Below are 130,092 nucleotides of genomic sequence, written 5' to 3' on the forward strand. Positions count from 1 at the left end.
GGGGGGGGCTATTACAATAAGGAAAAGAATATGACACAAGGAAGAGGGCAGTCAAGAAAAGGGAGGCGTTGTTCAAACGTTGCAAAACTTGCTTTTGATTTGCCTGACTAAGCTCACGAAAGCTAAGGGGGGTATAACTATGAATGTACGAGAAAACAGAAAGGAGGCTAGATGCTCGCTGCGGGATGGACACACAGGCCCCTAGACTCTTTTGCCCTGCTTCAGCAGGTCGCCGACCTTGGGTGGCAAGACCAAAGCACTCCTGTCGTTCCGCCTGTAAAAGTCCACGATGGCCAGCGCCGTCTTCTCGGGGAGGTCCTCTTGGATGAAGTGTCCGGCCTCTGGGAACACTTGCAACGCGTACTTGCCTGGAATCTGGATGTCAGTCTCTTTTTAAGACAAAAAAAGAAACCTTACCGGTGAACAAGAAGATAAAAGAAAAGTTGCAGTCGACTTACCCTGCATCTGACCGATTGTCAACTCTGTGTCTAACCTATCCGTGCCCGCCAGCAGAAGCAGTTTCCCACCTCTCGCCTCGAGGAACTTTTTGCTCAAGCCAACGAACCAGCCTTCCCAGAATGGTTGCGTCGCCGCCAGATCCGTTCGCCATCTCCAAGGCCTCGTCGGATCGATGGAGTCGTCATATACCAAGAGCGCCGGCACCGACGTCCGCGCCGACACCGAGTTGCGGACGGTGCGCGAGCGGATATGCCAGTCGATGCCGGACTGTAAGCTGGCGAAGCCGGTAGGCCGCGTCGAGAGGTACGTGAGCATGCTTTGCAGAGCATCCATCGCCGAGCCCTCCACCACGTCCAGGACTCCGTATCCGAGCAGAGAATTACCCAGCTTGCCCGACTTGGCCAGATCCGTGACGACGGCGCCGCCCAGCGAGTGGCCGATGAGTATGACGGGAGGGAGCTCCGGCCAAGACATCTGCGTCTTTGTCAGTTGGATGACGCTAAACAGGTCCTCCGTCAGGACATCCAGCTTGAGGTCGAGCTCGGTGCCATCCGTGATAACTGTCGAACCGTGGCCGCGCGCATCCGGAGATAGGATGCCGGCCGAAGGGAGGCGTTTCCTAATCTCGGACGAGAGGGCCGCGAACGAGAGGCCAGAAGAGCCGGCGCCGTGGTGCATGACGAAGAGGGGACCCTTTCCGACAGGGGAATTGAGGTAGGCATGATACGTCACGGTGGCAGAGCCATCGTCTCCGACCTTGGGCTTCAGAAGTAATTCTCGTTCAAAGTAGGTCGTCCAAGGGATTTGCTCCAGCGTGCGGCCCCTCGACACACTGGAAAGCGGAAATTAGCGTTCAAGCGCAAACCGCAACATGCTCTCTCTCTCTTTTCTCGCCACTGGTCAATAAAGAACAGAAAGAGAGGGGGGGCAACAGAGGCCAAAAAAAAAAAAAACACAACAAAAAAGAGGGGGCGCCCCGCGCCGGCGCGGCGCGCATAGGGGGGGGGGGGGGGGGGGGGGGGGGGGGGGGGGGGGGGGGGGGGGGGGGGGGGGGGGGGGGGGGGACAACAGGGGAAAAAAAAAAAAAAAAAAAAAAAAAAAAAAGGTTACGATACCCTTGCGGCCGAGCAAACAGGTTCTGACTCGGAGACGGAATAATGGTGCCGGTAGAAGAAGCGGACGAGGCGGACGAGGCCGAAGAGGAATCTCCGTCGTCCATGTGCTCCGGCAACTCGGGGAGCTGATCGGTCTCGGGTTCCTCGTCGAGGTCGTTGAGGGGCTCCGGCAGAGGATGCATGGGGTCGAGTTTCCTCTTGGCCCAAGCTCTTTGCAACTCGCTCATTTTGGGGCGGGCTGTTGTCCTTCACACTGCCAACTTGAACGATTGGATGGTGTTGTCTTTCCCCTGTGCCTATTGCCTGTGCCTATGCCTGTGCCTGTGCCTCTGCCTTGAGAGTAAGGAGAATTTTGGCGCGACGTCCGTTTGTGCGCTGCTGGCGGTCGCCGACCAGCCGGGATGCCAAGCCTTGCAGATGTAGGAAAGGAAAGACGGAGGAGGCAAGAGATCAGAGACGATCTGGGCCGTGTAACTGGGACGGCGGCAAGATGAGGCCTCTTATATGGGGCGGAAGAAACGAATGCAGAGCAAGACTAGAGCCGCCAACTTTGAGTGAAGTTGAATGCTGTGAGACCAAGTTTGAGAGGCAGGTGCCGTCGTGGGGATGACGTTCAGTGGGGTGATGAGGGGCAGCTCCATTCATTCGCACTGTTCAGTATAGGGGTTATTGGCAGTTATATACAGTGCGTTATAGTTTTCATTCGCACTCGCCGGCCAAATGGAGGCAATCGGACCCCAAAAACTTCGCAGAAAAGAAAGTGGCCATCCCCTTCTGCCATGGGGATGGACTCCTTCCTCACCGGCACAACAAAGGCGAAGATGTTTGATCAGCATGTATGTCCGTTCAGCCACCTCGGACCTCTTCTTCCATCAGAAATGATACAACAATCGTCATTTACCGGCGTCATCTACCACGGTCGAAACACTCCCAGAGTCAAACCATTCAAAATCACGTCACTCGCCCATTACTCAAATCCAACGTCACTCAACGGCCACACATCTCATATTAATTTGCGTCCCATTTGTAGGTATATACTTATCCAAGGCCCATTCCTCCGCTATGCAAACCCTCCACCTTTTGAACCCCAACGAAGAAGATACCTTGCGGTCGTAAACGTTTATATCCCCACAGGGGACATGGAGCTTTGTGGTTGTGTATGGTTATAACGACTGCATAAGAGGGTCCCTCCTTTTCCTCTTCCCCTTTCCAACAAAAAGGCAAAAAGAATGAGAAACACTGAGAGGCAGCCGTTCATATCATCATGACCATTGGTATTTGCAGGGTGGTAAAACGTTGTTGTGTATCCGTAGATGTGCTGAGAGCGAAAAAAAAAAGGAGAAAGACGGACAAAGGATGAGCAGACCCAAGGAAATAAATTGTTTGAAAATATAAAATAAGAAATAAGGAAAGGAAAAGTAAATAGGATATAAAGTGGCTTCCTTTCTGGAATCTCTGTGAAAAGCCAAGAGAGAGATCCATATGTCATACATTCCACAATTCTATGTTCATTGTCATTCCAACAGGTACACACACCAGTCAAGGCGTCTCCCTCCCGATTTTTTCAGCTTTTCTTTCAGTGATACACACCCCGGTAACCGCCTCCACCATAAGCGCCGTGGTGGTTATTGTTGTTGTAGTCGCCGCCCACATTGGGCAGTGTCGGCGCCCTGTCGGCGATTGGTGCCGCGCCGAGGACAAGGTTCTCACGGCTTTGGTCGTACTGGGCGTTGCCGTAGGGCGTGTTTGAGGCCAGAGGGCGATAGGGAGCGTTGCCCGCGGCGCCCATATAGTGATCGGGAGACTCTGGACGATGGTCCTTCTTCTCGGGGACGCTCGACATGGAGAAAGTGGTACCGGCCTCGGGATCCTTGCGGTCCATGAGGAGGGAGTTGCGGGCGTCCAAGGGCGTAAGGGTGTCCATGTCGCGCTGCATCTTCTCTGTAGAGGTGGGGGTCAGCAACATGATAATCGAGTAGCGCGGAAATAAACTTACCCATCTCCTTTCTGCGCTTGCGGTGGGGGTTCTCCTTGCAGCAGGCGTTGATCGCGTTCCACATAATCAGAAGAGCGAGAACGCCGGTCAGGGCGGACTGGACGGCAATCAAGGCGACACCAGTGATGGTCTGAGTGGTCTGTGGAATGCCAAATTCATCAACAAAGACGAGAATGCAGGCAACAGAGAGGACACGGACGACCTGGATGGTGATGTTGATGACGTTGCCCGACTTGCGCTCAAAGGGACGGCTCCACAGCAGGAGGCAAAGCATGAGACCCTCAACGACAAGCTGGGCAGACGTCTGAGCCATGCCATGACCATCGCCAGCGGCGAGAATGCAACCCTTGGCGAACAAGTAGATGATGACGGGGACGAAGATCCACCAGTAGTCCTTCTTATAGGATTCGTAGAAGAGGCTGTACTTCATCCAGTTGTTCTTGTCATCGTAGAGACCACTAACGTCGCCCTCGGCCTGCTTCAGCTGGCGAGCAGTGTTCCAAATCTTGTAAGAGAAGAAGGCGAGGATGCCCGTAAAAATAGCGAGACTGACACCAGCAAGGACCTTCGCAGCCCAGGAGTCTCCGTTGGTAAACTGGAAAATGCAGTACAAGACCCAGATACCGTAGAGCAACATGATGAGCGAGGTGATGGCGCGGGCAATGGATCCCCAGTAGTGCTCGCGGAATCCGGCAAGAGCCTTGGGGAAGTTACCGAAAAGGGCCCAGAATTCCAAAATGACCTTGACGAGGAGAATTCCGACAATGATGGCGGCAATAACGATGGCGACGATGAGAAGAACGGTCATGAAGGTGTTGGACTTGGGGACACTAAGGGTGTTGACAAAGGCAGTGATACCCTGGACCTTCTGCTTGATGCTCGTGATGGGGTCGTCAGAGTCGCCGCTGGTGGTTCCGTTGACGCTGGTCTCAATCTCTCTAAGGACGAGGGCTTGGAATGTCTCGGCGGCACGCTTGGCCTTGAAGAGGGAGCTGCCACCATCGACGGTGGAGCCATCGGCGAGAATGAGAGTGCTGTTCTTGAGGACCTCAACGCTGTCCTTGCTCAGATCACCGCCGGTTGCACCGCGGAAGTTGTCAATGGCGATCTGCATGTCGGTCCAGGGAATGATGCCGCAAGAGAAACCAAAGTTCTTGGCGAAGCTGCTGTAGACGGGTGGGTAGCTGACCGAAAGCATACCGTTCATGGCCATGCCTTGGAACCATCCAAAAACTTCGGTGAAACTGGGACTGATCGTCCCCGCACCACCAGTGCCGCTGCCACTGAGAGCGGCGCTGCCTCCAGCGAAAGCAGAGCTGGCTGCAGACACACCGGTGGCGACGAGAGCGAGACCCGCAACACCAGCAGCGATGTAAGAGACGGCGGCAACACTAGCTGTCTTACCGTTGGTGACCTGGGACGTAATGCAGGCGACCTCCTCATTCGTGTCGAGGGTCTTGAGCTGAAGCTTGGCCTGGGCGGCAATATCGGGGACTGCGAAGGCGATAGCGGGAACCATGCTGGCATACTGATCAGGAATCTTCTGAGTGCCACGAGCAGAGAAGCTGCCGGCGGGGACTGGAACTTGTTAGCATCTTCATGCCGAGACGTCAACTCATGCAGAGCCGGCACATACCAGGGCAGAGCTGTTCGACAAAGGTTCCTGCTTCGCATGGGTTGAAGGTCTTGGAGTAGATGGCGGTGCCGTAGGCGCTGACATCCAAGATGGCCGTGACGTTCTGGACCTTGGAGCTCGTTCCTGCTACATCAAAGGTGACGGTCTTGTTGTCGTTGTTGTATTGAATGTCGATCTTCTGGACGGTGATCGCGGTATCGTTACCGCAGGTCGTGAAGCTGCTTGTCTTGAGGATTGAGTCGGCGAGGGTGCTTGAAGCAAAGGCGGTGGCCAAGGCCAGAAGCCTCTTAGGGCCCCAATTGGGCGCGGTTCGCGTCATTTTATTTGTGTTGAGAAATTTGTGGTAGGAAAATCGTTGTTCGTCGTTCTATCGGGAATCGAAAGTGTTCCCAAAAGCCGTGTGATGGTGGGTATATCCAATGTCTATGCTTTTTGAGCCTCTTTGTGCTTCTTTCTCCTGTACTCCCAGCGAGTGATGCCGTCCCTTTCCCAACTGTAATAGGTTGATACGCTTTGATAGAGAGTTTGGTGGTGAGAGAGGGTTCCGTGTTCGTCGGGGACCAGGTTGAGAGCTTTCTTTGGTGAATCGATTGATACTATTCGAGGAGTCGTCGTCGCGTCGGGAGGGTATATTGCGAGAGTCGTGGACCAAAGAAAACAAACAACTGCCGTGTACTAGTAGAGTAGAAGGATTGTGAAATGGCAAGAGGCCAACAAGAAGCAAGCACAGCTTTCTACAGAATGGTACGAGAGATGAAATAAAAAGAGGCCGAGGATCAACCTGGAAAGAAGGGGAATAAGGGCTGGCAGCGAGGTGCCTTTGCAGAGCCCGGAGGGTGTCGATGGGATGAGCCCGTATAAGGCCTCTTGTAAGCCGAAAGAGATGGATCAGCGGAAGCCGGTCGAGAACCTATGTTGAGAAGTGGGTGTCGGAGGTTATGATAGTTCGAGAGAGTGTTGGAGTGAGAGAGAGTTTCTTCAACAGCCAGACAGGCGAAGACAGAGAGAGACAGTGGCTGAAAAAAAGAGGCTAAAGTCCACGGGCGGGTATATGAAACGAGCGAAAGGTGACGATGCTGAGAATGCACGCCGGTCAGGAGGTGGTGGTGGAGTGGGAGGAGGGAGGAGGGAACAGAGTCAAGACGCAGGAAGAGACACAGGAGGAAAAGGAACGACACGAACGGGCGAGAAGGGGAAGCGATTGGCGATCGATGGTTGGCGGGAGATGGGGCCCCAAGCCTGGAAGCGACCTCAGCGTCGTCTGTTCTCGTCCACGGGCCCCCCATGCCAAAAGGGACATGGACCCTGGGATGGCGTGCGGATTGGTGTGGACGGGGGCAACGTACCTTACGCACACCACACACATGAACAACGAACGGTACGAACAATCTGGACGGTCTCCGGTTCTGCTGCTATGTGAAAGCAAAGCAGCGTCTCTAGTCCTCGCCTCCTCCCATTGGGACAAGACGGGGAGAGGAACCATCTGTGGGAGGTCGTGTTCAACACCCTGGTCGCCTCCACCGGGCGCAAGTTCGATTGGAACCTCGTCCCTGACACGATCCTTGCCTCGTCCAGGCACCTCCAAAGGCTCCAAAGGCTCCAAAGGAACGTCAACCAGCCGGAAGGCCGTCGACCCCGGTCAAGAGCGTCTCTGCCCTTGCACTGGTTCATATATCCAGTAATAGCCCAAGGATTGGGTCGACCCACGCGGCGACGCTGACGAACTGGGTCCTTGGTTGGGTCCCCACTGGAGCCCAGCGCGGCCACACCAGCCCATCATCTCCTCCCGTTCCTGATTTCCTCAGTGTGTCTGGGGAAGTATCTGCCATGGCGCCAGACTGGCCGCGGCACTGACATTAGCATGCCATGGTGCGGCTTGCTTGTCGCCGATTCCATCTCTCTTGACCGTTCAACGGGGCAAGGCGTATATTGTGGTAGGCAGTGGTGGCGGGCGGCTACTGCGAGGAAGAGGGGGCGGGTGATGAATACGACCGGTAGAATGGTAGAGCTCAGCTTACTACTCCATACGTATGTAGTGAGGTAATACGGATAAGGCACGTTAGTTTAGGTCTTATGCTAAAAAAGCAGTACGTACCGGGCCTTGCTGCAGACGCAGAGGCAGAGTGAAAACAGACGGCGGCGCAAGGTCTCGCGAGCAAACCCAGACGAAAAAAAGTCGAAGACGGCACCCCATCTGAGCCCCCCGCTGGCATCTGTCTAGACCGGCCGCGGCGTCGTTTGGTCGACCAGTCCAGACTGGCCCGTCATGGTCAGAGTCCTTGCTGGTGCGAGGAAACAAGAGATTGAGGGTCCGGGATTGGAGCAAGGAACAATTTGCCTGGAAGCGTAATGTGTGATGAGTGACGATACTGTACGTACCTACAAGCGACCTCAAAGTACCTTGGGTAGGTACCACCTTACATAAGGCGCTGTACTTTCCTCCATCAATCACGCAGAGATGGGACCTGCCTGACCTTCCCGCCTGCGATCAAATTACCGTTGGGCAGGGTGGCAGTAAGGAAGGTGGTTGAGTCCCAGCTTGCAATTTACACACAGCTTACCAACGGATACGGCATACAATGTAGTACGGAGCATTTCCACGGCTATGAGGCCTGGCATGCCTTCTGCGTACGGACTAAACCGTCAGGCAAAAGGTTCAACTATCCATCTGTACGAATACTTTATCCGCCGTGCCATGTCGAATGTGTGAACACCGAGTTCACCTTACATAAATGAACACGGTTCGCCCATTCTTTCTTGTGGAGTCTGAACCAATGCCTCGAGGAGGAGCAGGTCTCGGCAATTCCGCTTTGGATCAGAGACACCGAGAGACACTGCTTTGAATCATGAACATTCTCCAGTAATCCAACCTTCTCCAGCCTTTCCTACCGTCCATGGTCTTTGTCTTGTCGTCAGAAGGCCAGTCATTGTTGCCCGGCGACTTGGGTCAGCACTCAGCAGTGGTCAGCGACTACGCTGTCCTCCAGATAGGAGAGCAAAATTCTGGGACTCAGGGGCAAGCAAAAAGAAGGAGAAAAGCTAGTATCCGTCGTAGTAAAACGGTACCTTACTGTATGTAATTATACGGTGACGGACAGGCACAACTCGGCATCCTAACCGTCCTGGCCCGCAACAACCGCAGGCCGTCCGCGCCCCTGCATTGGCGTCAGGGGTCCCCGTCAAGGGGCTTAGCCGGAATGGGACTGGTGGATCGTTATGGAGATGGTCGGGACGCCGGACGGCCTCGACTACCAGAACCGGGCTTCCTCTTCCTCTCCTTTTTCTGCCAGGTGGTGAGCCATAGGAATTATTGGTTGTCGTCCGTCGAAGAGGTGCCGCGGCGCTACATGGTACACAGCACTCGCAGAGCAGAGAGGAAAAGAGTGAATGAGATGGTGTGTGCGGAAGCAGGGAAACCCGAACTAAATCGCTCCCTGTCCCTACCCCCGGTCCCGTCTGAAACTGCGCCATCACGGAGAAGGAGAAGCAGCCACATCTTTCACCAATGACATCGTCTTATCTATCATAACTGCCTGCTCTCAGCTGGAGGCGGGTGGGAAATTCTTGAGTGTGGCCGATTCATGGATTCGCTGGAACCATCCAACTTTTTGTACTTCGTCATCGTAGAAACAAAACAGAAAACTCCGTACATACCAATCGGTGGTTTGATCACTTCTTTCCTCTCTAGCCCCCATTGCTGCTGTCTGAGTTGGGCAGAGGGAACAGGAGATGAAAAGCCCAGGCGCTACGGGAAATTTTTGCCGCTACCACGTTGATCAATTCAGGTCGGTCAATCTCGTTGAAGCCTGTCGGGAACCACAGTTTGTCGACGGGGCTCAACCGGCTTTGGGCAACCCTGGTGATGAAGGCAGTCTGTATCCAGGTCGGCGGCACATGAGTAACAATTAGCTGTCGAAAACGGTGCGATTAATCGATTGCGTTGATACCCTATAAGATGAAGAACCCGGATTAAAAATAACCGTCCCTTCCCACCCCAATCTCCCATGCCCCCTCATCTAACTCGCATGTGTCCCCACGTCAGAATCCAAGCCGCGTTGCTTATCCATCATCGCTACCACGCTCATATCACGGTGCTGTGTAAGGGTAACCTCTACAAGATCCGTCATCCTAGGTTCACCTCGGCAACAGACTTTCACTTATACTCAACTTTCTCCCAAGCTTGCAAAGTGGAGGAACGGGAAGAGAGAAAAAGGGCACGGTGATTACAAGATTCGCGGGCACAGCCGCTGCACCTTACTGTTAAGCATGGTCTATGTACCTGTGCGTGAGACGGCCATCTTGAGTTGCGCAATCAGGAGTCAGAGGCAAGATGTTAGAGGCAGGGCAATCCTGATCTTTCACATACGTATCCGTAGTCAGAGTTGAACCTAAAAAAGATGATGACTTGGGTCATCCACTCAACTCCTTCCCATCCCATCTCTCGCGTCCGCCTCCCCACACACCCTTCCCCTCGTCTGCTCACCTGCCATAGGAATGTAAACTACAAAGTACTCACGGGATAGGATGGCCCGTGTTATTGCCCCGGGAGGCCTGCGCCTGCCAAGCCACATTCCAACCCCCCCTCAAAGCTTGCTTGCCATTTCCAACATTCCACTCTGCCCTATCCATACTATGTACTCTGCGCTGGCCCGACTGCCCCTCCATCCGTCCACTGGCTCCCGTCCCGTCAATGAAGAGAGTCCGGGCAACGAGCCAACGCCCAGTCCGTTCCGTGCCGTGCATCTGCCACTCCTGCCGTGCATACGCCACTCCTCCAAGCCGACATATACGCCGTCTCGTCTCATCTTTCTGTGCAGATGCTTCCGTGCTCTGCTCTGGCCTCGGACGGGATGCAAACGCAATGCAAACGACTTACGCCTCAGACAACCCCGGCCAAAACTGCCTAGACGGACGCACCGCCCCCTTGGGCCGCTCTCACTTCAGCTTGTCAGTTTTCTTTTCGTCCGATATCGACGACATGTCAACGTTCGAGGGAATCTCGTCTGCCGAGCACCAAGCAACACCCCTTTTTCTCACACAACCCAAAACCTTGATTCTTTTCCAAGGGCCACCTTTAGTGAAAGGCTACACCCAGTCGATGCCGTCGTCAAACAATCCTGTTTCTTCCCCCTCAATCTCTAAAAATGTCACCGAAACTCCTCGCAACCCCTGATTCACCCCTCTCCTCTCTATCCTCTCTCCCACGTATTAATCTCCCAACGTTGGCACCGTGTGATTGGAAGCACTCTGCCCTGGGGGTTGGGGGGGAGGTTTCATTACCTGTGACCCAGGCCTTCAACCAGCCAAAAAAGTGACTTTCAACACCAATCCAAACTCTGCTTCAAATATCGTGATGTCCAACCAACACCCCCCCCAATCCCAAAATGTCTCGGATGTTTCTTTTCGTGCATGGAGGCCCCCATCAACGGCCTCCCCGGACTCCGTCATTGTCAAGCATCACGCCTTGCTTGCCTTTTCACTGCCAAACATCGCTTTCACTAGGTCCTCCACCACCGTCTACGCTTCTAGCCCCGTACCACGGCCGCGGTATCTGTCCAAACTACCAATTGCCGGGGACGGATGACGACGAGCACAATACTACCTCCCAGCTATACCCTCTGAGCCCCCCCCCCCCACCCCCCCCCCCCCCCCCCCACCCCCACAACCCCCACCCCCCCACACCAACAACCACCCCCCCCACCACCCCCCCCCCCCCCCCCGCCCCCCCCCCCCCCCCCCCCCCCCCCCCCCCAAACAACCGGTAAGTACTAAGATCCAAGACACAATTAGACATGACCTCTCGCTGTGGGAATCAGCCCCGAGAAAGAAGCAATGCAACTGATAAGGCCTCATCCCCGCCATCTTGGACTCGAGGTTTTCGAGATTTTGATTGCTTCTACTCGCACATCTTCAACGAGGGCATCCTTCACCTCTCGAAACCTAGTCCGAGCAGCGCGTTTTACCTTTTCTTTCTTTCTTTCTCCCTCTTTCTTTCTCCCTCCCTCTTTCTCTCTTTCCTTCTCCTTCTTTTGCCTCTTCGTCCTTCATTCTCAGGTTGCCTCTTCCCTCTGACCTGGCGGCTACTTGTACAGTACAGACCCTGGGGAACACGGCCTGGGCAGGCTCCGGTTCACCCTCACATCTCCCACCCAGAACGGAGACCCCCCCCCCCCCCCTCCGCCAAGACGCCAACCAACCACAACGCAGAAGCCGTGATGGAAATAGATTAACAAAATATGAAGAAGCAAAATGGCACGTACAAGAGAATCCCAGCTACCCGGCCCTTTCTTCCCTGCTTTTCTCTACCTTACCGCTATACCTTGCCTCATGCAAGAACGAATAGAAAGAAAGAAAAGAACTCCACGCAGGGAAGAGCAAAGGTACCGACAATCAGGCACCAGATCCAGAATAACCTCCGTCCGTCCCAGGTCCCCGTTGAGACAGGAACCTCCCCCACTCCTTTCAACTTGAACTCTGTCTTCCTTCCCCCCGAGACCTAGCATAAACGTGAAAAGAAGCATTCACTTACACTCATCCCGACCGTCCCGTCCGGCTCGCCACCAACCCAACACGCAAAAACAGGTCCGCCATAATTAAAAACACATCAATGACCACACTACAAACCTGTTCCCGCGGCCCGGGGTAAGAAAGTATTGCGCCTCGTATGAAGCGGGTCCTCCTCAAACCCCCTTGTCCATCCCGAACCACGTTTGACTCTCGAGACTGGTTCGACGCTTTTGCCATGGAAACTGTGGACCCGAACGAAAGCACCAGCTCAATCACGCAGAGTTGGGCAATTTAGGGGGCGGCTTCAACATCCGGGAAGGCGTCCATGGTGCGTCGACAAAGTCGGATAGCTAGTCTCTACGAAGGGCACCCGGGACACATGCGCAAATCTCACGAAAGATCAGAGTAGATAATTTTGCCCGTCCGTATCCGTACCGCTCGTTGAACTTTTCTGGAACATTGACCGACCCAAGATGCTAAAAATGCTTCTCTGGTGGAGACGGAAAGCCTGGTCGCACACAAAAAGGGCATGTCGCGTCCGAGTTCACGCACGCGCGCGCACTGCCGAGCGTCAGGCTGTGTCTATTCCAGCATTTGCATTGGAAGAATTCTCTTTGAGCCACGCCCTATTACCGATAATCTGTTGGTACGCAGATATCCGATTTGCGTCGTTCCAGGTTGGATTATCCGTACCACCACGTGAAGAACATAAATGATATAAAAAGACCTATTACTCCTCATCGACTATCCTCGCACTCATTGCCATCTGTGACGTCTCTAGTCACCATAGTACATGCTCTACATCGTTCAGCTGGTACTATTCCGAGACTCCGTAGACCATCCATATTCTTTCCGTTCCGCCATGAGCATCGTGCTTGCTCCGACGCTGGTGCAGGCCTTCACATCGATATATCGTCAATTGGGTTAAGCCTGGCGTTCGCTTTCCAGATCAAAAGACAAAAACACCGTACTAAATTGCTGTAAAAAGGGTATCTAAATACGCGATAGATTGAACCGAATATTTGACGGTTTCATGATAGACATGCAAATACTGCATGACTTACTGAGGGGGATAGAACCCTGAACCGCCTTGGAGAGGTGAGTGTGAGTATGGTGAGATTGATCCCTGAGAATTGTACTGTCTCTCGTCGATGTTGCTCTGCCCCATGAGTCCATCGTAGATCATACCTACACCAAGCTGCCCAGGCTGGTGTAGTCCCAAGGCGTTGTGATCGAGTGCAGGGAAGGGCTCGGTCTCTTGCGCCAACGACATGTATTGTTGATGCGTTCCCATGTATGAGGCAGCAGGCGCGGCCACATTGTTTGTGCCATGGTATTGGGGGTTGAAGCCCTGGGTTGCTCGGTTGGCCGGCTGCATGCCCATCATGTTCTGCGCAATCGGCTGACCGGTGTTTGGGTATTGGGAAGAGTACATGTAGTCTTGAAACTGAGAGTTGCCCGTGACACCCGAGTACCCGAGAGAGTCCACGTTCTGATATAACCCATTGCTGTTTGTCATCATGGTGTGAGGCTGGTATGACGACTGATTCCCATAGTTTTGATGGGAGGTTTCACTCTCGACAACCGACTCATCTAGGGGGGTCGGCGCATTGAAAGAAGCCCTGGGCGGAGGATCTTGCACAGGACTGATGATGGTGTCTGGCTCCAGCTCCTTGGCCGCGACTAGACTTAGAATAGGCAGACTGATGTGCTCCATGTGCTTGGCCAAGTGGACTGTCAACTTCTTCCACGTTGGGGATTGCTTGCCACAGAACCGACAAGGCTCCTCCTGCGGCCTCTTGGTCGTTTCGTGACGACACTGCTCTACCTTTTGCCATGTAGGATCGAAGCCACCAGCTCGTTTGATGGCGGCCTTGGTCTTGTTCTTTGGTTCGACAAACTTGTGTTCGCGCACGAGATGCTGTAAGAAATTGTCTCGGCGGTAGCACGTGTGTCGGCAGTCCTCAACGTCGCAGGTCCACCATTCTAGATGGCGATGGCCCTCATTCTCGTGGCGTACCCAGTCTGCTTTGCGTTTGAAGATCTTGGGGTCACGACATCTATCCCAAGTGCAAGTGAAAGGCTGTACATCCTCGTGGACGTGCTTCGTCCAGTCAGAGGGTTTCTTGGGCTTCTTCAGCGTGAAACATAGCTGACACTCAAATTCCGCCGGGAGAGATTGCGTAGGCGGCATAGGTATATCCTGTGGGAAGCTGTCCTTCGTAATGACACCCTCCATGGGAGGTGAGTCCCCGTCTCCAGAGTCAGGCCCGGTTGACAAAGGGTCGATGTCTCGCAAATCGCCTCTCTGGTCAAGCAGAACTGGACGACCGCCACGAGCCAGACAGAGCGATTTGCACTCGCAGGCTTGACCCAGTCCAAGGTGCTTCACTTTGGCATTGAGCAGGCTCTTGTAGCGGATAACCTGCTGATGTGCGATCCGGTCAACAAGGTAGGTATTGTTGCTTGCCAGGTCTGGGTTAAGGCGAAGAACATGCTGTTGAAAGCCTGCAAAGTTCGGCGAGACATCCTGGATCAACTTGCTGGATTCAGCATTCATGTCACCATCCTCGTAAAGGTCATCCTCGTCGTCGTCATCGTCATCCTGCTCAACGTTTGTCGAGTTACCCTTTGCCAGGACAGCCACGGGTGGGCCGCCGGTTTTCCTCCACATGCCAACAATGTTTGAGTGTGTCTCTGTTCCGCTAGCCTTTGGTAGATCCGACTTGCTTCTTGGCCGTCGGAGTGTGGTTTTGACCCCAAGGCTTCCAGAGGGACTCTTGGGGGATGTGATAGGTGTACCACCACCGATTGAGCCATTCCGCGCGTGCGTTGTACCAATGGAAGCCACACTGCTGCCCATGGAAATGAGGGCGGTGTTGATACTAGGTGTAGGTGTCTTCTTGGAACCCCAACTACTAGTACGGGCAGTAGGTAGAAGATGAGGCAAACTCTCGCGTTTCTCCATAGGGGGGGGAGCCTCCGACTTGACGACATTATCGCCGTGGGTGCTCCTAGACCGTTTCAGCAATTGGCTGGCACTCGGCCGGCGAACCAAGCCGCGCAAATCCTTAAGGATGCTTGGCCTCCGACCGCCCTCGCCTCTGCTGATGGACAACTTTTTCAACAAGTTTCCACTGGTGACATTCTCGGTGTCCATGTCGATGACGCTGGGCAAACTGCGTCTTCGCGTGCCCCATGTAGCCGCTTTGGAAATGATGGATTCGTTATCCATGCACATTCTGTTGAACTGAGCAATCGCAGCTTGTGAAGATTCGGGCTGGTACCTGTTCGTGCCTGGGCCACTGATAGGGTGAACCACGGGTGAATCAGCCCAGACGCGGTTCGAGTTCATGATATGGAAGTCCGTAGCCGTCATTTCACCGCCGCGAGCTGTGAAGTAAGTTTGCCCAGGTTGATGCCGATTTTCAGTTCGATCGCCAAGATGGATGCCATCTTCCCCGGCCATGGCATCGGGGCTTGCAAGCAGTCTGTTCTCTGCCTGAGAAGATGCTGCGGCTGGGTCGTTGTGTAAGCTACGAGACAGCCACTGATCAACTTCCTGGTTCTTTTCTTCGATCTCGCGGCGAGTCACCATCTCATTTACGCTGGCAACCTCGGTAGACGGTCTACTCGTCGGATCCAATCCCCGGCGGCTAAACGACGAACGCCGTGGGTTGGTGGTGTCAGCGACTGGCCCCTGAGAAGAGATCAAGTCACCGGCGGAGCTGACTCCGCCAGGTGCTGTAGATGAGTTCTCGTCATCTGGAGTGAACGTGCGCTCAATCGACTGTACAGGCTCTGCAGCGTCTTTTCCCCACATGGAGACAGTCACTCGAGGGCTCGAAGCAGTGTTCATGGGGGGAGATGGCACTGCACTGTCCTCGCTGGAACGGCCACTTCCACTGAGATCTGGCGTCAATTGAGAGGTGGATTGTACGGCGAAAGTAGAAATCTGCGGGGGTTGGAACGGCCTTTGTAGCTCCTGAGGTGAGATGGAAAGAGGCAGTCGCTCAGGCACAGACTTGGCGATTGTTCTCATATCGCTGCGCGGTGAAGTTGTGTGCAGCGAGGCCGTTTGTTCAGGGGTCAATGGATATGTATTGGCATCCAGAATTTTGCTTCGCGCCTGGGCAATTGTGGCCTGGCCAAAGCTGTCGGTTCTGTGATCCGAGTCCAAGAAAGAGGGCGTGCCGGCCTCAGTATTGCTGAAGTCGACGCCAAAGAAAGGATCCAGTCCGTCATCCATATCACTGTAGTCGCTCGAATGATACTGACTGAAGTTGGAGATTGACTCGGCTGGGGTATCGTTGTAGTTAGGTGAGACGGAGCTGCTCTGCAACTGGGACGAAGGCGAGAGATGGTTCGGGTCAAACGAAGTGGCAGCCAGTCGTTGTTGACCACTGCTTGGCGGGGAGGGGTTGTGATGATCACTAGCTTGTCCATCGTGGAAGGCTGCGGGAGGTACGGCGTATGTCGAAGCCATGGCGACGACACAACGCACGCGTATATGGGAAAATGCGGTAGAAGCTTATCGTAATGTCTAGGTCGTCTTGATGTTTAGGTGGATCAGGTGAGACGGAAGCAAAGCCGAGGGCGAGACTGCTCCTTGAGAGTTATTAGGAGACAAGCGCTGTCATGTTCTGACTTGAGTTGGCCGAATTGGATGCGATAAAGTGATCAGGCTGAAGGCGGGGATGGGCGACGATGGCGCTGCAGGAAGCAGTCTTGCACCAGTCTGTGGGTGAAGAAAGGCACGAGACTGTCTTGACAAGGCGATGCGACACCAACGAGCGATTTGTGTGAAGGAGAAAAGCAGTCGCCAGCAGGCAAGGGAAAAGCCACAAGAAGTGTATCCCGTCGTGGAGGGCGGCGGCGTTTGGACGGCCTGGTTGTGTTGGTCGTTTCTTCCGTCCAGCGCTTATCCTTGGGATTTCTTGATTGTGTAGTCGTACACGCGCCGTGTGGAACGTGTGGAACGCCTGGGTCAGGCTACAGGAAGCAGGCCAGGTCCTTCGCTGGCTATGAGAGCGTACTGGTATTCAAAGCAAAGAGCTGTTTGCGTCTTCCGGCGATCAGACTGGGTTGCTGTCGTTCGCAGAGAAATATGGCCAAGATGGAGACAGTGGGACGGCGGGAGAACGGGGGGATGCGAGGCGGGATATGCTACAGACTACCCGCGGTTTTGTTTAAAGATGCTCGGGAATCAGGGGTATGCGATGGGGTGTACAAGACTCGATGAGATCATGCAGAGACAGCAGAACGAGGCGGAAGAGAGCCTTGGACCGTCGCTATCGGTTGAATGTGGCAGAGTCGCGAGCCAGAGACGGGAGGAGGAAAGAATGGTTGGTGAAGGAAGGAGAGGGAGAGGGTGAGATGTTCTTGGGATGACGAAGGGGAGGGATGGATGGATCGATGGATTGATAGGCGTCAGGTAGAACCAGACGGTTGGGGGTGGGGATGCGATTGTGACAAGACAAGCGCGAGACAGGACGGAATTCAATCTTGGGAGGGGCGGAAACCAATTGAAAGTCAGGTACGGAGTACCTACCTTACCTTAGCTAAGGTAATTAGGCGGGGACGCAGGTTGATGGTTGCGCATGGCGATGTGCGCCTCAGGGTCAATCAAAAGGTGAACGAGGGCTAAAAGTACGGTACCTTTTATTGAGGTGCTGGCGAAAAGCGAGGGAGAGCGAGTGTGACAGTTTCGGTACCTTTCCCCATCACCGGCCCACCCACCATCCATCGAATTAGACTTGGGGCTGTCTGCCCGGTGTCTGTCTCTGTCTCTGTGTCTCTCTCTCCATCTTCCACGTTCAGCTTCCCCGTCCGGTCCCTCCTCGACGTCCAGGTTCCATTGTCTCAGTGAAGCGCGTGGGCGGTAGCATGCCGGCCACTTGCGCAGCCCACCGAAGCGGGAATGCGCCACAACGCTGCCCTCTATCTCTCCAAGGGGTGTTACCGATACCTACCTCACTCTGATACCCTAACCGTGGACACGGAATGGCGGGCTACGGAAACCATGGTAGAGACGACATGTGGATTTGCTACCCGTCTATTTGTTTCGTTGGTTCAGGCACTGTCTGTTCCCAAGCGTTTGGCCGAAACCTGGAGTGACCAGGCCATCTTGATCCTCACTTTTGCTTGGGGACGCCACTGCTGGATTGTATGACTGAGAATCGAGTTCTTGCAGTCAGATAATCAGGCAGAACCCTTTGATTCTAGGTCTTGAAATGCCTTACCTTGGTAATGCTCCTGCTGCTTGCATTACTGCCCTTCATCGTTCAGGTCGACTGCAACTTCCTTCCCCGCTCCACGGCACCTCATGTACCTTAGCAATCATGCCCCGCTCTGTTATGTAGGGCTTTCGACAGACAGAAGGAACGCCCACGTCTGTGAGTGGTTGGCAGCTCAATATCCACAGGCGCACTCGCTCGTAGGGCGGAGTGGGGGCCGAGAGCGAACCAGATGAGAGGGTACCTAAGAGTATCACCCATCTTGGCCGGAAATTGAAGTATCGTCTTAATTCTTCCACTTCCGCGAGGCGTTCTTGTTTGGCGTCGTTGGGCGCATTTTCTCAGCCCCAGCCCGCAGGGCAGTTTTGTCTCCCACTTGCAATACCTACGACACCCGACCGTCCTCGACCTCAGACCTCAGACCTCGGTGTTCACCCACCTCCCCCGTCTTACGCTGCCGCGGCATGGACAAGGGTTCAATGCATCCATCCCACCTCTTGTCTGCCATTTGGCATCCCACCACCTCTCGTCGCACAGGTGCAAGCTAAGCTTACCGTGCTCCCGTCCTGCCCTCCTCCACTCAGGTGGCATTCTGCCGTCACCGTCACCGTCCCGTCGCCGCACCTCACGGCAGTGGCTGGGTTCCTGTCTCTGGGCTTGATGTTGCTAGAAGATCAGAAACCCCTCAAGCTAGGGACGACAACCGACCATCGATAACCCCTTGGGTCAGCCTGTGTTCACCGAGAAGGCAGATTTCCTCTTCCGGCGCTAGCTCCGGATCGTCCCTCGCACATTCTCTCTCGCCGCTCAACACATGGTGCCGACCAAAAGGTGAAAACCTTGAACATCGTTCGTCATACTTGCCGACTTGCAGACGCTTGATGTCATCCGACGGCATGTGCCCGTCGTTGAGAAGTTGCATGTCACAGGAATGTACAAATATGTGCTAGGCAGCAGTACCCAAGCAGAATATCGCAAATATTGAGAATTGGTTCCGTTTAAGGATCGCCCGTCCATTTGGCAGCAGAAACGCTCTCACCTCGGCTGCCATATTGATCTAACATTCAAGGATCCAAAAAACCGAATTTACCTATTATCCGCTATGCATCGGGTACTGGGAAATGCGGCATTGGCCAGTGGGGCTTAGCACCTTACGGTAGTGCACAGCCGCAGCCGCCGTGATGGAACTCGGATATTTCAGTCGAGTCGGGGATACTGGGCGAAGCGCTGGCGGTGCACCTCGCCGACCGCCGCTCCAAACCAGCGGCATCAGGGTTGCCCAGCGCCACAAACATCTCCGACCCGTCCGTCCAAGTCGGCGACGCCTCACGCTTCCCCATGGCCCATGCAAATACGGAGTACCTATCCGTACCAGCATTCCGATGCTCGCTCGTCGACATGCGCCTCCATACCTTATCTGCGGCTGTCGCAGATCTTGACATGTTTATCTGTTTTCGCTCTGAAAGTGCCACCCGAAGAGCATCCCCATTCCACTTCATCCGCGAATAACGGGCAGATTTATGCCGAGTGACCATTAAACGCGAGCTCCTAGCGGCTGCTATTCAGCAACGGGGCATGTTCAACCGTGAAATAGACGCAGCAAGGAGATGCGTTGGTTGCGCCACAGCGCCGACTACGGAAAGCGTTCGGTGAATTAACCTTGAATATACGCCTGGAAGCATAAATGCCAGCTCAGTTCAACGGTCAAGGCTTGAGGCAGAATGTCTGTCAGGGTTTCTAAATCCTCAAGGCCTCTCGAGATCTTGACGAGAGTACTATGAGAAGCATGATATACAGTAGATCCAAACGAGCAAGAATTCCCACGCAGACATAGACAGCTACCTAGGCGGCGGAGAGAAAAGATTTTGGGACTTGATCTTGGGGTTCTAGGTCGGCTTATCTAATCTAGGCACCTGATCCACCTCAGCCATTAAGGTATCCTAGCCAGGGCGGAGATCACCTGCCCAGAAACTCTACTACGGGCACCTTGGTCATTCTGCGAAGCGCGGAATCCATCTACTTCGGATCTGGGGATGGAACCATTCCAGCCCTGAATTCCGCCATTCATGACCTGTATGTTCGCTCCCCTGTCGCACTGGCTTCATTTCCTTTGTGGTGAAGCTGTTATCACCCAGTCGCAAATCCAACACGGCTCCTCAAGACTAAATGTCTAACTTGGAATTCTCAACATTAGCGATACAGTGAAAAGAGCCTCTCAACTGCTCGTTATCACAATGTTCCAGGTTCGTTATTCTCGTCTGTAAACAAGGCGCTTTCTGCAGCGCCACACCCGTGGTCGTTGGAGGTCCCCCCAACTCTCAAACGGGATACCATGGCTTACCATGGCTTCACATCCTCATAGCCAAACCCCCAAGACCACCTTCACCTGCGCCTACACCGGGCCCGGTCAGTCATTCTGACCGCCGAGGAGTGAGTCTTCACCTTTATCCATTCCCTCATACTCGCCCATCTTCCCTCATCAAGCCGAACCAAGATTGACGACTCCCTCTCTCACCCCCCAAAAAAGACTCGTCGAGATCCGCGCCGCCCAACGCACCTTTGAAGGCGCCTACATGCGCACCGCCCTCTCGCAATTCTCCTTTGCCCTCATCATCCTCAAAATCTTCACGTCAGAGTTCTACGCCATTGGTGCCCTCTTCGCCGTCTACGGCGCCGCCATCATGCTCGTCGCCATCTTTCGCCGCCACGAGGGCAACCGCCAGTTCTTCACCTCCCCGAAACAGGACGAAGGCAGCGGCGCCGTCACGGGCGTCGTCCGCAAGTTCCGCACCAGCGGCAACAGCGTCGCGCTGCTCACCGTGCTCAGCCTGGCTGCGTATATCACGCTTTTGGTGCTTACTTGGCAGCTTGTGCAGTGAGGAGGAGAGCGGATCGGGCGGCGGTCTGGGCTCCAGTTTGTGACATGAGGGATGGGGCAGAGCGGATGAATGTGTGCGAGTGGATGTGGCCTGGTTGGTTTCTCTGACTATACTATAAACAAGGCCGTGCCGACGTCTCTTGTTTGCATAGGACCTGGAAACTTCTCTCTCCAACTCTACCCAGATCAACCCATCGAGACATTCTAGGGCAAAGCCGGGGGCAAGGGCCTCGCATACAATCCCTCCCCCCTAAGCCCAAGTATCGAAAGTCAGCGCCAAGTCAGGCAAGCGATGGTTGAAGCAGCACCAAAGACTACGGGCGTCAGCAGCACCAAAATATCGTGACCACCAATGGCACCAGCAACAGGGGGTCGGGACACCGACTCATCAGAAAGAATCCAGGTCAAAAATTTGGTTTATCAACACGCTTGTGCAGCCTGAACCTTCCCAAGAAATAAATATTTGTCTACGCCGCCGAGGGGTGAAAGGACCCAAGAGTCAGGACCCTGAATGAAGGGTAGACAGGGGCATGTTGTCGGGATAATATCTGGCCAGAGTTCCCTCTATCGTTGGAGACAACCCTCATCTATCAGAGCTAGTATTTATGTTTAAAACCAAGAACACCTTGTTGAACTGAAAAGTCGAGTGATGCAGATACGTCTCCTTGATTGTATCCGTCGAAGCCGGCGAGGCTGGGCAGCGAGAGCCCGTCGGTCTGATTTTGGACACACTCCATGCCCGAAACGAGCGGCTCTCTGATCGATACCTACTCTCCATCAGCTTCTCAGAGACAGCCTCACATCAATTTATGACTCGAGATATACACCAGAGACAGATTCGTAAACGAATTCATCAGGGGACCGCCATCTCTCGGGGTAGAGGGCAACGTGTAACAAGCCCCTCTCATCACCTAGTGCACCCACTTCAAAGGACGTTGGGATCTGGTTTGTTTCCTGTAAAGATTTGAAAAAAGTTTGACGGGTCTTAAATTAAGCCATATTTTTAAGACCGAGGTCATAAACACAGAAGGAATGCGGACTGCTTGAAAATCTGAAATAAAATCGCTTGTAGCTTCAGGTAAAGTACGAGCAGCCGTGCAAGAAGGAGTTCTATGTAATCATGTGACGCCTCTCAAAGAAAGAAAGGACAAATGGAAGGGGAAAAACAACAAGAAGAGGTGTAGGATAGCTGACTAATTTGATACCGTGAATAGAAGGAGTTCGAAGGGAATAAAGATGGGGGAATGAAAAGGAAAATGGTAAAAGTAGGAACAACAGGTAGGTGTCATGGTGACGCCGATGGTATAAAATGCGTATGTCTCAAGTCCGCGAATGCGATCTCCCCTTTTGCTTTTGAATCCGTGCTTCCACGCCTCCTGACTTCCCGTCTCTGACTTCCTGCGGCTCCTCGATGATGGCTAATGAAGTATGTATCAAAGAAAGTCCCCTTGACCCTTGCTGCCAGCCGTCCCCGCTGCTGCGGGTTGCCGCGCCCGGCCCGAACGTCTCAAGGTGCGTTCCCGAGACAAAATGACCTCGTATTCCTCCTAGGCTCCCTCCCTCCCCCGCTTGTTCGGCGTCGGCCATGCGCCTTGCGCTCGGGGCCCCGCCACATTCTTCCCGCGATATGTTTGTACTCTAAATCTGACGTCTTTCAGTGACGCTCATCATCCCTTGAACCGTGGATCACCGACATGGCGTTCCGTCCGAGCCCGGTGTCGCGGACATCAGCATACCGGATGCCTCATGCTCCTTGTTGAAATTTGGGTATATGGTTTGCTGTTGTCTTCAAAATCCTTCAAACTCCCTTTGACTGTTTCGTTCGTGTCTCGCTCTGAGAATCAGTACCGTTTTCGAATGATTGCGCCGTTCCAATGCCGTTTCTGATGGATCGAAAAGATGACTCCTTTCAAGCGATGCAGAGGTATCTTTTGGCATCCACTTTCCCGCTTTTCATGAGATTCAGATACTCTCCTAGCCTCTCTATCCTCAGGTTTACCGAGAGCATCTGACTTGTTTCTTGAGTCTAGACTCCGCCTTATCCCCTTCACGAGCCATGTCCACTTCCATGATATTATGATGTGGAAAAAGGAAATGCGGCATGTTGGTCTGCTTTCCAGGAAATTGACGTTGCCGGTGCCAAATAGTCGCTCCAGGAAGTGCCTAGTTTTCATCATGAGTCCACGTGTCATATCCCTCAGCCGGTCTGGAGTAGGCGTAGGGGGATTGCGTCTGCGGCTGCTGCTGCGGCCAAGTACCGTAATCTGAAGGCGGATTCGCACCTACAGACAGGGAAGTAGTGTGAGGATCCATGGTTGGGAAATTCGTCGCAATCTGGTTCGGGTACATGTCTGTAGATATCACCGTCAAAGATCTTTGATCAAACTGCCGGCTCGACTGTGGCATCGTGGGGTACTGCGCAGGTATTTGTGTGCCTCTGGGGTAGGCCATGGAGCTCCCTATTGCGAAAGAAGAATATCCCATGTTGCTGTGAGTATTGGCATCCACGTTGCTCCAGCTGGCTGACGGTGGTGCTTGAGAAGTATACGGCGAGAATGACGGAGTAATCGGGGACTGTTCAGCGTAAGACTTCCATGTTTCCTCATGGTCGTTTGACTTTGTCGTGGAGCTGGGACTAACATCTGGGGACATCCAGTTCGTGATTTGGGGGTTCGCAAAATCGTAGGGTCCAGAAGACGCTGTAGTACTCGAAACAGCCACTATTCGCCTATTAGCAATTCGGCATCTCTCCACAAAGTGTGTAAACTGACCTGTGGTGTCTTGGCCAACATTTTCACCCGTAGATGGCTGCATAGTTGTCGGTAGTACGTTTTGCGACGAGGGCAGGACTCCTCCTTGATGGTACTGATGTTGCTGGGATCCCTCTGGGGGTTGCCCAGGAAGTATGACGGGAGAAGATGACGTGGAAGCGGTCTTGGACCCAACGGTAGGTCTCGGTTGTGGTTTGGGCCGCGGCTCAGTTGCTTGAGACGGCGGCTGGTCTACAGGATAGAAGCTACACTCCTTCTTCAACCTGATGCAGTTGGTACATCGCCCATCGCCTAGTACCTGTGACATTATGCACCGGATTTTCCGTCTACGACAATGTCCTTGACGTTGCTTTAGTCAGCGCAAATCCAAAAGAACCCGAGCGGATGGAGGTCAGCCACTTACCACAAGCTACCGAGGTCCGGTGATAGCCCAGCTTGTTTCGCTTCTTGTCCCCAGCTTGGCCAGACTGACTTGAATCAGAGACGTTGGCCTGTCGCAGTCTGACATTAGGGCTTGAACATGGAGCGATGCAATTTTTGACTCGCCTGTAAGTAGGATTCTCCACGCTCCTGAACTGTCGGATCGTGGCTTCTCTGGTCCATCGATGGTTGGCCTGGGCCTGGCGCGCCGTAGTCGGGCGCGAATCCAGACTGGGGCACCTCCATGTCGGAACTGAGGGGAAGTAACGGCGGGGGATACGGGTAAGACATAATCGAGCCCTATGCCCCCAAATGTTGGTAACGCTGCAGAGTCGAATGTTTCTCAGATGACAAGGTCTATGTAGGGGTTATAGACCTATGCTATTGTGCAACAAGCGGGCCTTGATAGGTCTTCGGACAGCGAATCGTCACAGGAAGGAGATGAAGGAATGTGACCCAAGCTGTTGTTCCCTCACGTTCGGCAAGACAAACTTGGTGTCTAGGCGCAATGTTGGTCGAGGCTTGCCGATGTTCGTGCGGAATCAAGACCTCGGAGGAGCACCCGACGGAGATGCAGTGTGTCTCGATGTTTGCCAAAGTGAACTTTATGGAGACGTTAACGAGTGGACCGCCCTAACGATGGGTCAAGTTTTCCTGTCGATGTAGTGTTTTTGCAGTAAAGCGTGGTTATGGCCGATGCGGACGCGGCACAAAGCGAAGCCAGGGACGGACCAATCGAGATGAGTTGAGCCCTTCAGCTAAGATGCGAGTGCTGTAATGGCTAGGATAGTGTACCAAAGTCGGGAAGCTTTTTGAATGGACTGCCGTCAAAATTGGGTCGGCTCCCCAAGTTATTCCTGTTCCCGTGGGCTGATGATTACCACCCAACTTTGGGTAGGAGGGGGGATCCCAACAAACAGCAACCACAGACAGCGTTTTGTCGAGTCTTGTGTGATGGGATGCGTGTGATGTAGCCGCGGTAGTTACATACAGGGTATATTGGGTCGGCCAACGTTGATGCCCAGAATGTGGGCGTGGAGGGAGAAAGAAGGTATCGAGCCTAAGACTGAGACCAAAACGTGGTCAGAGAAAATATTCAACCCTAAGTACAGTTTGGTTTGAGGGAAAGCCAACCACGAAGGAGGAAAGAACGCACGAAGGAGAGATGACGAAAACATCCGAGAAAAGAAAAGAAAGGCACGTACCTTGCCTGTTGCGGGCTGCTGGACGACAGCGACTTACTTTCCTGCTTCTCTGGCGAACTAGGACTACGAAGGCAAATAGGGTGTCAACGGATTCACTGTCTTGGGCATCCAGGTATTTTTGGCGTAGCGCGGTCAATGGGGCATCGATGGTGTGTACCTGATCTTTGGGAATGGTCGTCAAGAGGAAAGCCGCCAATCCAATGGGCCTGCAAGACCTGGATGGCAAACACCTCCCGAATTCGAGAAGCCTTGCCTTGGCTGTAGATTTCCTTCACCCCTGGTAACCCAATTTTGAGTTCTTTGGGAGCTGGAAAGTCTGGAGAGTGTGAACCAGGGTTCTGATTAACTGGTAGTCGGTCAGAACGGAGGTGCGAGACCCCGACCAAGAAGACGATCGAGGAGCAGAAGGATAGAAAGAATAGAAGCCAAAGTAAACTTTCGAGCACCAGGGAGCCACTCAGTGATGACAAAGAAGGGGGAAGAACTTTAATGTTTTACATACCTTGACGTGTGGCTGCATCCAAGGAGTGTCAAACTAGTATCACGCAGCTAGAACGTTGTGTTCGAATGCGAATGGACCGCGGCAGATGGCTGTACCTTTCCAGCGCCACCCGATGAAAATCTCGGCTTACTAGTTGAATGAATGCGCTAGCAAGAACGTTTTGAATGATTGATGGACGTTTGATGACAACTGTACGTGGGGGCCAGGTAGCTTGTCTCAGACAACAGACATGATGTTTTCCATTCGCTGGTTTGTTTACCGCTTCTTAGATTCGTTCGACGGTAAGGTAGGCTCTTCGAGGCTGGTACGAAGATGCCAGGCCACGGGACGGAGACTTTAAGACTTTTGAGCAGCCGTCGACAAAGTGCGATAAGTTGCAAAGACTTGAGGCTTGAGTGGCCCCAGTGTTGAGCTGGGTTGGTTGATGTGGCGGGTTTAAAGGCAAGGTTTGTTGTAGCGGTTCCAGTGGCGAGGGCTCACTGGAATCCTTCGGTCATTGGAGGAAGCCGGTGTGAGGATTTTCGAAAGAGTCCAGTCTCGTAGGGATGCAGAGCTGGTCAGATGCGGAAGCATTGGACCCTGAAAACTTGGTTCTGGTCCCCTCCTGCTTCGGTCCACTCTGACATCGAATGATGATGCTCGCCCCTCTGCTTGCGTCTGCCGTGTGAGGATGGAAGGGAGGTATAAATGAGGTCTCACCCAGAGAGGTTGAACCAAACTCTTAATGAAGAGAAGTGATTCAATAATGACCAGGGAAGAGGAATAAGGAAGTGCGGCGGGACGGCATGCAGTCAGTTGGAAGTGAGGAAATCAGAGACACAGTCAAAGCCAGAGATCAGGCTGTTCTAATGACCCCAGAGTCTAGGCGAAAATGGAGAGTAAAGATGAGCAAATGGGCATTTGGATTCCGAAAAAGGGATCCTGAAACCGCTTCTCGATGAGCGCTTGCCCAGAATAGTCTTTGTCCTTCTTCCCTTACCTTTCTGTGACGACCCTATACCACTGCTCGTGTACCCAGGTAGTTATTCGACTTGATAAGCGCCGGGTAGTCTGGACACCCTAGAATCAGCAGATACTTTGCTTCTGATCTTCCCTCGACAGTCCCTGGCACGATCCCTCGTCCGTGATGCGCACCAGACAGTCTCCCAAGCCAGATGGTGACCCTACAGAGGATATTGAGCAGCAAGCGCTGGGTACCCGGCGTCTCATCTAAGGCAGCGCAGCTGTCGATTGGCTGGTTGTCGTCACACTTCATCTCACCCCATCTCATGTCCCATGCTCATCTTGCGAGCTCTTGGAGGGTGCTTGAATTGACCGGGGGCCACACGTCTTCGAGTTGCCTCCAACCCCTGCCCCATCACGACGACGGGGATCCAGGAAGTGTGGGAGGGTGGGTATGAAAAGCCTCGGCAGCCAGGGTGTGTTGGAGGGGTATGCAACTCCAGATGACAAGACAGAAGGCCAGATGCCATTCTCGAATTTGTTGCCGAAAATCAGGCACAGGAAGCACGCGGTCGAGAACTTCCGGAGACTGATATTGGTGGACGCTGAATTCGAACGAGTACATTCGTCAAAGGGAAGTGAGCCGCTGCTGAGAGTGGGGGGGGGGAGGGGGGGAATGCAAAGCCGGGCGAAAATTGTTTGCTGGACCGTCTTACCGGCTCTGCTGCCAATGTTGACCACGATACTCGTCCCGCCACGGGCGACAAGAGACCCATGGTCCTGAGTCCTGACTCTCCTCGTCAGGGCCATTCAACGGATACCGCGTCCGCATGTAACCCCTGTTTGAGCCTGTCAGTTGTGCGGATCCTGGTGAAAATAACGTCCAAGCACCGGCAGACTTGGGACGAAAGATGTGGGAGCTGTCCCGCTACTTCCCTGCTCGCGCCATTGCGTCAAAGATAATCTTTAACCTTTGCCACCGGCTGCCGTTGTTCGCGAACTCCTCCACCTTGGAGTTTACAAGAAAGCTTAGTGCGTCCGGACAGGTGTCGGGCCTATCACACAGTAGGTAATGCGAGTGTGTGTCTGGTCAGAACGGTGCTACCAGGCTGTACTGTCTCGCTTTCGTATTGACGCCGCGGAAATTCCGCCGTCAACGCTAGGCCATCAGCGTGGGAAGTTGGTTTCGACTGTGCGATACTCTGGGCGGTCTACATTTCCTGACCAGACTGCCTGCTAGCATCGCTGAGGGCTTCAAAGTGCGGGCGCTTCCGCCACACATTAATTAGAGGCTATATGTGACTCAGTATCGTCTTGCCAGCGACAATGCTAGTCAGACTGTGCCTACCTAGTTGAGGAAAGACGGATTGCCGATTGCGGGTTGCAACCTCACCACGTTCGTGGCCCTTGCGTCTCTAGAAGCTAGGCCCGTGACCTCCGTTGCCATTGTCAGAAATCCCAAGAAAGTCAAAAAGCTGTTGTTATACGTAAGGTGTTGCTGATTGTGATTCAGGGGCGAGTCGCCAGACGCGATGAGAAACCAGTGGTCTGGACCATTAGACCCAGAAAGGCGCAGATGGCAATGTGTTGCGCCCATCATTGATGGGTTGAACGACCCTTTCATCTCGCTTTTGCTCTTCATGCATGCCTTGACTTTGTCGCCTCTGCAGCAGTCGAAAAGGTTGCAGGACTAGCGGGCCGCGGCGACACAGCTGCCGAGCTGTTCCAGCTGCATGGGACGTGCCTGAACCATTCCATGCCTTCAAACGGACGCAAAAGTGCTCGCCGCATCATCCGATCAAGCGACGTTGCGCAACTGCGTGTAAGGCGGCACAGTAAAGCAGAGCCTCGAACGACAACCACTGCCACAAACCTGGCTCGTTGTTGGCGTGCGAGGAGGGTTTTTCATGCTCGTTACAGCATATCATGCGGGCCCGACTCGGACAATGGATGTGACAGCAGCATCATCATCATCATCAACAACAACAACTCTATGTATGATTGGAGGTTTCGCGATGGCGAAGCGCCTGTGAGCGGGCCGCGGGTCTGCACATTTCTTTTGATCTGCCGCTGAACAGGCCGTGTACAATCAATCAATATTGGCTTGTCTATAGATCAGCCAACGAACTCACTCCCCGGGTGATTTGGCTTCATCTGACAGTTGGGACGAACTAGAGCCGACGGTGGAGGATGATCAAAGAATATGTTGCCCAAAGATTCTGTCTTCGCTTCCGCTTTCACTTGCAGAAGTCGATCTGGCATGATGCGCGACTGGGAGATGCCATCAAGAAAGCTGTCGCACTCGACCACGGTCTTCCCGAATTGTATTGTCGTGTTCCGCTGCACCCCGCATTTCTCTAGTTATTGTCGTTAGCCCTGTCGCCGCAAGTCTCGGAGCATCGTCCCTTGAAAACCTTGCCGATCAAACCTGATCTGAATCATCCCAACGTCTTCGGGACTGACAGACATCAGACAACCGAGTCTCCTGGCACCCTGAGCAGCTCAAGGGGAGGGAGAAAAAGCCCGGCCCGTTGTGTTGTTATTTTCTTCTTCTCCAACAAGCTCCAACAAGCTCCCTCCCTCCGCGAAGGAAGGTCTCTGATCTACCTAAATCCAAGCTGGATCAAGACGAGTCATCATGCGTGCCACTGCTCATGATTATGCGTCTTCGCCCTCGGTCTGCTCCCGGAGCCACGAGTAGAGTGGACTCATTATTGCCACAGTTTCCGCCACCTCCAACACCCATGCTTCTCATGTTCTCGAAGCCAGTGCTGGCTGGCTCGCTTTGTGCGGGAGCCTCGTTGATCGCATCGCTCTTCTTGAAATGCATCCACCGGTTGTCAGTCTGGCATTCTGTCTCATCATGTCATGTAGAGGAGGGCGCTCAAGCACGAGGTTGTCATCCCCGGCTTGTCAGGCTGAGGTTTAGGTCACAGTCCGAGGTATCATTGACTCTTCGAGATCAACGGCCCAGCCAACCGACAGGGCTTAGAGGCAACCCGGCTCAGGACACCTGGTTGTGCCTATCCCGCGCAAGGCAGTCCTGAGCTCGAGGTGTCGCTGCCTCTTTGGCTCTAGCTTAGGCGAGCTAAGCAGCTAGCCATGATCCTAGGTGGGGAAAAAGACCGCCTTGTCGTATGCGGCCCGTCCACAGCTCTCTCTTTAAATCCAGATTTGCATAAAGAAAGATCTACCGTCCAGGCGTCCGGGACGGCGTGTGGGCGTCCATGCCACCTAGGGATCGCCGTGATCTGGGGCACTTCAGTAGAATCCAGACAGTCGACAGTGCCGTCGATCTCGCTACAGGGACCGGTGTTGGACAACTCGACCGCGATATCGACACCATCTTTTGGTCGCCCATATCTAGGGAATTCCTCGAGACGACCGTATGGATGGACCCCTGCCGTGTTAGGCACCTCCAACTCCGAGTTTCCTATTGTAGATCCCGAGGTTCCTCGCGATATTCGGCAGTGGGCCTGCGGGTTCTCCTCTCGCCCACTTTCCAATCTTTAGGCCATTGAATAACCTCTTTTCTTGATGCAAGGAACCTGCCAACATGCTCTGACTCCCACAGACCCTAGCTCGGCACAGTTGCTCGTAGTGTTCCGGAGTGTCTGCTACAACACCTAGTCAGGTCCGGATGGCGTGCGTAGATGCCACTCAGGGGTTTGATCTTCTCTCACCCTTGCGCTTCTCGCATCCGTTGTTGGCCACTGCGGACTCTTTGGAGGCAACCAAAAGATACTCTGGTCGTGACTGTAAGCGGGTCTGCAATCCGGCTTTGGTCTCATGGTCGTGAGAGCGAGAGAGTCGATCGGGGTCTCAACTGTCCTGTCAATTGAGTCATGCTCTGGAAAGTGTCGTATCGCAGCTCTGTGCGAATAGATGTCAAAGCCAAATTCGGCTGCTAAACTCACAAACTCTATAGATTCGAGATTCAGAGGTCGACGGTTTGCACCAGTCAGGGCACCGGTACATGTGATGCGAGAACCACGGCACGCTTGCTTCAGGCTCGTGGATGCCGGTCGTGAGCTCGAAGTCGCATTTCTGTGCATAGTATCTCGTTCTGGAACCGCGGGACGAGCAGGAGGATACAGGTATACTCGACTTGTGGTGAAGCTGAAACTGCTCAGGAATGCCGCGTTCGCGATGATGACTGGTCGACACTCGGATTTGACGCACCTCAGAAGCCGTCGAGTTTAATCTCTCAGCGAAATGCACAATCATACGGCTCTCGCAGTTTGGTTTGATGAATGACTGCTAGTGGTGTGGTTGGTGATGGCCATTATGGATGATGACTGGCGAGTGGTCTACCACAGTGATGGAAGAGGAAAGCTGGTGGACTCCGACGTCTGGCAGAAGATCAACCTTCAATAGGTACCTTAGGTAGGGGGGAGTCTTTGACGAGCTGGAGAGGGAAAATAAGAATCCCAGGCTCTTTGAAAACCATTGTTCAGGAAAAGGGGCCCCGTTTCCTCCCCTTCGACTCCAGGAAGTCTCGCAACAGAAGGCAACATATCGCCATACGTGTATAGTGTGTTATCTGCCCACGCCAGCGTTGTTGAGAACTTGGGATCAAACGGAAGGCATATCAAAAAGGAAGCAACGACGGCCCGGGTTTGCTGGAGGCCTGGAGCAGCTGCTTCGGACAGTCTCATCGAAAGAAGGGAAGGTTCACACCGTTCTTAACCCTCCCAAGGCAGGCGCCAGCAGAGAGACCGTCCAGCTACATACACACACAAACACACACACACACGAGACTGGAAGGCATGAATTTTCAAGTCCTTTCAAAATTTATCAATCGCATGAAATGTATAATTAAGCCTCACCTCTTCCTTCCACGCTTTGACACCTCAGGTAGTCATGAAAGTTGGCGTCGCCGGAAGGAGCAAGGCATCCAGTCTGGCTGAGTCGACAGCATTGGATACCGACCCATCAGAAGCGCATCAGCCATTCTTCGTATGGTACATTCCAGTCATCCCTCCGAGAACATCTCAACATACCAAGAGCTACGGTTATCGATATGTGGTTTCCTGCTGATATTTCCCTACGCTTACACTACTTACTTATCCATATGCGGCTCAGATATACGGTCATCTCGAGTGTCCTGCAGCCTCGCAATAGCCGAGCACGTCTAGCTCTACTATCAGATCAACAAGGCCAGCCTTAATACTGAGGAGATATACGTATAAGATATGATTCAAGCCGGATGTGTTAGCCAGTCTACCTTAGTAGAGGTTCTAGAAGGTCAGTCATTCTCGAATAGCCTTTAACCGACGTCGACGTGTGTGATTGTGGCCAACTACGCTCCCCTCACACCGCTCCGTGTTCTTTCCCGTCTCACATTTCGTTTTCTTTCTATACCAGAACAACGAGACTTCCCAAAGAGTTACCGAAAGGTTGAGGATGAAGTGGAGGGGTGAGACGTGATCAGATTTCTCGAGGGAGGGCAAGCAGCAGCTGAAAGGCTCAATCTCGCAACTCAGCCATGCCAAGTTCGACCTTCTAAAGACTCAACTGTTAATAAAAGAGGGCTGTTCTACCGAAGATCATCATGAACTCGGCGTCCTCAGAACTTACCATACTGGCATGTATAACGCCTCTCCCCATGGCTTCCGTACCTGAGTTCGTCTGGTAGCCTCGCCAGACCTCTCTACAAAGGTCAAACGTTGACACTTTGCACGACCATTGAGTATTATATTGAAGTATTTCTGGCAAACTGCGCAATCAATCCAAGACGTACGTACCATTTCCCTCGTCGTCAAAGTCCTGTAATCTGGCAAGTCACTGCGAGGCGGGGAGGGGCCCGAGGGGGATGCTATGTGGAGTCGGACCGGAAATCACGCGCAGAATTTCTCCTCGAGCGCGTCAATTCGCCGGCCGCGCTCGGGACCGAAAAAAAAGAGAAAAAGCATGAGATGGGATTCGTCCTACCTACTGAATCAACCAGGCATGTCGGCTTGCGGGCGTCTGAACGAGGGACCGTTCTCCGTGAGGTTAGGTATGGGCACACGGAGCAACTGGTGGCCTCCGCCCCCGGTCCTGCCGTAGTAAGGGTCAAAGATCTCGAACTACTGCGGACAATGGTAAATGACAATGCCCGCGACGTCGTGACGCGGTAGATCATGAGGCGGACATTTCCGCACAATTGCCAGAGACAAATCTTCCACCTGAGACATTTTGGGTTGGGCGCTTAACCCACCTCTCTCTCAACCTGCGGCAAACCGGCGCCGACTGACTAAGGTAAGATAAGGTAGCTCCACCTTGACCTGGGGGAAACAATATCGACGACGGCCCCACCAGTCGGAGCCGGCACCCGGCGCCGACGCCGGCGCTTGGGGGAACGGAAAATCGTCCAATGGCAGCACATGAAACCAACCAACAGCAGCCCAAGCACCGAGAAGTGGCACGCTGCAACCGGGCGCATCCGTTCCACACTTTTACGAACCATCGGACCCTGGGGTGGAGTCACATCTTTCCAAACCGTTGCTCTCTCCTCTCCAATTTGTGCCCTTCGGTCTCTCGAACCAGTTGGGTACGGCCGGGCGAGAGGCAGCGTCCTGCGTTGTTCTTCACCAAAGAGAAGTGCCGAAAAACCGTGATACTTACTTACTTTACCTTCCAACGGTAGTCAAGTCAAATCTCCCCTACCCCCCTTTACACGCACACACACACACACACAGACACACACACACCGCAATCAAACTTTAAGCAACCGGTTTTCCATCCCGTCAAGCTTTTGCAGCATAGGAACCTCGACGAGACACAGAGAAGGCCGCCCAAAACCACTGTCTCTCGGAGCTCCTCCCCGCATCGACGTCAGCACCCACCAACTCAGTTCCCCTGATCCGGTGCCTTTTCTTCACGCCCCCCCCCCCCCCCCCCCCCCCCCTCCCCCCCCCCCCCCCCCCCCCCCCCCCCCCCCCCCCCCCCCCCCCCCGCCCCCCCCCCCGCCCCTCTCTCCCCCCCCCCCCCCCCCCCCTCCCACTCTCTTGCCCTTTCTGCCTCGGTTTCATCAAACCCGCCTCGTCATCGCCAACGTGCGCCCAAACGAACAGGCCCAGTCCCTGCTGACGTCCATTACCCCTTCCAGCGGGCGACCCAAGCAACCGGCGCAAACGGCGGAGGCTTTCCAGAGAGAAACACTGACTCGCAACCAAATCGCTGCCAGAGGTTCGTTCCCACACCACCATAAACAAGTAATTTGACCTGAAGAGACGCGCAATGGCAAGTTTCTATACCTCTGAAATTGGATGACCTTGGCCTTGCGGCAGTATGCTTGCGCCATCGATGATGGAAGACACCGACCATTCTTAGCTTAACGTGCCTCGATCGGATGTTGAATCGCTAGCCATGATCCTTCCCGTCTGTCCACCCCCACCCACCTACCCCTCGCATGCCACGTTCATTCGCGCAATGTGTAGAATATTCCAGCGAAGCCTGCATGCGCGCATACGTTACCATTCCAAGTTCACTGATCGCGGTCAGGCCGAGGTTCAAGTGTGGTGTCGCGGAAGAACGCCATTGATGAGAAATGGTGAGGAGAGTCAGGAGGCTTTTATTTTCTGGAGACTACCCAGATAGTAGACCCCTGGTATCATCTAGGTAATGTCCCAATCAAATAGAAGTATGTACAAGGTTGTTAAAGTGCAGTTTGCCATTTCCCCTTTCCTGGATCCAGGCCTCTTTCAATTGACGCATGATTACCACTTTCCCTCCCATGTCTATCGGCCCGCTGCGCAGTCTCGCTCTCGCCGTTCTCGCTCTTCCTCACTCGTTGCAAAGCTCAAAAACGCCAGTTATGATCCAGGTTGACTGTAGGTGAAAAGGACTCGTCGACTTCCACAAAACATAGGAGAGGGTCATGCGACGCCTGCTCATAAGGCGAACAGGACAGTGGCGAAACCAGCAATCATGAGGGAAATGGAGCCGCCTCTGGTGGTCGAGGCGTCACCGCGGATCGGCGCGGTGGAGTTGTTCGGCACGGTGGAGTTGTTCGGTACGGAGGAGTTGGTCGGCAAGGGGGTAACTTTGGGGATGGTGCCGGTGCCGGTTTCACTGATAGACCGCTCAGTGATGTTGCAGGTATTGTGCGTGTTTGTCTTGGTAACGGGCTTGAAGTTGGCACAGGTGATACGGGTCTTGTTGGCAAAGTGGAATACTATGCTGCGGCCGCCAATGAAGCCGTCGGAGCCTTCGACGACGGACAACTGTTGGTCGACGTAGGTCTTCTCGAGGTTACCTTTGACGGGGTCGTGCTTGCCGGAGAGGTCACCGAATTGGCAAGAGTCGGGCTTTTTTGGGTCGCATTTGGCCGTCTCGCCGCGCTTTTTAGGATCGAGATGACCGAGCGTCTTGCTGCAATTTCCATCTTTGAGAACAGCATCGATGTGGACGTGGTACACTGATCGCTGTTAGTCGAATTTGGAGGAATCAAGCAACTGGCAACCTACAGAAAGGACCGCCCTCCTTGGGAACGTTTGAGAATTTGACCTTAAACTGGACACCCTTGCCATCCGGAGCAGGCATGGCCGTGATGGAGCCTTGGACATTGCCCCCCTTCAACGGGCCCGGAAAGAAGGCCTTCTTGGGGAACGTAGCCTTGTAAACGTTACCACCTGGGTTAGCGGCGAGATTGACATCACCGAAATCCTGAGGAATCTGTTAGTCAACTAGAATCAACATGTGAAATTTATAGGTGTGTGACATACGTCAGTGGACTGGGAAGCAACGCAGCGGACAGCCGCAGCGATAATGACGGAGACAATGGAAAAGGTCTTCATTGTGTGATGATGATGATGATGTTGTTATTGTTGTTGTTGTGATATCCTAGGTTGCCGAGAACCGGAGTGAACTGGTTGCGATGTGACGAGCGTTGATCAAGAACGAGCGGATGGAATTGGGTTTAAAGAGAAGAGAGGCAAGAGGGGATTGGAGCTTCTTAAAGAACAAGAGACCGTGGGAATGCCCAGACCAAGTGTTGATCCAACTGCGAGTCAATGAGCGTAGGTTGAGGATGGAAAGCTAATAGAGATCTACAAACGATAAGAGGGTGTTGGGTTGCGACTCTTTTATGGCCCACCCACACGAGATGTGATGAGGATGGAACCAACGACAGCCCCCCCAGTGTCACGGTAACTTGACACGTACAGTAAGGTATGTATGCAGTATGCCAACGGCATAGTGAGGACACCCCAGCTGCGCTAGCTCAAATCAATCAAAGAAAGGAACGAGAATCAATAAGAGGCCACGACATCGGATGCTTTGAGCAGCAAGCCATCACGTACGACCGGGGGGGGGATGAGAACGGCACCCAGCCGTCGGCGCATGTAGGCGAAGGAGAAGAATGTGTTTTCCTCGCGAGGTACGGACACTTAACCAAGCTTTGCGCTGCCGGGGTGGACCTTGTGCGCCCTGTGCCACGAGAGAAGAGATGATGGAGGGCAAGAGGTAGGAGGAGGGTCAGGGGTTGGAAGGACATCAAAGAGGCAAATGAGGCTGCGGGCGGCAGGAGGGACGTCCTGTTGAGTCGTGACGGGCAAAGGAAAGTTCAGCTCAACGACCAGGGCCACAGGCCACTGCTTCAACTCAATAGCCGACGGAGTTTACTGGTACGGATACGTCGGTCCACCATACGGGAAGCGGAAGGCAACACCATCTCAGTTCTCCGTACGGTACGCATAGTAGGTGTCCGTAGAGACTCTGTCCCTGTCCCACACACGTGAGTTCTCCATGACATGGTTGAGCCAAGCACCAACCTCGGGCCTTTTGATAGTGTAGCTGTAAGGGCTGGCAGGGGCTGCAAGGCGAGGAAAAGGACGCACAGAGAATACCGAATCCAGGTAGGCAGCTTTGCCCGATTTGGAATCTCGCCTGCTAGGATTTGATGTTTGGTGTTTGGTGCGGAGGGGGAAGAAGAGCTTGCGCCAGGAGTGAGGGAGGCACGTAGGGCAGTACCTAGTAAGGGAGATCCGTTGGCTGCCACAGGGCAGGCGAGACTGGGGTACGGAGAACCTTGGGAACTCCGGCATGCAGGTACAGAGTCTGACTTTGGTTTCCCATGCACTGCGCCACATGAGAGATCCATTACGCCCCTGCTAATCAAAAATAAATTGCATGCTCGAAAGAAACGTGCCAACGGCGAACACAAGTTTGGAGGCTGTTGGGGTGACGCAGATGCGTGTTGCTGAACATGCAAAGAGCCGCTGAAAGAGCAAGGCTGACGAGTACCGCGGTGGCTGTGGAGGGGGAGACCCATAGACGACAGTGAAGCAGTGTCACTAGTCAGTCCACAAAATGTATTTGTATATATTTGCATATACATGTGGTAGAGACATCGGCAGAGACAGTCGCGGCGGCTACCTTATCCAGCCTCCTCCCTCCTGGGATATTCTACCTTGTTGTTGGTTCGACTGATAGAAATGAGCCTCTGCGTTGAGCTTCCGTTCGAACGGAAGCTGGCCTGGACCCTTGATGCCACAATCATGCGAACTCTGTAAAGAAACTGTCGCTGAGACGTTGCGGGCGGAGTGCGTGTGACGGGCTATGTTGGTGTTGGTGGGATGCGATGGCGACGATGGTGATGGTGATGAGGTAATTCGTGTTGGCGATGTTGGTGTTGGTGGGTTGAACATGGCCCGGGGCCCCGGAGTGGAATAACTGGCAGTCGAGATTAGAGTAAGGTAGGCCAGAGGTGGAGAAGCAAGGGGATCCTGGGGTCTCGGTTCAGGCCGCCGTAGGCTGCTGGCCAGTGGACAGACAGCCTTCCTCTGCGTGCCCGTTTAAGCAGCGATGGAACCTTGTCCCGTCATAGGCATCCCGGCTCTGCCCCCAGACCCAACCAACTTGCACCGAAAAGTAATTATCTTACGGACACTTTTGATGTGAATTGTGAGTGGCATACGACGTGCGTGAGCCCGGGTGCTCTTCCAGATGTCTGCTGCATCCAAGCGCGCTGTCTCCTTCGCTCAAATGAGCCCGTCACTCACACTGACCACATGGAATCCAGTGGACGCGTGTGTGAGAGACAACGTCTTCTGCGAGATGCACTAGGTATCTGTCCCTTGGAACTTGACAGGAGCAACTGGCTCCCAGGATCTCAAGTGCACTTTCATGCCAGTCGGCGCAAATAGAATTGGAGTTGGTGACTAGAGTTTTTGGGGTAGCTGTAGACACTGGAAGTCTGATGAGAAATGCCACCCAAACAATGCTCTTCGTCCCCAAGGCTGGATGGCTTTCTTTTCCTTTTCCGATTCCCTTCCAATATGTTTCAGCAAGCAGCCCCAGCCCCTTCACCCTTCGGGCCCTTGCAATTTGTCCAGCCCATTTGGACCAACACATCAGACCAGCTCGCGGTTGTAGGTGATGATATTCCCAAGACCAACGGTGCCCCGTTTCCAAGACCATGCACTTAGACTGTATTGATAACCATGCTCATTTTCGCTCTTTGAAATTGGCGCGCAAACAAGCTGCTGAAGTCTTTCAGGGAAGGGGGGTGGGGGTGGAAGGGGGGACGAGACTCGGGCCATTATCCGTTGGCGAAGCTCGCAAACATGCCTCAAACCACCAAGGAGAAAGGGCACAAGTCGTGGGAGCGTGACGCTGGAGCATCACCCTTTCTCCGTCTAGGTTGCTTTCCCGAACTGGCAACCTGCGAGTGTGTATTGTGCCACCATGCCCCCAAATTGCCAAATTACCCCCAATGAAGTGCTTGTCGCATGATAATTCTCGACGACTCGCCATGTTGCCCTGCAGGCTGCCATGCGCGCCCGCTCGCACTGGTTAGCTGAAAGGTTTCAAGTGCCATTCCGAGCCGAAGGGCGGCGTCACTAGCGCTGGCCGCCTGGGAAGTTTCTGCGCCAGTGCCTTGCCGATCGCCTGCGACCCTGCCGTGCCTGCTAGTCTCGATTGATTGGCATCCCAATCCTGGTTTCCCGATGCATGCACCAGTCGCCAGTCGCCAGTCGCCAGTCGCCAGTCGCCAGTCGCCAGTCGCCAGTCACCACTTGTAAGACAAAAAAACTTATTGGGTTGGTGTGGGAAAGGATTATGAGCCCGCCACGCGGTGTGAAGATTACATCGCCCTTTTCGGATTTCTAGGGCAAGAATAACAAGGTATAATAACTAGCTATTAGCGATTTTAATCCTTAACAAGCCCAATATATAATTCCAGACTTATATAGTGCATAGTCGCTTTTATATATATATATATATATAAAGAAGGTTATTTAGGCATAATACCTTAAGAGTTACGGACAGTATGCGATTTTCCAAGGGCGCTGTAATCTTCACACCGCGTGCCCGCCTCCTCATCTCATCCTGTCAACCTCGCACCTTCTTTTCGCCATGCAACAGTAACGGCTATCGTCCCTCTGCGCGATAGGCACCTCCGTGCCATCATCGTCAGAACGTTGTTCTGCCGACATGACCAAGGTCAACGCTTGGTTGAATACGCAACTCAGGTACAGGACGAGGACATGGTCCCAATTGGGAAGGCTTTGTGGATGCACAAAAGACAGGTTCAAGGTCTGTTTGTTCACCATTTTGAGAGCATCCGTGTACTGCCAGCGTTTCAAGAGAAGCAAAATCTGGCGATCAAAAAAGCTTGGCAAAGTCGTTCCGTCCAAGTGGGACCACCCCCACCAACCCTCTGGGTCGAAAGTCCTGTTTCAGCCTGTCATATCCCTGCCCAAGCGATGAACACATTCGCGGCCCTGCCGTTTGCCGACGCTGCCAGCTCTATCCCAGACTACTAAGGTGCCTAGGTGCCCAAGGTAGGCACAGATACCGCTAATCAACCCCCCCCCCCCCAAGCGCGCCCCCCCCATCAGGCGAACTGCTGCCGCTGCCCTGTCCTGTCAGCGCCGGTGACAAACGGCCGTCTCTTGGCATTCGATATTTGGGATTTAAGCTTCTTCCACATCGATGCACCGTTTACTCCACACCCAACGCCTGGAATCGTCGGACTTTGAGCAGAGCCTCCAGTTGATGGCATAGCACCGTTCCAAGGCGTCAGGTGACGGTTAGCACGTCCAGCCCAGACCCGCCCCGGGCTCGATTCATGGTACGCTAGCCCTGACATTATTCCGTGTGCCTCCTCATCTACTTTCTTCCCCCTTCCGACCGAAAGCAGCATTTGCGCTTGAAAATTCCGCCTTCATTTCCAGTAATTCATATCGCCCAAGGCCGGGATAGAAGATCGTGTTTCAGGTTTTGGCAGGCTTCAGGGTTCTGGGCAGACGAAACCTTTTGGGGCCGACTTTGCCTATCGTGAAAGTCTATCTGGACTGGCCGTGTCGGATCCTTCCGACCTGACCTGAAGCAGCTAACGAGTGCACACGTGTATCCGTAGTCGCCGACAGACTTTCGTATTCCCCCATGCTACGGTGGATCGGGCAAGGGTCTGCGATCTCACGAGGAAGATCTGATGCATCTCAAGATTCGGGAAGAGCCACATCCGTCCAGGTCCGGCGACGCAAGGCGGGTGTCTAAAAAGTCTTCGCAGGGAGGCTAACGAATTGAGTCGGTCTTGAATCTAAAGCTTCTTTGGTGTAGAGATGGACATGTGTGCGCAACAGGATGATTGAGTTGCGGAGCAGAGGTCCGGGCAAAGACTCGCGAGCGGCTCCACCCAGGCCGGGAAGTGACCCGCACCGTGCTTCCGGTGAAGCTTCTGTCCGTTCCGACGGTGGCTAATTTATCCGCTTTCCAGTCGGCATATTATTCAGAAAGAGACATGCTACATAGCTAACTTCGTGTTAAAATGCCGTACGCCGGGAAGTGTAATCTTGTAAAAATAAGAGCTCCAGTCCAGCTGGAGATCCCGGCTGGCTAAGCTTCTATTCGCAGAGGCCCCTATCTACTGTAAGATCAGTCCTCCAGCTGCGGCCCGTTACTCATGCCCAGCACCGAATTTAACGGGTGCTGGACAAGGTGCAGCCCATCGGTGCTCGCCCCTGCATCGTCGCCGGGCTGCATCGAGCCCTCGCTAAATTCATCGGGTAGATTCGGTTGCTGGTTCTGCTGTATCCATCTCGTGCCGTATGCGCCGGTATGAGGAGACCCGAGGGCGGCGAGGTCGGCGTCCATTTGTGGGACGGCGAGGCTCTGGTCCCAGAGCTGCCTGGAAACGCCGAGCTCAATATAACGCTGAGAGATGTCGCGCAGCACTCGGAAGAGATGCGGCATCTTGGCAGCGAAGGTAAGGTCCCACAACTGCGACCCGGGGAAACTAGTATAAAAAGGAAGGAGAGAAAAGAGTTGACTCAGGCCGATGCAGTGGTGATCGGGCCACCATCCTTATCGTGTTTTTGGTAAGGTACCTGTAGTTAACTACTCGAGTATAATCATGACTTGAGAATGCTACAAGAAACGGTGACGGTCTCTGGCAAGACCGATTCCGGGGAGACAGGAGGGGAGGATACCTTTCAAGGACAACTTCGAAGGTACTGCACAGGACATAAGCACCATTCCTTCAGTGTAGCAATTTGCCGGTCGCTCCACCGGGCGCCATCTTCCCAGGAATCACTGGTGGCAAATGGATCATATAGAAGCTAGGAGGGCATCTTACTTGAGTACCAGCAGCCCAGCAGCCCAGAGACACCGCTACTAATCCAGCGCGCCGGGTTCTATTAACTATTGCGTACCAGCATGAAATGGACGGCTTACCAAGGACTGCTACCGACGGAGAAACGAAACAAGCTGCGAACGGCGCGAATGGAGTATTCGGGACAGATCCTCCTGTCTTGTTGTCACTGTGCTCTTTGGGTGCCCTCGTATCTCTTTCGGCAAGCGTCATCTTTGAAACATTGATTAGAGACAATCCTGATGAAAAGATACGCTGATGGCGACAAAGTCGTAAACTTCCTCGGCAAAGACCCCATATCATTGAAATCACTAGAGATGTGTCGATCGCCTGACTACCGCCGATAGTCGCCAGCCGCCCGGGTTGCCACCCTTCCCACTAGCTTCACTAATTGTGTTTTGGGTGACGAGTTTCCACGAGAGACCGGCGGTATGCTCCTCGATGAGAGAATTCTAATAGTGGGCGAAGAACAGCGAGGCATTCTCCTTGTACAGGTCCTTATCTGCTTTTATGTTGATGTTATCACATTCAATTCCATGGTAGGGAAACAACACTCATGTTACCAAACCCTTTATCTCTCAGAAATCGAACTCGTATGACTCACCGCTTCGTTTTGGCTTGCATTAACTCGGGTATGATGGGCACCGTCGCCATTGCCGTGAGATTCTAGTGGGACGTCGTTGCCGAGGTTGGCCCAACGTTGACAAGGAGCTAGCGGGCGGCTGAATATGGACCAATAAAGTTGATGTTATCAGTGAACGTGATGAATTCGATAGTATTGTAGTTAATGAAATGGATAATCATCTGAATACAAACAAAAGTAACGGGGAAATTTTCGAGAAGCGGCTCGACTTGGATGTCGTAATAGGCTCTGAGAGCAGCATCCGCTTGGCTTTAGTTATGAGGAGTCTTTCCGGACCAGACGACATTAGGGAGCGGGAACGTGTTCATATCGAAACGCGTGACGATACCGAAGTTGTTGGAGCCGCCTTTGAGAGTATGCCAGAGATCCGTGTTCGTAGTGTTGTTGGCATCAGAGACCTTGCCACCGGCGAGAACGACCTCGAAGGTAACCACGTCGGCGCTGGAAAAGCCACGGCTGTCGGGAAAGAGGGAGACGCCATCTGGAGGGCCTAGTCAACACACATACCACCTCGTCGTCAAAGCAAATCGGGGGTTCGTGTTGGCAAAGATAAAAGCGGGAAACGTACTACCAGTCAAGAGTCCAGATATGCCGACTACTGCGAGGCCTTCTCTCGTCACCGCGCGCCCTTCCCTCTCCAGGGCATCGTAAAATCGACCACAGCTGTTCCCGGGGCCCAGTCTGACCACTTGCTTTGATGGGTTGAGCGATAGTCCGTACCTATTCACCAGGGCAATAAGCACGCAGTTCTCAATACCGGATTGTCTAGGGAGTACGGTAAATCCTAATCCTCGAATTGCGAACTTTGTCTGGAAGAACTCCAAGATCTTCAAAACGGTAGCCACTAGTGCGTTAGTATCCAGGGTAAAAACTGCAGACGCATTAGAAAAACGTTGACGGTATATGGAACATTGAGTAACTCCTCGGTGTAGTCGTTGCTGCCCTGGACGCGCTGATAGATCGGCGACGCTTGATCCTGCATCAGCCCTAGGACGTCCATGAACGCCGTTATCTGAACCTTTACGATCTTCATTGCGAGTGGCGCATTCGTGGAAGAAGTCCGATTATAATAATTGCAAGAAAAGCCAAGGGTTTCAGCAGCAAGAGAATCAAGTCCTATTCAATTGGACACTACGGATGGCTTGAAGATCCCGACTTCTGTAGAGGCTCGGGAACACCCCCCAAGTAATCCATATACACACATTGGAACCTTGAATTGATATGAGAATAGTAAGCATTCTTTACCTTGACGTCGATTCTGAGGTCATCTCCAGCTCCGGGCGTGGTGCCGTGGTCACCGGTGTACACGTTCGGGGCCGGGGCGCCGACCTATGGTGGTGTTCTTCTTGTTGTTCTTGGGATGGAGCTGGACTGAGTGGCTTTACCTTAGTGGCGGTGCAAAAGGTAGTGGGGTATATGTGGCTTCAACTTCAAGCCTGATTAGTCAGGCAAGACTAGTGGACGTCACCGAACCAGTGTGGAGCTCGGCGAGATAGCAACAGCATCAGCCTCGACCATTGCCTTCACGGCTGCTACACCCATCACGACGCAACAAGCACGCATCAGCGCTCCATCAGACACACAACCAGGAAGCAAGGCGCCCGTCGCAAACCGCAAATATGAAACCCGTCGTCAGTGCCATGCAAGCATGGCAATGGTGCGCTTCTCCCAAGATACGGACCACCCTCCCCTTGAGCTCGGAAACTAACTTGTCTACGTTGGTAGCACTGTCATCTCCGTCTTCGCGATCGTTATCCTCGGTGTCCTCGGCATTCTGTTTAAGCAAAATCACCCCGAGCTCGTGGGCAGTGAAGAAGACCCCAAGGACGGTGGCGCTGTCGCAGGCACCATCTTCGTTTCTGTGATGATCTATGTCGTAAGTCAAACGCCACCCTGCGCATATCAGTATTGGAGGACCTTTGAGGGATCATGTAACTGACCCTCTGCCTTAGGGTTTCTTCGTTTTTTGCGGCCTACAGGGTCTTCTCCACGTCCGGGAGAATCGACGAGGCGCGATCGCATTGTAACGATAGGAGAGAGGAGATGGAGGTGTTGGAGTGCAGAACATGGCATCAAAAGACATTACGGTTTCCTGGCGTTTGGCATCACGTTGATTTTTGTACGGCGTAGCTAAGGCCGGCCTCTGATTGCGACGGTTTGCTGGCCATAAGAGGGTAGCTTTGTTGTGGGAGGGTCGTACGTAGCCTAGGGCCGAGCTTGTACTTGTAGCGTATTGCTATGAAGAGCATGAGCATGGAGTCGATGTACGAAAGATATTCTTTTTAGAGGCTCGCGCGGAGTTTCGCATATAATGAGCAGGTATAAGCTCTCCGTAACACACGCGCTATGTGAGGACCATGCGAAGCTACTGCAGTCATTCCGAAGCTCTGACTTGGCCGACCCACCACCGCAATTCGTATATTTTTGGTTGTAGGCGAGAGGGTTGACTCTATAACGCAGACGTGGAAACGAATTGGTATCATTTCTAAACCCGATTCTGACCACAATAACGGCGATTTGTTGCGGGCCTCAAGGGTAACCTGGGAGCTGGGACCGTGGCTGGATTCTAGAACCTCGTCATCCTCAAGCATTGCACGGAGATCAACATCGGCCAAACTTGCTGAGTTTTTTCGTTCATCTCTCCGTAAGTTCCCAGGGATGTGAAGCCCTTGACAATAGGGGAGATCGACTCTGGTGGCCGAGAGGGGAGACGAGTTAGACCGCGAGAATGAACTTCACGACCTCAAAGTCCCCCTCTCATTTTTGCTTTAAAAGTGAATTCAGCAGTATCAACCCAGATATTTTACGTTTCCAAGTCGCTTCCCCAACGAGTGACATTCGCGCCAATGTGGGTTGTGATTGCACTCCCTTTGCTTTGCTGTGTACGAACAAGGACATCACGATGCCCTCAAACAACCACATACGACCATACCCATTGGAAAACTCGGGATCCCGTCCGCTCTCCCATAGATAAGCTAATGAGGGCCGGATTAGTAGTTGGGTCGGTGACGACCAGCGAATACCTGGTGTTGTATGTTCTTTTGCTTTTTGACCTTGATGGGGCGGGCTACGGAGCCTCCTCGTCTTGCTCCTCCCGCTCGGGTGGGCGACGATGAAGATGTTCCAGCGGAACGAACGGCCGAAGAAAAGCAAAGCTTTGTTTCGCAGTCCCTACGTCGCCTTAGTTAGCTTAACAATCCTTGGAACTCCTTCGTTAGACTTGCTTTCCCTCGGGAGGATGGCCACAAATCGTAGAAGCCGGCTGGGTTTTATGGACTCCGTTGCTTGAAAGAGCTAGAGTAACGTCAAGACATGGAAGAATGATGTTTCCAACGTATAAAGCAGCCTAGGGTAATTGTGGACGACGAAGTAACCTATGCAATTTTAGATCAATGTTGAGGGCTAGATATGCCCAGACCACGATGATCTATGGGTGCCCAAATCCCCAGGAGTATTTCAACTTCAAACCATGAGTAGGCAAACCCATGAGTAGGCAAACCCATGAGGACTGCAGCCAAAAACCCATGGGGAACCCAAAATACGGTAACCCATGGGTACCCACGGGCAGCCAAAAACACTTAGAGACCGAAACCGTAATGGGGATCCAAATCCATAAGAACTTATTTCATTATGACCTATGGGGATCTTGACTAAGATGGCATATACGCACCCAAAACCCACGAGAATCTCAAGTTCAACCCGTGGGTACCCTTGGGTCCCCAAATTACAATACCCATGGGGGCCCATAGCGTGACAACCCACGGGTACCCAAAAACCCACGAGAATGGCTCTCGCCGAGCCCGCCACTGACCTTACCGTCGCCGACGTCACTGTGAACAAGATCGAGGCCGGCGCGGATATCGCCTTGACCAACGGCCACCCTAAGCCGACGTTCACACCAAGGCTATAGGCATCGAAGCGTCTCGCTTGCGGATTTACCGACTTACCCCGCTCAGATTTCACAGCTGTCTTCAAGGACGTGAATGGGGGGGAGACCGCGCATAATGTCAGTGAAGGCGAGAACAGGCCGTGAGGCTGGTGGAAGGGTTGGTTGGTGACGCTGTCGTAGTTTGCTATGGTGGGTTCTCAAGCACTGATGTATCTCATGTTTGCGAGAAGAGAAAATCTGTAAACAGATGTGGTTCTTACGTCACGATGGCCTCCATCCAGTAGGAACACATCTAGTTGGGGCTTGCCTCCAGAGTGGCCACCAGTATAGCCTTGAATAAGATCGGGACGTTTATGCATCCTCTATGTAATCCCTGGGGCTTACTCAAACAAGACATGTAAATGGTCTTGAAGAGAAAGTCTCGATCGAGGTTCATACAAAGACATAACTCCCCAGACTTCACCCATAACTTCACAACCGCACCAGGCACCCCGGCTGGTCTCTTAGGGTAGTTTAGGGAGTGATCGATTGGTCGGAAATGTATTTTTGGTCTTGGCACAGTTTCTTCGTCTTTGGAAAAACATATTCACAAACCAGAGAACCTTCTAACGGAAGGGCTGATACAAGGTAAATAGAGATATTGTTGATCCAATCTTCAGATAGATGGGTATCTATTCTTCTAACAAGGACGGGGGTCTCGGCCCCGTTTCTAGTTTCTATGCTATTAGACATTGCACTCTAATCTATATGCCCACATAGTTGTCGATAGACAAAGCATGGCGATGCAAGGTGATATCCCGACGGATTGCTCAGCACCAAGATGGTAACCTTTTTCGGTGGCGGGCTGCTTCTTGTTCCGGAGGTCGCCTTCCAGGTTCCTACGATGGGGGGTCGCCTGCTAGGCGGAGCGGGATCATGCTAATTCATTGGGAATAGCAGTGTCTCGTCCACCGCACGAGATACTGGAAGTTCCGTGGTTTGACAAACATCGACATCCTGGCGACCTGTCGTTTCCACCTCCTGGCTACCAGAAAATGAAAGTCCCGAGGTGATAGCGCATCTTCTTCACATCGATGGCTGCCGAAGTCGACGCTGATGCCTAGGTAGGCTACCTCAATCCAAAGTGACGGACAAAGCACCGAGAGGCACCGGATGGAACCTGCGGCGTTTTGAGGGGAAGAGCAATAGAAGCAGCTCTTGCAGATTCCCACCGTTGCGGGTTTTAAACAGCGGATAACGGCTTAGGACTCCAAACACTGATATCCTCAAGAAATAGGGACAAATATAGCCGCATCAAAAGGCTCTGTTGAGAGTCGTACTGTCATGCGTATCGCAGAATACACTGGACAGATCGAAGCGAGCCCAAGTCAGCGGGGCATGCGTCCACGCGTCGAATCTCAAAATGCGGAACACTCTCCCTGAGCCTGCCTAAAGGCATTCGCAAAGAATGACTGCATCGCCGTGTAGTGAAACAAGATGCCGCCGAGAACCGCCAAATGCCACAGGTTGTGGCTTCCGCCAATGTAGTCAAACATGCCGGGGCACCAGCGTTCGGGAATCTTGCTCGCGTATACAAAAGCGCCGAGTAAGTACACAAAGATACTTTTGGCAATCGGCGTGTAAAACTCCCAAACGAACTCGGGTCCGTGGGAGAAGTAGAGCTGCAGGATCGGCAGGAACCCTGTCGCGCCGAGGCCACAGAAAAATGCGACACGGGCCCAAGCCATCTCGGCTCCATTAAAGGTCGGGTGCCAGGGGAGAATGACGCCGCCGATGCCAAGCACCGCCGTCGTGCCCATATACAGCCAGCGGCTGACCGGATCGCAGTAGAAGGCCGTGTACTCGGTCGTTACAATGGACGCTGCAATGAGCAGCGAGATGCCCGTATAGTCGACACATGCAAAGATGCTGATGGCGTCAACGTCGGCGACGGCGTTCATGGTGTGCCAGATTGTTGAGCAAACCAGCGTCAGGCAGGCCGTGAAGAAGAAGACGGCGGCGACAAAGACGTCCGTCTTGGTACTAAATTGGAAGTTGATATTGCGGGGGTAAAAGTAGAGGGCGACGGCGAGGACGATGAAGAGGCCGATGGCATGGGACCAAATGTTGACGAGCTCGTTGGAGGGGCGGAAGGCCGACCAAATGCACTCGAGCTTGGACTCGGTGAAGCGATAGCCATCACGAATATGCGGGTTGATGCGCCACGGCACAGGGAGGTCGTCATAGGTGATGAGTTTCGTCTCCCTAGCCCTCGCGACGGCGAGGGCAATCTTCTCCTCCAGACTCTCAGCGGCGCGCATGGCCCTCTCGATACCCTCGTCGACGACCTCCCGCGCGAGCTCGATGCTCTCGTCCACAACCCTTCGGCCCTCGCTCATGAAGGCGCTTGCCGTGTCGGCCGCATTGGCGAGACCTTGCTCCCGCAACTTGTGCGCCTTGTTCTCAAACTCGGTGAGCATGTCGTCTAGGAGCTCGATGCCGACGCGGGCCTTCTCGTTCAGGGACTCGGCTGAAGCCAGGGCGCCATGGTACCGGGCCTCGAGGGTCTCTACCATGATGTGCAGGCGCCTGCGGCCGGCGCCGAGGACCTCCTCCGAGGCATGGGAGCAGCGGGCGCGGACGGTCTGGAGGGTGGAAAAGGCGCGAGATATGCTCGAGTCGAAAGTAAGCTCGCCATAGTTTTCGAGGAATTCGAGGCGACGTTCCAATTCGGTCAGGAAGAGGTCAACCTGTTGAGAAGCATTGTCAGCACGTTTCGTTTCTCTCCAAGTCCGAATTGTTCTTGTCCCCCAACTTCTCAATAGGGGAGCAACGCCAACACCAACAGCAAGCGATGTATGTAAATACAGTTGAGCATACCTTGAGTAGCAAGTGCTCCTCACCGTCCATGATTTGGTTCACAATGGACTTGCGTCTATGAATAAAGGAGTGTCGTCTTCTCCGAGCGAGTTCGGAGCCGTCAGTCTGAGCTCCGGAGGAGGTTGCAGTCGTGAAGTCGTCGTCGTCCTGGATGGCGGCGCCGCTACAAGGTGATTGGAGAGAAGCCATGTTGGCAATGGATTCCATAACTCAGCCGACAACAAGACGGAGATATCAACGGAAGCACTTCGGCTATGCTTCAAACGAAAACAAGGTTCGGGGCTCGGCGGTGAAGACCGCAGCCAAGTAAAGGCTGGTGGGATTCCGAAGGTCGAACTACTTTGCTTTCGCCTTCGTATGGATTTACACGTGCAAGAGTGGTCCCGCAGTTGTGGTTTTGGTTGTGTTACACTGAAGATATGCGGTTTTTGGGTGAGAGGAGTTTGCGTTGTATGGTTTGTAGATTGCGGGACGAGTCGATGTTGACGGATAAGCCCACGGGCGGGAGGCGATGGCAATTATTGGCTTACACACCTAACGGGAGGGGAGGGACTTGGCGGAAGGTTGCGGGCGGGTGGTGGAAGAGTGGAGGGAGGGTGGGAGTGAGGGAGGGGGAGACGGGAACGCAAGTCAGTCAGATAGAGACCGAAAGAAGGGACCGAGTAAAGTAGCTTCTCCAGGAAGTAAAAAAGCGTTCTAGTCTGTTGAGGGAGTTGAGCGGCGGGCGGATCTCAACAATGCGGAAATCGGATTGGCCGGGGCGTAAGGATGGAGAATGGCAGGCCGCAGATCGCTAGAACAGCTGGACCCTGGTGTCCTATTGGGGTAAGGGGATGGATCGGATGGCGAAATTCGTTGCGACCTGACCTGACTTATGTTGCGAATAACAAGAGCTCCTCGGATCGGATCCTTTTTGCACGTGCGTTGTGTATACGCCGAAGAGTAAGCAGACAGGTAGAGTCTGGGTACTTTTAATAATGGAGCCAAGAGAAACGAGACGGAGCTTTGGCAAGGAAGAAAGACACAGACAGAGCGGGAGGCGAATCGCAGGATGGACGGGTGCTTTGTTGTAGCAAGAGGCAGGTATTTCGTATCCAATTACCGAGAGCGATTCGGGAAAGGGGAAAGGGGAGAGAAACAGAGGAATTGCGAGAACGAGTTGAGCAAGCGCCCAAGCCAAGCCGAAGAAAGTGATAGAGTGTTCGTAAGGTACCTTGCAGAGACCGGGGTTGATGGCTTTCTCATCTCGGGGGATGTGGGCTTTTCTGCAGCTCTAAAGAGACATGCGATCCGCCATCGGAACAACGTGGAGCCAAGAGAGACTTACATAGTAGACATGAGAGAGGGGCGAGATTTTGATGAAGAATGGGAGTCCAATACAAACAAGGGACCAGACGGAAATCCCCAATACAGAAGAGACATGTTGCTAATTAGGCACTTGAAAGCAATACATTACTCCTGCCCGCGCAATGCGTAGCAGAAAAACCAAACACTGAATGTCAAAGAGTGAGAAGGGGAAGGTGTGATTTGCTGCTTCCCTATCGAGCCCACTCCGTGCGGTTCGCTTTGCTGTCCCGAGCGGGTACTGCGTCTGCCGCCTGCATAGTCCGGTAAACTTCGGCCCCAATATGAGGCACGCGTGCCGTGGCGTGGCGGGCCTTGCCTGCCTTTGATGCGCGCCACCCAATTGTCGTCATGCGTCCCTCGCGCCGGTCTCCACAAAGGACGGAGGGTGACGAAGAAGAAAGAGTAAGGTACCTAAGGAAAAAAGAGGTCCACGGGTGCGCTTACTGCTGCCGCCTGCGAAACACTGCAGGAGACCAAGGTACAGATCAGTCTAAGATCTCCGAAATGCGACTACTACGTACGCCAATATGCAATCCATTGCCGACTTTGCCTTTCCATGTCCAAGACCAAGCCTTGGGATGACGACCAGCGGCTGTCAATGCCCTTGTGGTCGAGCAAGTGTGAAGATGCTCTCATTTGAGCATATTCCAATGATCCCTGAGTGGGTGGGGGAGCCTACGGCCAAGCATGTGCATGAAAGAGCTCCAAGATCTTACTTGAAGAGCTCATGGTTGCAGTTCGGAAATCCATCAGTTGTCATCTGTGTTGAAAATGGCCACAGTAAATGTGGTAATGACGGCTCTCTCTTGCACCCATGGCGAGAAAACCCTCCTCATTCTGATGCATACCTAGTCTGCGGCAGCACGACAGTCCAAAGGCTTGAAAATGACGCTCGACATTGGGGACCCCGCCTTAGCGTGCCTTGTGATGGCAACCCAAGACCACCTCTGCCGTCTTAGACTCTTAGGACCGTGGTCTCCAAGGTAGCTCCAATGCGCTACCTATGCGATGAGGCTTCTCACTCGCTAGTCAAGTACACTGTACGGCGTGCCCTCGAGATGTGTAATGGGTAACCTGGAGCCAGCCCCCCACCTTCTGGTATCACTTGCCTAGCGTTCGGCCCAGCATGTGCTTCACCAAACATACGGCTCATTCCCGACCCTACGGCCCGTCCGTGTCTTGAACCCATGAGATCGGCCCAAGCACGAATTCGTCCAAAGCCGTGAGAAACCAGCAGAGCGTGGTGGTTTGTAGATTCCCTAGGCTCCCTTCGCTGAACGGCGGTTGTTCGTTGTTGGAGCTAGAGCACGGTCCCTCGCCCGGCGGCTGCATTGATTTTCCAACGTCCGCCACGGTGCGCCAAACTAACATTGCAAAGCGTCAGAAGCAGCGAGATCAATACTTACTCAAGACGCACTCAATTAGCACCAGCCACTGCAAGCAATCACGAGGCTGCGTTCCCCCGTCTGTTTGCGCAAACCGTCCATTTCAAGTCGAGCAGCGTCTCTCATTCGTTGAATCGCCCAATCACGATCCTTCAGCCTCGTGCGTGCGAGGAATACACCCCAACCCACCCCGAAGCTCGCGAACCGCTCTACCGATCAACGAATCGACGCGCCGACCGAATCAAGAAGCCGGTCCACGGTCGACACAGCTATCAATCCAGTTCTTTCCTTCCTTCCCGTCACACTTTCACCGCATAACACTCGCACCACGGACGCAAAACCGCAACCATGGTCGTCAACGAGCTAGTATCAGATAAAAAGCTCGGCGCGGTCCTCCAAACCTCAGGCTACGCCCAAGACCAGGCCGCGAAGCTCCTGCACCTCCTCACCGAAATCACGCGAGCGGCAGCGGCGGCGGAAGAATCGGGGCCAACGTCGCCGGACCTCCGAGCGGCCCTGTCCAAGGAACAGAAGCTGCTCCTCACCAACATTTCGCACCTCCGTGGGCTGCACCGCTCCGCCAACTTTAACGCCAGGGACACCAAGGCCCAGACGGCCGAGGCGCGGCACGAGGTCGACCGCCTGCACCTCCAGCTGCAGAATCTGTACTACGAGCAACGGCATCTCGAGGGCGAGATCGAGGCTTGCGAATCCTACGAGTAAGAGCTCTTATTTCTCCGTGGCAGGCGAAGATAGAAACAGAGAGAGAGAGAGGGATGGTTTTCTCGGCAGGCAAATAGTTCTGTACTCACATTTCGACCACTAGCCACACCTACCAGAAATTGCCGCTTATTCCCGTCGAAGACTTTATCGCGCAGCAACCCGAGCACGCCGAGGACGACGAGGACGCCATGATGATAGCGAGAATCGGCCACGAGCGAGCGGAACGAGAAACCCTCGAGCAGCAGAGGCTGGAGCTGGTAGGAAGAAAGCAGAAGCTTATCGCTGAGAACAAGAAGCGCAAGGACGATCTGGCCAACCTCGACAAAGACTTGGAAAAGTTTATCGATGTAAGTAACACGTGTTTTCGATGGGAATTTTTTTCATTTTTGGCTTTGGCTTTGCATCGATTCCTAACCCCCGCCGTTATAGGCTGCGAAACCCATCCAGGAACTGTTTGATAAGGTTGTATGAAAGCGGCTATGGATTGATTTACTTCAAACATTGGACGAGCCTAACCTTTCCGCTGCTGCACGAACTGTCTAGCGGAAGGTGTTATCGGTACGACCTGGCTATATGCTTCACTGCCCTGCCGGAGGCTTCAACTTTGTGGCTTGGCACATCGGTTGAGCATATCACATATATGGATTACAGGCAGGGCTTTGGAAATGAGGACCTACGGGGGAAGCATCCTGACTGGCGCTCCGATACCCCCATATGCCTCCGAATTCTTCATCCAGAGTCTGCGGATAAGTATTTACCACGGCATGGAAGTCTCACGAGGATGCCCACGGGGGTGGGGCTTACGGAAGAACGGCATCTAAGCTCGAAGATTTATTGCGGCACCACACATCCGCGGGCACCGCACATGCTGTTGAAGTCTGCAGATGGGCCCAGGGTGGCTCTGTCACTGACAAGGCAGCTGCATAATGCGCCCTCGAGTAGCTTCCGGTGGGTTTGTAAGGAGGGGAGTTCTTCATAGGCGGGGTTGGCAGGAGACCCAATGGCCGAAAAAAGGCTCAGGCCCAGGCAGCACTTTCATAGCCCACGAAGTGCGACAACGCCATCGCAGAGATTGATATCGTCAGCCCAATAGTCATTGTGGACAAAGTGAAACATTCATCGTTTAACCGCGAGTGGTGTGTGATTGAGTGTTTGACGTCGGACTTAGGAAATGTTTTGGGGGTGGGGGCGGCCCGGGGAAAGTCGAAGGAACGGCTGTCGATCGGACATTCACGTCACCGCGCCGGTCGCCAAGAAGAATCCGATTCGGCATAGACCCGGACGGTGAGCGAAGCCCGCCGCGCCGAAGTAGAAGTGACGCGTTGGCTGGGGAGCAATGCACAGGGCAGCCGAAGATCTCACGCCGGATCCGTTGATGCGACATGTCAGTCCCAAAAGGTGACTGGTTGGTCGATCCATCCGGCTGTCGGGGTCATCGGGGATGTAATATCTCGGATTGGGGAGTGTTTGGCTTTTGGCGTCTGGGGCAGGCCGTTTCATAGCTCACGGCAACAATGTACCAGAAACCTGCAGGTCGTGTTGGCAAAGGAGGATGCGAGCGCATAATGGCTTGGTAGGCAAGTAGTCCTCGACAGCGCGACAGCGGGGATCGCATACTGACACATCTCAGTCGTTCGCCCACGTGCTTCGAGAAACCAAGGAGAACATGAGTGCAGCAAATCACTGCAGGAATCCATTTCGGCATAATAGTCCCCTAACACCCCATCAACCGTTCTTGCTTGCTTGAAGCCACGCACGCTGTCCTGCAACCTTCACCCTGCCCTGTGTGGGAAAAGTATGACCATCTCGACTGTCTCGCAGAGCTTGTTTCAAAGTTGTTTCCCGCCTTGGAGTATAACAGGACCCCGTCGGTCGACAAAACGGGCCCGGCGGGTAAAGGGCAGATGCCTATGTAGTACGTACATGAACATTATGGGGCGAACTTCTGAATCGCAACATGTTGAGACATGCCACTTGTGACCGGACGAGTCTGAGTGCCACATTGGTCCATGGATTCGGTGTCTCAAGGGCAGCCCGTCGACTATGCGTGGGTTAGGTAGTGTACACCGGAGAGGAACAAGGTTTCCGAGAGGAGCAAAGATTTCACCAATTCGGTCTTTGAGGCTTGCGGGAGTAATCGTATGCTGATTCTTAGTAGAGATTCGTGGCTTCCGATGCCTCAGCCGTACCAGACACGCATCGATGTCTCAACTCATGCTGGACGACCGAGGCACTTCTGCCGCGATCAATTTTCTCAACCTTAATTTCAACTCCATGCTGGTCGCGGCCTAGTGAGGAAATTAGGCCAGCAGAGTTCAGCGACTGAATATACCTGCAGGAAAAGGACAGTCAAGGCAGGAAAATACAGCAAAATTGTGATTAAACACAATCGTGATGAGTGATGGATATAGCCAAGTTCCATCAAGCAAATCGTTGAACGGCGGCACAGTTGAATCGTCGATTGTGGGGTTATAATGTGTGATGGTGTAGCTCCGTTACTTGGTCGTCTCCGTTCCTCCATTGGCTCCTCTTCTCCGACTTCTCGCCGTCCGTCTCTGCGTGTGGTGGTTATGGCGATCCGCGGGTGCGGACCCGCGAGTCGAGCTTGGTTCCGCCATACCTCAGCAAGCCAGGGGCTGGCCGGCGTTGATGGGGGTCAACGGCGAGCTTCGAGGCGAGACGGTGTTCGAGGAGGCGCTCCGATCCCCCCCAGGAAAGCCTGAAGACTGGACACAAAACCATGTTGGTTACCGTGACCGGACCATTTTCCTGTTGACGCGGCCGGTTGGCTGGGCAGGAGACTTGGAACTCCATTCCTTGCCTTGCTGATCCAGTCGGCCAGTCAGATTCGGAGCATCAGAAACATTCAATCTCAAACGCCGGCCCGCCAAGTGGTTGCCCACCCCACCACATCAGGCAAGCCCCTATACTGTTAGTCCTTCGGTCTTCTGCTTGTTATTGACTTTTCTCATCATGGCAACTACCTAGCCTACGTCGTTTGTTCTGTCCGCTGCTGACTGCCATGATCGAGGTCTGCAGAATAGGGAAACCCTCCCTAGGTGTGCTTATGTCGGCCGCTGGACAGCTTCTCCAAATGCCGTGGTTGGAACGTTTCTGCCACTCTCGGAATTAAGCTGAAGCAGCAATTGCGCCCGGCATATGCGTGAATTACGAAGTAATCGATGCGCTGGCCCATCGTATAGGCGACCAAAGCCCAAACCCGATGCTCCTCGGACCAGCATCCCGCATTGTTCCTTACGGAAGAAGCAAGCTCTCGCCTGGGATCATGTAATTGCAGAACGCGGCTGGTGCAACCCTTCGAGAGAAAGATACAAGAATTAGCCTGAAGCGAACGAAGAGCCAGCGGTAGCTTTTCTCTCAAACATCTCGCGGCCTGTATCTGCTCGGGAGGAATCAGCACCATCAGCTATCCGTACAAGGATGGCAGCCCAGTCGACGCCACTCCGTCCCAAGGTGAGCCGTCTGTCGTAGTTGATGTTCTCGTGTCCCATACGAACAAAGTATGCGGATACTTCTCTATGGCAGGCCCTACCTACTACTACCTGCATGTTGCTCGTCTGACCTCACGTCTCTTCGCAAGTTCGCTGCCATTCCTCATCAAGCGTTTATGGAAAGCGCTAGATCCCATCGACAGCACAAGCATATCAAGATGGCTTGAATGCGGTGAGCACGGGACTGGTGAGATGCGCTAGAAGCCTAAGGCGTTGATTCGATGATGTTGATGCGGCTCGCGATGCCACGCCGAACCTGCATTGACCAACACCAACAGCTAGGTGTCTGAGCGTGAGTGAGACTGGTGAGATGGCTTGGTGGCGATATGCACTTGTCGAGCACATGTCGATATCGGACAGTGTGAACAGGGCATCCAAGTCAACGGGATGCAGGTCGAAATTTCCCGCCCCGGCTGCCGTCACCCGTCACTGCTGAACCAGTTTTGGAACCCTTGGGCCCTGGTAGAGACCTGGCCAGAGCACCTGGACCTGATTTTCGTCTGCTGATTGGGGCTTCAAATTTTCGGTTTCTTTAGTTCGGCCGTTGCGACTCTGCAAAGCGGCCAAGCAGAGGAGGCCGAGGGAAAAGAAAAATTGGAGAAAGGTCGTGTCTCAGCATCCCATCAATTCGCAGCAACGCTATCCCAGCACGCCATGAGACCCTAGGTCGGCTCGCCAGTCCGACTGTGAGCGAGCGGGAGGGCCGCACTGTGACTGGATTGGATCGGAGGGACAGTGTCAGATTCAGCGCAGGATGGCACCAAGTGAAGGTTTGGCGATGGTGGGACGACCAAGAAAATCGTCCGCGGGGCCTCGACCGCGGGCTAGTTCCAAGCAGCGTGCAATCGTTGATGCGAACCCTGCAGGGTCAAAAGGTCTGGTCGAAAATGAATGCCATGAGATGACATTTGGCAGGCATGCTGCCTTGCAGTCCCGATGTCCATGCCGTGACTAATCTCGCCTGCGGTGCCGCCGAGGTGTTTTGCTCGTCATCGTCCTCGTCCTCTTCTCTCGCTACCTATGACTTCGTCTCTCTACGGTACCGTCTCATCGCCCTATGAGGACAATCCCTCAGCATAGCCGTGATGGATGACGACGGCAGCCACGGCTGCCACGCTGGAAGCCCCAGTCGACACACTACCTGATGACGGCTAAAGCTTCGGCACCTCTTGTGAGAGCTGGGGTTGGAGAAGCACTCATGAACGAGCCAATGACTACGGCGAGACTTCAGGTAGACGGTGTCGCGACTTGATCAAAAGGTGTGCGCGCGCTCTCAGACTGAGCCACGATTTGCTCCGCTTAACACGCCTACGTACCACTTTGCATGTGTCCCCGGCAGCTAGAAGCGTCCTGCAGCGCCGCAGTTGTAAATGTCCCAGACCTGAAGCATCGTCTGTGACGCTGAGATAGCGTGGTACCGTCAGCAGCATCTGCCCGCCATGTATTTCGATTCGTCCTCGCACGCAGGCATAGTATAGGTCCAGCAGCGACGGGTGACCTTGGACACCGTCTTTGTTCCGTGGCCTTGTGGCACAAGAGGCGGCATCCTTGGCGCGCCGACTTGGCAAACGCGTGTAGTTGCAGTAAATGCTTCCAAGAATACTCGACATGTTTCCTTAGCCGGAGGATCAACGCACTGTTGAAGGGTGGGAGCGATAGGCGTCATTTGTAACTGAATTAAGAAAGGACTAGTGGCTTCGGGCTTTGGGGTTTGGAAGGTATCGAGTATCTTGAGCTTCAGTGTAGCTTGAATCGCAGTAGCTCTGAGCTTGTGATACAAACTGCTCGAGAGAATGGTCGTGGCTCGGTCGTCGTCGCGCGCCTTGCACCGAAGACAGCTGATAAGACCTCGATGCTGTAGGTAGTCACAAACATAGCAGTTACCTCGCACAAGTATGATGTATGTCAAAGTATCTGCCGGATAGCGGTAGAGAGACAGGAAAAATTGCTGGATGACTTGTTGAATGGACGTGGTTGATTGGGACACAATTCAAGGCACAACATGTCGATAAAACTGAAGTATCCGACGGCCGAGATGCAATCATCACTTTGGAGTATCTCGTCCTTGTTCGGAAGAGACGCGGGTAGCTTCCGCTGCCCGCTGCCTCAGCGGCCACCCGCTTCATGTGTGTTTATTCAAACCTGCCTAGTCTTTGTGGTATCAACTAAGCAGGCGCTTAGCGGCTGGGGAAGGCGTGAGAAGACTGAGTGCCAGCCTTGATATCCGTACTAAGGTGAGGAAAGAAGCAGCCCCACGGTCGGTTGTGAGGTTAAGCTTCGACTGCTTACTACACCGCCCCCTGAGCGGCTTCCACTAAGGATGGCTAAGCTTCACAACCTGGCACAAAACTAATCTTCCTACACGAGCCCACAGAAGCCCGAGTGCCCGAGTAGGTACTTTGTTTTGTTATTCCCGGCCGGATTCTACACCATCCCATCCACCAGTGCCATCAGCTCAGAAACAATTATGGGCTGTCGAGCTTTGGACCTCATTTGTTTGTATATTTTTGCAGGGTTTGAATGGAATGGGGATTCTGGAGGTCCGGGTCCGCGGGTCCGGCTTCAGTCTCCATTGTTGATGAGTTATTAATCCTGCCGCCTGCGTGCCGTGGTGCCCTCTGAGGCTCTGTCATCGCGGGAGCGCCGTAGTGTGTCCGCGGGCTCCAGCATCGGATGTCGAGTGCCTCCCACCTTGTATTGTTGGCTGTATTCGTACCGAGTACGTACCTTACCTGGTATAGGTCCCCTGCCTCAGGCTTGGCTTGGTTCCGCGGTGGAGAGCTGGCGGTAAAAGCACACAAGGTGGACCTGGACTGCACTGTGACGCCCCCGGATCGAGCTTTTGAAAATTGTTAGCGGGGAGGTATTTTTCAAATATCCCGTTTGGGCGAGCCAGCCCGTCAGAGCGGGAGGAGCGACTCCACGGCACCTTAGCGCCTCCAGCGTCCCTAGCGTGGAAAAAGACACAGGCAGCAGGCAGTCTTTTGCCTATGAACTTGGCATTGCTGCATCAGAAGCGCGCACTGTACGGGTCACAGTGAAATTACGTCCTAGCCATTGTATCTCTGCGACTGCTCTGTTTTGCTTCTGAATGTTGACTGCTAGCGATGTGGATAATCAAGAGAGACGAGACAAGACGAGACTAGACGAGACTCTCGGCATTGGGGCTGGGCATCAGAGAAGAATATCAACCAAGACAGAGACATCAAGTCTACGAATACAAATCCAGGGAGGACACAACACAAAGAAAGTTCGAATCGAGCTTGAGTGAAGCCATCCGCCAAGTGCGGCTGTGCATTGCCCGACGAGCTCTGTCCACGAATACGCTTCGATTGTCACAATAAGCTGGCCTAGCCAATCTATCTGAAGGGGTTCCTACGCTCTGCATTTCGATTGTCAAGAGTTGTCCATTAATTGCGGTCATACTGGGAATGAGGGCCAAGCTCGCAGGCTTTAAGATTTTCTTGTCCCATCTGAACGTCATGTGGAAATGGCATGGCAGTGTTTTCCCTAGAATCGCCATCGCAATCGGCAAGAGAAGCTGTCACGAAGCGAAACGAACGAACGTCAGTTGTCGATTGGTCATCTTAGGCCCAGGGGAAGAAAGAGACCCACACGGCTACCTGCTGGCTGTACACAGTGCTCGCGATTCACTGCTTACTCGGTAATTTCTTACTGCTCATTTCCCACCGGGCGATTCAGTACAAGCGCAGAAAATTCCCAAGGCAACCAGACCTTGTCCGTATATCCGTGCCACCCATGCTCCCTTAATGGACCCACGTCCCTGTCTGCGCTAAAGCAATTATCGAGGCAGATGATGGGAGTGAAGCAGGCGCAGAGGCAGCCCACTAGATGCGATGTGCGCGGGCAAGATGCACTAGCCTCAGCACAGCATACCCCAGGCCCCTACCACCTAGGCCAATCAAAGGTGATCTTTTCTTACTCGACTGGCCAATCATGATCCAGATTTACAGTCAGAGTCGGCCTAGCCTGGCTTCTGGCACACTGGAACCATGTCGACCCTCTCTCTCTGTGTTTTTTGCTTCTCTCTTTCTTTCATTGCCTCGCCTCTTCACCACCACAATCTGCTGCACCTCTCCGGATCAAGGTACCTTAGTCAACCCCGGTCTGTTAAGGCTGCCACCACCGGGTGCTAACTAGGAACCCCCCAGCTCGTCGTCTCGCCAATCCAGAGGCTGCCACCACCCCCCAATGTCCAGTCCAACGCCCAAGTTCAACGAATTTGCAAGCTGCACGTCTTCCCACCTCATCTTGCAGGCGGCGAGCACCTCCCTTATGCCCAGGTAGACTCTGAGGCGGTTCAAGTTGGTGCTGTGCTGATACTTGGGTGCCGTTGTCCAGATGATCAAAACAAGGCAGAGATAGCTGGAGGACAGAGAAGATCGGTACATCCAGGAGCTGATCGTCCACACCAGAATCAGGCTGTGGCGCCGGGCCGACACAAGTACCTGCAACCCTTTTTCATCCCCACGTCCCATCTAGAAGGGAAAGAGAGAGTACACAGTAGAGCGTCCAGAGCAGGGCACCTCAGAAACCAGCGCGCCCCCTTTCTCTCCGCCCCCCTCGTCTACCTTACCGACCTTACATTGCCTGTCTGTACCACACGCAGGACACTTGACTGGATCTTACTACCTTAGCTTACCTAGCAGACCCGACCTTACTGTACCCGTGTCCACCACCACCACCACCACCACCTCCTTCTGCTCCTCCTCCTCCTCCTCCAAGGCCCTATCCAAAGAAATTATCCACACTCTCTACCTTGCACTTCTTCCCTCCTTCTCTCTTCCTCTGTCCGTCCCGTATCTATTAGTCGCTATCCTCCTCGTGAATATCATCCGACAAGACGCACTCTAATTCTTCACAATCTCACCCTTCTTTACTCCTTCTCCCCCCTTCCCCCCTTCCTCCTGCCTGCCACCTGCTCTCCTCCTCATCCACCCCCAACCCTCTAGAGACTGTGAGAGAGCGAGAGACCACGTAGGGCACCAATTCTACGGGTACCATAAGCAATTTCGGCACAGAGGTTCCTGGTTCTCGTCCTCCGCCCTACTTCCCTCCCCATTCCTCTCTCCCTCTTCCACTTGCCGTCTGCGGTTGTTGGTCTCGCTCTCCCTCGAGCAAAACCCCCAGTCAGGCTTCGCACATTCCTCCAAGTCTCTTATCGGCTGCTTGCTTCGACAGCCAGAAAACGTCGTCTTCCGTCGTCGACCTTCCGCAACTGTCGCTCTTCCGTTGAACTTCCCATCGCTGGCAACGCGCCTCACTGAAGCTCCATCCTCGGTCGTCACCATGTCATCGATTTTCGCCTGGGCCTCGCGCCGTGTCGGCGGCTTGGCCATGCTGGGCTTGTTGGGTCTGAGTTACTGGGTTATCTCAAAGGAATCAGCTGCTTCGGCACATAACTACTTGCATCAGGACAGCCTAAGCTCTTCAACCTCGACTACCAAGGGCGCCGGCATTTGGACTGAAATTTACGCCTACTACTGCTTGTTTATCCACGTCCTCGTCTTCGCGTTCCCCCTCCGATGCTGCTGGGCTGTCTTTGACATGACCCGCCAGGTGAAGAAGATCGCTCGCAACAAAACATTGAGAGATTACAGGCTCTCTCACCGTCGCCGTGGCTCCTCGACATCTTTGTCCAGCTCGGAGACTCTGACGTCCTCCCACGGTGGTTCTGCAACCAGCAGCGAGGCTGGCGACACGGAGCCCGAAATCTATACCGACGGTGACGGCGAACCCGACCGCGTCATTCACGCTATTATCGTTCCCAACTACAAGGAGGAGATGGATACGCTGAAGGAGACTCTTGAGGTGCTGGCCTCTCACCCTCAAGCTCGCAGCTGCTACGATGTGAGTACTTTTCGACACCCGCTTCGCCGCACGATCCCACTGGTTCTTGACCACCACCCTCGCGACTGCTTTCTTGATTGATACGCGTGCAAATGCTGACACTCGCCCCCAGGTCTACATGGGAATGGAACAACGCGAGCCCAACGTTGAACTCAAGGCTATGACTCTCATTCAAGAGTTCGTCAAGAAGTTCCGCAGCATCGACTATACTATTCATCCGTCCGACATTCCAGGAGAGTCCGCTGGCAAGGGAAGCAACGTGGCTTGGGCTGCCCGCAAATTGAGCCAAAAATATTCAATGACCACCCGCAAGGATGTGATCATTACGGGTCTCGACGGTACGTGCGCATGTCAGATTCTGAGAATCTGCCGCAGTCAATGTTTCCGAATTCAGTGCACGCAGGATGATTCGCTGACAGAAACGTGGGGTGTACAGCCGACAGCCACCTCTCAGCCAACTTCTTCGCCTTGCTGACTACCATGCACCTGGCCTACCCCGAAACAGCAAAGACAACCATGTATGCGGCTCCAATCATCTTCGACCGTAACGCCCACAGTGTCCCCGCCATTGTTCGTGTTGCCGACATCCTCTGGGGTGCTGGTGGTATGTCGGGACTGTACTCTGGATCTTCGATTGCGCCTCCCACCTCCGTCTACTCTGTGCCTTTGGAGCTTGTTGACCGCGTCGGCGGCTGGGACTGCGACAATGAGGCCATCGGAGAAGATTTGCACATGTACCTCAAGTGCTTCTTCGCGCTCAACGGCAATTTAACCGTCAGAACCGTTGTCAGCCCTGTCAGCCAGAGCAACGTCTGTGGCAATGGCGCAAAGGGTCTTCGCGGTATCTACTCGGACATGCAGGCTCGTTACAAGCAGGCAATGAGACACATGTGGGGTGCTCTTGATTCGGGATATGCTCTCCGAAAGGTAGTCGAGCTCTGGCAGGAAAGAAAGCACACTTCTCGGGCTTTCCGTCCGCTGCACAACTCCATGGGCGATGCCTCGGACATGTACGTCCCCGAGACGCAGCTGGACCACCGGGACCCCGAACAGCCCAGAGAGAGTGGTGTTTTCTCGGACGTGACCCACGACACATTGCAGTCTCCTAATTGGGAACGTATCGTTTACCTATTCCACCGTCTCTTCGAGGCGCATTTCCTCCCCCTTCAGATGACCATCTACGTCATCTCCTCCACTCTTTATGTGTGGGTCACGGAGGGCAACAAGGAAGTGGCGCACCTCAGCTGGATTTTCGATGTTTGCAACATTTTGCGCACTTTTGGTTTCATGGAAATTGCTCTTTACCTCTTTTTGTATGAGAGCTTCCACCGCATCTGCGTCAAGTCCCGCCAGCGCGAGATGTCCGAGGCCGGACTGTCTGATGGCATGAACTTCTCTTACCGCAACGTCAAGAAGAACTTCATTGACTACGCAATGGTTCCGCTGGTCGCTCCTATTTACGGTGCCATTCCCTGCGCCCAGGCGCAATTGTGCCACTTCTGGACGCTGGATCTGGTCTATTCCGTCAGCAAAAAGGTCACCCGGCAAAGAGCGAAATCCCTCACGGCAGACGAAATCGCATAATGACAATTGTTTCCTTCGATGTTATCTTTTATCTACTCTTCGACAGGACCTCATCCTCCTCACGGAGGCATTGACGGCTACCATTATTACCTTCGATTCGACTCACAGCCCAATTTCAGGAAGACCCACCAAGCGGCGGTTTTTAACTCGATTACGTGTTTGAAGAAGTTGGGGCTCCCAGGAGCCTCACGTGTAAATAGATGAGGGCATTCTTGATATGCATGGCATGGCATGGTATCGGCATTCTAGAGATTTCGGGGATTCATGGGGCCTCAAACCGGAGTTCTGGGAGCAATACGCAGGAACTTGACGAGCGAGAGAGCCGTCCAAGTGCATTCGCTTATATGGAAGAAGCAGTGGAAACGAAGGAGTCGGACATATCCACGCCAGCATGACGAATCACACCCACCAGCGGTAGGAAGATGCCGGGATGGTGACGAAAGATGACTGCATCCGCTGGGAACGGGACAGGCCCAGCAGGAACAGCTGACAATGGGCTCCAAAGAACAAAGATGGGAGGCCGACGCAACAGAATCCCGGAGCCCATTAATTTGGACGGGTCCTATAATATTTAATCTTGTGTGTACATAGAACGATTCATGATCATGGCAATTGACGCTAAGACGTGGATTGGACGGTGTGGTCAACAGGAAGAACGTTACCACGATAAAATTGATGTGAATTATACATGACTTGCAAATGTGCCTCCAGTGATGTGTCTTGAGGTTCAGGCCGTGCTTACTGTTTGCACATATTGCTCCATGTTGAAATGTGCTCATTTCTAACGCGTGTTCAGACGGGAACCGCCAGGAACATGTTCCGTGACCAGCTGCGCTAGGACTGGTCCGATCAGTTATGGTCTGGATGACTCCAATTGAGGCAGCGATGTATGAGTGATGTGCTCAAATCGGCTGGCAATGGCCACCCGTCTGACTGATCAGCGCCGCTGAGGGCGAGCCGCCAGAACCCCGAAGTCCTTCGGAAGTTAAGAGAGCAGCCCCAATCAGCTGCCCTAGCTACAGCCACCGGCGGTCCAACGTCTCCCTCCTGGTGGCGCAATGAATCTTTTGAAGGTGCCGACTTGCTCCCGGGCCGCGGAGTGGAAGACGGCATCTCTGGTGTTGGAGCACGGGACGGGGGCAGGTCGGGCTTGTTGCTCGGGTATAAAGATGTATTGCCTGAATCTTGATAGTTTGACCATGTTAACGGGACGGCCGCGCCAACTCCAGCTTCTAGTACTTCAGGATAACATCACCGCTTACCATCATTCATCACCCATCCAGGTATTGCCTGAATCAACCTCGTAGATTTCACGACAGCCGCTACGAGAGCCAGACCAGAAGAAGAAGGAAAAATGGCAAACACCACCAAGGTGATCAAGATCGGCGTCTTTGTCCCGTCCGAGTGCCAGCTCCTCGACATGGCCTGTATAGACGTCTTTGGCATGATGTCGAAAGAGTACCTAGGTGGTCTGCCCATGATACCCAAGCACATCCCGGAGCTGGCGCCCAGCATGGAAATATTTTACATCTCGACAAAGGCCAGCGGCAGCCCAGATCTACAACTGCTCCTTCTGACGGCGGGCATCAAGATACAGCCCACGCACGACATGTCGCACTCGGAAGTTCAGCCGGGGATGCTGGATATCCTGCTTGTCCCCGGACCGGATCCCGCGGCGAGCTGGGACGAGGATACGCTACGATTCTTGAGGGCCCATGCTGAGGGGAAGCGTACGGACGTGTTGAGCGTTTGTACGGGCGCGTTCTTATGCGGTGCCGCGGGGCTTTTGGAGGGGAGAACGGTTTGCGGGCCCAGAGGGTTGCAGGGTGTCTTGAGGAAGCAGTTCCCGGGTGCGAGATTTGTGGGTGATGAGTATCGATGGTATCAGGATGGTAACTTTTGGAGCTGTGGTATGCTTTCCCTGTCCCTTCTTACTGATTTTCCCATGGCTCTGATGAAACGACATGTCGGTGGTTAACGTGGTACTACCATAGGGGGCATCACGAACGGAAACGATCTCGTGGCGGCGTACGCCCGGAGCAGTGAGAAGCACTTCCCGGCGCCCATTGTCGAGATTGCGTGCCGGATGGCAGAGGTTGGCGAGAGGAGCCAGACGTACGAGCAGGGGCAGACTATTTTTGCTTTGGGGCTTGTGTGGCAGATTGTCAAGGGTTGGTTCATGAAGCCGGGCAAGTAGTTGAAGAGGATAAACACTTGATGTAAGCTAAGGGTGAGAGTGGGGTATCAATGTTTTCATATTGAACAGTGACAAAAGCTGATCTACCCTAAGGTTAGATTATGTATGCACTTATGAGCGGGGAATAAAGGGCTTTGAAGAAGAATATCATCTACCTATGCAATAACCTATGTAATGTTGAGACATGGAATCCGCTCAAGTCAATTGAGTCGTGCCACTCAAGCAAATAACCATTACAATCTCATCGGAATATGTGATGAATCTCAAATCTAATGGTGCAAGTAAGGCGATACGGAGAAGGCAGCACCAAGTCTCCATCAACCGCATCAGTATGGAGTCCAGTCAGAAGGCGGTGTACGAGTGGAGGATCCTCGCTGTTCACCAAACCGCCGGTGAACCATTCCTTTTCGGCATTCTTGGGCAAGGGTCCATTGCAGCTCCTTCCCCAGACGCTCCTTCCCTGCCGTTGCGCCTTGGTTGCCATGGTGCGATAAGACCGATAAGACAGGATAAGGCAACACTAGCGCCGCCAGCGGTGGGGTCGAGATCAAGAAAAAAAAAGTTCCGTCTGGTCGTCGAGTGAAAAAAAATTTCAGGCAAAAGCTCTTCACGAACCTCGACTTTTCTGTACAACCCTCCCACTCACACTTGATCCCACCCCATCTTCTTTCTCCTCCCAGTCTCTCCATACCCAACCAAACCCTTCAAGAATTACGGTCTTTGATTTTTGACCTCCTGAAGGATATCATCGAGTGCAAGAGCACCAACTTTTACTAGTCCCATTCACATACCGCCTTCACAATCAGCAAAATGGCCCAGCTTCCTGTCGCTCTTTACGGGCTCGAGATCCCCCCTGGCGATGTCCTCATCCCCGCCAACCCCGACTTCCCTGCCACTGTAAGTGTATCTCTGTGCTTTGTTTCTTTGCCTGTGTGCACCTGAGCGCAGGCTCCGGCCAAGTCGGAGCTTGCGCTGGCCGGACGCACTCTTGCTTATTCACAGTTACTGACCTTGGAATTCCCAGTTCCGCATTACCATGGCCGCCATTGATCCCTCTGAGGCTCCCGAGGCCGATGCCGATGGCAACATTCCCGCTGTCCCCCGCTCTACCCTGCGCCTTGTCAAGCAGCGCTTCGGTGACGACCTTGAGGCTGGTGAGGACGACGAGATTGATGAGGACTACCTCCAGTCTCTCATTGACGCCAATGGCGACGACGACGAGTCGTCTGATGACGATGACGAGCCCAACGGAGGTCCCAGCGATCCCTCCAAGTCCAAGAAGCAGAAGCAGGCTGAGGCTCTGAAGAAGCTGATCGAGGCTGTCGGCAAGGAGGAGTCCGACGAGGAGATGGACGATGCCAAGCCCAACGGCAAGTCCAGCAAGAAGGGCAAGGGCAAGGCCTCTGACGACGATGAGGATGATGAGGAGGAGGACAGCGACGACGAGGATGACGAGGGTCTTGACCTCGAGAACTTCGTCATCTGCACTCTCGACACCGAGCGCGTAAGTTGCAAGAGACCGTGCGAGCTTGAAAACCCCATCGCTAACCCACTGCGCAGAACTACCAGCAGCCGCTTGACATCACCGTCCAGGAGGGTGAGAAGGTTTTCTTCGTTGTTTCTGGTACCCACACTGTCCACCTCACTGGTAACTACGTCATCGACGACGATGAGGAGGAGGGATCCGACGAGGACGAGGATGACGACGAGTACGACCTGTCCCCCGACGAGCTCGAGTACGGCCTGCCCGATGAGGACAGCGACGAGCTTGACGACACTGACGACCCGCGCGTCATGGAGGTCGACACCGACGAGGAGGAGGCCCCCAAGCTGGTTGAGACCAGCAAGAAGGGCAAGAAGCGCGCCGCCGAGAGCCTCGACGATCTCATCAAGGCCGATGACGAGACCAAGCTCTCCAAGAAGGACAAGAAGAAGCTCAAGAACAACAAGGGTGAGGCCGTCGCCGCCGAGGAGAAGACCACCCCCAAGTCCGACAAGAAGGTTCAGTTCGCCAAGAACCTCGAGCAGGGCCCTACCGGCTCCGCTGAGAAGGCGAAGCAGGCCGGCGGTGTCAAGATCGTCCAGGGTGTGACCGTTGACGACCGCAAGCCTGGCACTGGCCGCACTGTCAAGAACGGTGACACCGTCGGTGTCCGCTACATTGGCAAGCTTGATGACGGCAAGGTCTTCGATGGTAAGCGCTGATTTCAGATGCAAGTTTTCTGGACAGCTCGCTAACTCTGTTCGTAGCCAATAAGAAGGGCAAGCCTTTCACCTTCAAGGCCGGCAAGGGCCAGGTCATCAAGGGCTGGGACATCGGTGTCATCGGCATGGCCATCGGCGGTGAGCGTCGTCTCACAATCCCCGCCAACCTCGCCTACGGCAACAAGAGCCTGCCTGGCATCCCTGCCAAGAGCACCCTGACCTTCGACGTCAAGCTCCTCGAGATCAAGTAAACGCTTGTTTGCTCACTAGCACGACCCCGTTTGGTGGCGAGCCGCCGATTCAGGATGCCTCCCACTGTATTCTATACTGTTTGCCCGGCGAGCATGCCACGAAAGATGGCGTGCACCTGCTAGGCTCCGGCGTTCCAGACGCCGACCTTCCCTCGTAATGATGTGTGACGGCGATATAATTCGCTGAGTCGCGAAATACGCCGTGCCGCAATGGATAGTCTCCGACCTGTGGCTATCTGCGAAAATCCGCAGTCCCTTGTGGATGCGAGAAGCAGAATGTGTTTGATGGGATGACGAGGCGAGGACTTACACTGCATAAGTTGGCGTATCACAAAAGAGTTTTCTGTTGATGTAGGAAATTTTCTCTCACCGGACATGGATGGTTTTCTTCCGGTCGGTCTGTACTTAGCTCTGGTCTCCTTCATGAAAAAACAAAGTCTCCTTACTTCTTACCTTGAATATACAAGCGAGCGTACGCCGTCGCGTGATAGATTGTGCCTGGCCCTTCCTCACAGCGTTGTGGGATATTAGGGCAGGTTCAACCAGTAGCCTACCTACCTTGCCGGTGGCTGTCGGGAAACTCACCTGCCTGGATAACCACTCTTGCTTTTGGCAAGTCCTTGCTCAACCATTGGGTAGAGGATATCCATCCATTATTTCGTTTCGAGGTTGCCTACATTCCCAGACGACTAGCCAACAGGCCAAACACCACCGTAGCCGGACTACTTGTCCGCCTCTCTTTTGGACTCCGCGTTAATCACAAGTCGTTATACCAGCAGGTCTCATCACCTCTCCCATTAGTTCGTCCATTAATACCAAGCATCATGCATCATCAAGTTGCCCGCAGCAATATCGTCGCACGTTCAAACCCAACCCCTGTAGCAACAGCCACAGACGCCAATCACACACTTCCAACGGACCTCGGTCCGGAAGTCGACGGCCAGGCACAACACACTCTTTGGAATCCTCGCCCTCGACGTCAGGCCACTCCATTAACACATCTGTTTAAGGGGAGAAATTATCGGAGAAATTATCATCAAGGTACTTAAAGACGTACCTGATGGGCAGAGCATCACCAGCTTACACAAAGCAGACTTACAGTCCTCGGGCAGTGCTAAGTCCACCAGAACCAGAAGATTCATCAACAGATTCATGGATATTAGGAAGCCCACCAACAAGCCAATGCACTCCCGCCCTCTACGATACCCAATCGCCCAGCAGATCACGAACCACCCACTCGGCCCGCCCACTGTAAATAAGTCACCTGAACTAGTTCGCGAGCTTCCCTCGGCGTCCCAAGCTACACCTTGGGGACAGCCGGATTGGAGCCAAACCTCTGACAGGCAGAGGATTCGGACAGTAGAAAAGGCGGCGGCAGCCAGAATCTTCCTAGAGATATACTTTGAGGAAGCCCTGAGTAATCGTCCGACACCTCGCGAACAACGCCTTGCCGAACACCAACGCAACATGGACCGACACGGAAGTTACCTCAGCCCGATCGACAGAGAATTTTACTGGAGGCACGTCTTTGCAATGGAGACCAATTTCCTCCGCGAGCAAAGAAACGCCAAGACCCACAGCTGCAGAATTGCGTAGTCAACAACGTCTGACGCTGGGCTGAATCGAGGATCAGACTTGGAGAACTTAGAGACTCTGCAAATCCTCGGGAAAGGGAGCTTTGGAGTTGTCAAGCTTGTGTGGGACCGGTGCCGACGACAGGTATATGCTATGAAGGTCATTCGGAAGTCAGACATGATTCGAAGCTGCCAAGAAGGACACTTGCGAGCTGAGAGGGACTTCTTGGCGGCCTCTGAGAATTCAGAATGGTATGAAGCGTCCTTCCTGATCTGCTGGGCATTGCTGTTTCGCTGTGCTAACCGGGACCAGGATCGTGCCTCTGATATCCAGTTTCCAAGATCCAGCCAATCTCTACCTCCTAATGGATTACATGCCCGGAGGTGACTTCCTTGGTCTGCTGATTCGCGAAAACATCTTGACCGAGTCAAGGACTCGGTTCTATATCGCCGAAATGATACTCTGCGTGGAAGAAGCCCACAGACTCGGATGCATTCACCGAGACGTTAAACCAGACAATTTCCTCATCGGTGCTGATGGCCACTTGAAGATTTCGGATTTTGGACTGGCTTTTGACGACCATTGGTCCCATGACACCTCTTACTATAAATGGCAGCGACAGTCGATCCTCACCCTGACAGATGTTACGTTAGACGGAGATCGCGAAGATCAAAAAGTTGCCCGTAATGGTGGACAGGCGACGCGACGATCGTCTCGGGAGGGGTCATCAAAGCACTATCCTCCGTCAGAACTGCTCCAAACCAAGTTTAATGGACTTGAAAGCCCGTTCAGTGTTGTCAAAACAAACGCAGACGAAATTGTGAAAGTCGACAAGCTGCTTGGCTGGCGAACCGCAGAGACGCGCCGATCCTTCGCCCGCTCAGTCGTTGGTACAAGCCAGTACATGGCTCCAGAAGTAGTGATGGGAGAGAAATATGATGGTAGATGTGACTAGTGGAGCATTGGAATCATCCTATACGAATGCCTTTATGGGCATACGCCATTTCTCTCAGAGAAGGGTCGTCACTATACCAAACAGAACATCCTCGTAAGTTTGAACAGGACCTTCCATGGAATATTTTGCTAATCTGTAGAGCAGGAATTTCGAAAAAGATTGGTCTTTCCTGTCGATGGGCCTCCGGTCTCGAGACTGTGCCGGCATTTAATCAAAGACTTGCTTCGTGATAAGGAGGGTCGTCTCTCGTCACCCGAGTATCGAACCCAAGATGCTCGACGAACTTGGGAAAAGCTTCAGGGATACCAGAATGGACCACGGCAATATGTTTTCAACAACGATGCGTCTGAAATCAAGGCGCACCCGTGGTTTCGAGGAGTTCCATGGGAAGCAATACGTTCCAGTCGACCGGAGTGGGTCCCACACATTCAAAGCCACGCCGACTCTCACTATTTCGAAGAAGACGAGCCGATCAGCGACTGGTCTGATTCATTGGATTACGAAATCGGGGAAGGGTCGGAGAGCCTGAACGAACTCCATCTCAGGTTTGTGCAGTACGATTTTGAAAGCAACGTGAAGAGTCTAGCGACTGAGTTTATCTCCAAACCTTACGACTCGTCAAAATTGAAACGGTTTGATCTCGATATTGATGACCATGCGTTTCTAGAAGACACCGAAAAGACCTTTTTGAAATGGTACGTCAGAAGAGTCGGGCGAAAAGAATGCAAGCGTCCGAGAGACAAATTGCTCCGGGATCCTTGGATAAAGGACGAAGTCCTTCAGATGAGAAAGCAGACGGCCTTTCTGGGATATTCATGGCGACGCAGAGACCTGGTCAATCGTCGGGCTGTGGAACCAGTCTACCCTGCAAACCCTTGAGTGTGGGTGAGAAATAGGTGGTGAATCGAGGGTGTGACTCTCGGCGGAGATGCGAAGATGAAGGAGCTACTGATGAGGGCTTGGGCTGGTTGCACGCAGAAGGTGTATTGCACCACCATTGGAAGGAAAGGGGCACGTCAAGTATGAATAGACATTATTGTTCACTCTGTATTGACTTCCCTCCTGCCGTGTGTAGCATGTGGTGGACGCATCATCGGCTATGGCAACCTCGGGCTCAGCACATCGCAAAACTGCCTTCATTACCAGATCCTCATGATTTTTCTCTCCTTTTTCCCTCTCCTTGGACAGCTTCACGCGCCATCGTTTTGGCATTTGTGATTTCCCACTCAAACTCCTTCAGGGCCCTGAGTTCTGTATTGAAGAAGAGAAGTGACATGAGGCCGTCAACGACACCGGCAACAAGCCCGAGACTGCTCAGGAGCATGAGAATGAAGGCGACAAAAGTGTGTGGGCTGAACCACACAGCTATAAGGCACGCTATCAACACGGCAAACCATGCGAAGAAGTGTCTCCCCCGCCAGCGCCGTTGATTTTCCTCCCGGTGGATGTACTCACGGGTCACAGCGAGAATCTCATCGTAGACTGGCATAGGAAGACCCGAACCCTCGGAAACGGGGGTATTCTCGGACATGAAGGAGTCACGATGGGAGCTGGCTGAAGCGTCCTGGAGGTAGGATGTCTCGTCGAGGCTGGCATCGTATCCCGCTGTATTGAAGCCTTGGTGGTGGGAGTTCTGGTATGCTAGCGTTGCCTCGACGGCGAAGTGGTCGCTCAGAGAGCAGCCCAACGTGGGATGCGGCTCAACCATGCCGACCTTTGCGCTACGGACGACCCAGCCGCCACTGCCGCTGCCATGGTCACTGTCTCGGGAGGGCGGCGAGCTGCTGCCGAAGAAGATGTAGTCCAGGCGCTTGCCCTTTCTGTCGGGGGTATCTGGCGGGATCACGGTGGGGTCTTTGCCCTCGCCTAGTTTCTTCTGCTGTTCCTTGGACCAGCGCCAGGTGTTGTAGACGAGGTCCGACGTGGCGCCGTTCTCCTTTAGGTTGAAGTCTACCGAGGGGACTGGTCTGCCGCGCGCCTTCTCCAAGGGGTCGTCCGCGGCGCCAAGGGATGAGTCCGGGTGGAGGGCTCGCCAGACGTCGCGGACGGGAGCGTGGGCGGTGATGATCCTGTGCTGGAGGGAGCAGGGCCGCATGTTGAAGTCGCCCATAGCGAGAGCGAGGTGGCCGCGCTCTGTGGCACCACGGAGGAGTTTGGACATCTCCCATGACTGGGCGAGGCGGTGGGCGATGTAGGTGTCGCCGGGCTGGTTCTCGGTGTAGGGGGCGTGGGTGTGCGTGTTGAAGATGCTCAGGACGTGGTCTCTGCCGCCGCCGCCGCCTCCGGATGTGGCGGCCCCGGGGTCCGCGAGGCGGATGCGGATGCGCGCGCAGGCGATTCCCTTACCGACGTACCAGTCGCCCCTCCAGAAGGCGGTCGGCCTGCCGTTGAGCGGGTACTGGAGCATGGAGCTCTCCTCGATGGGCCAGCGGGAGAGGATGGCGAGGCCGCCGCCAAAGGGGCCCGAGTAGTAGAACTTGCCGTGGGGCAAGATGGCGGCGGTCTCGGCGCGGATGGCATCGTAGTCGGCGGTGACCCAGCACTCTTGGAGTGCGACGACGTGCGGCGGGTCCGGGGAGGTGGCGATGCGGCGACCGATTTCAGAGAGGCGCTCCGGGCGGAGCTTGGAGATGTATTTCAGGCCCCAGCAGTTGAGGGTCAGGAGGCGGAGCTCTGTTGGGAGAGGGTCGTCCATTTTATGGGATTCGGTGGTGGTTGTTTGCTTGCAATATTTTGAAGAGGAAGACGAGAAAACGCTGGTGATGATGGATTAAGAAGAGGGGGTATGATGGAATGAAGGGAAAGAACCGCTGGGGAGCATGTGAAAAGAAGCAATGAAGAAGATGGATTAGATTGGGCGAAGATCCTGGAGCAAATCACCATTCAACGCGTGTAAGACGGAGGCAAGCTAGTATATCATAGGTACTTGGAGGTGAGTGCGCCGGAACTTCTGAATTGGAGTGTGAGAGCGGGAATTCAAACGCTGAATTTTCGCAATGGCAACTCGGCTGGTGCTATGGCATTCGAAAAGGTGAAAGCCAAGTCGCATTATCGTCTTGGTGAGGTCGGATCGCGGGGTTCTCGCGAGAGGGGATGGAAGATCGCTACGACGGACGCTTGGACTCTCGGTGACGTTGGGTTTGGTTTTTTTCGGATTCCCTTCCTGAATTGAATCGCTCCCGCTTGCGTTTGCCCGCCGGCCGGGGATCGTTGACGGAAGGTACCCACCTATTTCCAGCTCCGGGGCCGTAGACCCATATATATCGCCATTGGCCAATCGGTACGTTGATGCCAGCAGCGGAATGTCGTTAGCGTCACCTCGCTCTTATCTTAGCGGTTCCACCCACCATGAGGGTTACCTTAAGGCAGCTTAGGCAGGAGCAAGACCCCAGAGCGACCGGTGCGGCGGGAACGAGGCTGAAAGATGACCGCTGAACGTCAGTCAAGCACCCCTGCTTCTTTGCCAAAAGTTGCTGATCATTCTTTTTCGCCTCAAGGGAGGTACCGTTCACTCAGCCTTGCCATTTATTTCCTCATTGATCCTGCCTCCACCGCCCGCCAAAGAATGAACTGCCAGTCTTCACAGACGTAGGTAGCAGGAATCAGCGACCCGTCTCACCTTTAGATCTCCTAGCCCAAACATCACACAAAAATGTCAGATCTCGGCTCCTCAGCAGCAGCGACGCCTCTCCCCGAACCCCCTCCAAAACGTCGCAAAGTCGTCGCACACAGCACATCCGCGACACCGCGATCAAGCTCACCAGATGAGCTCAACGACACCACCGTCACCACCATTGCGGCCGCAGCCGCAAAGACGTCTTCGACGACGAGAACGAAGAAGCGCTCGAGCACATCCCGCCGCCTTTCGACCAACCGCGGCCGTCCTAGCATGACGCCTAGCAGGTCTCCTAGTGAGGACGAGCTCAACGAAGCGGCATACTACTCCCGCTCCTCACACTCTCAATCCCGGTCGCGTTCGCATTCGAGGTCGCGGTCGCGATCGCGCACACCCAGGTCGGCCACCGCCTCGCCTTCACGCTCGCGCAGCGACGACGACGACGACGACGATGACGACTCCCGCGCGGGATCACGGTCGCCTGCGTCTACATCGGCCGGGAGCTCGCCACGCAGTCTCTCGGGCGCCGTTGATCGCAGGCTACGGCTCTCCTCGACCAACGGCGGCGCCGATACCGGCGCGACCGTAACGACGCCCGTGACACCCGGTCCCGTGAAGAAGGGCCCCGTGAGGCCGCGGTACGAGGAGGAGAGGGTGCTGAGCGGACACGTGGGCAGCCCCGTCTCGCAGGTACGGATATCGCCCGACGGGCGGTGGATCGCGAGCGCCTCGGCCGACGGGACTGTCAAGACGTGGGACGCGGCCACGGGCGAGCACATGGATACGCTGGTGGGCCACATGGCGGGCGTGAGCTGCGTGGCGTGGAGCCCCAACAGCGAGAGTCTGGCGACTGGGTCCGACGACAAGTCCATCCGCCTCTGGGACCGGGTGACGGGTCGGCCAAAGGTCACCGCCAAGGGCGTGGGCCACATGGCCAAGGACGACGCGGCGCCCTCGGCTCGTCCCATGCCGCCGCTACGGGGACATCACAACTACGTCATGTGCCTAGCCTTCTCGCCAAGGGGGAACATCCTCGCCTCGGGATCGTACGACGAGGCCGTCTTTCTCTGGGATGTGCGGGCGGGTCGTTTGATGCGTAGTTTACCTGCACATAGCGACCCAGTCAGCGGCATCGACTTTTGCTGCGACGGCACGTTGGTCGTGAGCTGCTCCACCGACGGTCTCATGTAAGTCAACTAACTACACCCGACCCCAACCCCTTCTTTCGAAACAACCTTTTACTGAAATCAATGACAGCCGCATATGGGATACCTACACAGGCCAGTGCCTCCGCACTCTAGTCCACGAAGACAACCCGGCCGTGACATCCGTCTGCTTTGCGCCCAACGGCCGCTTCGTCCTCGCCTTCAACCTCGACAATAGCATCCGCCTCTGGGACTACGTCGCCGGCTCCGTCAAGAAGACGTACCAGGGCCATGCGAACAATCGCTTCGCCATTGGCGGCTGCTTCGGTCTCGTCCCCGGCGAGGGCGCCTTCATCGCGTCGGCCAGCGAAGACGGCGAGATTGTGCTGTGGGACGTCGTCACCAAGGAGGTTGTCCAGCGCATCCCCGCGCACAAGAAGGATCACCGGGGAGGAGGCAAGGGAGCGAGCGTATGTTTTTGGGTCGACGTCCATGGGGACGTCATGGTTTCGGCGGGGCAGGACGGACGGATACGGATCTTCAAGAGGGCGTTGGGCGATGGGGAGGTTGGCACCGAGGCTGCTGCCACAACCACCGAAACGAATGCGGCGGATGCACTGATGAATGGTTACGCGACTAGCAAGGCCGGGGTGGAAGACAACGCGAATGTTAACGGCACAGAACCGCCGATAAAGCAGGAAGAAGACGTTGACATGGCTGGCGTATGATGAGAGACGTCATACAGGGAAAGCGAGATTTACCGCAAGGGAGCGAGAGAAAAAGAGAGAGAGGGAGAGAGAATTAGTCAGAGTCATCGTATGTGAAGCTGATGACCTGAAAATGATACCAAGACAGATGGACAACATCCACTTGAACCCTCCGCGCGGGCGAAATTCGTTGCTAAGCATCAAACCACAGCAAACATCTTTGTGCAAAATGTTGTTTTTTGCCATTTCGTAAAACCAAATGCGCTTTGCCAACATGTCGGAACTCCGACATTGCAACCCCCTGCCATACCCCCCCCACCCCCCAAAGTTCTAATGTGTTCTAGCGATGAGAAATAAACAGAATGTCAAAGATGCATGTCTATGCTTGGCTTCCCACCTGCAACGTCGAAAAAAAAGAAACTGTATCTTTGACCACTGAGCCTCACATCTCTTCAGGCGTCGGGCTCATTCCCTCAAGCGCTCAACCTCGATCGTCACTTCATCCGGATGCATCCGACGGAATCAAATCGTCTCCCAACCACCATTGTTAATCTCCGCCTCCAGCTTACGACTAATGAAGCTCGGAATGCCGTGACTCAGGAACGTGGTCCTCAGCATGGAGTCGTACCGCCTCTGGTTCAAAAATAGCTGGCGACCGTGGCGTAGGCCCAGATCCGTCTCGCCGTACTTGTCAATGTAAGGCGCGCTGCTGAAGGATCCCGATAACCGGAACAAGTAAAAGATGCAGCACTTGCGGATATTGAGGAAGAGGCCAATGTTCCCCTGACACCTGAGGCACGGAGAGTTTGATTAGTCTGGGTGTGGTTTTACCATCACGGAATCATCGCAAAGACTTACTTTCGCATGTGTTGTTGCGATCCGCCAATCCTCTGCGGCTCACGATCACCAGATGACGTCTCCTCCTTGAGACAGCAGACTGCTTGGCCACAAAAGACCTCTCCACAGAGCAGGCAAATCATAGGATCCGAGACGTCCTTTCCTGTTGTCGGACACTTGCGTCGAGTGGCCTCCTCGATAAGAGCATCATAGTTCTTCGGCAGTCCCACCAGCTCGAAGATGCCCGGGTGACTGATGAGCGCAGATTTCGGGAGCTTGCGATCGGCGTCGCCTGGCCACATGATCTGATGTCTAATCCATCCGCTGACCAGACTCGTCGTCGAAGCAGGCCAACCGCAAGTGGGGCCGTGGTCGGTGATGGCGGCACACATCTCGTCAAAGGTTGGTACCCGAAGTACTTCCGTGAGGCGGTCTAACTCGTCCGCGTCTGGCTGGGGAGAAACATGACTGTTGAAATCCACCCCATACTTGATGTACAGAAGAATGACGCTCTTCCTGAGGAAAGTCAGAGCATATTTCTTGACAAACGTGTAGTAGCCCTCGAGGTTGTCCAACTCCGGCTGACCGAAGCCGCGGTTCTCGCCAAGATCCGCTGGCATCTCATGGTGCGATACGTTGATCTCCATGCCAGTCTTGGTAATTGCAAGGCAGAACTCAGCAAAGTTCTTCAGTGCCGGGTCTTGCGTTCCGCTGTTGAGGAGATGGTTAACCCAAGTGGATACCGGAATATTGCGTCCCATGTGGTAGACAATTTTGACAATCTCCGCAAGATAACAAAGTCTCAAGATATGTGTGACGTCAAAGTTCTGAGCGGGTATGACACCAAACACACACTCGGTGAAGAAGATGAAGGCATCCTGGCCAAGTAACGGCGGGTAAATGTCAATGGGACGTCTGACGTGTTCCGTCTCCTGTCCAAAGTACTGCGAGACGAAGAGCTGAACGTGTTGCTGCTCGCTATCCAGGCGGAATTCTTCGTCGATCCAGTTGTCTCCGCCAGCCTTGAGACCACCGACGGCCCTGTACGCAGTAGCTGTCTCTGCCAAGATGCGCAGGTGCGTCAAGCTCTGCTCGGGAATCTTCTCCAGGAGCGTCATACCGTACTGGGCTTCGGTACCACGCTGCTGGATCTCTGCAGCCGAGGTCGAGTACCCAACCAGTTTAGCCAGAACATCGCTGTGGCACAGCTCGTTCTTTTCTCGCAGCTCGATGATGAGCCTTTCGTGGCAAGTCTCAAAGTTATTAGACCGTACAGTGTCGCGAAGACGACGGTACACCTTGGCCAATTCGGTCATGAGAGTTGAGCCGTCACTCTGCACAGAACGACGGTTGGAGACCGGCGTGCTGGCTGCCGGGAATACAGATGTCAGTGGCGTATTGACAATCACAGAATCCAGGCCCGACTCATCAGCCGACCATGCTTCTTCGAGTAGCTGAGATGCCTTCTCTGCCAGTGAACCTGTGACTTGTCCTGCGGTATAGTTGGCGAAACCTGCCTGAATTTGGTCGAGCGGGCGATTCGCGCCAAGGACGTAGTAAGCGGATCGCATTTGAGCGTCTAGGAAGTCTGTAAAGATGCGTTGGGATTGGAGGGGCCCTGGGAAGCACTCTTCTTGCCCCTTCCAGATGATAGGCAAGAATGCGTTTCCTAGAGCTTTGCATAGCGGACAGACAAACTCCTGTCTTCTAAGGTTCTCGGGATGATGTCTGGCAATTTGGTGATGGTGTCGCCGGTTTGTCGCATCAAAGTACATTTCGAAGCAGCTGTAGTGCATCATGTGGCCGCAACCAGTTGAGACCGGTCCGGGTCGTGAGAGATTAGATGGGAATCCCTTGCCGATTGTTTGACGTTCCGCAACGAATTTCTCACCTTGAGCGTTGACCTTTGTGACCTCTTGTCGATTCTCGTGAGCAACCCCGAACGGCCGGATATCTTCTGCAGAGCGATCCAGGCTGGATGGTGTGTGGAAGGCTTCTCTCACGAAATCAGGATCCTGCAAATCCGTCTGTCGCAGAATGTGACTCTCGTTGAAGAGAGCAAAAGTTCCGTAAAGACGGCGATCATCCGTATCTTCTTGACACAGAATGCAGGTGCCAGTGGGATATTTCCAATTGTTCTTCCGGTCAGCATTCTGCTCGGCCTCTTCCTCATCTTCGAGATCTGAGCCCCAGTCAATGTTGCCCTGATTTTCCAGAAAGCTCTTCTGTTGCTGCTGGAACTGGGCCATGACCTTGGCCTGCCGACTGAGCGCGGCCTTCTTCTTGCGCTCGCGCTCTTCCTCTGCAGAGTTGTTCGCTGGAGATGCAGTGTCGATGCGGTCAACCGATACGCCCAGCCGGACATAGGCGTTCTCGAAGTTGCGCGGGCGCTTTTGTCGCATCCGCTTCAAGATGAGAGCAATCTTGGGATGGCATGCCTTGAACTCTTCCTTGGTAGACATCATGTCCAGCAACGCGACGATGGTCTTCGCATTCGGCGCTTCTTGCATGAAGTTGCTTCGGGCTGTGCGTGTCAGAGAAATAAAGACAAATGAGTTGAGTGATTCCTCCGTCATGTCACTCTCGTCCGCCTTGTCCTCGGAAATTGCAATCAGAATCAGGTGGAGGACGACCTGGAGGAAAGTCTCAGTCCGAGTAGATGGTACACTTGGCGTAAGTCTGGCGGCAACTAGCGGATAGAGCAAGGAGTAGTAGATGACCTGGGCAAACATGCCGGTGCTGGTGAATGCAGCGAGATCTTTGAAGAGTCCCGAGGGAATAGATCGAAGTTTGGGCTCGTACACAATTTCTTCGACCGGCTTCCCAGTCTTGATGGCCATCTTCTTGCGGTAGGCCAACTCGGACTCCTCACGCTGATTCTTATTATAGTGGGCAATGTAAGGATCAATGTGCTCAACGAACTCGGGTCGCAACTCAAAAGTGCCGACGTCGGAGACACCCTCTGGAGGCTTGAATGAAGCCATTTCATCAAGCACACGATGGAAATCTTCTTGCTCCTGCCACTTCTCGGGCAGCTTGTTGCTGATTTCGTTGAACGAGAGGGGCTTGAAGCATAGGATGTGGGTGAGATCGCGGCGAATGGCGAGAACATTAGCGTTGGGCTCGTCCTCGGAGGCAATCAATGATGTGCGATCACTCAGCAACACGATCAAGAGGTGAATCATGTCTTCAACCACGTCCAAATGTTGCGCATCGTCTTGTGCCGCCGATTTTTGTTCAAAAAAGCCCTTGACCCATTTCTCCATGCCGAATCGATCAATAATGGATGCGAGGACGCGGCTAGGATCAGCGGTAACCATGGCAGTCTGGAGCAAAAAGATATCTCGATGGTGCGAAACATCTCTTTGGCTGACTCCACGATATGTCGCCGCCTGGTGACGCAGACTAATGCCATTGCGAACCCACATGTTCGCCTTTATCTGCGCCAACCAAGCGCAAACTCGAAGGGGGTAATCGAACGCAGCCATGAGATTATCTTCCGGCGAATTGTCCCTTCTTGGCATGACCTTGCGGCCCATGGAGCGGGGAGGAACTCTCAGGTCTTGCGTTGTGAAGCTCAATAGAGCTCGCATGCTCGAGGCAGGGAGAGACTTCCCGCACTCTACCAACCATGAGAGCGTGTAGTGGAGGGCATGGTGGAAGCTAATGGGGTCCTCCTCAACGGTAAACTTCACGACCTCGTACCGCGCTGACTCATTGTCAAACTCGAAATCGCCAAGAGTTTTGAACTTGACCTCTTCCTTTATCTCCGCCTGCTTGAACCGATGGCGTTCGGCACCAATAGAATGAAGAATAACAGCCTTTGCTGTCAATCTGATGGCCTGGGCGACAAAGTGGGCCTCGTTATCCGGCACATTCCTGTACGCGTCTGCAAGCTGTCGAGAGAGTCTGTTGATTTCGCGTGTCACCAGCGAGGCCGTTATCCAGCTGTCCGTTTCGTATTCGACATGCTCCCCAATAGCACGGACGTTTGGCCCAATTCCTTGGTGTAGCTTCACAAGGTCCAGAAATTGTAAGAGATATCTCTCCTCGGTGCGCAGCTTCTCCTGTACATTTGGCGAGCCGAAAAGATACTTCAAATCCAGATAGAAGTGGTACATGCGCCGATTCGTCACTGAACCGGAATCGAATGCGAGGACAGCATTGGACGAGACATCCCATGGGTAACCCACCTGTCTAGTGGTGAGGAACGTATAGAAGATGGCGAGCAAGCTCGTCATGAAATTGCCGCGTTCCACAATCTCTGCAGTAATCGACGGTGCCGTGAGCATCTGAAGAGACAAGTTGATGATGGAGTGATCTGGCTCTCTATCTCCAATCAGGTAGAGTTGAGCCAGTGTTGTGTACAATCCGGCAAATCGCAGGCCTAATATGCGCTTGAATTCGGGTATAGAAACAACAGTCGAAATGTAGAGGGATCGAAGGTCGTTGCGTACTTTCTTCCACATGCGAAGGTCGAAGAGAATGAGCCAATCGAGACGAACCCTTTGGAAGACGTCTTCCGCCGGGGGAACGTTCTCACGGTTCATGTACCCGGGAGGAGTTTCAAGCCAGTACCTACCTGGCTTCGGCGAGGGCGCCTTCTCACCCTGGCCAGGTGTTTTGGGGATTTCCAAGTTGGCCTTGGCGTATATTGCGGGTGCAATCAAGGGTTCAGCAGTGTCGGAATCCGACGGCGTCAGATCACGATCTCTGGCGGACCGGCGTGCAGCTGCGGGTGGGGGCGGAGGAGGCGGATAACCGGCCATAGTAGCTTCATCTTCTTCCAAAGCTTGATCGTTGCCACGCCATTCGAGGCCGATATCCCCCGGCCCATCAGCCCGAACATCCACCATCATAATGTCGTCGTCGTCCATGTCGTCGTCATCATCATCGTCGCCCGCGTCACTATCCGGAGTGCCGTTGCCTCTGCCCATGTCGATATCCTCATCATCACTTCCGTCCATGGCTCTTGTCTGCTGTTGAGCCGCTATACGCTGCATTTGTAACAAGACATGTTGCGTGAAAGACTGAGACTGCTCGAGATTTCTCAAGAACCTCTCTTCATCGTAAATGCCATCCTTCCCCACGATGGCATGACTACCAGGACTGCCCTTCCTCCAAGGTTTCATCATCTCCTGGCAGACCGTGTTTCGCAGAATAGTGTGGTCTGTTCCGACACTGCAACCCGATATGTCGCTGAGCCACTCGATCATAGCTCCGCACATCTGCTCACGGAACGTATCACGAGATGACCTAATGGTAACGGTGACCTTGATATGCTCCAATTTGGTGGCCATCTCAAGAAGAGCGTCAAGGTCATCGAGCCGCTTCAAAATGCTGCGGCCAATTAGGTCCGTCTCGGTAGCGCGCTCCAGAGCCTGAGCCTCTGTTGTTCTGCAAGCCCGCGCAATCTGATTCTGCACGTCCTCCACCGTGTGCTTCTCATCGTTCCAGAGGACCAGCGCATATTCCGGATGCCCCGAGGGGCCTTCGCCGTAGATGCTTGGAGACAGACGCGAAAGTTCTTCGTCGGCTTGAATAGAATCGGCCGTCTTTCCCTGGCGCAGCTGCTCTGGCGAGCAAGATATAACGTCGCAGATGTAGTCAAAGACACGGCCGATTGTCATTTGCATGTTCTGCACCAGGTCCTCGGGAAGACCCACCGGTTCCTTTCCCTTACCCTCGCCCTTCTCCGGGTTCGTCTCGGAGTGGATAGTACAGAACATGGGGAGCCGCCAGGCCTCGTCGTCACCACAGTCGCAGCAACCACTGTTGCCGACGGAAATGCTGATGCGAACCATGTGGCCGGCGTGGTCGGTCGAATCGAAGCATCGGCTGCAGAGGACGCAAGTGTCATCGGTACTGCAGGTTCTGCAGGAGTAAGAGGCTTCTCCTGGCTTGAAGATATGGCCGCATCGCTTGCCACGGGCGGCTTCGGTGTATTCGGCGCCTTCCTCTGCACCCTGCGCATCATGTAGTTTGTGATTGTGCGAAGGGCGTCCGGAGGGGAAGAAGAGGGGCATGTATCGTTCGCCTCCTGCCAGAGACCAGAAAAGACTTTCCAACAGGTCGTGGTGTGCTTGGTCGTCGTACTCGTAGTTCCATCTCGCGGGGAGCTCTCTGAGAAACTCACAGAGCTGGCGCTCTTGAGTTGACATGGGGGTTTCCATTATAAGGGACCGGTCATGGCTTTCTCGCTCGGCTTTCGTCGTGGGCAAGAGTCGGATTCTCAGCAAGAGGGAGGGGTTTGCTCGCAAACGGGGAGTGTATCGAGGGTGGTCGAGGTTTCTGGCACCCGGTGATGTGCGAGGTTGCGTAGAGCTCTGGCGGGGTCCTTTTGGCAAATAGCGGCGGGTCGCTTGTACGGGTTGAGTAGTAAGCTGGTGTGGACTGGAGGACGGACGAGACAGCCAAGATAGTATTAAGCACCTGGAAGGTACCTTGGATATAAATGGCAACGAGACTCGGAAGACTGCGGGAAGTGTTTACCGATGATCAGAAATCCAGAAGGGGTCTTCACAGGCAATAAAGGTGACGTTTCCTTCCCAAAGGAAAAAAAAAAAAAAGGGTGGCAATGGATGTGTTGTTGGAAGGTGGTTGACAGTGAGGGCCCGGCAGAGCACAAGCACAAGCACACTCAGGCGGAAGCTGAGAGGTGCTGGCGCGTTTGGTGGGGTTGGGTTAGATCAGCGGGAGACAACGTTTGAGTTGGAGAGAGTGAAGAGGTGGCAGGGGCATGGGTATCTCCCGTTTGGGCGGTACGACGCCCGGGTTTTGTTTGCTGGTGCTGTTCACCATGCCAATAAGCCTGTGTACTTGGGAGGAGTTTCGGTGAGGGACCTTAGCTCAAGTAGTTAGGTAGCTGCATGTGCTTGCTTTGACCCCACTGTCATACCTTACCAATCGAGGGGCAGCACGAAATTGATGACACGCCAAAGACAACAATCTCCCTATTTGTGTCGCCCGAGAAAACGGATCCATTGACTGACAACATTACCATACCTTTCGAGACACAGAAAAAAAAAACCGTGGTTTGATGCCCTGGCTCAGCATCGCATTCTAGTCTGACATTCTTACAATCCACTCTGTCCACACCTCAAAAGAGTCTTGCGGACTAGGAGTTCGACTGGTCTTGATTTACTCAACTCCCTCCTCGTAAGCCACATGACGGGACATACCAGACGGTCTCTGCAGTTCGACTGTTGACGTGGGACAACTCGAGACATTTCATAGGTACCAATTCCCTACGCTGAGCTTCTAAACTTGCCGACACCGCATGAGATACCGATCCATCCATCCATGAGTCTATGCCACCCCAGACCTGAAGGACAACATCACACATCAAACAGCGCTCTCTCCACTTCTCTCAGTCGTGCTTCCCCTTCACTGTCACCAAACCAGCTGCACAGACTGCTTGCAGCTTGGAATAAATGCAGCAAGTCCAGCCTGTCGATAGCTGATTCGGTAAGTTCGCTGCGATTTCCACACCCCGCGACCACCTCTGCCCACTCCAGCAGCTGCGCCATGTTTGCCACTGTCTCCCGCTCCGTGCCCGGCAACACCAGTCTGTCTCGTAAAGCGAGCGCCCAGAGATAATCGCAAATCCGGGTGATTTTAGCCAGCAGAATTCCATTCGGCGTCCCGTCGGGGGAGACTGGAATCGCTGGAAGAGGGCGAGAATCAAAATACGGGTTTAGGCGCATAGATTGATGGTGTGCACCGCTGCGAAAGGCCGTGAGAGCAACCCTCGAAGGGTAGCCGCGCGTCACGGGACCGTTCGAGTTGAGTGAGAATGAGGTATTCCGAATGCGAAAGTTTCTGTGTCGTTGTTCGAGGTACCTCTTGGTGGCTCGTAGACAAATGTCGCAGACTTGGCGAATCCTGGCCGCCATAGTATGCCTCTCCCTTTCTGACAGAGAAGCCACATCGATGCTGCTACTCGAGGCTCTCAAGTTCTCTGGCGTCCCGGAAGCTGACTCTGTGTCCATGACGGCTTCTGTGGAACTAAGCGGCAAAACGGTGCGGTAGTCTGCAGCCACGTATCTTTGGCTTAGGATTTGCACAGTCATCGGCGAAAGTGGCCTGCTCATGATCTCGCGCCCATCAACAGCGCGCCATTCCAGGAGAGAACTGGCGTTAAGTTGCGAAGAGGGACGAGCCGGCGCCGTGGGAAGTTGTGCAGTCGTTGAGTTCGTATTAGTCGCGGAATCCTGATTGTTTAGTCTAATCGGAAGACTGTAGATGAATGTGCTGGGTGAGCGCTGAGGCTCGGGTTCTGTACTGTACTGTTCCATGTCGAATGTAGAGTATTATCGTTGTTGTGGAAGGTCTGCTTGAGTTAGAGGGCCCATAGTTCGCATATTTGTATGAAGTCTGATACAGAACGAATAGAGGCCCCTTCATTGACATTCTCGAAGGAAAGAACCGTCGAGAACGTATCACTAGATTCTGGCAAGTGAATTCAAAACAAAGAGGTAAGAAACTGAAACAGTGTGGTATTCCGTTAAAGGCTTGCTATCAAAGGTAGTCTAAGTGCTCCAAATGACGATTCTCCCGTCGACACCACTGGCTTCATCTCCAGTTAGCATTGGACGCCAGAAAATAAAGGGAATGAAACACTTACAAGTAAACTTTGTCAGGTTACCGCCAGACTCCTCGTAGGAACGAAGTGTGGTGACAGTGTTCTGGTGCACCGTCTTCAGCTTAGTGTCATCGGTGGCCTTGCCCTTGAGATCCATCTGCCTGAACATGTTCAGCGCAGACTCTTCGCGGGCGTCGCTAAGGCCGGGTCGGCCCTTTGATTCAAGGGTTCCAGCGAGACCCCAGCCGCCTTCGCCGCCCTTGAAGCGGAAAGCCTCACAGTCGTAGCCTGCGGCAATGATCTCATCCTCTGAGCTCCACAGAAGGCTCATGAAGGGCAGCAGCTGGGTGGAGATGGTGACGACGGCCCGAGGAGGCTGTTCAGGGGCACTAGGGTACACGACGGTAATGCTGCTGTCGTGAGCGGCAAAGGCCAGGGCGTTTCCGCTCGGCGAGAAGGAGACAGAGTGCACCCAACCGGCAGAGTTGTTCAAGTACTCTCCACAAACGGTATTGAATGGCAACCGTTCACCCCAAGCGGTCGGCTCGGGGCGGGCGTCGACGCCCTTGATGAAGCTAGAAAGAACCCTGGCGTGGGCGTCGGTGGATCCGGCGGCAAGAAGAACGGAGTTGGGGTGCCATGCGACGGATGTGATGGTGCTGCGGATGGGCTTCTTCAGGTGCTTCGATACCCACCAATCGTTCTCCTCTTCAAAGTAGCAGACGGCAATTACGCGGTCGCCCGAGCCGACCGCGAATTTGGTTTCGGAGGGAGACCATCGCACAAAGGTCGCGGCGCGGCTGATTCGAAGCAGGACAAGTGTGGGCTTGTATCCGGTCGGCGATGGCTCCCAGACGAGGGCATTGCGGTCTGTCGCAAAAGGTCAGGTGCTGTTCTCGGCTCGGAAACAGTATAAAAAGAGTCGGCGCGCATTGACATACCTTGGGAGCAGGAGACAATGCGGCCGCTTTTGGGGGCAATATCGACACTCGTGACGGTCTTGTCGTGTCCCTTGAGCTCATCCTTGAGCTTGAAAGAGTTCCCCGTAGGCCCGTAGAGCTCAATGGTGGAATCGCGAGCGATAGCCAGCGTCTGGCGGTCGGCGGAGAATGAATGGTCCGCGATGGGCGCGTGGAAGAGATGGTGAACCTGAGGGGCCGCCATGATGGATGATTACTTTGTGATAGGAGTATAGCTCTCTACTATCACTATCTTGAAAAGATCGGAGGTTGTTGAGGGAGAATGGAAAGAGAAGAGTTGGAGATGTTGGCAGACGAAGTTGTCGCTTGAGGCAGTGCTAGCCGTCCAAGCATGGCAAGGTATCTACCCCCAGGCAATACATACGTAAGGTGCATGCAATGCATATATTGCTGCGTACCTGTACGGAGTACACAGTAGGGCCGGAGGTGGGAGGTGCACAATGGTGGGGCGGAGAGGGGCATACGTAGGTCTTCCGACAGGGCAGCATGGCATTCGCACCGCTCGACGTCGCGCACCGCTCAGAACCTAAGGCCACACCCTGGTGTCCTTGGAATCGATTGGCGGCGCTAGCAGTGAAGCTCCAAAGGCTGTTCAACCAACTAAAGTGCGGTGGCCGGACGTTCATCACAAAAAATCGAAACCGCGACGATTCCACGACGACGAATTCGCTACGCGCCACCTCGAAATCACACTCACGCCTAGTACACCACGCGGAACACCCGACGATCCCCACGAAGAGCTTACAACCTCTTACGCTTTCGTTTACCGTATTGCACAATGGCAGCGGTCGCTCCTCCCCGCGGCCTCGCGCCAAACGCATCACTACCCGCCAAAGTTGCGACTGTCGCTCCCAACCAGACGTAAGTCGGGAAACCCGATAAACAAGAGGCACTCGCTCATTTTTGTAGGCTCTATGTTACAAACCTTCCATCCAACAAGATACAAAAAGCCGACTTAAGAACCGAACTTTACTTGCTGTTCTCCACGTACGGTCCCATTCTCGATATCGTGGCCATGAAGACCATGAAGATGCGTGGACAAGCCCACATCACCTTCCGCGACATCCAGACAGCAACCCAGGCCATGCGCTCTCTCGAAGGCTTTGAATTTCTTGGTCGACCCTTGGTATGCGCCCCCTAGAGTGGTGTTCGGTTATGAGAGACGTTTGCTGACGAGACCGGGAACAGACTGTTCAGTACGCCAAGTCCAAGTCTGATTTCGTCGCGAAATTGGACGGCACGTACAAGATTCCAAACTCGACAGCAGGAGCCTCCAGCACCGAAGTAACGGATCTCCAGAAGAGCATCTTCAACGCTCCGGCACCTGGCGCCGCATCAGGAGCGGCCGGAGCGGCCGCAGCGGCGAAGCCAGCAGCTGGGGGTGACCAACCCATGGCCGACGCCCAGACAGCCGATGCAAGAGGCCAGAAGCGGACAAGAGACGAGGAAGAAGATGAGGACAGTGATGTTGCCATGGAAGAGGACAGCGACGACGATTAATGACCCCTGCCTTGCCTTTCAGTTAAAACAGGGTGAAAGAAGGCGGAGGGTCCTGGCTGCGAGCTTCAGCCGGTTGATTCCATGGCCATCTCTTTGGGCACCCAGAGCCCCACGCATCCGCCAACCAGGCCGAGCCACAGCATCATGTACTGCTCCTTGGAACAGTTGAACCCCGACATTGCGTCCCCGAGCAGGCATGGATGGATGAAGAATGACGGTAATCCCGTGAGGGGGTGGTGCTGCAACCTCGATTGTTAGTATAGACCTACAGACGGTCTCTTTCAGAAGATTTAATTGACTGGTCCGCAGCTGATGCCCACTTACATCGCCGGAGATTCCTCCGATGCCGCTCGTTCTTCGGAGAGCATCCTTGAACTGATCGGGCACAAGTCTTCGAAAGACGGTGTCTAGGTTAAATGCAGGCTCTTCGGCCGGCAGTCCATGTAAAGTGAACCACAGGCACGGCATCCGGTATATGGGATGCAAATGCACTTCGTAGACGACGTGACCGGAATCAGGAACGTGTGACTTGGAGAGGGCAGCCTGGCGTATGTGAATTTGAGCAGTGTGCCATACAATCAGAGCCTAGGAAATTACCTCGTCAGACTCCTCAGCATCAATCATGGCCTCGTCGTCTAATTCTAGAATGTCTTTATCCGAGGCACCTTCGCCAAATGAGAAATTGTCCAGAACGGACGAGAGATCGCCGCAGTCCAAGGTAGCTTCGAGCGGCCGGATAATTTGCAAATATGTAGTGTATTCAACGCCCGAGGCGAATAGTGTGTCAAGCGCCGTGCATACTCTCATTTTCCAACGCCGTCGCATCGGACCCAAAGTGGCACGACAATACTGGCTATCGAAGTGATGGCATATTTCGGAAAATTCCTCTGGCGTCAGGAATGGGAAGTCCCGGAATGCCATGTTGACGCAGACGATCCCTAACAGCCGGATATACGCTTGCGCTACCCTTCTTCCCGTGATTTGGGGTCAAAATGGCATTGATAGCCAAGATCTTGGCTCGTGAGGATGCAGTGTCGTGTTGGGCAAGCGTCGCGTTTTCGTGGCAGTAGAAATAGGATCCTATCTCCATCAACTCGCACGATATGAGCATGCACCGAGTCGATGACGGAGGTCTCGATACGGCAGACGTTTATTTCCCCGGACCGTGTCCCGCTTGAAGTTGAGGTGCTTATGAGTGTGTGTCTTTGGGAACCCCGCCGACCTGACCTCTAATTCGACTGCCGGCACGGATACTGTTAAGTGTTGGCACTGCGCGCAACTTGACAGACCTTTCATGCCTGGAGGTACTTTACCTTCGTTCCCTCCCCTTGAGCTCCATTGTCCTGCTGTCATGCAGTGGCAGCCAGTGCCCATGCCCGTGCGTTAGGAATCCGGTCCCTGCACTACGTCGGAAGGAAGGATCGGCATGTCTTTGTCCCGGCCAGAAAAACCACAGGGCAAGCTCCAAGCCGAGCTGGCATTGCCATCCGTGGCACGCGTGGTTTCCAGGTTGCCAGGGTCCCCATTCACTACTCCCGCCGCGACCACCTACCTTAATAGGGAGTGGCCGGGAGAGGTAGGTCGTGTGGTAAGGTAGCTAGTAAGGTATCCGTAGTCCGTACGGAGTACAGGTGGCCTTTTCTCTTCCCTCTCCAGCAGGGGTGTTTGGCGGCAGCAGGGCAAGTCTGCTCCTGTGTGCCGGGCGGCCTTTCCTCTCCACTAGTGAGCGTGCACCGCGAGGAAATCAGTATTAGTAGGTCGGCGGGTAAAGTGGTCGTTAAACGCCTTCGCGGCGGCCGTGAGGCGTCATTGACTGGCCCGCTCCGGCTGGGTTAGGAAGTCCACATCATCGAGATTCCTAGTCTCAGTCTCTTGTTCGTCGCTATTGTCTTTCTTTTTCTTTTCTACATCCCACCCCATCACAGTAGTACAACTGCCATTCCTGTTGCCTCGTTGTTGGGGGTTGAACTGGAGCACCCGTCTTTGCATTTCTCTTCCACGGTCTTTTCCCTACCAGGTTGTTGACCGCCCGTGGTTTGCGACCTGTTCGTCCCGTCCCACGTCGTTTGCTCGAAACCGCCGGATCCACACTGCGACAATGCTGAGAACGTAATATGAATGTTCGCGACCCTTTCAATCTACACCAGAACTCTGCCCTCAGCGTTTTCAAGATCACGGCCGCTCGAGCTGCCCATAACATCAAAGAAAAAGCAGTCGAGGCCGGAGCCACTGCGCTGAGCGACATGTCTTTCAATGTGCCGAAGAACGTTCCTTCGTTTAGCAATCCCCAGCGAGTACTCGAAGATCGATACTGGGGCGCGTCCGCCAACAACCGATCCTACCGTGGAGGCAACTCTGGTATCTTCCACGGTGTGCAAGGGCGGGTAGAAGACCTCTTGGGCACCAAGGGCCAGCTTCCCATGTACAAGGACAAGCCCTATGCCCACCACGCAAGCCGGAGGTTTCGGCCTCTCTGGCGGCGGAAACGCTCCATCTTCGTCTCCCTGCTATGCTTCGTAACAGGCCTTTGGTTCTTTGGCTTCTTCTCCGAGGGTTCCAAGGCCCGCGAGTCGGCAACGTCATGGACTGGTTGGCTGGGTGCTTCTGAGCCCACGGGCAAGAAGGTAGACTGGCTCAAGAGACGGGAGAGGGTGGTTGAGGCCTTTGAGCTCAGCTGGGACGCCTACGAGCGCTATGCTTGGGGTAAGATTGACCTTCGTTGTAACGTGCTGTTCGTCCATGGAGTCGGGAAGCTAATGGCCGAGCTTGTTAACAGGATACGACGAGTACCACCCCATTGCGAAGACCGGACGACAGATGGCACCCAAGGGACTCGGTTGGATCATCATCGATTCGCTCGACACTATGATGCTGATGAATTTGACATCACGCCTGAGTCAGGCGAGGCAATGGCTTGCTAAAGACTTGACATGGGATCAAGATCAAGACGTCAACACCTTTGAGACAACCATTAGAATGCTCGGCGGCCTTCTCTCTGCGCATTATCTATCAACCGAGTTCCCCGAACTAGCCGCGATCAAAGACGACGACCCAGGCGCGCCTGGCGAGGACTTATATTTGGAAAAAGCAAAGGATTTGGCCGATCGTTTGATGAGTGCTTTTGATTCGCCGTCAGGAGTTCCCTACGCGAGCGTCAATTTAGCCACTTACAAAGGCATTGTATCCCACGCGGATGGCGGCGCCTCGTCGACTGCTGAGACGACGACACTACAGCTCGAATTCAAGTACCTGGCCAAGCTCACGGGCGAAAAGGACTTCTGGGACAAGGTCGAACGGGTTATGAAGGTGGTCGATGATAACGGCGCTCAGGATGGGCTTGTCCCTATCTACCTCTACGCCACGACGGGAGAGTTCAGGGGAGACAATATTCGCCTAGGCTCCCGCGGTGACTCGTACTATGAGTACCTGATCAAGCAGTATTTGCAGACGAATAAGCAGGAGCCCGTCTACCTGGAGATGTGGGATGAAGCACTCGCAGGAGTGCGCAAGCACCTGATCACTTACAGCAAGCCCTCTGGATTCACTGTTCTTGGAGAGCGCCCCTCCGGCCTGAACCATGAGCTGTCTCCGAAGATGGATCATCTCGTGTGCTTCATGCCCGGTACGATTGCTTTGGGAGCGACGGGAGGTATTCCAGAGGCAGAGGCCAGGAAACTCCCCACGTGGAACAAGAAGAAAGGTGAGGACATGAAACTGGCCCGCGAGCTCATGCAGACCTGCTGGGGCATGTACAAGTGGATGGCGACAGGACTTGCCGCCGAGATCACTTACTTCAATGTCGACGACCCACCCGCGTCGCCTTCAGCTTCGCACCACCCACCCAAAGAGTTTGATCTTGATCCGCATGCCAAGTGGCGACAGGATTTTGAGGTTCACTCTCAAGATGTCCACAACCTTCAACGACCAGAGACCATTGAGAGCGTCTTCTACATGTGGAGAATCACCGGCGACATCAAATACCGTGAATGGGGCTGGGAGATGTTCAAGTCGTTTGTCAATTACACCTCGGTCGAGGATGGGGGAGGCTTCACGAGCTTGAGCAATGCCAACACGATCCCTCCAGTTGTGCGCGACAACCTTGAAAGCTTCTGGATGGTAAGTAGGAGTCTGCATGAAGATTGGGCAATAACAACTAACACATGACACGCGCAGGCCGAGACACTCAAGTACTTCTATCTCTTGTTCTCGCCGGATGACTTGTTGCCCATGGACACGGTCGTCTTCAACACGGAAGCGCACCCGTTCCCCCGCTTCGATATGGGCAAACTATTCAACACAGGCTGGAAGCGCAAGCCGAGAGACGCCAACGGAAAGCTGATTGTGGAAAAAGTGGAACAAGCATGATATCGTTAATGTAGGCTTGCCTGTGATGAGAGTCAGGGAGAGCGTGGTGATATAAACTAGCATGTCTTTGTTGTTGGAGGTATCGTATTCAAACGGCACAGTCTGGCGTTGCATGGGAAAATGATTTAGCTATTGTAAAAAGCAAAAGCATGGACCGACATATCCATTTCCCTAGGGAGTAGATATTTAGCTACACGTCAGGTAGGTACCTAATGTGTTGACGGTAATGTCCATCTTGGTCGAGGCTGGTTCCTATGTCGCTTAGTCCGTGAATACACGTGTAGTTGTTTGTGAATCTCAGCTCTACTATGGCTCGCTCGCTCTTGGAGGGACCTGCCTCCGACGCACATGAGAATTGATGTGAGACGATGTACTTCGCATTCAGGTACGGATACTCCTTAAGGTATCGAAAGCATGTGCCTGCACGCACGTGGGGGGGCACGGGATGAAAGCCCATCTCGATCTGTGCGCCTGCCAAACGGAATGTCTAAGGCAACCTACAAACAGAGTTATGAACAGACTGCAGGGTCTGGCACCTGCAGATTGAATAAAGTCAATTGAGCATGTACTCCGGCGCCCGGCAGGCACCATATCTCCGTCTACTGAAAAGTCTTGGAGCGGACAGACCATGGCCTTGAGTTTGAGCACCCTCGATGGGGCAGATACAATGGGCGACTCGGACGGTGATGACCGCTCCTCAGTGGAGCCACCCAGCTTCCCAATTGAACGATCAATTGCCTCCATTAAAGCACCCCGGACAAGCACATGCCTGTGACGATTGCAACAGCAGGCAAGCCATTAAGCGAGACGCGGATTGGAGACTGGATTGAAGGCACGGACGGGCAAGGGAGATAGCGGAAGTGGGTTCATCTTCTGCTTAGGTCAACTGTGGGGGGGAATAGTTTGGGGGGCACAAATCGGGGGTCACTGGCACACTGAAAAGTAAGGTACAACTACCTAATAACTGTCTACCTTATTGCGAGGAGAGAATTGAAGGATTCAAGCCCGGCCCAGGCATGACTGCTCGTCCCTCATTCGCCCGCGCCAGTGTCGCACTCCTCCCCCCCAGCCAGTTCGTCCTGTCGCCGACGTTTTGAAGGACCGAAAGAGGTGTCTCGACTCTTGTCTGCCAGTCGGGGGGGTATCCTTGTCACCAGATTAGACCAGCAGCCATCCCATCCTGTCACCTTTCAACGCCAATGCCGTAACTGCACTGGTCGGCCCAGTATGATAAGCCTCACCCTACAAGCTCGGTCACCCAACCCCTTTAGGTGGCGGCAGTCCGTCTGTTCTCGTCGCAACGACTATTACACGACCAAGTTGTCTTTCTCCTGGCATACGGCATAGATTCTCACCGAGGCCGACCAAATATCAGCCGCGAACTCACCACGCTCGACACTGACGAGTGCCCTCAATACTTCGAGACCATTGCTGGCTTCTTATCGCCTGTCAGACTTTGCCTCTGCGGAACCCAGATACCCTCGGCAATAGGCATGCGATTCTCGACGGAGGTGACCGATGCCTAAAGTGCGCCAAGTCCGATCGAACAAGCAACCCGTGGCCAACACCCTATCTCACAAACGACCGATATACACGATACCCATCTGAACACGGCCAGACTCAGAGTCCCAATATTTCCCCGCGACGAGCGGTGTCAACGGCCCCCACTAATCAAAACTACCTTTGCATACCGACCCACTGCGGAAACGGGATGGCGCCGTACAACGAGGACGTCGAGCTCAGCGCGATCAAGATCAAGGAAGACTCCCTCACTCTCGGGAGCAGCTACAGCATGCGGCGGGAACCGATTTACGACCCGAGCCCCGCGCCGGGCGTCCTCAGCCGCGTGCTCGAGAGCTTCAGGCGCGCGCCGACGCAGATGGCCAACGGCAGCAACCACAGGCCAAAGAGCAACTCGTCCCTGGACCTCGAGCCCGGCCACGAGAGGGTGCTGAACGGCGTACACTACTACGACATCCGCCAGGCCAATCTGCAGACCTCGCACTCGCTCCTCTCGAGGAAGCTCAAGGGCCGACATTTGCAGATGATTGCCATTGGCGGTTCCATCGGGACGGGGCTGTTCGTGGCTTCTGGACAGGCGCTTGAGGTGGGCGGGCCGGCGTCGTTGCTGATTGCCTTCTCGCTCGTGGGCGCCATGTTGTACTGCACCTGCCAGGCTCTGGGAGAGTTGGCTGTCGCTTTTCCCGTTGCGGGTTCGTTTTCGTCGTACTCGACGCGATTTCTGGACCCATCGTGGGGTTTCGCCATGGGTTGGAAGTAAGTATACGCGACGCGCGCGCGCGCGCATCACACCGTGATCACGCCGTGAGCGCATTAGAAAAGACAGGCCGCTGACGGAATGACGCAGCTATGCACTACAATGGCTTATTGTCCTGCCTCTCGAAATCATTGCGGCTGCCATCACCATAACGTACTGGGACGAGGGCATTACAAAGGCTTACTTCGTCACCATCTTCCTTATCGGCATTGTCGCTATCAACCTCTTTGGTATCAAAGGATACGGTGAGGCCGAATTTATATTCTCAATCATCAAGATCATCGCGGTGATTGGCTTCATGTAAGTCTTGAGCGCCTCTCCGTTGGGTGTGGGGGTACGGTTCTGACCACGACGCAGCTTGCTTGGGATCGTTCTCAACTGCGGCGGGACCCCAGACTCCGGCTACATTGGCGGCCGGTTCTGGCAAACACCAGGCGCATTCCACAATGGCTTCAAAGGCCTCTGTAGCGTTTTTGTCACCGCCGCCTTTGCTTTCGCCGGCACCGAGCTGGTCGGTCTGGCAGCGGCCGAGGCAGCGAATCCTCGCAAATCTCTCCCAACCGCCATCAAGCAGGTGTTTTGGCGCATCACCCTGTTCTACGTCGTGGCCCTTACTCTGATCGGTCTCTTGGTACCCTACGACGAGCCCCGTCTCCTCGGCGCTTCCTCCTCCGCCGACGCGACCGCATCCCCCTTTGTCATCGCCATCGAAAACGCCAGCATCGACGTCCTCCCCTCGGTCATGAACGCCGTCATCCTCATCGCCGTCCTGTCGGTTGGCAACTCGGCCGTCTTTGGATCTTCCCGAACCCTCGCCGCCCTTGCGGACCAGCACCAGGCCCCGCGCTTCCTCTCGTACGTCGACCGCAAAGGTCGCCCCCTGACGGCCATCGGCGTCGCATCAGTCGTCGGCCTCCTCGCCTACCTCGCCGACCTGCAGCAGCAGGATGAGGTCCTCAACTGGCTCCTCGCCATCTCGGGCCTCTCGTCCATCTTCACGTGGGCCTCCATCTGCCTCTGCCACATCCGCTTCCGCCACGCCTGGGCCCGCAAGGGTCACGGCCTGCACGAGCTCGCCTTCCGCTCCCAGGTCGGCGTCGTCGGCTCCTGGTGCGGCCTCATCATGAACCTCCTCGTCCTCGTCGCCCAGTTTTGGGTCGGCGCCTTCCCCGTCGGCTGGGAGAAGTGGGACGCCGGGTCCGTGGCGCGCAATTTCTTCCTCCGATATGCCGCGTTTCCCATTGTGGCCATCATGTACATTGCGCACAAGTTTTATTTTCGGACAGACTTTATCCGCATCGAGGACATGGACGTCACCACGGGCCGCCGGGACTTTAACCTCGGCATCCTCGTCGTTCAGGAGCAGGAGGAGAGGAGGTCGTGGCCGAAGTGGAAGCGTGTGTACAAGTTTCTGTGTTGAACCCTACTGTGTCGGGTTGCTGCTATGGCGGTGTGCATAGGCCGTTGAAAGTATCTCTTCTGTTTTGGTTTTTATTAATTTCTTTTCTCCTGGAAACGGAAGCGAGGGATATAAACAGCGTGGCGTATGGATATTTGGAGGGAGGGGGGGTCTAAGTATATTGTTTTACATTTATGTTGACGTTGGTATTTTTTCTGACCTAGGTACTTGAGATATCCGCCATGTTTTGATGAATGAAGAGGAGTATCAGAACAGGGCTCCAGTAGAGAGGAGAGTGATGAAATGAATAACTTTTTGTCTGCAACGTCCATTCCATGATCCATATCTGAATTGCATCATGGGAGTCGTTATGTCATCCACAAAAAAGGAAACGAAAGGACCTTCAAATGTGTCACAGGTACAGAGTGGCAGCTCCAACTTACAAAAAGTCTTTCCACCATCATTAGGCATTGTAATAGGCTCAACTGATATCGCTTCACTCTTTTCACATCAGTTGTCTGTCTTGCCACGGAATCAAGTAGGTAGGAATGTGTCTGATCTGTTGGATATCATGGGCTATGTCTGTACAACAATACAAGCGGTAGAGGAACCTATTTTGAACTTCTCTACTCGCCCTCCGCTTGCCCCCACTTCAAATCGTCTCTCCGTCTTCTCTCTCCCTCTCTCCTATGGTTGGTACAGCAATTTTACATCCAGGTATTCTTAGCCAGGTACCCTACTTCCCCGAGGCTGGGAACCACATCATCAGGATGGTAGGCTCGCAGATGGGAAAAGGTACCATTGCTGGCAGCAATTAAACGCTCCCGTGAGTCGTGGGTAGCGTACACAATACATTTAGTCGTAACAAGAACAATCAAGACATCTGGCCCTGTGTTGCTGGGTTCGTGTGTCAATGACCGTCAGGGTGTCCGCTCGTCGCGCTTAGAAGTCCCAGAAGCTCTGCTGAGCCGAGGTCAAGCCTGAGCCACCCTTAGGCGGGACGGCCTTGGGAATATCCTCGAGGTCATCATCTCCATAGAGCCAGTTGCGGTTGGTGCCCTTCTTGCCACCCATGCCGTCTCCAGCGATGTGAATACCCTTCGAGTCAGCCTCGGTATCCTCTTTGGCCTTCTTTGAGCCCATGCCATCTCCAGCAATGTGGATTCCGCCTTTGCCCTTTGACGCCTCGGGCCTGTTTTCTTTCTGAGAGGCGGGAGACTCGTCGTATGCATCCCAGTGGGAGTCCATATTGCTCACTACCTTCCTGCGGGAGTCGCTGACTGCGGGCCGCCCCTGCGCACCGGTCTGGCTCGGCGAGTCATCCGTCATGGCGAAGTGGGGGTCGAAGTCCTTGTGGCGGTGGTTGAGGTTTGTAATATTACCCAACGCCCGGTCAGAGTCAGTTCCAGGAAGGGGCTTGCCGTCTTCGCTGTACAGATTGTTCTCATACAGGTGAAGGCCTGTGTTGTGCGCCGTGCCCTTGGGTCGTCCCGCGGGACGGGGTGTCTTTTGAGGGCCATCATCCTCGAAATCAAAATGCGCCTCGGCGTCGCGGCGTCCCTTGACCTGAGGCTGTCGGGCTACAGGGGTCTCCTTGATCGCCGAATTGTTCACATCGGTATCCCAATGGCGGACATCCTGGGTGCGCAGTGTCTTTCCGGGCTTAATCTTTTGCGGAGTCGTAAAGTCGTCGAAAGACCAGCTGCTGTCGTGCTTGCTAGCCTTAGGACGACCGTCGGCGGGCTTGGGAGTATCTTGCGGGTCTGAGCCGTCGGCGAAGTCAAAGTGCTCGAACTTCTTGGGGTTGGGTCTGTAGAACTTCTCGGGAGACTTGTCCTGCTCGGGGCTGTCGGGCACATCTGCGTGCTCGTCGGCGTCGAACAAGCGACTGGGCTGAAAGTTCTTTCCGGCTCCAGCCTTGGGAGCGCCGACCTTGCTTGGCGACTCGTCGCGCTCGCGTCCGGCGCTGGGGGAGCTGGGTTCCTCTGGCTGGCTGCCTAGAATATCATTGAAAGACCGTTGCTGAGGTCGGGTACCCGCATAAGGTGACACGACAGCCCTGGGGGCCTCTTCCTCCTGCTGCTCTCTGGGCGCAAACAGGGAAAGAGACGCATGGGGGTCTCGGAGCACATTGGTTGAGCTGCCTCGGGATCGTTCGGTCAACTCGTTGAAGTCGGGAGCAGCGGCATCAACCTTGCCGTTGGCCTTCAAGCCTTTGGTAATCAGCTTGATTTGCTCTGTGCTGTCCCGAATGGGCCAGTTGCGGCCCGACTTTCCAATGATGTCGCACTGCTTGAGGAGAGCACCCTGGTCCCAGGTCTGGCGAATCTGCGCGATCCTGCCCTCGCTATCGAAGTTCACAACGTGCATCTGTTGACAGCAGCGCGGTTAGCCAATGTCAAGCACCGAGAATACGGGCGCGGGGTAGCAAGTACAATTGGGAGGTAGACAGTCCGGTCAGACAAGAAATTGTCGTCGAGACCAGGCAGGTATGCGCCGCCGCTGGTGACGAACTCGAGCGTGGTGTCAACCTCTGCAGCAATGGCATCGCGGCCCTCGACGACGTCCAGGAGCTCTTCCTTCTTCTTCTTCACCTGGTTACGCAGGGTGTTGAGGTGCTTGATGATCTCGGTAGGACCATTGTAAGTGGTGGTGGTGGTGATGTAGTAGAGCGTCGCGTTCGGCGCGAGCAGCGACGAGTTTGGGGCAGTCAAGAACTGCTTATACGTGGCGGCCATTGTAGCCTTTGGGTATGTGAGGAATGCGACGGAGTGCGATGCGAAAACGATGGTCTGTTTACTTGGCGTTGGTGGATTCGACAGCTTGGAGCTGCTGTTGTGCACGGCTCGAGGGGTTCATGCAGTTGCAGAAGGAAGCTCAGCAGGCCAGAGAGACAATGACATGGAGAGGATGGCGAAGCTCCTGGTGCAGAAGAGAGAAAAAGAAGAAAAACAACAGATGGAGAATGTGTGGGTGGCTCAGCCCAAAACAAGCAGACCGGATGAGTTGCTTTGGAAGGGGGAAAGGGAAAATGAAGGGATAGGCCCTGCGACAAGGAGCAAGAAGGAACCTAGGGGAAAGCGTGACACGTCTTTTTTGGAGGAGGGGCCGTTTCTTGTCGCATCTGACACCAAGGTCTCTGGTACCTCGGTCGCTGAGAGGACCCAGCTTTGAAAGGGCGTCAAAACAAAACAATAGAGGTAGCGATGACCTTTGCTCTTGGGGGCCGAGCACCCCCAGACTCAGCCTTGGGGTGCCACTGGCCCTTCAACTGTCCGGGCAAGAGATGCTGGACAAAGGGGACCTGACTTCCTGGCGTAGGAGAGTTCGAACTTATCTGCCTGCTATTGCTGCGAGCCAACCTGTCTTTGCTTAGAAGTGGCCAGACCCATTGCCACGAAGCAACAATAGAATTTCCCATAGATCTTTGTATACATTGCGTCTCGCTGCCTATTTTGCAGTAGCATACCGCAGCATGACTCAGGCCTGCCAGCGGGAACGACGTCAAAGTTCCAGGAGTCCGCCAGAGTGAGGGCCCGGACAAACTTCAACGTGTCATGCAACAGAACAGAAACCAAGTCATACTGTCTAGTCTGCGGCTCAACACAAGCACCAATGATCCGCGTACATGTGTTGACGGCCTATCTTGCCGCCTAAGGTAGATGGATTTGCATAGAGACGTCATTGGACCAGCGCCAGGTCTGGATAGTTCAATCGCCCTGGGGCAGCCGAGATCGGCTCGGTCTTCGTTTCCCCGCCAAAGTAGCTTTTCCCAAACAACAACATGTTGTTGACAACGAAAGCAAGATAAAGGGGTTGACAGTTCACATGATTCCAGACAAGATTCGGTTTCCGTTCGTCCAATGAGGGCGAACCTGTCAATCCAGTGTAAATACGCCCCAATATCGATGAATATGCACTAGAACCACACTAGAAACGCAGGTCATGCACGCAGCATGCAGCACGACGCGTTCTCCTCTACCCCTCGCCCCTCCTGTTGGCGGGCGGTTCGCGACCTGTGGTTGGCCTCGTTTCATCCCAGTCCCCTGTTTCATACACGCTATCTAATCTCTTGCGGGTAGCGTTCCCGCCTTGGGGCCCTGCCGAATTAGTGTCCAAGCAGATGGATATGGTCATCAAACAAGGCATCTACTAATTATTGGAAGCTCAGTGATCGCAACAGAGTCACGTTGAAATCTCCTGGGATCTGGAGCGAGATTTGGGGATGACACAATTTTTCCTCACTTTCAATCGATCAAATGAGTCTTTTTTTTTTTTTTCAGATTCGCACGTCTGTGGCCTCATTGTAAGTGACTTATTCATCAAACCTCCTCGTTCAGGTCACGATGTCTAAAATATCAGGAACTGTACTGATAATCCCTCTACAGCACAACTTGTCCGGCCCAACCACTAATCCGTTGACAACAACACCTCCGTTGCAGTGACTCGTTTGTCCGGTGATGCTTGCACCGTCGGTGGAAGCGAGGAACACCACACAGGTCGCAATCTCTGAAGGTTGTGATGGGCGTCCAATGGGGCTCGTGAACTGCTTCTGTGCCTCTTCGTTCATGGTCGCGAGGATCAGCGGAGTCCAAATTGGACCAGGCGCAAATGGGGTGGATATTGGTATTGAAGGTGTGAAGCCATTAATCCCTGGCCGAGGAAGCAGGAAGTCGGCGTTACACAACTCACTCCTTTAAATCTTTGATGTTCTCAACCATCATTTGGTAAGCGGCGAGGTTGAAAAAGAATGTCAATGTAGCCAAGTGTCTTCAGCGCAGTATCGACAAGCTTTTGGCAGTTGGCGGCATCAGTAATGTCAGTCGCACTAAGACGGCATGTGCGGCCATAGGACTCGACACGCTTTTTGGTTTCCCGGGCATCCTCCTTCTCGTCTGGAAGTTAGGCAATGAGAAAATCGGCACCTTCTATAGCAAAGAGAATCGCTGTGGCGCGACCGATGTCAGGGTCCCCACTGGTGATGACAGCGTTCAAGCCCTCAAGCTTCCCTGCAGCTTGAGACAGCTTAGAACCTCCATCCGCAGTCGGGACTCTGTCGAAGAGAGGGATGACGGGAAGCTTTCCTTCTTGCCGGGGAAGTTCTGGTCCGTGGCCGGCACCTTACAGCCTGAGGTCTCATCATCAGCTTTCTCTAGGTAGAAAGAGCAGTCTTATGACAAAGAGGGACGTAACTTCCTCGAACCACGATTCGTCTGTCATTGTGATGATGTCGAATTCCTGAGTCTGCGGATACATGGAAGGCTAAACAACAACTTAAGATGCTAGAACTGAAGCCAAGATAGAAAGGAAGCTGCCGTTGGTAATGTCGTCAAGACAAGTAGAATAATGTAGATGCAGAGGCAGAACGGTCACCCGCCTACCTCGCCAACGACGTCATGGTGACTGCAGGTCTGGGCCCAGGCGCTATTGCTTCCCTCTGTAATGAATACGCAAACGATTGGTTGTGTTCTTGGGAGTAGGAGCTACCTATGCGGCTCTCGATTTTTTGATTGCACTCAACAGCTCGATTCATTGCATTTAGGTCCGGAGACAACCGCCCGCCTGCACTTGCGGTTGAGCTAAACGTGCTCAGGTGACCGGTGGGCGACACAATCTGTCCAGGATCAGTCTGATTACGGAGTACCACCTGTCCCGATTGAACACCGTGCATCATATGCCAAGGCCGCAAGTATTCGCCACGGTGAGTCTGGCATGTATCGTTAACCAGTTGAATAATGACGCCGTCGGCTCATGATTGGAGGGATTCGGCGGTGGCATCGGCGAGAAGGTCTGTGTGATCCGCAAATCCGGGACCCCACTGTATCGCCGGTCCGTCCCCGTGAGATACCCCGCATCCGGGCCCGATGCGGAGTGAGCCGAGGGTAGGATGTCGCCCGGGAGGCAGTCTCCGTCTGCCGAAGAGACCACTTTTTTCCGGCATTGAGAGTCGATGTTCTAGCTCCGATCATTGACATTTGCCGGTGCTTCCCCTCCTTCTGCGGAATATACGGACCAACCCCCGCTCATGCAAACCACGTCACAATCTGACCACTTGCCGTTCACTTTCTTTTTCCCGACGGACTAACCTCGGAACAAAGAAATTTTCGTACCATGTATTTGGCATGCGGCACAGTAGGGCAAACAAACACGCCATGCCTGAGCCCTGAGGTTTTTGAAAAGTGCCGTAATGGATCCTAGTTCGGTTTCGTCCGTCTTCGTGCTGCACTTTGGCTGCCGACGGGCGCTTTTTACATTTGGGTGGCGTCCTTCTTGCGGCCTGCTGTCGCGTGTTGGTCACGTATTGTCGAACTCTTCGCCGCTTAATCACATTGATCGCCATGTGGCGGTGGATCAACAATCGAAATTTGTCTTCAGCAAGTGAGACAGTGAAGCTTGCAGTCCGGCGGCTGCTTCAAGTGGCGCGGGTAGCTGGCAAGTCTTTCCCGGGGAAATGGCGTCCGACGACCACAGGGCACAGAAAAGAAAGGGGAACCGAGTCGCCAACGGCGCCAATTTCTTACGTTCACGGACCTTGCAGTTGTCAGTGTCTCCAACAATGGGCCACAAAACCGTTGTTGAGAAGTGATGTATCATTTAGCCTAGGTAATCGATGCTCGTTGATGTAGTTCAACGGCGTTCTCGATCCTGCCATGACATCGATCAGTTCTCGCACTGAGCAAAAGGAATGGGCAGGAAGCTAGAATGAAAGACTTCCACGATAACTTGGTCAGCGAGCAGAAATTCGGTCCAGGCTACTTTCGACTCTCGAGGGGGTCCTACGAAGGCGCCAGTGAAGCAGGTGGCAGGATCGAGCGCATTGTTCGCTATTTGAGCTGTTAGTTGGGGGCGATCTTATCGAACAGGACTCTGCCCCGTGTGCCTGATACGACGGCGGCTGACCCCAGCTACACTACGTGTACATCTCGTTGTGACCTGGTACCTGAAGTTACGTGGTAACCTAGGGAAACTTCGGCCGGCTGTTAAATGCACCTCGCTACGTCAGTGCAATTTGATTGACACTGACAAGCAAACCAGTCCCGCGATGGATGACACGACGGCTTCTACCCGGCAATGCAACCTGCTGCCGGGATCTGAAGCTGGCAAGGTTCATCGCAAAGTGCCTGGTGTAAAGTAACGCCTGCTATTCCCATGGGGCTTCCTCGATTGGCGAATCCAACCAAGACCCTTGCCTCCGGCAGGCTCCCCCGGCCTGTGCAACCCTGGTGTTTGCTTCGGTCTCGTTGGACCTCCTCCATTTCCGTCCAACATTAACTTTCTTTTTGAGCTCTAGACCGCCCTGGGTTATCAGAGGCATTTACAAATACATCACGGCCATAATCCGAGTCTGTCCGCCCGCCCCTCCCTCTCAGCATTTGACAGGTCAGTCAACCTGCACCGGCTCTGTCTGGCCAAGCTTCCCCGTTTACGTGACGGTTCCGCACGCCAAGCCCACACAATGAATGTACTGTCAATTTTCGCATTCGTCGGCCGATGGCCATGACTCGCCCGCCTCTTTTGGCTAAACGAACGTTGGTCCCGCCACGGGAAAGGCTGAACTGGGGTGTGGTTCTTCGTACGGCCGATACAATGAGACAGTATTATCCTCCGCTGCGGCCCATCCACCGAACCATTAATCTAACTTCCCTCTGGTATCCATGTCAACCACTCTGGCTTACTGTGCCTTTTTTCAAATCGTACGATTAGCAAACTTGTCGACCACTAGGCGGCCTACGAGACCATGAAAAATCTTCCAGGTCATTGCAGTTCTCAGTAGGGATACCGTCAGCTTACCCCATATAATTTTGGGCTTTGGCCGAATCGCAGCTCCCGGCCCGTCAAAGCCAAAGTGCTCGCGGCAAGATATGCACCGAAGAGCCACATCGCGAAGCAGACCTCGATCAACCTTTCTGATGGGCAAAGAAATGCGTGTTTATCGGGATGTTGTCTGCTTACAAGCAAGCTAAATACTTTGTCATAAACGAGAACTGAGAGCACCAGCATCGAGCCTCGACTCTTGGGGTATCCGCCTCGATGCTTCGACTAATAATTTCTTTTCCCAGGAGATTCAAATGGCCAATGCGTACTGACGAATCTCTCCGTTCATCAAGAGCTACGGACCTCTCGCCATCAGTAATCTGGCAAGCTTCCAAGGGATCCAATGCAATATTGCCACTGGCACATCCAGCACTTCAAAGAGACGACGCTGTTCCCCCAATCCTCGGCTTGTGTACCTGGTCACGATCCGGGGCCTTGGAACCCGTCTCCGCTCTCAAAATGAGCACTCATGTGCGAGACGTGTACGGTTACCGGCCGCCAGATCGGCAATTTAAGAGTCCGGCAGGGAATCTCATCCTGACCACAGTCTGGCTGGGTCTTCCAGTTGCTACTTGTTGATTTGAAGTGGTTTTCAAGGAAACCAATGGCCTCTGGCGTGACAAAGCTGATCAAACCTCTGTCACAACCCCGTTCCTGTCACATATTCGCTACGGCGTATCATACCTGTCAGATTCTTGGGTAAAAGAGCCCTGCTTTTTTGATCCTCGGCATCGTTGGTCCGGAGAAGAGGAACAATTTTCGTCTGAAGTGGCTAAGTTGGAAACGACCCCTAGCTCGGACTGGCATCATCCCACTCGACCCCGTATTACCTACTCTGTGGGGTTTCTTTTCTCCTCCAAGGGTGGATTCGCATCTCCCAAAGCATCTGACTTGCAGACGAACCACTTGCAATCGCGGAACTACCGGGGAGAATATTGTCGGGCGCCTGTTGAGTTGCAATTTCTCTGTGCGAATAACTTATGCAGGCCTTGTGGGCGACGCTGAACTTGTCAATCCCAGTCAAACCCTAGACGTGAGCGTGGCTGTCTGGCCCCTGCTTCCTCAGGGCAGCTGCAAGTTGGGTCCTGTCTCTCTTTCATGGCGCAGAGATGTACTGCTGAGCCAGCAAATGACCCGGATTGAGAGAGTTTTTTTTTGGCTTGTCTAGCTTTTGCGTTGTCACATTGGCTCTTGTTTTATCAAAACGGCGTTTGCAAGCGCGGGTTATTGGCACGGGAAACTTGGCCTCGAAAGAAGATTTGAGAAGCGAAATTTCGTTGTCAAAGAAGGTTTTCGGGAACATGTAATCTTGAGATAGGGGAGAACACGATTTGGCCTGGGGTGTTTCAATTTCAAGTAGCTTAGGGAGATACATTTTGGTTTCCTCGTGGGGAACCGGCACGCGTAGCAGAGGCATTTTCTTTTTCCTTTCCAAGCCCCCGCCCCCAACTGGGTGTTCTTTTTTGACATATGGGATGGCGCAAGTTGGGCCAGACACGTCAGGCCGGGCTTATAAGTCCTCGCCATCCGCAATCATGACCCTTGGAGCCTGATGTCTCTGGTATTTTGCCTGGACCATCTTTGCGCTTTTGAACTTGCAACATGGACAGCTCACTTGAATCACGAGGCTCGCACGATGATATCCAATACCGAGGGACGCAGCTCTTCGCTGTCCAACTGTCCTTCTTGCTCGCGGCCGGGATCTTTGTCTTGTCAAGAGCCTACGTCAAAGTATGCATCGTCAAGAGTGTGGCTGTCGATGACTGGCTTATCTTTGGGGCCATGGTCAGTGACATTGCCCGATCCTCACGCTCTCCTGCCTGCAACTGACAGTAAACCTTCCAGCTTGGGTATACGGCATACGGCGGCATTGCTCTCCACGGGATCACCTCGGGCGCCACCGGAAAGCACATCACGGAACTCAAAGTCGACCAAGCTGTCATCTCTCTTAGAGCCTGGTACATCTGCGAAGTGTTATACTCCCCGATCACGCTGGCGATCCGAACCTCGATTTGTGTTTTGCTTCTCCGTCTCGCGCTCAACAAAGTCCACCGTTGGATCATCTACGGTAATCTCGCCGTTGTCTGGATGATTTCTATTGCCTTCTTTTGCATCATGACCTTCCAGTGCATGCCTCCGTCCTACTTTTGGAAACAACTGTATGGAGAAGAGGGGTCGTGTATCAACTTCAACATCGTACCGGATGCGACCATTGCTCATAGCATCATCTCGGCGATGTCAGACTGGTGCATGGGCCTGCTGCCAATTGCCCTCCTGTGGAACGTCAACCTCAACCGGCGGACCAAAGCACTAGTTGCCGTTCTCCTGAGTATGGGCATGGTGTAAGTCAACATATTTCCAATACGTGGCGTACTATCATGTTACTAATGGACAACCAGTGCTGGCATTGCTCTTATAGTGCGTATACCATATGTGAGACGTCTAGCCATCTCGACAGACTTTCTCTACGAAACAATGTATGTACCCAGATGTCTGATTTGATAGAGCACTTGCTGATCCTTCTCTCGACAGCGACGTTGCCATCTGGAGTGTCCTGGAGCCCGCCCTCGGTATCATCGCGGCTTCGGTTACCAGTCTACGGCCTCTATTCCAGAACTGGGGCTTCGGATGGAGCAACAAGAGCAAGCAATCCCGTCCATCGGGTGCCGGCTGGGCGAACTCGAGCGGCCATCCAGGAACCAAGGACTCGTCTGGTTCCAACGCCAGAGGAGGCAAATCCGAAAACTCAAACTCGACTGTACGCACGTTCAACGACATTGATAGGGCCTTGTCCGGCACGGGTTCGGATATCGAGCTGAACCAGACGGTCCGAGATGACGGCGGGCGGGACGAGTACGAGGACTACGACGCATCGAGGCCGTCGTCCGATCTCGGCCAGAGGAGCCACGGCCAGGAGATACAGGCCCGCGACAGGCCGGTCATTAACGTCCGGACAACTATTGATATCATGTCACACTCGACACACTCAATCGATCACGTCTTGCCGCCAGCAGAATGCTCGGCCAACGACGAGCAGGACGAGTCGATACAAGGCCCAGCGGGTGATCGCAGAGGCAAGGTGGCGTAGGCGATGTTCTATACCCATTTCATGCATTCGTTTTCTCTTTTGTCATAGAACCTGGCCATAGATCGGGGTGTATGGAGTTTGTGGCGTGCCGTTTGTACACAGCGGAAATGTGTCTTATCAAGAGACAGTATGTTTCCCAGCCGGGAAACATGACCATTTCATGAGAAGCAATGATGTAACGACCTGAAAACATACATTCGAAGTGCTCCGTTTGCTCATGATCTCTGTGCATCATCTTGATAGGCAAGAGAGGGGGTCTTGTCATTGTTGAACACTAATCCATCTAAGCAGACAAATCATAGTCTCGGCTCCGAAGCACCGAATTTGATATCCTGAATCCATATCGCAAAACCCTGCAGAAACTTCCTGGATCCCGTTTCTCTACTATGGTATGTATGTGAACACGTAATCCCTTCTCAGCAGTGGAACATTCACCTCCAAATCCAGTGGCAACATTGACAGGACATGGTCGGATACCTGCATGTGGGAAATTCACGAACATAGCCTCACGCTAGAGGGATTCGTTTGGACCCGAACTAACCAACAAGGAACCATCAAAATAGTTTGCTACCACGTAGTAGGCGCTTTCTACTGATGATGAATCTGGAATGTTCAAAGCCTAGGTGAGGCAGTATCACCTTGATCGACTTGCTCAGCACTGTTTTTAGGGCCTCAGTCTTGCATATCGTCCTCCATCTTCGTTTCAAAAAACCGCTTCTCAGTCGGCTGGTGCTCATCGCAACCTCTACACTCTCGATACTACCGCTCACATCAGCCCAGAACGCCCAAGTCAAGGTGACATTTGGCGAGACCTTTGGTGGCATCGGCCCTCCAAACGACACCTTTGCCAAAGACGCCACCCACATCCGCGCCGTATCGGCAATCCCCCTCGCTCTATCGACCACGTTCGTCCTCATATCTCCCGCGGAGAGCAAGCGCAAGTTCTCCACCATCCCCACGGCTTCGGCCCTCGGCGCCGCAAGCTGCGTCCTGCCCGAGGCCGCGGACAATTACCTCGCAAAACTGCTACTGGTCGCAGTCCCATGACCCCTCCCAGCTCATTTTCTCCTTTTGGGGCCGAGAATTCGACGTATACGTCGGCATCGCATGGTGGTCCTCCGGCGCCGTGCTCGGTCTCGCGGGCCTATTTGAAGGATGAAGGAGCGTTTTTGTCACACCGATCCTGTCCTTTTTGTTGTTTTGCGGGGTCGCCTCTGGCGGCGATGCCTACCGTCTATGCCGTTGACGCGAATAACGACCCCGTGGTCACACAGTTGTGCGGCATCGTCACGTGTTGTCTGGCTTTGGTCCAGATAGGGGTCATGATACGTATTGCTTTCGGAAGACAGGCGTTTGAGGCCGGTCATACAGGTCGTGTGGTTCGATTTGAGGAGAAGACATGGTTAGCCCAAACCAACAAGTGACTGAAGCGTCGGAGGACACACTTGTCGTCATCAATTGTTCCTGAGAAGATGGTAACCCGCCCTGACTGAAAATAGGCTTCTTTCACATCGGCAGAGGTGCAAGAATACTAGAAAGTATACAGTCATTAAATCAGGGGCTCTCCATTCATCAGTCACAACGTCCGTAATGGAATACTACATGAGTGTAACGTAGCATTGGCTGTGCAAAATACTAATCACATGGGCAATTGCATGGGACTTGCGCAGAAATACAAGAGTCATGGTGTGTGGTGACCAAAATTATTTATTCATCGTACATGAATCAAACTCTGGCAACCCAAAGCTTGTTTGACTAACGAGGGGCAATCATTGCGCCGGGGGTGTAAAGGCGCAGGCTGAAGGAAGGGCTACATAGTGACCAACGCTGGGCGTATCTTCCGCTAGGCAGTAAAGATCAGACGGCTATCTGTGCCGATAACCCTAAACTTCTCACTTTGCCCCAAAGATGATTGCGCGGCTTTTTGTAAACCCAATGGCAAAGATACTTCTAGCCTTCTAGGTCTACAATCAAGGACGCGCGACTTCGACTTGGACTTGTGGTAGTCCCGGCCCGTTAACCATCAGCATCATTTCGGTGTCATGTGACATTAAATCACACCGCTCTGCCCAGCCCAGGTATCCTCGTCTAGACGTGGTACGCTTTGGTTGCCGAGCTGCGTCACAAGCAAACTCTGTTTCCTCTGAACTTGGAAGGTTGCCGAGTCGCGAGGCTAGGTTCACACAGGCGGCTATCGCGTCTGTCTGAAAGATGACTCCCAACTTCATGATCCCACGAGGGCACTTACACGGACTATGAATAGATCTGTCCCAAACACTCTACCAATGATCCTGCGAAGCGCCTTTCGCCTCTGTCGTCTGCCCAAGAACCCATGGGGATGCCAATGGTGCCTGGCCAGGTGGAGCGCTGCCGGTCAGTCCGTCGAGGCTTCTGCGGCTGATGAGTGCCGCAGAGGCCGATGTCAAGTCCAACGGCCTCAGCTTCTCGCACTGATCGTCGTGATTGGTCAGTTATCGGGAGTGAAGAAGAAGACAAGTACCGTGATGATGCTGTCGTTGCAGTTTGACTGGATCGAGGTTGCAGCGCATAGTCCGGAGTACCCAATTGCCCAAGGCAGGTCGTCGTGAGGCCTCTCGGCCATCAAGCCCCCCTCGACTTTGTAAGGCATTCCAACCGATTTCCGGGAGTTTGGAACCAGCGGTCCATGCTTCGAGAAAGCCTTGTGAGGTGGTTATGACGGTCGTAGGAGCGACAGCACAGCAAAATGGACAGGTCGAAAGGTCGCAACTTGGGGATGCGGCCGGCGATGCGGCCGGGAGAAGGCTGTGAAGTTGTTTTCTCATTGAACCAGGCAGCCCCTCGAGCCTGATACACGTGAGAAAAGGGAAGAAAGTGGGGCGCGAACCCCCGAACCCAAGAACGTGGTCGCAGAACCGGCCGGCCCGTTCGGGGCTGTGGTTCCCGTTTTCGGCGTAGTCCCGGTGGGGTTACCAGCGGCCCGTTTGAGCGACCCCCCAGAGGCACCAGTGACGGACCAGAAAACGCCTGGTGCTGGGCGCCGATACCTTAGCTGGCCTCCGGACGCGGGCCTTGGGCCAATGAAAGCGATACATTCGAGGCTTGAGCCGTGGCTGGAGATGCTCGAGGAGGAACACTCTGGCGTGTTTCTGGCGGGAATGCAAGGCTGGAGTCACGGTACTCTGTACCGACGGCGAGGACGGCCCTTCGGCGGTCGGCCGTGCGGTTCGGCCTTTGGGTGTTAAACGCGGCTCCACTTTTAACACCATCACCCGGGCCAGGGTACCTTACCCAGCACCCTGGCAGCTAGGATGCCGCCTCCCTCTCCCGTTCAACTTCGACTTCTCATCTTCATCATTGTCGTCAAAGTTGGGCTCATCGCATTCTGGCGAATCACAGCACACAAATCGGCGTATCTCATCGCGCGTCTATCGTCGTAGCAGCATTCTCTCTCTCTCTGTGTGTCTCTCAGTCTCTCTCTCTCCCTCTCTCTCTCTCTCTCTCTCACGCCCCCCCTCTCTTCTCCCTCCACCTTGCCGTAGGTTGTCCTATGAGTCGCGCCAGACGAGACCTCCCTGGTCAGTTCTCCCATTGTTCATGCGCTGTAGCTTTTCCCAGACCCTGGACACGGAAGAAGAAGAGACCAGTGCCCCTCCTCCCCATGTCACGCCCCGGCGGCGACGGCGCAAAGACCTTCCCTCTGCGCAGTCCGATGTTTCTCTTTGCCTGACCTTACTCTGCATTGCTTTCCTTTCCACCCGAGCTTCTTACGACCAACTGATGTGGAGTTTCACGACCCCAAACCTTGTCCCAACTCTTCTGCAGCAAATGCCTGCGCCTAGCCCGAGCTTTTCTCTCCCGGCATGGTTGCTGAGCTCACCGCGCGCATTCAGACTTCGGTCTCGGCTAGGGCGATCGGCCCCCCCACATTCATCCATCCCGCCTGGTTTTCCAGCACAGGCGGTCCCGGGATCAGGGGCCGGGTGGAAATGCGGAAGGAAAAAAAGTTCATGAAATGGAATTGTTTCTAGAAGGTGATCTGATCAGCTTTCTCAAGACCAGGGGCATACCAAACTGGCCAGTAGTTGTCCTCGATTCTGCTATTACTCCTTTTTACCGCACCCCTCATCCTGCTATGCGTCATATTGTCCATCTCCATGGGACCTGTTCGTCCACCACTCGTGTGCGAGTACAAGGCCCGTCTTGGTCTTGTCTTCACCTGCTTTCTCCTCCTCCCCCTGTTCCAACGACACCCAGCATCGCCAGCTCGCCAGCTTAGCATTGGGTCTCTGGGGTCTCGTCATCGTTGGCCTCACTCCGCCCCCCACCATCCTTCCGAGGGATTCCCCCTGCCATCTGACCTTTGGAGCCTATAAGTAACCGTGAATCGTATCGCCATGGAGACCCCTTTTTCATCTGCAGGCTCCATGAAACATATAGAACTTTACTGCTCCTTCGCACCATAAATGTCTTCCTCATCTTCTCCCACCCCCGTACTCAAGTTCAGAGAGCTCTCTCTAGGAAGAAGGATGCCTCCCACAACCAGATCCCAGGCGCACCGGCAATCCCTCGGCCACATATCCACTGCCGATTACGACGAAAACGACGATGGCGGCTCCAGCTCCGAGCCGGAGACCGATTCCGACTCTTCTCTCGTCGACGACGACGACCAGTCCGTCATCCGGTCCCCCTCCAAGCTCGTCTACAAGGTCGACAAGCTCTCCGCCGATGCCCGCCTGCGCGTTCGAGAGGCCTTCAAGGACCCGCCCCGCCTCTCGCTGCAGTACTGCCGCCTCAGAGACGACGTCTACGCCTTCCAGATGACGGAGCTCGTACCCCGGTCCATCCGCATCGGATCGCCCGACAGCCCCTTCGCGACGCCCAAGTGCTCGTGCCGAGAACAGCAGCAAAAAGGCGGCCCACCCTGCAAACACCTCCTCTGGCTCCTGGACCAGCTCGTCAAACAGACGCTCTACGATCACGACCCGACGTCCCCCCTGACCATGACCCCGGACGGTTACCCAGAGGAGATTGGCGACCCCTTCACCGGCATATCAACCTTTCACCTGGACGTCCTGGCCGACGGCCTCCGCTGCGACGTCGTGACCCCAGACTCGGAAGAGGACTCTGAAATCGCTGGCTCGGACGAGGCGGAGGAGCACCTGAACTCCCACCGTGTCCACGAAGCCCGCGAGATGCTCTCCGCAGTCATGTCCTCGTCCCCGGACGACTACCGCCCAGACCTCTTCTCCGACCCGCCGTCTACGGGCAAGAAGCCCGTGAAGCGCCGCGACCTAGAGGGCACAGTCTTCCGCATGCTACTCGCCAACAACGACTTCTTCCACTACTTCCTCTCCCAGATGCGCTCTACAGACCCCGTAAACGACCCCTTTCGCAAGCTCTCCCAGCGCGTCGACCGCGTTCTCCACGAGCTTGACTCCTACGCCGCCTCCACATCTCCCCCCTTGGGAGAAGCCTCAGCAGAGGGCCCTCGCGACGTGGCCTGGGCCGCACGACATATCACCGGCGTCGTAGGCCTCGTTCGCACCTCAATCTTCAAGCGCGACCGCCCCCTGGAACCCTGGGAGCGCACAAGCGCCGCCCGCACTCTAGTCCACGTCCTCGCCGCCGTTGTAGAGCGCAACCACGACTTCGTTCCCCAGACGTCGACGATAAGGCCAGCCGCAATCTCCCGCCGGGACAAGAATCTCTACCTCCGTCTTGTGGGGGACCGCGACGAAGACTTCGTCCTCGGCGTGTTGAACCTCCTCCCGCCTGACGCGGCTGCCCAGTTCCTCCACAGCCTCGAGGATATTCTGGACCAAATGGGCATCAACGGCGCGCCGGCCACGTATGTCGAAAAGTTCCGCTCCCTCATGGCTCGATTAAGGAGGTCCGGCGGCGGCTTAGGTGCCGCAAGTTCGTCCGGGGCAGGATCAAAACGCCATGGGCAGAGTCAGGGGCATGATCGGGGATCCAAAAGGATGAGGTGACGTGTGATTACACACACATGGCCATGGAATCAGAGCCCCGTACTACATCTTCTGTTGGATGAAGGAAGTTGGGGCGTACAGAGCGTTTCTCTGGACCTTGGGGAGGACAGGAGTTTTACCACATTTCTCTTCATTAGAATGTCTGTGACACTCGCCCCTTTTATCTACTTCTTCCGTTCATGTAGATTTCCTTCATGCTACCTGTATCCCCTCCATACCTTGTTCATCGCTTAGATTTCACGACTGCTAGAGGATGCAGGGCGCGAAGCCTCTGGATAGTGACTTGGGTGGAAGGTTCGCGGCTCTAGTTATGTCATGTTCTTGACGCTGCTGCTTTTTTCTTCTGTAGTACAAGACCATTGTCTATCTTCGAGTCGTCAATCTCTGGGTGATTACTTTTGTTTTGTTCCAGTCTCTGTACAGCCTTCTCAGGCCCAGTGTAGTCCCGCCTTTATAGACCATGTCGGATTTCCTCTAGCTCATCTAGTACATTTTGTAAAGTTGGTCTGCCAAAGTGGTTCTCGATCCATTCTCCAGCTAATGCCAACCGGTCTCTCTTGGCTAAGAAACTCTCGGCCCACGCTATCTCGCCTTTCCACCACATCGCAGCAGCTTTTCGGATGTCCTTGGGCTCAGCCTTGTTCTCCTGGCCTTTGAAAATGATTTTGTTGCCCTCTCTACCGATCTGATTTCCCAGGGTGGCACGACGACCACTTGTGCAACGGTCGATGAGTGAGCGCAGTTTCGGCGGCGTCCTGAGAAAAGCAGGAAAGTCGACGTCAGTCTCCCATCGGTAGGATTGCCACACAGAAGCTTGCTGAGGTGCGCTAGCGCCCTCGAAGATACACCATAATACTCTTCCGAGCATGTACACCTCAGATGCCTCCTGCTCCTTCGGGCTCAGACATGCCCAGCAGATGTTGTAGCCGTTAGTTGGATTTGTGTACTCTTCCCTGACTTGAAGAGATTCAAAATCAGGACACATACGCTTCAACATCCCTGCGTAGTGATCTCTGATATCCTCAGGTATGTCGTCATCAGTAGCTAATATGCGGACGTATTCGATAGCATTGACCTCGGGGGATGCAAACTCGCACCAAACCCCGCGCTGTTCAAAGTCGACCATAACAGCGTTTCTTTCTTTTGACAAGACGATGTTGTCAAGACGAAGATCAGGATAAAATGTACCAGAGGTTTTGCGATGGTGCATCACGCCCGAAGCGATTTGCATTGACCATTTGAGTTGTTCGGTTTGAGAAATCGTGTTATGAATCCGTGACAGGGGGACAATATCTCTCAATGTACCGTAATGATGATATTCGAGAGTGAAACCGATGACGGCGACCTTGCTACCAAAGGTGCAACGTTTTGTGATGAGATGTTCCGGACGTGACATGATGTTCTGGTGTGGGATTGCTGACAATAGAAGCTTAAGCTCATGATACAAATACTTGGTGTAACTTGTCAATGTTTTCAAAATCCAAAGACGACCTTTGATTTGAATTAGGCAGACACTATCATGAATCTGTCCGACGACGTGAACCTCAGAGAAGTCGACACATTGTGGTATTTCAACTGCGGGTCCCCACATATCGGTGAGGGTAGAGGCTGAGAGCAGTTGGCGTTCGAGGTAGTACGTAGGTGCGATGTTGATCTCCATGGCTCTCACGTCCAGAGAAATGTCTTTGAAGACGATGCGGGAGCCAAATGGCACAGATCGCAAAAGCACCTCGGGGTCGGGCTGTCGCTTGGTCCAGACTTGCAAAGCACGAAGAATATGCTTGGATATGTTGAGCTTTTGAACTCGGGCGCGGTCTTTTGTGTGAAAAGCTACGTCCAAATCCAACAATTGCCGAATTTCATGCGTTTGAGTTGACTGTTCCGGGATGAAGGCATCGAGACGTAGCGGAGGGGTTGGATGGATAAAAAGGGGTAGGACATAGAACTGAGTCCCGAGTCCAGTACAGCCGTCGATGCGCCACAGAGGATTGGGCAGGAGATCGAGGCTGTCGATGCGGTTTTTGGGATTCAACTGAGAGCGCTCCCAGTCATCGGTCGGCGGAAGCCGACGTGGAATGCCACTATCATGGTGTTCGACTTCTGACACAGAGACGTCAGTAAAGGCAGCCGTGGGGTGAACAATGTCGTGTATGATGTCCGACCCCAGATCCATCTTGGGACGATAGCCGTTAAGCGTCAGCAACGTTGAAACCAAATTGTCCAATGGCTCTCAGCGTCATATAGCGAAGGTGTTTCACGGCATCAAAGAAGGTGATGAGAGACAGCGTAGGAATAGGCGACAAGTGGCGCTTTGGGGGGAACGAAACTGTCAAATGACAGATGGACAAATATCCGGATCTTTCCTGAGTCGTATTGTCTCTGCAGAAAATTAGCAGGAAGGAATACCTTCGAGTCCTGCTGTCAATTCCACCTACTGTCGTACCGCGACTACTGCGGTGACTGACAAACACGCTGTTGACCGATGGCGGGGCGAAACAACGTTGCACCAGGCAATAGGCCGAATATGAGATTTGGCGATACCGGTGACTACCTTAGGTAGGCATTGACTGAAGTGTTCAATGATACAGGAGGAGATCGTGGGCGTGGGTGTGAGCGTGGAGAATTTGCATGACAATGTCGGGTTCCGATTTGTGTGTTTGCGTCTTGCCCTGCATGCATAGCTGCAGTTGGAAGGGGAGATGTACCAGGCCCTCAGGCAGGGCGCCTGATTGGTCGAGAGGAAGGATTGACGGTCAAGATGAGGAGAAGAGCTGTGTTGGTTGACTCGGGTCGAACTGCCAGGAAACGAGTCGAGTACAGGCGCGAGGAAATTGCCAACCACGCGATGTTGGCGGTAGAAGGCGGGGAGGGAGTGAATGGCGATGTCACCTCGCAAACCTGCAAGTTGGGTTTCTGCCCACTGAGAAGCGACTGTGCCCGCCCTAGGAAGAGTCCTTATCAGTGAGCCGCACTAAGGAAGTTGGACTCCCATCGATTTGCTTGGCCAAAGCCGTTGCGTCTTCCTGCCTTGACAAGTGTAGACTTTGATAGAGACTGGAGCCGACGGTTTACGCAAGGGAAGCTACCTGAGCCGGGCATCGCTGCCTCTGCAGCCCAGGGTAGGTAGGTAGGTAGGTAGGTAGTGTAAGGCGAACAGGCAGACGGCAAGGCATGCGTGCGTGAGCTTGGGGCTGGCCTGGAAGGTGATTGCGGATTGTCTCCTTTGGTAGGTGCTCGGGTGGGCAAGGAAGGGAACTCGGAGGCCAGACGCCGCTTCGTGGTTTCTTTTTCTTGCGTCTACATGGTATGCCTCGGCCCGGCAGTCTCTCAAAGACATTATTTCTTTTACTTGCGGTTTGCCTCGACGTCGAGCTGCGGCGAGCCGTCTTTGTAAGACATTAGCGCGCCCCAGCTTGGATCGGCGCTGTCTCGGTCGCGGGGACGGCTGTTCGGGAGTATGGATGCGGGACTGGCTTGACTGGACATGGCGACATGTGAGAAAACCAGCAAACAAGTAGATGAGAGGCATCCTATATGAGGTACGTCGCCTTACCTTATCCTGCCGGTGGACAAGTGGCGAGGTGATAGTCATATGCCTGACGAGCCGGTACCGTGTGAGCTAAAGTTGGAAGTTGGTAGCCGCAAGAGTTTCGGTGGTGCCTGAAATGCAAACACATACAGAACGGGACGTGGGCAGAAAGCAGGAAATACCTTGAGCAAAGGACGGCAGGTCGACAGGTCATTGGGTAAGGTAGGTACTCTTGACTTGATGCACCGAAGCAAGGTGCAGATTCCAAGGGCCAGTTTTGTTTCAATGTGCTTTCCGCTAGACTCAGGGAGTGAAAGTGGGATGAGCAGACATCTCGCTTCGTGCTCCAAGGAGATGCAGGTAAGTACCCTCTCTGGTCAGTCGTAAGAGCAGTCAGAAGGATGCAACTTGGTCATATATCAACAAATGCAGCAAAGCTTGCGGGGCAGTTGCTCGGGGTGCTTGCCCAGTCCAAATAAAGTTGACAATGCAGCCAGCCGCCTTATGGAGGTCTTTCCTCATTGTGGTAAAGCCAATGCGGAGGAAGTAAACAACCCAATTGAATGGAAGCTAAGGTACGGTACCTTAAGGCATCCGAGTGAGGGCAAGGAAGCCATGGTGGTTACCTTAGGCAGGTGAGGAGAGGTAAGGTAGGAAGGGACGGGACGTTCCTTGCCTCCACTACTTCCACCCGGCTCAGCACCGTGCTTGCATCTTGAGTGAAATCCAAGTACCTAAATTAGGTATTATGAGCAGGTACCTCCTTCTGCTGGTCTGCCGCTTGCTCAAAGTGGTGAAGGTGCAATCTGCCTCCTTCCTGCAGCATAAGGTACCTACCTACCTTACCTTACCACTAAGGTACCTCAAGCAAAAAATGGCCTCTTTGTCCGAACGCGTCGTGACTCAATATCTCAACGTCCCACCACGTGCAAGTAGCAAGCACCTCGAATCCTGCTCTGATATTCTCTTTGTCTCGCTGTCCTTTTTGAGCCAAGTCATGGACTCAACCTTGACTCAACACCGGCCTCGCACCGTCGATGGATGAAAGGGCCCGAGCACACGCCGGTAGCCCGTCCTTTTCGACGACGGGCCGGATGAAGAAGCTGAACCATGGACGTATCGCCCGGCATATGAAGCTTTGACTTTGCATTCAGACCACACGACCCGGCATGCACTCCACGTGACGGAATCGGCGCCGTACCCGAGGGCGGAGACGAACCTCCCTTCCATTCCTCTGCCCTCTGCATAGCTGCTTCCCAAACTTTACCCAGTCGCGGCAGACCTCATCATTTTCTCCTGTCACTTCTTGTGCATCTAGGTGCTCTTTTCTCGCTGCATGTCGCCACTTTACCACACCACTCGTCGGCTCCTCCCAGCGACGTTGGCTCGTATCTTTCTGCGAGGGGTGGCTTCCGGAGCTTCTGGCCAACGCCGGCAGTGCCATCCACGTCCTTGGGGTTCACTGTGGCCGCGAAGTGGGTTGCATTGCCGCCGATGCTCGATGTGACATTGTCATAACCTCCGGATTAATCTCCGGCCCACCATTACATTACGTTCAACCCCCGGGAACGGCAGCCAGAACCGATGAGAATGAGGTCGATTTACCTCGACCGACCTCGCAAACGTCATCCATGTAGACCCCTCAACAATCCATCCAGAACTGATCGAGTGGATGAAAGCCCAGACCAATTCTCACGACGTTGTGGTCCCCGAGCTGCATCTCGGCCAGAAGCCGCCCTTCCCTGGGGTTGACAAGGCTCACCGTTCCACGCACCCTGAGGTATTCCCTCGCCAATCACCCTCAAGCAAATGACAGAATGCCACGAATCGCCAAACCAAGACCACCAGAGCCAGCCTCTGCTTCGCTGCTCAGTTCTGCACAAATCTGCGGTTGGCATATGTTGCAGTCTCCGATGTCCATCCTCACCGGGTGGATACATCCACTCCATGGGCCGATGCTAGTACCCGACTGTCCCGTCCGCCAACTCGGCCCCTGGACTTGACCGATGTGCAAGGTTGTCCTTGTTGCGCCGGAGACTAGAGCAACGGAACTGCTTCCGTAAGCACCGGAACATGCATGCGCAGCCGCTTCATGTATCATTATGGTATGCTGGAAAGGATACTGGATGAGTACTCCGTACAGAGTAGGTTAATCCGACTCAACCAGAAAGAAGCCCGCGCGGATTTTCACTAATACAATCTCTAGGCTCAATGTCAGCCTATGGATACTCGAAGACTCTCCCCGCCCGTTCGGACACGATCGCATGCTAGCGCATTGTAACCTGACTTGTCCAAAACCAGTGCCCAGTAGATCCTGAAATTCGGCAGAGAAATGGGTCACCGCGCTCGTCTGACCCATTGACAAAGCCTTGTCCTGACGGGCTTTGGCAGTGCTCAATTTAGCCTGCGAGGCAGTCTATTGAAATCTCGGCAAAGAAGAAGCTTGCAAATTTGCTCTAGTCCAGCAGTCATCATTCGTCAATCCGCAAGTTGTCGACTGACTGACTGCCTGTACGCGGCCCAGCAGCGCCCGTTCATCATCGCTCCCGCTGCAGCCTGGGGACTCGGCATTGTGGCACCAACGTACAAGGTTGAGCATCACAGCATTGCACGAGGCATAGCTAGGCAACCCAATGGCTGGCAACCTTCGACGGGAGTGGGCAGTACGGAAAAGCGCTGGGGTTTTGGGGTTGGGGGCACGCCACGGCACATAATTTCACCTGACCATCGCCTGGCCTTGCTGGGATAAATCCACACGGTTCTACGGGTCGAGTCTTTGGCCTGTCGAGCGACCATCCACAAGCGAGGCTCCCGACTCACCGGTTGCCCATTCGAGCTTAAACTGTCCGCGGTCTCCTGCGTCCCACCAGAGCTCGGTTGTCCTTGTCGTCAATGCCTGCTCTGAAGCAGCAAATTGCAACCGTGTCCGTTGTTGGCAGGTCGATTTTGTGCATCTCGCAATCACCAAGACCTGGTTCAGGGATCCAACACACACACACACACACACATCCGCTCCAGGTGGCCATCTCACAACGCTCTTACTTAACTTCGCCTCACTCGACTGGCACGGCGGCGGCTTGCAGAGGAATGTCGGGCGTTGATTTGATACGAGGTCGTTAGTGGATGATTCCCTGACCTCATCGGCTGCATCGACAGCGGCTACCATCATTGGTGACGGTCATGCATGAAGGGCTTTGCGTTCAACAGGCGCCTTTGCCTGTGAAATGGCCGAATTTGTAGACCGACAGATTTTCTCAAGATGAATGTCAAACCTTTGCTCTCAGCCGGGACACCAATTCGCAGGGCCCGCACGCAATGCACCCTTTTGGCCGCTGACAGGCTTGGAATACGGATGCTGGGGCGGGATCGTCTCTTCGCGGCCAAGACGCCGTGCGGCCGCCGACTTTCTGCGACTGCGGGTATAGTTGCGGTTTCGTAATGGTAACAAGTCTTCAACATTGGCTACTTGCGAGCGGATTTTCCCATTTACAAACGACCATCCGCCTTGGGCAACAGGCCAGAACTAGGGACTGCGGGGTAGGTAAGGGCGGTCAAGGCCCTTTTGAGCAAACATGGGGCTGCCGAAAGTGTGTATCCTGCTGCATGCTTCAGTTTCTGACAACCGGCAGGCTCCTTTACCGGCGCTCCGAGGGACGGCCCAACACTGCGGCCAGGCCTAGTCAGGCCAGATTGTGGTGGTGGTGTCGTTGGCGGTGGACGTACACCCGGTTACTGGGGCAGAGCGGCTACATCATCGTCAAGAGCTGAAGATGTTAATTTCACGCACTCAAGTGCAAGCTACAGGGCGCATCGACTGATCGATCGACTGACAGATTTTCAATGGACCAATGATAGGTTCATTTGAACCAAGTGGGCTGTCGATGGTCCAAACCGAAGATGAAGCTTTTCCACCGGAACCTTTTATTTGCTCTTTTCATGGGGCAGATTATCCGTCGTTTTCGTCTCATCCATCTCCAGAGGCGGCACAGGAAGTTGGGTGTATCCAGCAGAAGTTCATCAGCTTCTGGAAGCAGTCTCACCCATGGAACAGCGGTGACGAGCTCTGGGCCGGGTTGGGGACGCATTGCCCAAGGATAATAAAGACGAGGCTGTTCCTAGCCACCCCAGTCATATACACGCATCCCTTGACTTGCAGGCTGGTCAAGCGATCTAACTATGCGAAGCCGCGAAGGTAAGCAGGCAAAGGGTGTCAGACTCTCGGGACCGTGGCGCTTTTCGATGGAACGTCGAGAAGCGCGGAGGTCATGTAACATGTTGGCAAGAGAGGCGATTAGGGAGCCAAATCCGGGGGGTCGCGGCCACCCGTGTAGTGGTTGGCTGCCTCGGCCGTTTGGTAACATGGCGCACGTTGCTAGCCGGGCGGTGGAAATATGATGACTCCCAGTCTTAGATCACGTCGTCGCCCGCATGGGATCTTTCATGACGCTTCACGTAAGCACACGCATCCCAGTCCACACCTCGGCCAGACAGGACAGCCTTGGGCATCCATCGCCTCCCGAGACCAACCGATCACCATGTGCTAAGTTGTAGCGGCTTCTGCAATCGTTGGCTGGAAATCGTAACAGCCTTCGCCGTGAGCAACAGTCAGAAGCATCAGCAGATCCAGCATCAGAGATTTCCTGACACTTGATTAGCTTGATCCTTGGCCCTTCCATGCAGACGAAGCAAACGGCACCTGTAGGTTACACAAAAAAAAGGCGGGAGTGAAGGCCAGAAACCAGAAACAGGATCAGCAGTGCTCACAACAGTCGGCTCCATGGCATTCTCTCCACAACCCCTGTCGCCTCGTTCCCATCAGACGGGCAGCCTGAAATCTATCCACTCGGCAGGGGCGGGAAGATGCTCGGCTCCTCTTCTCGCGTGGCGTGGTCTCAAGAACCCCTGTCTTCTCATGAGTACCCCTCAGACCGGTGAAATACAATTCAGCACGGGTGCAGCCCACTTCCTCAACTTTCCTCTCACCGAGTCTTCTCACTTCAGCCTCGACTCCTTCGACAGACCGACCGACCGACAAGCACAGGATACGCCAATCGCCAGCACCAGAGTCTCTATCGGCACGCTCTCTGATCTTAGCCTGCCAGCGTGCGCAACGCTGTGCTCCACCGGAGGAGACATTGCACAAGGCAAACAACGAGAACGACAGCGTCTCAAATCCGCGCCGGACGGGCGAAACATCCAGGCGACCAGGCTCAGACCACGGCCAGCAGCATCTGCGACATCCGTAAAGGACGAGGAGCGACGGCTGCAGAAACCGACTGAGAGGCAGCATCAGGAGTACCCCCCTCAGAGAGAAAGAGAGAGAGAAAGAGAAAAGCAGAGCGGCATACTCCGTACATCCAAGCACAAGCAAGCGCGCGCACGCAGCAGGACTTGCCTTGCCGTCTTTTCCTTTGGTTCATTCCCCCCAGTTTCGGCCGAGTGTACGCTGTCAAGCAGGCCTGTCTGTCTCTCTTCACAACGGCATTCTAGCCTGACTCCCTACGTCCATTTCCACTCCTCTGTATTCTACGCCGAGTTGTTCTTCCTCCGCCTTTTGTTCCTGGCCGAGTCATCAACCCTCCTTTCCTTTCCCCTACCATACCCTCTTTCCTGTACTCCACTCGCGCACAAGGGGTGCCATTATGTGGCAATGGCTCTCGTGAGACCGTAGCTCCCCCACCCCCTCCCGGTGAGGCGCAATTTTCTACGCTCCCCTTGTGCTTCGCTGTGCCTGCTCACTCCTGCTTTCTGCTTGTTTTTGCCGTATACCTTATACAGGTCACAGACTGTGGTACTTGGTCTCGCTACTAGGCTTTGTCCAACACACCCTCTCTCGTTGCATCAATCATGGTAAGAGATGTCCCTGCTTCCCGGCTGGCGGCAGCGTGCATGGGATATATCACCGATCTTCCCCATTGTCATTTGAGCCCAGCCGCTGTCCCAGCACCCGCATCATTGCACACACGCCGTTCCCTTATATCTTTGTTAGCCCTGGCTATCCCCGTTAACTCGTCAACCCCCTCCACTCTCTGCCCTATTGCACCTTGAATGTGCGGTGGATTGATTTCATTATAGAATCACAATCAACTCAGAAAGCGCCGGGTTCCCGGCCCCGAAGACGACTCTTCTATAGTGCCGGGACATCACAGCTCTTCGCCTTCATCATATGCCAATATTCACTTCTCTACTCTTCACCCCGAGACCCAAATCCTGATCAACCAAGTCGCGGACCTATACAACATTCCTGGTTTCCGACTTCACCAAATACTTTCCAACACTTCGCAAATTGAAAACGCCCACAAGAGACAACGGCTTGTGTCAGGCTACTCCATGTCGTCTCAGTACACGGGAGCTTCCTTTCCTGAGGACTACGAGGAGAAGACTCCACAAGTTGGGCAACATGTCCTCGCCAGCGTCGAACTGGACCGTCCGTCTTCGGGGTTCCCAGGTCCTGTTGTCAACGGATTGACCCAAGGGATGCAGACGTTGGCCTTGGCTTTCTGTCAGAACTGTTGGAATACATGCACTGTTACTAATGATGGTATGTATGGTAGCGCATTAACTGCTCCTTTCACTCTTCTTGTTAACGTGGTTGCTAGGTTACCTGCCCCTTCCTGGGTCCGAGGCAGCCACCTTTGACTATGGAACCAACAGTAACAGACCTTATGAGGTTGAGAAGCCACCCTCAGCGCAGGTTTCTCAGCCAGACGTCTATGTGCCTACGCCGGTTGTCTCCAACAACCCGAATCCCTTTTCAGTTGGGGACTCCAGTATGATGGGCTCGTATGTGTCCAGTTACCAGCCTGTGCAGGAGGACCATAATCAGACAATGGTTTCTCAACAACATGGACCTGACACAGTCGTCTACGCAAACGACGTCTCGGCACCGACTTTTTACTCTACAACACCCAGCGTTTCTGTTGTTGGTGACACCAGTTACTCTAATCCAAACACCATTGACCGTCGTCTGACTCCGAGGGAGGCTCTCCCACCTACATACGGCGGTAACATGATGGGTATGGTCATGTCTCCGGCGTTGCATACTTCCGCATCGGTTCCCGTTACGACTGCCGGGTTTGCCATAACTCCCACATTCCCCATGACCGGCGTTAAGACTGAAGATTTGGATGGTTCCATGTCCAACACTCATACCAACGCCAGTCTCGATGTTGTCTTCCCCCATCAGCGTCCACCGGCTTCTAAGCGCGGTCCATTCAAGGACCAGAAGGCCCGGGAAGAGACAGCGGCAACAAGGAAGAACGGATCATGCATTCGTTGTAAGATGCAACGAGTGAGAGTAAGTGACACCATACACTATAGAGTGGTCGAATTCTTTCGCTAATGACCCTAGTGCAAAACTGACCCAGATGATCCGAAGGGGCCATGTCTGGGCTGCAAACCTAGATCGAACAACAATCATCACAAACAACTCATCCGCCAGCCTTGTGTACGTCACAAAATCACGGAATGTCATTTCTTCAAGAAGGGCCAAGCACCTGGTTTTGAGTGGACACAGCGTTTCAACAACGGTATCGTAGACAACATTAACAACTGGGCGTCCACTGAGGTGAGGACTGTACGCTTGTGGGAGGGTTACACGCCGGAGAGCATGTGGGTTCAGCTTTCTGTGCGCGAATTCGTCCCGCAGCCGGGTGACAAACTGGAGCGGACTTGGGTCACCGAGGATGGCGAGAGGAAGTCCGTGGCGATCCCTACGTACGCCATCACGAACCTGGACGAAGCACAGACGGCGTACGAAGATTATATCAAGAGAGGTGTCGTTGAATGCTTCACTTCGGTCGTCAAAAGTGTGATGGGCGTCACGGACCAACTGATCTACACCACCTACAACAAAGCTTGGCTACTCTCCCAAGATCCTGCGACGCCACCAGATGAGCGGGAGCTCTTGCTTCAGACACTGGAGTTGTGGATGTCGGTTCGCTTGACAACAAAATCAATAGAGATTGTCGGCGAAGAGACGCTCGGAATGACCCGCGATATTCTGGATAGCAGCAGCCCGCAACACGGATGTATCCCCCTTCCGCCCGTGATGGGGGCTCAATTGGACTTGGTCCTCATCCAGCATATACAAACAAGACTCAGACGAGAAATGCTGGAAAAGCTCCAGAAAATGACGCTGCAGAATAAGCAGAAGACTTGGCTGACAACTTACCTGGTGACATTTATGTTACTCCACAACATCGCGCTCGTGACGGATCACGATGCTTCATACGCCAGGAAGCATGGGATGAAGGTGAGTTGGGCGGAACAAGAACGTGCTCCTCGGTCGAATGGGGAGCGTCCATGAATGGCTTCAGAAAGAGTTTGCTAATACGTGATGTTTGTCTTGCCAGACGAAATTCGCGAGAGAGTTGGATGTCCAAGAATACCACATGGGTATGTATGCAATAATAGCTGGCTGGAGCGATTGCTTTATGTTTTGCGGTGGCTCAATCTGTTTTTTTTTTTGTTGAGTGAGACATGCTGACGAAAGCCTGACGAACAGGAGGAACAATTCTCCTTGCGTACTTCCACTACTGCAACAAGGGAATCTACCCGTTTTCCGAGGATTGCAGAGACCAGGACTTGCGGACACTGGCGCAGTTGGACGACAATGCGGTGAAGTTTATTCACTACACGCGCGCAATGGCAGTGCAAAACAGTCAGTGGCAGCCCTTGTTTCCCAACCCCCCCCCCTGTGACCGAAACGTAGTACTTTTTTGCGGCTTTCGCGTGAGAGATATTCTGAAGGGCCTCCCTTGGATCGGCAGTGACAGGCCAACCAACAAGCGAGAGTGATGGCTGACGCGATTGAACTAGAACGCGAATGGGAAGAGGTTCAACAAGCCCACCAGTACGAGCAGCCATATTTCTTTGTCAGTCAGCTCTTCCAGCGAGACTGGCAACCCCAAACGTGGGCATATTAATCGAAGTGGAGGTGGGGGGGATAAATGACAGGAGGTGAGGGGGAGGGCGATACTTTCCGTTCGGATGTTTCTACCGGGACCAGGCAGGGTGCACACTAGGTAAAGCGATGTGCAGAGGCGCAATGCGGGAAGGCCAAAAAGACAAGTCGTTGGCTTTTTAAAGGTTTGGCATTGACGGCGGTGTTCATCTCATGCTTTCATTTTTTTTTTCGCGAGCAGGCCGCTTGATACTTACTTATTCTTCTCGTTCGACCGTGACTCTTGTATTTTAGGGCTCCACCTCGGTCTATCTATTTGTTCTACAGGGTGACGGCAATGGAGGGAGAATGCATTCTCGTGGCCATTTACTCTTTCCTTCCCTTTTCTTTCCCTTTCTCTGTCTTGCACTTCTCTTTCTTCCGAGGGGAAAAATCATGGAAGGTTTGCGTGGGCGGGGGAGGAAAAGTGAGCGGAGGAGATCTCAACGAAGTTGACGAGAACGATGATGACGGGTGGCAAATGTGACCAGGAGCAGAGGCTTGTTGCTGTCCATAGTAACTTTGTGCATTTGTGTGTCCGCCCGAAGTTTCTGTTGAACGCATTGCATTGCCGAGATTGTGCATGTCTGACGATTGACTGTGGCGAAGTTAAGTTTTGATCTCACTCTGCTGTTGCCGGTTATCGATCCATTTCGTGTAATGTTACACAACGGCCTACAGGAGACGACGGAACTTACAGAGTTCGCGATGTGCACCAGAGAGATAGATGTTTTGAAGTCGAGGAATGAAGGAGCTTGAGCTTATCGAGCTCGCTACTCCATCTTGGCGGTTGCGAGGATTGTCACCAACCCCCACCCGCCGGGATGCGCGCACACGACCCTTCACTGCGCTCTGTTTTTGAAAAAATTTGAACATATCGTCTTGGTCGGGAATGGCTCAAGCTGTGTCGATCCGCCATGTGCACCGTTGAACAGGGTCCTGCAGGTGTCCTTGCAGACGGGTGTCCGGTCGAAGGGTGTGGAGTTGGCGCGGTTCTATTCGTAGAAATCCTTCACCGGCCCAATGCACACTCCGCTTTTCATCGGATTTCATATGCATCTTCTGGTTCGCGGGCCGGGCCAGTTCTGTCAGAAAAAAAGTTAAAGAGATCCAAGACAAGATGAAAAAGCTACACATCACATTCAAAATCGTCGGGTGTGTACGCGCGGGCGCCAGACTTGACTGACATGTTGTCGCGGTCGACAAGACATCGGAATGTTTCAAAGTCGGGTGGCAATCTGGGGGAGCACTGGAGGTTGAATCATGGATCAGCGGGATGGAGGATGGCGACTGGCGGGATGAGGAATGGGAGATGGGGAATGAGGTGTGGTGTGCTCGACTAAGACATGACGGGCAAGCAACTCGGATGAAATCCGGTCTGGACATGATGTTTTTCCCTGTTGGTTTGGGGGAGTATGCCATTGCCTGAGGGTGTACAGGTCTGAGATGCTCCTACTGTACTACCTACCTTACGTTGGTCGGCCTCGAACAAGCCTTGCTTGACGGAGTGAGATTGGGGAAGATTGGGGGGGGGGCGGGGGGGGGCGTGAGGATGAAGGAAGAAACCCGACCCCCCTCCCCTCCCCCTCTCTCCTCCAGGTCCCCGAAAAAAAGGTATGCTTGATGGTGGTTGCGGTACTCGAAAGCAAAGAAAAACGAAAATAAAGAATAGATTCTTCGCGAGGTTTGCTGCATTTCATTGACTCGCCCTGCCGCTGGAGTCGTCAAGGATGAAAGCGCAAACAATGAATGGATTGGGCAGTACGGATACAGGGAAGAAACTCGGCGAGGTGCGCAAAATTGACCCTGCGCCTGCATCGTTTGGGGCCGCATTGCGAGGTTGCTCGCATGTTTCCCGATAGGGTCTGGTTATGTGTGCCGGCAAGTTCGGAGGAGTTACCACTCATCCACCTCATGGTGAAGGCAGGAGAGGAGGTGACGTTCAACCGGGAAAGTGTGGAGAACCAACGGGAAGTTGGGAATACCTTGCCAAGCTTGCCCAGGTAAGTGCACCAAGGTCCTCCGTTCCTTGCCTTCGACTGGAAGTGGGTGAGCACGTACCTACCGGAGGTCCATAAATTCCACATCGATGTTCCCGGCGTGCAACCTACCTTACCTAGTGACCGGGGGAGGAGCGCAGGGGCCCTCGATCATCGAAAAAACGGGAGGTGCGACCGGGACGGACTACAAGTGGTCCCTGCCATCGGCGCCAGGGGTTGCGGCTCTCCTGTCCCGTTCGCCTACCGCCCGGCTAGCTGCTCACCTTATTTTACATGGGTGTGTAGATGCAAGTGCGTCGAGCGACGTCCCAAAATTGCAAACCATCATCTCTTCCCCTCTTCGTCCTGGGCCTAAGGTACTCCTTCCTGCCTCATCAACAATTCGGCATCACGAAAGGACCGACGGGCGAGATGTGAAACTATAGCTTTCTCCCTCTTCTCTTTTTTTTTTTTTTTTTTTTTCCTTCTGTGTGGCGGGGAGGGCTCTCTACCTTCCAATCTTTTTACCATGTTGTCCATCTGGGAGTCTCAAGGCATTTCACCCTCCCGCGGCCGCTGCTTCTCGGCTGTGTCTGCTTGAAAATCTTTCTTTTCTTTTCTTTTTGCACCACATGCTCGTTGTCTGTATGTCTCCAGTTGCGTGCATCTACATCGTATGGGACAACCGCCTCGCCTGGTACCCACAGACGCATCTGCACTTTAGTCATGGGTACGTACCTACCTGACCTCACCTGTCTGCTCAACCCGGCTTTTTACACGTTGCCAACACCACTTTGAAGACAATAGTGGATGCTAATTCCGAGAATCTTCTTCATTGCTTTTGCTGGTGGACACCAGCTACGTTACCCATGCCGCCGACTCCACGTTGAAACATGGATAGCTTAGACACACAACCTCCATTTCGCTCTGTTGGTAAAGCCCAATGTCTCAGTCAGCCAGCCAGCATCCAGCAGCTGTCTGCGTGGCTTATGAGCACACCTGCTCCCTCTCAATTCCCTCCTCGAGACTGCCTTCGTTGCCAGCTTTTTCGTGTTCTTAACCCAGACCCTACCGGCGTGCACCGTAGCATCTCTCCTGCGATACGCCGTCTTCTCTGAAGATGGCCGCCAGTTCTTTCAGTTCCTCGCGATCGAACGAGGTGGGACGAGCGGCATTGCCAGCGGCAGGGCCGATTGGTGTGTTGAGACGCTTCATCAATCTCCCAGAGCAAAGGGGAACCTCGACGTCGGGTAGCCAAGCTCTCAAACGTTGATCCAATACTTTGGCCTAGGGCCGCGGGCGATGAGATCATCGGAGCAACACGAGCACACGAATCGAATCGGACACCATTTGCCTTCCTCCCCGGAGCGCACAACTCGACTTGACGGCCCGGTCAAAGGCGCGGAGACGGGCGACAGCACCATGCAGGCAGCAGAGCTGTGTGCCGTGGCCTAGTGTTCCCGAACAACCACTCACCCGTCATCGTCCCGAGGATTCGATTATGCCGTGCTACACGATAGGCACAAGAGCTTCCAATTGATCGCGACCCAGTCGCGTCTCATTTTAATGCACGATTTCTTCCTCTACATCTTCCTCAACTACGGATGTTTCAACAAGCAGCCGAGGCGCTCGCCTCAAAACGTGTTTTTGGCCACTCCGTACCGAGGTGGGATCGATCATGTCTCTGATCGCACACCCATTCCCCACCGCATTGGATCGCTGCTTTCCCGCGGCCGAGTAGCGTTGGTGGTCCATGTTCGTCCAATGTCGACCTCACCACGAGCACCCTGCCTGCTGCAATCTCGTGCCCGTGCCGCGCCTCTTCTTATCCACCACGGTAGCTTACAATTTGCACGGAAGCGTAGGTACGGCGTCACGTTCTATTCGACAACACATTGCGCACCACATGTCTTCAAGTCCGTCAAAGTTCCGTCACTGTCGCAACTCGAGCAGTTACAAGTCGCGCCCTGCGTGCCACGAGGAGCTGGCCAACCTGTCACAAATAATGACTTGATGTCTGTTTTGCCCTTTTTTCTGCCCCTCCCCACAGTGTGCATCGTGGGCGATCACCTTGCTACCTTAGCTTACCGTTCTTAGCACAAGCAATGCATGGCTACGTACGTAACACCTGTTATGGGCACGCATTAGTAGCTCCCTTGTAGAGCAGCTGGACTATCCATATCTCAGCTACGCTCCGGCTGGTGTTGGCTCTCTGTACGGAGACAAATTGCATCTAGGTAATGCTGTGTGTGTGTGTGTGTGTGTGTGTGTGTGTGTGTGTGTGTGTGTGTATGTGTGTCCCTCCTTTGCATCGGGTTGCTGCGTCTGTCGTTCTTCTCCCTCGCGGCCCACCAAACAGCGCCGTTCGAGAGACAATCAGAGCCCTCGTAACCCCCATCCCTAGGTACTCAACCTTTTCTTTCCCTGGTCCACCACCATCCAATTGCATCGGCTCCTCTTTTTGCATCGTTCTTCCGGTTCCATTCGAACCCCACTGGTCGTAAAGGAAGCGGTTTCTATCATCCCTCGCTCCTCCTCTTCTCTACTAGTATCCATGTCTCATGCCTCGAGCAAAAGATACGCTTGGCGTGGGTACCCAGCCAGAGGGTCATCAGGGCAAGGGGAGAGAGATGAGGCACAACGGCCCTGAGATGGGGTGCGCGGTGCATCCTTTTTTTTTTTTTTTTTTTTTTTTTTCTTTTTTTCTTTCTTCCTTCCATCATTTTTTTTTCCCTTTCCCGTCAGGTTCATGTCGTCCATCGCAACCCCGCCCCAGGTCCCCCCGGACCAGCCCCCATCTCCTTTTCCCCCCTCGTTGCTTCTTCCTCCCGGGGTCCCTTCAAATATCTGGACCTCGTTCCCCCCCCCCCCCCCCCGGGCCCGGCCGGCCCTCGCAAGCACGGCCCAGGTCAGCCCGGAACAGCCCAGATCTTCTTTTCCTCACACGTTGCTTCTTCCTCGCCGGGTACCTGCAAAAGTATGGTGCGCGTTCCCACCCCCTGACGTTGCACAAGTCCACCTGGCGGGCTGGCCACTTTTGATACTTGGACTCGCACCAGACTCTATGTCTAGCAGAGGAATCAGAAGAATATTTTTTTTTTGGAAAA

General features: G+C 54.0%; 43 protein-coding genes across 43 annotated transcripts; 19 read left to right on the forward strand and 24 right to left on the reverse strand.

Moving 5' to 3' along the window:
- Positions 1–201: 201 nt before the first annotated feature.
- CORC01_11649 (protein phosphatase methylesterase 1) lies at positions 202–1,801 on the reverse strand (the record flags this gene model as incomplete). Its single annotated transcript, XM_022623271.1, has 3 exons — positions 202–368; positions 459–1,291; positions 1,575–1,801. The coding sequence occupies 3 exons, from the start codon at positions 1,799–1,801 to the stop codon at positions 202–204; spliced, it is 1,227 nt and encodes a 408-aa protein (XP_022470178.1).
- Positions 1,802–3,150: 1,349 nt separating this feature from the next.
- Positions 3,151–5,525, reverse strand: CORC01_11650 (transient receptor potential ion channel; the record flags this gene model as incomplete). Its single annotated transcript, XM_022623272.1, has 3 exons — positions 3,151–3,515; positions 3,571–5,148; positions 5,207–5,525. The coding sequence occupies 3 exons, from the start codon at positions 5,523–5,525 to the stop codon at positions 3,151–3,153; spliced, it is 2,262 nt and encodes a 753-aa protein (XP_022470179.1).
- A 457-nt stretch (positions 5,526–5,982) lies between these two features.
- CORC01_11651 (uncharacterized protein) lies at positions 5,983–6,618 on the reverse strand (the record flags this gene model as incomplete). The annotated part of the gene is made up of 1 exon (XM_022623273.1): positions 5,983–6,618. A coding segment is annotated over one exon (636 nt), but the record flags the coding sequence as incomplete, so codon positions are not given.
- A 148-nt stretch (positions 6,619–6,766) lies between these two features.
- CORC01_11652 (uncharacterized protein) lies at positions 6,767–7,556 on the forward strand (the record flags this gene model as incomplete). Its single annotated transcript, XM_022623274.1, has 2 exons — positions 6,767–7,024; positions 7,428–7,556. Coding segments are annotated over 2 exons (387 nt in total), but the record flags the coding sequence as incomplete, so codon positions are not given.
- Positions 7,557–12,773: 5,217 nt separating this feature from the next.
- On the reverse strand, positions 12,774–16,199 carry CORC01_11653 (C2H2 finger domain-containing protein; the record flags this gene model as incomplete). The annotated part of the gene is made up of 1 exon (XM_022623275.1): positions 12,774–16,199. One exon carries the CDS (start codon positions 16,197–16,199, stop codon positions 12,774–12,776), a length of 3,426 nt encoding a protein of 1,141 aa, XP_022470182.1.
- Positions 16,200–18,334: 2,135 nt separating this feature from the next.
- CORC01_11654 (uncharacterized protein) lies at positions 18,335–19,391 on the reverse strand (the record flags this gene model as incomplete). The annotated part of the gene is made up of 3 exons (XM_022623276.1): positions 18,335–18,403; positions 18,504–18,615; positions 19,105–19,391. 3 exons carry the CDS (start codon positions 19,389–19,391, stop codon positions 18,335–18,337), a joined length of 468 nt encoding a protein of 155 aa, XP_022470183.1.
- Positions 19,392–20,183: 792 nt separating this feature from the next.
- Positions 20,184–20,828, forward strand: CORC01_11655 (uncharacterized protein; the record flags this gene model as incomplete). Its single annotated transcript, XM_022623277.1, has 3 exons — positions 20,184–20,192; positions 20,312–20,379; positions 20,477–20,828. The coding sequence occupies 3 exons, from the start codon at positions 20,184–20,186 to the stop codon at positions 20,826–20,828; spliced, it is 429 nt and encodes a 142-aa protein (XP_022470184.1).
- A 2,162-nt stretch (positions 20,829–22,990) lies between these two features.
- On the reverse strand, positions 22,991–24,264 carry CORC01_11656 (uncharacterized protein; the record flags this gene model as incomplete). The annotated part of the gene is made up of 4 exons (XM_022623278.1): positions 22,991–23,526; positions 23,599–23,829; positions 24,002–24,089; positions 24,175–24,264. 4 exons carry the CDS (start codon positions 24,262–24,264, stop codon positions 22,991–22,993), a joined length of 945 nt encoding a protein of 314 aa, XP_022470185.1.
- Positions 24,265–34,544: 10,280 nt separating this feature from the next.
- Positions 34,545–35,450, reverse strand: CORC01_11657 (superoxide dismutase; the record flags this gene model as incomplete). The annotated part of the gene is made up of 3 exons (XM_022623279.1): positions 34,545–35,071; positions 35,121–35,319; positions 35,379–35,450. 3 exons carry the CDS (start codon positions 35,448–35,450, stop codon positions 34,545–34,547), a joined length of 798 nt encoding a protein of 265 aa, XP_022470186.1.
- Positions 35,451–40,536: 5,086 nt separating this feature from the next.
- Positions 40,537–40,854, reverse strand: CORC01_11658 (fungal specific transcription factor; the record flags this gene model as incomplete). Its single annotated transcript, XM_022623280.1, has 1 exon — positions 40,537–40,854. The coding sequence occupies one exon, from the start codon at positions 40,852–40,854 to the stop codon at positions 40,537–40,539; it is 318 nt and encodes a 105-aa protein (XP_022470187.1).
- Positions 40,855–42,145: 1,291 nt separating this feature from the next.
- On the reverse strand, positions 42,146–42,927 carry CORC01_11659 (mitomycin radical oxidase; the record flags this gene model as incomplete). The annotated part of the gene is made up of 3 exons (XM_022623281.1): positions 42,146–42,384; positions 42,463–42,721; positions 42,793–42,927. 3 exons carry the CDS (start codon positions 42,925–42,927, stop codon positions 42,146–42,148), a joined length of 633 nt encoding a protein of 210 aa, XP_022470188.1.
- Positions 42,928–43,513: 586 nt separating this feature from the next.
- Positions 43,514–43,921, forward strand: CORC01_11660 (uncharacterized protein; the record flags this gene model as incomplete). The annotated part of the gene is made up of 3 exons (XM_022623282.1): positions 43,514–43,551; positions 43,620–43,770; positions 43,847–43,921. The coding sequence occupies 3 exons, from the start codon at positions 43,514–43,516 to the stop codon at positions 43,919–43,921; spliced, it is 264 nt and encodes an 87-aa protein (XP_022470189.1).
- Positions 43,922–47,180: 3,259 nt separating this feature from the next.
- On the reverse strand, positions 47,181–48,831 carry CORC01_11661 (uncharacterized protein; the record flags this gene model as incomplete). The annotated part of the gene is made up of 2 exons (XM_022623283.1): positions 47,181–48,512; positions 48,643–48,831. 2 exons carry the CDS (start codon positions 48,829–48,831, stop codon positions 47,181–47,183), a joined length of 1,521 nt encoding a protein of 506 aa, XP_022470190.1.
- Positions 48,832–51,722: 2,891 nt separating this feature from the next.
- Positions 51,723–52,568, forward strand: CORC01_11662 (uncharacterized protein; the record flags this gene model as incomplete). The annotated part of the gene is made up of 3 exons (XM_022623284.1): positions 51,723–52,093; positions 52,201–52,444; positions 52,527–52,568. 3 exons carry the CDS (start codon positions 51,723–51,725, stop codon positions 52,566–52,568), a joined length of 657 nt encoding a protein of 218 aa, XP_022470191.1.
- Positions 52,569–56,477: 3,909 nt separating this feature from the next.
- CORC01_11663 (uncharacterized protein) lies at positions 56,478–57,275 on the reverse strand (the record flags this gene model as incomplete). The annotated part of the gene is made up of 3 exons (XM_022623285.1): positions 56,478–56,627; positions 56,926–57,169; positions 57,247–57,275. The coding sequence occupies 3 exons, from the start codon at positions 57,273–57,275 to the stop codon at positions 56,478–56,480; spliced, it is 423 nt and encodes a 140-aa protein (XP_022470192.1).
- A 3,076-nt stretch (positions 57,276–60,351) lies between these two features.
- Positions 60,352–60,582, forward strand: CORC01_11664 (uncharacterized protein; the record flags this gene model as incomplete). The annotated part of the gene is made up of 1 exon (XM_022623286.1): positions 60,352–60,582. A coding segment is annotated over one exon (231 nt), but the record flags the coding sequence as incomplete, so codon positions are not given.
- A 337-nt stretch (positions 60,583–60,919) lies between these two features.
- On the forward strand, positions 60,920–63,064 carry CORC01_11665 (uncharacterized protein; the record flags this gene model as incomplete). The annotated part of the gene is made up of 3 exons (XM_022623287.1): positions 60,920–61,480; positions 61,593–61,818; positions 61,917–63,064. The coding sequence occupies 3 exons, from the start codon at positions 60,920–60,922 to the stop codon at positions 63,062–63,064; spliced, it is 1,935 nt and encodes a 644-aa protein (XP_022470194.1).
- Positions 63,065–64,418: 1,354 nt separating this feature from the next.
- On the forward strand, positions 64,419–65,261 carry CORC01_11666 (ThiJ/PfpI family protein; the record flags this gene model as incomplete). Its single annotated transcript, XM_022623288.1, has 2 exons — positions 64,419–64,974; positions 65,059–65,261. 2 exons carry the CDS (start codon positions 64,419–64,421, stop codon positions 65,259–65,261), a joined length of 759 nt encoding a protein of 252 aa, XP_022470195.1.
- An 810-nt stretch (positions 65,262–66,071) lies between these two features.
- Positions 66,072–67,717, forward strand: CORC01_11667 (FKBP-type peptidyl-prolyl cis-trans isomerase; the record flags this gene model as incomplete). Its single annotated transcript, XM_022623289.1, has 4 exons — positions 66,072–66,158; positions 66,286–66,765; positions 66,822–67,455; positions 67,512–67,717. The coding sequence occupies 4 exons, from the start codon at positions 66,072–66,074 to the stop codon at positions 67,715–67,717; spliced, it is 1,407 nt and encodes a 468-aa protein (XP_022470196.1).
- Positions 67,718–68,899: 1,182 nt separating this feature from the next.
- On the forward strand, positions 68,900–71,126 carry CORC01_11668 (uncharacterized protein; the record flags this gene model as incomplete). Its single annotated transcript, XM_022623290.1, has 4 exons — positions 68,900–69,309; positions 69,605–70,233; positions 70,306–70,340; positions 70,392–71,126. The coding sequence occupies 4 exons, from the start codon at positions 68,900–68,902 to the stop codon at positions 71,124–71,126; spliced, it is 1,809 nt and encodes a 602-aa protein (XP_022470197.1).
- Positions 71,127–71,397: 271 nt separating this feature from the next.
- CORC01_11669 (endonuclease/Exonuclease/phosphatase) lies at positions 71,398–72,942 on the reverse strand (the record flags this gene model as incomplete). The annotated part of the gene is made up of 1 exon (XM_022623291.1): positions 71,398–72,942. One exon carries the CDS (start codon positions 72,940–72,942, stop codon positions 71,398–71,400), a length of 1,545 nt encoding a protein of 514 aa, XP_022470198.1.
- Positions 72,943–73,899: 957 nt separating this feature from the next.
- CORC01_11670 (WD domain-containing protein) lies at positions 73,900–75,736 on the forward strand (the record flags this gene model as incomplete). Its single annotated transcript, XM_022623292.1, has 2 exons — positions 73,900–75,050; positions 75,121–75,736. 2 exons carry the CDS (start codon positions 73,900–73,902, stop codon positions 75,734–75,736), a joined length of 1,767 nt encoding a protein of 588 aa, XP_022470199.1.
- Positions 75,737–76,237: 501 nt separating this feature from the next.
- On the reverse strand, positions 76,238–82,713 carry CORC01_11671 (uncharacterized protein; the record flags this gene model as incomplete). The annotated part of the gene is made up of 2 exons (XM_022623293.1): positions 76,238–76,505; positions 76,574–82,713. The coding sequence occupies 2 exons, from the start codon at positions 82,711–82,713 to the stop codon at positions 76,238–76,240; spliced, it is 6,408 nt and encodes a 2,135-aa protein (XP_022470200.1).
- A 1,176-nt stretch (positions 82,714–83,889) lies between these two features.
- Positions 83,890–84,849, reverse strand: CORC01_11672 (uncharacterized protein; the record flags this gene model as incomplete). Its single annotated transcript, XM_022623294.1, has 2 exons — positions 83,890–84,464; positions 84,522–84,849. The coding sequence occupies 2 exons, from the start codon at positions 84,847–84,849 to the stop codon at positions 83,890–83,892; spliced, it is 903 nt and encodes a 300-aa protein (XP_022470201.1).
- A 234-nt stretch (positions 84,850–85,083) lies between these two features.
- CORC01_11673 (WD repeat domain-containing protein) lies at positions 85,084–86,300 on the reverse strand (the record flags this gene model as incomplete). Its single annotated transcript, XM_022623295.1, has 3 exons — positions 85,084–85,124; positions 85,179–86,006; positions 86,078–86,300. The coding sequence occupies 3 exons, from the start codon at positions 86,298–86,300 to the stop codon at positions 85,084–85,086; spliced, it is 1,092 nt and encodes a 363-aa protein (XP_022470202.1).
- Positions 86,301–86,894: 594 nt separating this feature from the next.
- CORC01_11674 (RNA recognition domain-containing protein) lies at positions 86,895–87,616 on the forward strand (the record flags this gene model as incomplete). Its single annotated transcript, XM_022623296.1, has 3 exons — positions 86,895–86,977; positions 87,026–87,242; positions 87,305–87,616. 3 exons carry the CDS (start codon positions 86,895–86,897, stop codon positions 87,614–87,616), a joined length of 612 nt encoding a protein of 203 aa, XP_022470203.1.
- Positions 87,617–87,681: 65 nt separating this feature from the next.
- Positions 87,682–88,537, reverse strand: CORC01_11675 (uncharacterized protein; the record flags this gene model as incomplete). Its single annotated transcript, XM_022623297.1, has 3 exons — positions 87,682–87,855; positions 87,941–88,159; positions 88,214–88,537. The coding sequence occupies 3 exons, from the start codon at positions 88,535–88,537 to the stop codon at positions 87,682–87,684; spliced, it is 717 nt and encodes a 238-aa protein (XP_022470204.1).
- Positions 88,538–89,730: 1,193 nt separating this feature from the next.
- On the forward strand, positions 89,731–91,981 carry CORC01_11676 (glycosyl hydrolase family 47; the record flags this gene model as incomplete). Its single annotated transcript, XM_022623298.1, has 3 exons — positions 89,731–90,319; positions 90,393–91,732; positions 91,790–91,981. The coding sequence occupies 3 exons, from the start codon at positions 89,731–89,733 to the stop codon at positions 91,979–91,981; spliced, it is 2,121 nt and encodes a 706-aa protein (XP_022470205.1).
- A 1,711-nt stretch (positions 91,982–93,692) lies between these two features.
- On the forward strand, positions 93,693–95,679 carry CORC01_11677 (amino acid permease; the record flags this gene model as incomplete). The annotated part of the gene is made up of 3 exons (XM_022623299.1): positions 93,693–94,258; positions 94,350–94,559; positions 94,617–95,679. 3 exons carry the CDS (start codon positions 93,693–93,695, stop codon positions 95,677–95,679), a joined length of 1,839 nt encoding a protein of 612 aa, XP_022470206.1.
- A 921-nt stretch (positions 95,680–96,600) lies between these two features.
- On the reverse strand, positions 96,601–98,396 carry CORC01_11678 (uncharacterized protein; the record flags this gene model as incomplete). Its single annotated transcript, XM_022623300.1, has 2 exons — positions 96,601–98,028; positions 98,094–98,396. The coding sequence occupies 2 exons, from the start codon at positions 98,394–98,396 to the stop codon at positions 96,601–96,603; spliced, it is 1,731 nt and encodes a 576-aa protein (XP_022470207.1).
- Positions 98,397–105,075: 6,679 nt separating this feature from the next.
- CORC01_11679 (uncharacterized protein) lies at positions 105,076–106,561 on the forward strand (the record flags this gene model as incomplete). Its single annotated transcript, XM_022623301.1, has 4 exons — positions 105,076–105,258; positions 105,319–105,815; positions 105,873–105,950; positions 106,006–106,561. 4 exons carry the CDS (start codon positions 105,076–105,078, stop codon positions 106,559–106,561), a joined length of 1,314 nt encoding a protein of 437 aa, XP_022470208.1.
- Positions 106,562–107,271: 710 nt separating this feature from the next.
- CORC01_11680 (uncharacterized protein) lies at positions 107,272–107,985 on the forward strand (the record flags this gene model as incomplete). Its single annotated transcript, XM_022623302.1, has 1 exon — positions 107,272–107,985. A coding segment is annotated over one exon (714 nt), but the record flags the coding sequence as incomplete, so codon positions are not given.
- An 855-nt stretch (positions 107,986–108,840) lies between these two features.
- On the reverse strand, positions 108,841–109,190 carry CORC01_11681 (uncharacterized protein; the record flags this gene model as incomplete). The annotated part of the gene is made up of 2 exons (XM_022623303.1): positions 108,841–109,011; positions 109,062–109,190. 2 exons carry the CDS (start codon positions 109,188–109,190, stop codon positions 108,841–108,843), a joined length of 300 nt encoding a protein of 99 aa, XP_022470210.1.
- A 398-nt stretch (positions 109,191–109,588) lies between these two features.
- Positions 109,589–110,132, reverse strand: CORC01_11682 (uncharacterized protein; the record flags this gene model as incomplete). The annotated part of the gene is made up of 3 exons (XM_022623304.1): positions 109,589–109,772; positions 109,832–109,968; positions 110,049–110,132. 3 exons carry the CDS (start codon positions 110,130–110,132, stop codon positions 109,589–109,591), a joined length of 405 nt encoding a protein of 134 aa, XP_022470211.1.
- A 5-nt stretch (positions 110,133–110,137) lies between these two features.
- CORC01_11683 (uncharacterized protein) lies at positions 110,138–110,554 on the forward strand (the record flags this gene model as incomplete). The annotated part of the gene is made up of 1 exon (XM_022623305.1): positions 110,138–110,554. One exon carries the CDS (start codon positions 110,138–110,140, stop codon positions 110,552–110,554), a length of 417 nt encoding a protein of 138 aa, XP_022470212.1.
- A 452-nt stretch (positions 110,555–111,006) lies between these two features.
- On the forward strand, positions 111,007–112,533 carry CORC01_11684 (SWIM zinc finger protein; the record flags this gene model as incomplete). The annotated part of the gene is made up of 1 exon (XM_022623306.1): positions 111,007–112,533. The coding sequence occupies one exon, from the start codon at positions 111,007–111,009 to the stop codon at positions 112,531–112,533; it is 1,527 nt and encodes a 508-aa protein (XP_022470213.1).
- A 451-nt stretch (positions 112,534–112,984) lies between these two features.
- CORC01_11685 (uncharacterized protein) lies at positions 112,985–114,706 on the reverse strand (the record flags this gene model as incomplete). The annotated part of the gene is made up of 1 exon (XM_022623307.1): positions 112,985–114,706. The coding sequence occupies one exon, from the start codon at positions 114,704–114,706 to the stop codon at positions 112,985–112,987; it is 1,722 nt and encodes a 573-aa protein (XP_022470214.1).
- A 2,692-nt stretch (positions 114,707–117,398) lies between these two features.
- CORC01_11686 (uncharacterized protein) lies at positions 117,399–117,569 on the forward strand (the record flags this gene model as incomplete). Its single annotated transcript, XM_022623308.1, has 1 exon — positions 117,399–117,569. One exon carries the CDS (start codon positions 117,399–117,401, stop codon positions 117,567–117,569), a length of 171 nt encoding a protein of 56 aa, XP_022470215.1.
- A 1,254-nt stretch (positions 117,570–118,823) lies between these two features.
- CORC01_11687 (uncharacterized protein) lies at positions 118,824–119,231 on the reverse strand (the record flags this gene model as incomplete). Its single annotated transcript, XM_022623309.1, has 2 exons — positions 118,824–118,963; positions 119,105–119,231. 2 exons carry the CDS (start codon positions 119,229–119,231, stop codon positions 118,824–118,826), a joined length of 267 nt encoding a protein of 88 aa, XP_022470216.1.
- A 1,279-nt stretch (positions 119,232–120,510) lies between these two features.
- On the reverse strand, positions 120,511–121,352 carry CORC01_11688 (uncharacterized protein; the record flags this gene model as incomplete). The annotated part of the gene is made up of 2 exons (XM_022623310.1): positions 120,511–120,758; positions 120,827–121,352. 2 exons carry the CDS (start codon positions 121,350–121,352, stop codon positions 120,511–120,513), a joined length of 774 nt encoding a protein of 257 aa, XP_022470217.1.
- Positions 121,353–121,909: 557 nt separating this feature from the next.
- CORC01_11689 (uncharacterized protein) lies at positions 121,910–124,989 on the forward strand (the record flags this gene model as incomplete). Its single annotated transcript, XM_022623311.1, has 7 exons — positions 121,910–121,912; positions 122,138–122,603; positions 122,662–123,359; positions 123,414–124,316; positions 124,417–124,459; positions 124,569–124,724; positions 124,883–124,989. The coding sequence occupies 7 exons, from the start codon at positions 121,910–121,912 to the stop codon at positions 124,987–124,989; spliced, it is 2,376 nt and encodes a 791-aa protein (XP_022470218.1).
- Positions 124,990–125,903: 914 nt separating this feature from the next.
- CORC01_11690 (uncharacterized protein) lies at positions 125,904–126,706 on the reverse strand (the record flags this gene model as incomplete). Its single annotated transcript, XM_022623312.1, has 2 exons — positions 125,904–126,447; positions 126,480–126,706. 2 exons carry the CDS (start codon positions 126,704–126,706, stop codon positions 125,904–125,906), a joined length of 771 nt encoding a protein of 256 aa, XP_022470219.1.
- Positions 126,707–128,053: 1,347 nt separating this feature from the next.
- CORC01_11691 (uncharacterized protein) lies at positions 128,054–128,740 on the reverse strand (the record flags this gene model as incomplete). The annotated part of the gene is made up of 2 exons (XM_022623313.1): positions 128,054–128,272; positions 128,693–128,740. 2 exons carry the CDS (start codon positions 128,738–128,740, stop codon positions 128,054–128,056), a joined length of 267 nt encoding a protein of 88 aa, XP_022470220.1.
- Between the last annotated feature and the right edge of the window lie 1,352 nt (positions 128,741–130,092).

The sequence above is a fragment of the Colletotrichum orchidophilum genome, assembly GCF_001831195.1.
Source record: "Colletotrichum orchidophilum strain IMI 309357 chromosome Unknown Scaffold_130.1, whole genome shotgun sequence".
In the NCBI taxonomy this organism is placed as follows: Eukaryota; Fungi; Ascomycota; class Sordariomycetes; order Glomerellales; family Glomerellaceae; genus Colletotrichum; species Colletotrichum orchidophilum.